The sequence below is a fragment of the Mauremys reevesii genome, linkage group 8, assembly GCF_016161935.1.
Source record: "Mauremys reevesii isolate NIE-2019 linkage group 8, ASM1616193v1, whole genome shotgun sequence".
NCBI classification, from domain to species: domain Eukaryota; kingdom Metazoa; phylum Chordata; order Testudines; family Geoemydidae; genus Mauremys; species Mauremys reevesii.
The window spans coordinates 34,995,689-35,122,432 of record NC_052630.1 but is presented as its reverse complement, the minus strand read 5'-3'; the positions used below and the strand labels follow the sequence as shown (position 1 = coordinate 35,122,432).

The following is a 126,744-nucleotide window of genomic DNA, read 5'->3' as shown; positions in this document are numbered from 1 at the left end:
ACAACTCCAAAACTGGTGGAGTGATCTGCAAACTCTACCAGAAATGATTTTATATTTTCTTCTAGGGCATTGATAAAGATATTGAATAGCATTGGGCCAGGAACCGATTCCTTTGGGACACTAAGAGATATACCTCTGTTGGATGATGACTCTCCAATTACTTTTTAAAAAAAAAAAATCACCTGGTGTGACAAAGTTCTTCCTCTACGTTGGTGGGTTTGTTCACCTCAGTGATCTTCCCCTCTGGTGCAACCCACAGTCTGGGTCAACTCCTCCTGTGTTGGATCAGGAGTTGGGAGGTTTGGGGGGAACCCAGGCCCACCCTCTACTCCGGTTTCCAGACCAGGGCCCTGTGAATTGCAGCTGTCTATAGTGCCTCCTGTAACAGCTGCATGACAGCTACAACTCCCTGGGCTACTTCCCCATGGCCTCCTCCAAACGCCTTCTTTATCCTCACCACAGGACCTTCCTCCTGGTGTCTGATAATGCTTGTACTCCTCAATCTTTCAACAGTACACCCTCACTCTCAGCTCCTTGCACCTCTTGCTCCCAGTTCCTCACACACAAATCTCACTGACTAACTGGGAGGCTTTTAACTAGTTCCAGCCAGCCCTTGATTGGCTTCAGGTGTCCCAATCAATGTAGCTATCTCCACTGCCTTCTAGAAAGATCTTAATTGGCCCCAGGTGTCTTGATTAACCTGGAGCAACTGCCATTTGGTTACCAGGGTCCTAGGGGTTTGTTTAGCCTGGGGCTAACATACCTGTTCCTCACTACTTTACTGTAGCCATCAGGCCTTGCCCCATCACACTGGCCAGTTTTTAATCCATTGACTCCGTGCTGCATCGATTTTATATAATGCCATTTTTAATCAGACTGTTGTGAAATGCAAAATCAAATAAATGCCAACGTCTGAAGTTGGTTCAGTAAAAGATATTACTTCACCCGCCTTGTCTCTCTAATATCCTGGGAACAACATAGCTACAACAACACTGCAAACAATTATGTAAGTCTAAGCAGATAACATCAACACAATTACATTTGTTGGCCCAATTTGTAATCTCATCACAAAAGGATATAAACTTTGTTTGACAAGACCTATTTTCCATAAAACCATGGTGACTGGCACTGATTATGCCGCAAACATTAGTTATTTACTAATTGCATACCATCTCACACCTTTTAGGATTTTGCTCAGGATCAAGCTAACCTGCCTATTGCTTCCCGGATCATCCCATTTACCCTTTGTAAATATTGGCTTTTCTCCAGTTCTCTGGAACTTCCCCAGAATTTGTTCATTTCTTATATATCATCATCAATCACCCAGACAGCTCCTCAGCCAATTCTTTTCAAACTTTTGGGTGCTGGTTATCTACGGCTGCAAATTTAAACATGTTTAACTTCAGCAATTGCCGTTTAACATCTCTCCTAGTTATTGTTGGATTAGAAGGTACTTCATTATCACTCTAGGATCTGAATACATACATCATCCTGTTTCTTTTCAGATACTGAACAGAAATATTTATTGAATACTTCTCCCTTTTCTGCACCATGATTAACAATTTTATCATACTTTCCCAGTAACCACCATTTGTAGCATTTTTCTTCTTCTTCATATATATAAAAATATACTTCCTATTGTCCTTAAGCCTACTGGCCAGCAATTTGTCATGGATACCATTAGCTGCCCTTGTTAAGTCTCTGCTAATTTCTAGTCATTGCTATCAACTTCCCCTCTTTCCATGTGTAATATATTTTTATTATTGTTTCTTTTACTTCCCCTAAGAATTTTTTTTTAACTGAAGATGCCTCCTTTTATGATTGAGGAATTGTGGGAGGTTTGGGGCGTCCAATAAAGCTTTCTTAAAGAAGTCTCAATTATAATTTATATTGATTTTCCTCACAGTCAATTTTGTTCATAATTGTTTCCAAATTCAGGACATTTTAAAGTGCCACGTATGTGTGTTTGGGATTGTATTCTTTTGGCACATCACTTGCATCTAGGCAACCACTAATGGTATCACTTCAGCTTTATCTGTCAGAATGAGGTCTCTATAGAATTATGCCAAATTGTTCGCAATACATTTTGTTTACTTTCATCTATGCTTTTTGGAAACTCCAAGGACATTTTGCTAGTGGGAGACTACTCAGTGCCAGCTGCGTATTGTATTTAGTGTTTCTGAGGGAATGATTGGCATTGGTTACAGACATGGCCAGTGCCATGATTATGGACAGCACTCAATATGGCCTCATTTGGTCTCATCTTTATGGCCATGGCCACAATTGCAGAGTGGGTTTCAGAGTTAGCTGGTCAGTCTAATGTGGACACTTATCAATTTCTTTACATTCAGAATCGGAAGGGGAGTATTTTCCGCAGGATAATCTAGCATTTCTCAGCTGCAGATTTGTATAGGACCCAGATACAGTTTAAGTAGCTCCCCAGTCCTTGTTGGCCTTTTTTAAACTCAATTTCCATTTTCTAGCCATTGCTGACGTCTGTCTAAATGCTGATTATCTCCATGGCCACTCAGCAGTTCAGCGTGTGCAAGGGTATCATGTGAAAGATTTTGAGCTTTTGAAATGATGCGAAGCTTAAGAAGCTGCAGTTCCAAGCAGCTACAGATGTAGCATTCCGTTGGCTCCCTTTTCTAACATATACATGCAAATGCACCCTCTTTCATGTCAGCCACCTAAACAAATCTTCTCTGTAAGATCTTCCAAACAACTGAGCATTTTTAATCGAAGAGATAATTCAATTGCTATTTCAGCCCTGCTCTGTGCAGCTGTCAGTCTCTAGCACCAAAGCTGCTGTGTCAGAAGCCATAAAGGTTTAAGGTTCATCCAGGCATCAGCATGGCACTAAACCACAAGGGACTCGGGGAGGGTGGGAACGATGGGATGGATTAAATGCATTTATTATAAATACCTCGGAAACTACCAGCCAAACCACCCTCAGCAGAGACCAATGGCATTAGTGCACCTTCAGGCATCTGCAGGATCTGTAATGTTTGCAAATCTCACATTTAAATAGCTGAGAGGGGGATCAAACAAAGCAGTGTGGCTGAGATGCTCAAAGCCACATAGGGGGTTGGGATGCCCAGTTCTCATTAAAATTAATGGAAATTGAGTGTCCGAATCCTTTAGGCAGCCTTAAAAGTTTCCATCTCCATTTATAATTGATGTGTCCAATAGTGCGACAAATATTTATCTAATAGGTCACGTTATGTGCAAAGAGGGAGGTATCTAGTGGTTAGACAGGGCCCTAGGAGTTGTAGTGTCTTCTTGGATGTAAGTCTCAGTGCATGTAGTTACTAGGCTTGATTCGCTTTTACTGGCAGAGCTCCAGCAGTTTTCTCTACATTAGCAACTCATACACTACCTCAACCTCTACCAGCATTGGGGTTCCCAGGTTACAATACAGTGACTTACTACAGGATGCCTGGGTTCTAGTCCCAGCTTTGCCCTGAGCTTCAAGAGGAGAGGACTAAAGCCTACATTTGGAGCCTTCAGCTGGACAGACTGATTTGACTTGTGTAGATTTTAAGGCCAGCAAGGAGCATTATTACCATCTAATCTGAGCTCCTGTACAACACAGGCCAGACAATGTCACCCAGTAATTCTGGCCTCATGCCCATACCTGAGCATTCAGAATCGGAAGGGGAGTATTTTCCGCAGGATAATCTAGCATTGAACTGGTAACCAGAAGGGATGCCCCATGGGTGGGGTCGGAAGGTTGCCAGAGCCCCCATTGGGGCTGGGGTTAATTCTGGTAAGCTTGTTAGCATGCTCATAGGTTCTGGTATTGTTTTTAATGTGGTTTCTCTGTAGTGCTTTTTTACCTTAGGAATAAAGTGGGCTTGTGTAGAAAGTGCTGTGGGTACCTTATAACTGTAGCTATTACCCCTTTTAATGGTCTCTGAAGAGAAAGCAAGCAGGTGTCCTTTGGCATCCTATCTGCACTGAGAAATACAGTGAAGGTAGGGGGCTCTGCAGCCTGGAAATACCCCAGCCAGAAGGGAATAAGATGTGATTCTTCACCCACGAGAGGTGATGGCTGGGGGACCAGAAGCCTGAAAGTGAGAGCCCTGGCTGGACCCCGAGGGGAAATACAGGGACAGGTGCCCTGACCTGGGACATACCCCTATTAGGAAGATAGCCAAGCTTGATTTAAAGGCTTCAGATGACAGCAAATAGATCAATTGTTCAATAATTACCCTCAGTGTTAAAACTGTGCATTTTATTTTTAGTCTGAATTTATCTGGCTTTATCTTCCAGCCATTTAACGTTGTTCTGCCTTTGTCTGCTACAGCCCTCTACTATCACAAATCTTCTCCCTATGTAGGTACTTATAGACTTAGGATCAGGTCCCCTTTTCACCTGCCATGGGAAAAACCTCAAAGTGAACTTATCCAATCCCTCATTGTAAAGCGGGTGTGCTGTGCTGGGGCAAAGTTCTTTATAAACCAGAAATGAGTGTTGATTGGCCACATGGGCTGTCAATCACCCAGAGAGGCAGGGGAGGGGCTTCCCTTTCCTACAAAGGGTTCTGGGTAGAGAAGCCCTCTGTTGAATTCCTTGGGGGGAGAAAGATCTGAGCTGCAGGAGGGAGGCTTACCTGGAGGAATGTAGTTCTGTTATGGAGTATGTTCCTTATTGCTTTAAATCTCTGAACTGGATCTTGCTACTTTATTGGACAACCTTGCTGTGTACTTGGCTACTTGCAGCTTGCAATCCTATGGGCAGGTGGAGAGAGCTGTCTATCTTTCATGCAGTGAATGTGAAGTGGTTAGACTGTTAGCATTGGTATGTAATAGCCTGACCCAAGTCTTGTCCCCAGTTAACCTGATGAACAAGATTTAAAGTCAGATATTAAAATGGTGCCCAATCACTTTAACTTGGTACCTGATAGCATGCCAAGGGCACCCAAGGAAGGGAAACAGCTTTGTATAATCCTAAATCCAGATCTGCTTATTACTAAATTACCAGCAGCTGGGTGTAAACTTGCTGTGCAACAACAGAAGGACCTAGAGGCTATGGGGATTAACCAACTCCAGCAGAGAACCAGACTGAAAACTCTCCCTGCAGCTGCCTGTAAACTGAAACAGAATAAATTCCATCCCAGGCTTCCAGATAAAGATGAGTGTAAGTATCAACTTTTTGTAGAGAATAGCTTATATGATGAATATCTGCACAGGAAGACTGAAATGTGCCCTAGTCCTGACAGAACCTTTTCCCCCACATAGGAGTCCCTTTTTTTTTCTGTCTTCAGATTTATAAGAACATTTACTCTACTTTGGCTGTGGGTTCATAATTGGTTTATTATAGGGTGCTGGCACACATTCCCTGGCTTGGGTGGTAGTTGGGACAGTGCTTCCTAAACAGTAAAGCACTATTTGTTGTTATATGCAAGAAACAAACAGTCTTGTTGCAAAGCTTTGTTTCATATCATGCTAAATTCTGAAAGGCTATTTTGCCTTGAGATAGCAGGTTGGCTTCCCGCTTGATCTAAGTGAGCTAACACCTGTGAAGCCAATGCGGTTAGGCCTGTTTATGGCAGCTGTGAATTTGACCAAAGGTGTGTACTTTTTCTCTGATGTAGAGTTGCACAGCCCAATCATTGTCATGTTAAGATAATGCCCTGGCTAAGGGAGGTCAAGGGGTAATATACCAATTAGTTTCGTCCTAGCCTGGTCATGGCACCCTGGTCATGGCACCCTGATCATAACTATAGAAAACAGCCTTGTCCCTCACAACATTTTTATGCGCTTGCACTGTTCTCTCCTCTTAAAGTAAGAGGAGGTTTTCAGCAGATTGGTTTCTATGTATTTCTTTAGAGGGGGATTGAGAACATTCTTAATGTGCTCTAAAAATCCCTGTGTGGACTAAGTGTGTGTTCACACCTAAAATAACAATGTGCCACAAATTGTTATGGGGGAGAGATCTCAGATGCCTAGTGGACAGGTATCCATGTCACACAAACATGATTGGTGGTTGCAAGGAGCCTCAGCAGAGGCATTTGTAGATGGCACTCCGATAGACCCTCCAGATTAGGGTTAAAATATTTGGTAGCACTAGATTAGCTGCTGCTGTCTGTGTGAAGTAAGCAGAGGGTTCCAGGCTCTGGGGTTGGCATCTTCCAGGGATTCACTTGACAAATAAAATGGAAATTTACCTCCTTTTGTAAATGTTAGGCCCCTGGCAAGTCAAAGACTGGGTTCTTCACACTGTAGCTGAGCAACACCTCATCAGCCTGCCTGCCCAGCCCATGACCCAAAGCCTGGAGCAGCTGCTTAGCATTCTAGCAGCCACACTTCAACGTTAGTTTCGCCATGTCCTGATTACTTTCAAATCTCAGAGGAGAGTCGGGGAATATAAGGGAGAATAATCATACTCTGCACTAAGGTGGGGCTCAGCAAAGAGCTGCTGCACAAACATTGACTGTGCCTGCCAGTACCCCAGGGAGGGAGATGGGTGTTGTACAAGACTCACCCTCATAGTGCACCCATCTGTGAGGCTCTGCCCTGCAGCACATCTGTGGCATTCTTTGGTCTCTGCCCACCGCAAAGGTCACTGAGCCCTCCTGCCAAGCCACTGTATAGCAGCTGTCCAAGCCCTTCTGGGCTAACAGTGACAGAATCTCAGAAATGTAGGGTGGAAAGGACCTCGAGACACCAAGTCCTGCCCTTGCGCTGAGGCAGGACCAAGGAAACCTAGACCACCCCTGACAGGTGTCTGTCTAACCTGTTCTTAAACCTCCAGGGACTGGGGGGAGGGGTGGGTCCAGAGCTTAAGTGCCCTTATAGTTAGAAAGTTGTTCCTAATATCTAACCTAAATCTGCCTTGCTGCAGATTAAGCCCATTACTTCTCATCCTACCTTCATGGACATGAGGAACAACTGAGCACCATTCTCCTTAGAAGAGCCTTTAACACAGTGGTTCTCAAAGCCGGTCCACCGCTTGTTCAGGGAAAGCCCCTGGTGGGCTGGGCTGGTTTGTTTACCTGTCGCATCCTCAGGGTTGGCCGATCGTGGCTCCCACTGACCATGGTTTGCCACTCCAGGCCAATGGGGGCTGCGGGAAGAGTGGCCAGCACATCCCTTGGCCCATGCCACTTACCGCAGCCCCCATTGGCCTGGAGCGGCAAACCAGGGCCAGCGGGAGCCACGATCGGCTGAACCTGTGGACACGGCAGGTAAACAAACCAGCTTGGCCCACCGGGGGCTTTCCTTGAATAAGTAGCAGACTGGCTTTGACAATCACTGCTTTAACACAGCTGAAGACTTATCAGGTCCCCCATCAGTCTAAGTTGGTCAACACCTAACATGCCTGGTTTCTTTAACCTTTCCTCATTAACCAGGTTTTCTAACCCTTTGATCACTTTTGTTGCTGTCCTCTGAACTCTCCCCAGTTTGCTCACATCTCTCCCAAAGTGTGGCACCTGGAACAGGACCCAGAACCACCGCTCAGGCTTCACTTGTACTTGCAGAGCAGGTCAGTTACCTCCCATGTCCAAAGACCACATCAAAACAAAGGTGTTCAGCCCTGCTGGGCTCAGCCTGCAGCCCCCGCCTTCCAGGCTGGCTCCCAGTGACAACAACCTGTCTCATTGCCTCACCACTGGCTTCTGGGCTCCAAGTAACCCAACTGTCCAGGTCAGGTCTATCCTCCTGCGCAGGGCACCAGACAGGTCTCAGCCAGTTCCTAGCCTGAGCCCAGCATCTTCCCTCCCATTAGAACAGCCTGAGCACTCTCCGCCCCAGCTGCTGGTCTTTCCGCCCCTTGATCCAACACACAGCACAGGCTGGCAGGGCAAGGCTGGCTGGCCACAGGCCTCCTGGCCTTTACATGGGCAGGCTGCCCTGTTACAGGGTGTCACAGGGTACACACATTGCTGGGGGTGCCTCCTCCTGGCCACTCAGGGGATTAGCTCCTTCCAGGTCTGGGGCCCCCTTCTGCTGCAACAACAGAGTATGCAACATGCTTTCTTTCTGTCTCTGCCACTCTAGTTGCTCCTTCTTTAGGACTTGGCCTTCTAGCCAGGTCACTAGTGGGTTTTTTTTTGGTTTTGTTTTTTCTCCCCCTTGCAGGGTATCAGTCTGTCCTCACCACCGCTCTCAGGCAGTCTTCCCTATGGTGCCACATACCCGGTGGGTGGTAACAGAATGCCAGCCCACCCTCTACTCCAGGTTCCAGCTCAGGGACATGTTAGTAGCCAAGGTCTGTTCCCTCCTGAGTCCTGGTGCCTTTTCCCTGAGCCTCTTCCATACCTTCTAGTGCTCCCTCCCCACCTCTTGGTTTGCCAGGCCCACAACTCCCTCTTCCCATGAAGTAACTATAGGCTACCACCTTCTATGGCCCCAAACACCCCTCCCTTCTCTCAGGGAGTGACTGCTTCCTTGCAGCTTCCTGCCTTTATAAACCCAGCTCTGCTGGTGCCTCTTCAGCTGAGCTCCGTCATTTGCTCAGGGGATTACTTAAGCCACCTGCTTCTCCTCAGCTGTGACCTGTCTGGCTAATTGGCCCCAGTCTTAGCATACATTAACCCTTTTAGGGCAAGTGTGGGTGAACACTGCATCACACAGGGATATTTTTCATTTAGTTTTGTTTAAACCATGTCAAGGTGATGGATTGACCATCCTGCACTGAAGTTCTCCCCTAATTATTCTTGTAACAGGTATGGCATGGGCAATAGCCATCCAAGCGTCTCCTCCCATGAGCAACCAATGTGGCTCAGTGGTGCTGGAGGGAGGGACTGCCTGTGGACGTGAGTGGGGAAGCTCTGTCTCTATGGCCCTTCCATTCCTTCTCTGCTGAGACAACAAGAGGGCCAATCAGTACCAAGTGTGATGTGGACATAACCACTAGAATGTGATCTGAGACCAGGCATTTTGTTTCTGGTAGGTCACCAAAGAGCCCTCAGCGGCTGAAGTCACTGCCCCCTATCACTCTTGGCCCATTTGTGTGCCCTTGCTCTATAGTGTTGTTGTGGCCAGAACTGCATTCACTCCTCGATGTGCTCTGTAGAACCCCGTTAGCATGTCTGCTGTATGTGCTGTCGCAGTGTACCTGAGCTGGAGCCAGCTACAACACTGACTGACTGTGAAAACTTACCGCAGGAGCTCTGTTAGACCTACCCTAGATTGGAGACAATTAGTCCTTCGTTTGAGGATAATTGGTTTAAAATAGAGCAAAGTGGTTCAAGGAGAAAAAAACAGACACAGGGCCTGATTCTCTGTTCCTCTGTACCGGGGCTTGGGGCAGGAGACAGAGCATGTGAGGAAAGCAGCTTCAGGGCTGCCCTAATTTACACTCTGATTCCCATGGCAGCTTATGAGCCTGGGAAGCAGAGAATGAACAGAACAGAGTGCACTCTGACCACCTTTCTATCGTGCTCCCAATTCACCACCTACATCAGAGGCTCTGCCAGCTCTACACCAGCCAAGGAGATCAGGGTGGAGGCACATTGAGCAGAGAAGATACCAGAGGAGTTTGCACTGCCGCTGTACCCATTTTATGGGTAAATGGAGAACTTAAACCCTAGCATGTTTCAGCAGCACTCCATTCACTTTAAATGCAAATATAAGAGCCTCTCTGGTCCTACTCTCCCCACCCCCAAGACCCTCAAGTCCCTGCTTTTATTTCCATACTGTAGATCTCTACAGCCGTTTGGCTCAATCCATCACCAGCACCTCTCTGCAAGGGTCATTACGAGAAACACCTTTCTGATCTCCAGCTGTGAAGTAAGTAGGCAAGAGCTCTCAGCTTGGAGACAGCTCATAAAGGCTTCTTTGAAGGAATTGGCACTGCTTTGGCTAGCGGTCTGCCAGAATAAAGTCCAGCACACTAAACCAGACAACACAGAGCAGTTAATCAGGCCAAGCTTGGCATCTTTCTCAGTTCATGTGATCTGTGATTCTGCAAAACAAGTATAGAAGAAGGTTCTTTCGTGGCTCTTTGCCTTTGCTGTTTGAAATTCAATAGGTCACTTTCTAACCAGGCAGCAAAGAAGCAGCATTGGAACAAATGAGCCCTTCCTCCCCTCCATGATGCTAGTTTGTATGGAGGGAATTGTCCAGTCTGAACTTGGCACACAAACTTCTGACCTGCAGTGGAAGGACATCAAAAGGCTTTCAGTATGTCAGCTGCTTCCTCGCCTTGCTAACTTGATGCTTTCCTTGGCGGAGATGCAACATATATTCGAACCTCTTTTTTTTTTTTTTTTTCAGCCTGAACTGAATGAATTCGAAACAAATCAGTTTTTTGGCGAATTTCACCTGTTTGTGGTCCATCTGCGAAAGGTTGCAACTTTCTCATTATTGCAAACTGTTTCACAGTCTTTCCTGAGTTTATTTTACTCTGGCTTGCTGTTGGAGCTTTGTTCTGATGGGTCACAGAAGTCACATCTGGTTTGTGTAATTCTGAGCATTTTTTTTTGTGCAAATGCTGGTGGAAAGTGAATCTGCAACTTGCTTTCCATCAGTTCTCAAGTAAGAGCATAAAATGTGCTTCACATGAGCAGTTGTACTAAAAGTCCTCGGTGTGAATGTGCACAGAATGGAAACACCTCAGGGACAACACAGCTCACATGAACTTGTTTAAACATAGGAGTAGATGTGTGGACTCTTTTTGTATAGCTCTATTTTTAACTAAGAGAGGGAGACCATCTCCCAGCGCTTTACCCAGCCACCTTAACAGCTTCAATTATTTTTTTTAGCAGACTATCAGTGAATTTAGCGAGTTTTGTTCTCGTCTTTAGTTCCGCTCCTCTCTCCTTCACCCCAAGATCAAGGGCAGAGGCAAATAGTTCACAGTACATTTATTTCCTTCACTAAACCTTTGTTAAATTGTTCTTCTGATTAGATAATTTCCCTGATTCCATTCCTTAAGAGTACACACAACTCACTGGGAGCTACGCATCCCCTGCTGTGCCTATCCACAAAGAGATGCACTTGTCTGCAGCTATAGAGCCTTGGTTGCAGCTACGCATGCTTTAGCTCTAGAGCCTCTTGTTCAATCCCCGGTGTGTCATCCAAAAGGACAGCCATCGCCGGCAAACCGAGTGGGGTTTCTTTAGGGATAAGGAAAGTGAATCAGGAAAAATATGGGCCCCTTTCCTTGTGGGCTCAGAGCTCGTGCTATGGGTGTGAGATCACACATGCTGCTGATCTCCACCTCCTTCCTCTCCTTTAGACTCATTGGGGCCATGATTGGGAAACATTTGATTTTGTTTTTCATATCTTTAAAAATTAGTTTAAACTAATCTGACTCTTATGATTATTGCATGGCATCACTATAGGGCATAGTTAAGGTTATTGAGATGCCTTATGTGCATTTCCAGCCTTAACATGTTTGGATTCTTTTTCCAGAGTAACCTGAACTCTAAAAAAAAAAAAAAAAAAAAAAAAAAAAAAAGTACTTTTGGCACCTTAGAGACTAACAAATTTATTTCAGCATGAGCTTTCGTGAGCTACAGCTCACTTCTTCAGATGCTGAAGTTCCTGGGTTGGCAATTATTGGTTTGGGATCATTACAACATCCCTCCAATGTTGTTTTACCCTGTCACAGGCTGCCTGGACCTTTAAGGCGAGCTTGGCTCAGCCTTGCTTGTAACCAGACAGCTATCCCCCTAGCTGAGTGTGAGGGTAACTGGATTATAATGAGTGAGCCCAGCTATGGGGGAAATCAGAGGTGACTGCTTAAACAGCTGTGAACTCAGTCTAAGGAAGGAAAGGGGAGTGAGGGAAGGTTCCCTGTCTGGGACGGGCCTGGGGAAGTCCAGCTGGAAGAGACCCAAAGAGAGCAGGTCAGATTCCTGTTGGAGGGCTTTGTAAGGAGCTGGCAGCTTCTCTCAGGGAACTTCCAGAGACCCCTTGGAGGGAGGCAGTGGGGAAAACCTACATAGGAGAAGCTCTGCAGGGGCTGGGAAGAGGGGTTGAGGAGCAGAGAACTTCAGTGCAATTATTAGTTTAGAGACTTATTTGGACTTAAAGTTGGACCTTTGGTCACCCCAGAAGGAGACTGAACTTTCAAGTGACCTGTCTGGAGGCCAGAAGACTCAGAACCAGGCCATTGAGAAGCCAAGGAAGTATCCACCAAGGGAAGCTAGAGGTGAAGTCCCCAGCAACATTGCACCCTTCCAGGAGGGTGTGCTATTGTGGTAAGAGTGATTGCTTACATACCCTTAAGAAGGAGCTGAGAATATGGATCAGTAACTTAAGTTCTTTGTCTGTGAATTTAATCCAACTCCCCTATAGTAGGGTGATAAGACTTCAAAGGACTTGCTCCTTGTCATCCTAAGATCTTTTCTTTCTCAGTCTCCTCCATGACTCTGCTCTGTTCAACACAAACTTCCCTGTTTGATTTGTTTTCTGCACACCTATTAGCCAACACGAAATGGCACTCTGTTTATTGACCCAGTTGACTCAAAGCCCCAAATAGCTCACAATGTGTTTGCTTTGCTCCTTGTAATTTCCTGCAGCTCCTGCCTGGCCACCAGCAAGCTTGGAGATCGTCCTTTGAGACTTGTCTAGATCAGTTTGACACGCCACAGGACAAACTAAAGGAGCCAAAACACACCAGAAAGAACGGAAGGGGATTAGAAAAGAGCAACAAGAATGACTAGGGGGTGGGAGAGGAGGGTGGCTTAAGAGCTACGGTGGGTGGTTGGGCAAGAAAGGGTGGTGACAGCCGTAGGTGGCTATTTCAAGGGTGTCAGCAGCAGCCTGGATGGAGAGGAATAGTTTAGGGTTATTCAAAGGGAGCTAACTAGGGAGGGTGGGATGAAGCAGAGCAAAGGGAAAACACTGGCTTACTAATAATCAGGGCAACTCTCCACCCAGCAAGTCTCTGGTGGTAGAACAGTCTCCCAAGGGAGGTGGCAGAACACCTTCGCCTGCAACACTGAAAACCAGGCTAGAAAAAGTGCTAGGAACTATGCCTGCAGGATCGAGCCTGTCCTGGCTGAGCCAACAGAACGCTTCCACTTCTAATAGCTCCCTCAGTGCCTTTTTTAGCTAGAGAAGTTCCACTGGATGGTCACTTTGTTCCTCTCTGGTCCCACAAGTTCTTCCTACCCCCATCACACACTGTAGGGGCTCATCACCAGGGTCTCTAATCTTGGAGACTAACCTGTTTTCTGCTAATCTAGCCATGCATAATCCACTGTATTTCCCCTGTCTGTCATGGCAAACATTACAAAAGAACCCCTAAAGTTAATTAAGCAAGCCCTTCCCCCTCATTAAATCATGCAGCCTGTCTACTTACATTAGGCTTTCTGAGGCGTACCCTCACTAGATCCAGGCTCTGTTTATGCCACTCAAGCATCCTCGTGCTAGCTGTTCTGTATGCGGGGACACTGGGGCATTTTCAGCCGGGCTGCAGACAAAAGAAGACGACTGCAGAGCCTCGGTTGCTAATGGAGGAATTCAGTGTGAATAATTAGAGAGGCTTTTGTAGCTAATTGGATCTGAACTGTACTAGATATCCAGTGCAGGAGAATGGTTTGATCCACCCTGCCCTTCTCAAGATGGCCAAACAGGCCTTAAAATAAACCATATCCTGCTATCCCCATACTTACCTCCCTTCAGTTTATAGTCTTCATTCTCCTCCTTCCTCCAATCAGCCCACTCCCTCGCCGTGGCCCAGCTCCTATAAGGACCTGCCGTGGCTGCTAAATTAACTTCATGATGCCCTCAGTCGTCTTCCACAGGTGAACTGTGGCTGCTTGACACCTGGCTTGACTTGGGGGTGGGGGTTTCCTGGCTGTCTAGAGTTTCCCCTACCTCAGAGACAGCACAGAAGGCACCGTGTGGACCACAGCTTCTCTGACCTGCAGACTTTTCTCTTGTGATAAGCTGCTGTTTATTTTCAGCTCTCTTTTCATACAAGCAGGGAAATGAACTATTAGTAGGGGCAGGTTGTGCTTTTCCATCTGTATCCCAGGGAGGGCTGAGATCAGCGGAGGCACCTGCTGGTAGGCCCTAGATATATAATCATGGCCTAGGTGGGAGGTGAGGCTGTAGATGCAGGGCATGCTCACAGGAGGGCTCTTGACTCTGGATCTCACTCCTTCCAGTGGTCTGATCAGAACTAGGGTCTCTCATCATCTCTACTACAAGGCTCGGAGCAGCCAGCCAAGGCTTTGGCTAGTCTAAGGTGCTGTCTATTCCTCCTCCTTCCCTTTTCTCTTTATAATAATCTTTCACCCAAAGGCTGGGCACTTGACACATTCTTAAAATAAAAAGTACATGATGGGCAAATTCCTTAGTCACTGGACTCTGTGTAGCTATGGGGCCCCTGAACCCCACATGCTGCTATCCAATGGCATTTCCACTCGGTGGCCAGTAATAGTTTTGTTATTGGCATGTATGACTCTCACCACTGCACAGAAGTGAATATCAGTGAATGAGACAGAATTGGTAGCCTCCAGATGCAGGAGAGCTCCCCTCCACTGGACCCCCCCCCCCCAAAAAAAAAAACAAAAAACCCAGACCAGATGTAAACAGCTGAACGTGCTCTCTGCTTTGGATGGTGCTGGGAAAAGCTGCTTGCCAGGGATGTCAGCTGCTAGGACAAGTAGGAAGACAATGTCAGGAAGAAGGACGTGCAGTCACCCGACTTTAGGAAAGGCAAAAATAGACCGTCCTGCTGGAAAGTAGGACAAGCCTACCCAGAATAGGACATCTGGTCACCACAGCGGGAACAGCAACTGAGTATCTCTGAGATGCACACAGCTATCACTTGGGGTGGGAAGCAATGATGGGAAACGGGTGGATAAAAAGCAGCATGAGGCTTTAATGGTAAAATGTTGTTGTGCTTTTCAAGTTTACTGGAGTGTTGCCATTTCTACTGATGCAAATTTTACATTGCTGCTGGCCGGCAAATTGTTTGTCGGGTAGAAGTGATTTCCTGTGCCCTGTTATGCAGAGCAGCAGCTCCATTCAGCACAATCCCCTTTGCACACCTCTTTGTGTCCTGTCCCCTCCTGGCCAATCTTCATCACATGATAAAGATCCTGGACCCTAGAATAAATGTTGTCTAATGGTTAGTTGTGGTAGAGCTCTGCCACAGAATCACTGAGAGACCTTGGGCAAGTCACTTAACCACTCTGTGCCTCAGTAAAATGCAGGTGATGGTACTTATTGCCTCGGGGGGAGGAGGGAGCATGTGAGACTGAGATGAAAGTTTGTAAAGTGTTTTAAGACCCTTTTGATACAGTGCCCCAGATCCTGAGCTGGTGTAAATCAGTCCAGCTTCACTGTAGTCCATGGAGCCACACTGAGTGAAACCAGCTGAAGAGCTGGTTTCAAAGTGCAAAAGGTTACGTGCTCAGGACGTGATTAGAACAGGAATGAGTGATTGGTGGTTAGTGCTTCATTCATGTTTAGAGGCACTGCAGTGAACCAGCCGTGGCTGTACCTTCTTTCTTCAATACACTAGTAAAGTAGCCAGGAGGTTTTATTTAAGACAAACTACCATAGCCACCAGAAGATCTCAACTAGGATTTGAATCTGGGATCTTTCATCTCCTAAGCACAAATTTTACCACAGCACTTGCAAAACACTCGCTATCCTGTGCTTTGCCTCTCTGTAACTTAGTCGGCAGGATTCTCTCCAGAACTCCCACAATCGTAGCAAGGGTTAATCTGGCTCCTCTCACACCCAAGCACCTCATGGCACTTAGTGCTCATCTTATGTGTTCTTTTTTCAAAGGCAAGTGTAAATTGGATCTCTGGTATTAACTCAATATTGCAAAAACGCCCTTATTTTCAAAACCACTGCAAGGGCTAGTCTGCTATGTGAACCCACAGCAACATACTGCTATCAGGGGAAAGGACCAATTTAATTTTTTTTCTCTCCTGTGAAATGGTGGCTATGAATTAAATATCAGGCAGCATGAGGAATACTATTATCTATTGTGGAATGTACAGTACATCCACAACCCTGCCTCTTACTCCAAGCCCTCTAAAGAAAAGACACAATCCATGTTGCACAGTACACTACATTGGGATGGTTAAATGGCTAACGCAGTGTGACTCCAGAAGTAATACCTTAGGATAGGACTTCATGCATCTTGCATTACAGTGTTACTCTAAACCTACATAATTATGTGAATCCATAATGTATTGTATTACAGTGTGGCATTAGCTGACTTTGTATGTACTCTAGAATATGGCACAATGTGACAGTAAGCAAGGCGAGACTCGAGAGCTAATATTCCATCAGGAGGAAAGCTGTATTGCTCAGAGCGGCCAGCTGTTTTCAGTGGATAGTGCTTAATCTGAATGTCCCCATATCTTTCATCACACGGTTGTATTTTTAGGGGACTAGATGTGCCAGGTGTCTCTCACTGATGGAGCATCTTGCTGAGTGCCTCCCCGAGAGTTGGATGAGGATAAGGGATAGCTAGTTGGGACTCAGCTTAGTGCAAATGGAGAAGATGCCTGTAGGGTGGGGAAGCAATGACAGATTATGGGTCAGAGCCTCAACTCGTGTAAACTGACCGTGACCGGACAGGGACCAGAATTTCCATTCCACCGGAAACTTCAAAATTTCCCAAGAAATGAAAATTCCAAAAATCTTTCAATTTGGGACCACCAAAATGTGTTGTTCCGATAACAGTGAAACTGACCTGTTTTGATTATTTTCATTTTGACTTCAATATGACATTAAAATATTAAATAGAATATTATACAACTTAATATTAACCAATGGAAATATTTTAATGTATCTCTTATAGAAGAGTCAAAACAATCTTTATCCAAAAGAAACTGCAACTTTTCCCACAGAAAAAATTGGTTGAAATTGACACATTCCTGCAAAACTTTTCAATTAAGCTGCATTTTTGGAGGGAAAGCTGTTCCTTCAAAAAGTTTTCAACCACCGCTAGTTGACAGCAGCTGATGATCTGTTCCTATACATCACATGCCTGATTTAAGTGTTTATGTCCCCATTTGTTACGCTGGTTCTCAACTAGGGAGCTTGTTGGATCCTCACATGCTGCTGGAGAACTGTTCGTCGTCTTCTCATGGCAAGAAGGTCTTGGCTATTTCCTATGGATAAAGGGGCTCAGCACACTCACCCATGCCTTTGTTTCTCAGGGGTGAACTATGCTGGGTGCACTTTAAGACCATTTGTAAAGTGCAGCTAGCACGGAATGCCTGTCTATAAAGAATGTTTCATATAGGGTAAGTAGCTGTTACGGTCTTGTTTTCTATGTACTGCATCTGTAAATTTCTTATTGTTGGTGCAGCTTGTTCCAAATGACACACACATACTGTGCTCTTTCATGAAGACTTGACCTTGATTCTGTCTTGTTTTAGATCCCATCCTCATTGCTGGAATTCCTGTTAGGATTTTCCCTGCACAAGGAGTAACTTTACTCTTTTGGTCTGGGTAGAGACACAGCCCTCAGGGGCGGCTCCAGGCCCCAGCACGCCAAGCGCATGCTTGCGGTGGCATGCCGCGGGGGGCTCTCTGCCGGTCGCCGGGAGGGCGGCAGGCAGGGTGCCTTCGGTGGCATGCCTGCGGAGGGTCCGCTGATCCCGTGGCTTCGGTAGAGCCGCAGGACCAGCGGACCCTCTGCAGGCACGCCTGCGGGAGGTCCACTGGAGCCGCGGGACCGGCGACTGGCAGAGCGCCCCCTCGCGGCATGCCGCCGTGCTTGGGCGGCTCTAGACATCTCGCCGCCCCCTGACAGCCCTGGTAATATGGAGAAGCTTGTGGCACCCAAAGCTCAGCACTGCAACCAGATTTTAAAAGGCACAGCATGTTTGGATAAAGGCTCCTGCACCCTGTTTTGTATTGCAGAAACAAGAGAATGGAGCAGTGAGCAGTTTGCCAGGCAGTGACCTGGGGCAGGAAACACGGGAAGAAATGTGCAGGTCCTACAAATTCAGGAACTTTCACCTCCACAAAGCTCTGTGGAGAACTTCCATCTTCCATCTCTCTTCACTGCAGTGACAAGTCTTCACAGGGTAAGCCATGCACTGCTGGCCTAATCTGCAGAAAGCTCTCCTCCAGCAGCAGCTTTGGTGTCAACTCCTACAGCTGTTGCCTCATTCACCTTAATGAAGTGTTAACATCTGGGACTCCTTGGTGACTATTTGGTGCAACACTGCAATGACCAGTTTTAAAATAACACCGGGCCAACTCGGGATCTCCTGACATATGTACGTAGTTCCATTGATTTCACGGTGAAGGAAAGCAGGATTTAGCCCACTGGTTTTCCAGAAGAAGAACGTCTTCAGAGGAACTTTCCCACCACATTGGCCTTGGTGGAAAGAGACACAGATTCTCAGACCACTCCTTGGAATTTCTCCTTCCTCCAGCAATTGACTCTTCTGGTGGCTGACCTGGTGCACACTGAAGTCGATGGAGTGTCTTGGAAGGTATGTCAAAACTAGAGTTTCTTTTAAACGTCAAATTAACTAGTTGCCAGTTAACTTGAGGTAGTTAACATGTTTGTAAGGCGAGTGTGCACACTCCCCAAACACTTGATCCAGGTGACAAAAGGCACCTGGAACAAATGTCACTATGGCCTTGTCATCACGAGAGAAAAAGGTATGTTAACATGTGCTAGCTAATATGGGGTAACTAACATGAGGTAAAATCCTAGTGAAGGCAAGGCAGAATGTAGTTCTAACATGAGTTAGCAGATCGAAGTAAACTCTAAGGCCTGAAGTTAGGTCAATCCAGGTACATTGCTCCCTGAGCAATGTATCCAAACCCATGTAACCTCGGTGTAGACAGCGCTAGGTCTTCTACCGCCTCTCGGGGAGGTGAATTGCCTATGCTAATGATTGAGTATGTAGCAAAGAAATCTTTCCTCCTAACTGTTTGTCAGGCCTCTGAATTCAATAGGTATTACCACAGACACCAAAGATTGTTTTTAAACAGTCTGACTAAGGCCTTGCCTACACATACATTTTTCCAGTATAAACTAAGGTATGAATGTAAACTGATAGTTATACTGCTATAACTCTCCATGTAAATGATCTGGTATAAACTGACTTTTCTTCTATTTAGCATATGTCACTTGGGAAGGGGTTTAAGGTAAATGGAAGAAAAGCCAGTCTTATATTAGAGTTAGGGTTGCCACCCATCTGGATTTTACCTAGACAGTCCAGGCCTTGGCTTCTGTGTCCAGTGCCATTTAGGGTAGCCAGGTGCCCAGTTTTTGACCAGAAAGTCCAGTCAAAAGGGGGACCTGGCAGTACACCTGACCTGACACCAACAGTCCAGTTACCGCGGGAACAGGGGAGGCACTGGGTCATTAACCCATGCCAGCCCCTGCTCAGCTGGGGCCTCCCTACCTGCAGGCAGGCTCCTTGTGAGGCTGCAGCAGCTCCTGTCCCAGCCCCAGAATGGAGGGAGTCCAGCTAGGGAGGTGGAGACGATCCAGTGAGTGACAGGGGCGGGATGGGGAAGTGAGCAACAGGGGCGGGGCCTGGGGAAGGGGTGGGACCTCAAGGGAAGAGGTGGAGCAGGGAAGGGACTGGGCAGGGTTGGGGCCTCAGGGGTCCAGTTACCAGCAATTAGAAAGGTGACAACCCTAACCAGAGGGTCTTCAAGGGGAGTTGTTTTACCAGTATAATATGCCTGTCTAACTACTTCAGTATAACTTACAAAACTCTGTGTTGATGAAGCCTAAAACCAATCCCTTCCTATTAGTTGTCCATAGAGTTTTCCCAGAGTAGCAGGGTAGATTAAATCTGCATTTCTATTTGAAGAAAGAATCAGGAAAAAAATATTTCAGGCTTTCTTTCTGCATAATAATAAAGCAAACAGAGACACACTCTTTGGATTTCTTTTGCTGGTCACTTTTTCAGAGGGCAGCAGGACTACAGGTGTAGTGAAAGTCATAGGCGCCAACTCTGTGGGTGCTCCAATTAGTGAATGCTCAGCACCTACCAGACACCTGTCCATCAGCTGTTTGGCAGGCCCTGCAGGCACGAGGCACTGAGGGGAGGGAGCAGAATGAGGCGGAAAGAGGCAGCATGAGGGTGGGGTCTTGGGGCAGACTGGGGGTGGAGCACCCACCTGGAAAAAAGAAAGTTGGCACCTGTGGTGAAGGTGACCTCTGGCAGTTTTTAATCAAAGGTGATCATGTTATTTAGTAGGGAGGGAAGGGGGGAAATACCACCACAGCCAAAGATAAGCTTCTCCTTGGATCCAGCAACATTCACCCCTGCCTAGCTGCAGGTTTTTATTTGTAGTGTAGATATATCCTCCTTCCAAATAATGGGCCTGATTATCTGTTGCTCTGCATCTTTGTGCAGGGTTACCTGTACTTGCACCGGGGTAATGGCACTACCAACAGAGCGGGGCATAATTTCTCAGCTGAAACTTCAATGAAAAATGCAGATTCAGGTCAACTGAAACATTTAACGAATTTATGTCGATTTCACCAAACTGTTTTGGTCAAAAAAAAAAAAAAACCCTAAAAAACCCCCACACTTAAAAATTCCAACAAAATTAAAACATTTTGTATTGATGTTTTTTAAACATTTCACTTTTATTCAATTCAGAAAATTGCCTTGCATTTCAAAACTTCCTTCAGTTTTATTAAAATAAAATGTTTTTAAACAGTTGGGATGAGCTAAACCTTTGTTCGACTTGAAGTGAAGCTTGGTTTTGGTTTCTTACTTTTTGGTTTGCTGATTTTTTGTTTGTTTGGATTTTCAAACCCCCAGCCATCTCCCAGAGCCGTTAGTTATTCACACAGCTCCAGCCCCCAAACCAGGATGGCAGTACTTGGACGTACTGTGCCCTTGCTTTGCACAGCTGTAAATGACCACACAAGTGGGCCTGATCTAACCCCCAAACACGGGAGAAGCTCAGAGTGCCTCCAGCGTGTGCAGATGTGCCTGGCTCTACTACCTACCTCGACTCTCACGGCGCTAACCCTGCATGGTGGCCACTGTTTGCTCCTCATCAGGGGATCAAGCACACGCTCCCAGGTTGCAGTTAGGAACAGACTCTGCTCTTTCCTCCCTGCCCTTCGAAAGGTTCTCGCAGCGGCTCCCCACATTTCTGCTCTCGTTGCTGGTGCCGTACACTTCTGGAACCCCTACCCGGTCTCCGTAACATCCTCACCTGTGTTCCAAGCTCCACCCCGTGCAGGGCATCGTGCCTCATACGGTCCAGCCAGCTGCAGTGCTCCCATCTCCCCCTTTCTCGGATGTGGGGACGGGCGATTCCTCCTCTCGCCCACTGGGATGTCGCTGACAGATCTCATTAGCCCACAACCATCTGTTGGGTCTCTGGGCCAGTGAGTCTAGCTGGCCCCCCAGCACACATTTAGCCAGGCTTAGCAGTGCCTCCTTGGGGGTTCCTACCCATCACCTGTGGGAGAGGCTGCATGTTCACAACCCTGGGCAACTGCCTGGCAACAAAGCTAACAGCGTATTTGACCCACTGTCCATCTCTTGTGGTATCTCTCACCTGGTCCTGCGTGGTACCTTCTGCCCTAGTTCCCCTTGGTGCTGGTAAGTCATGGCTGGCATGGAGCCCATGCTGCGGGAGCCCCACCTACCACTGATTAAACAGGGAGAGTGTTTTCCCCCAGACCCCTCACTGCTCCAGAGCCAGGGGAACCAATTTCTTCCCAGTGCCCTTCAGGACTCTGCTCCGGCTCCTCCAGCTGCATCTCAGGCATTTCTGGTTTCCACTGGCTGAGCCAGTGAGGTTCTCGGGCTCCCTCTGGTACCCAGACCCTGAACGTGCACTGGTACAACAGCCAGAGACAAGGCTCAGCTGGGCCGTGTGCCCTGCAGAGCAAGCCAGCCTGCTTTGGGGATATTAACCTCTCCCCCCAAGACACAGCCTGGGAGACCGAAGGCACTGCCTGTTACCATGCAGCTGTTCTCCTAGTTATCTGAACTCTCCTCAGAGCAGGGAGCCCCCTTGTGTCTGCTGCAAGGCAGAGAAACTTGGAGCGTGATTCTCCTCTTGCTTTTACCAGAGTGAAATGGGCTCCCTCCACTGCCATCAGTTGAGTTCTGTGGGGTGGGGTTGGGGGAAGGGGTGAGGCAGGCCCTGCAGTGATGGCACCAGCAAACTAAACAGATGGTAAAGCTTTGGCGGGGTGGGGGAGGGATTCAAATGAAATGGCACTGCAGAGGCTGGCGCCATCCCATGCTGCTATCTCTGGTGATATTGGGTGTTTTCTCTGAAAGCCCCAGCTCCTGGAGTCATAGAAATAAGTGAGAATCTCAACGTTCATTGGAGGACAATGGGTAACTGCTAGCCCTGGTGATTGTGGAGGAAAGCTGGATAAGATGATGCCTACAGGCTAAGACACTGAAGGGGTGTCAAACAGAACGGAAATTGATTATTTTTTTTCCAAATCTTGTGATTTTTAAGCCTCTCCTGATTTTGGGGGCCAGATTCCTGAGTCATAGGGGGCTGGGTTTTGCGGGGCAGAGGAGAAGGGGCACCTGGAACGGGATAATGATCACCATGAGAAAGCTACCGTCTTCCCTGAATGCAAGAGGGCTGGGTTTGTCTCTGTCATTTTGTTCCTCTCCTCTCTGTGGCTTGCTCTCTTTCTTCTCCATCCTGCAGTCTCAGGGCTGGAGGGTGGCTTACCAGGCCCTTGCAGGACATAAGGTGGAGTAAGATGTAGGTTTGGACACGCTGGGGAAGATTGCTCTGGGTTTCTCTGTCTGTGGGGAGCAGTAGATGGACTAAGCCCCAGTGTGCTAGCCAGCAGAGGTCAGCCTGCTTAGGGAGGGTGCAGATTTGCTGCTGGAGTCGGCTAGCATCAAATTGCTGTCCCCTCTCATCCGTGAGCAAGTCAGGGACCAGGGGAGGAACAGTGCCATCCTGAGACCCATTCCCTCCCTGTGCTGGTCCTTGCTTTGGGCTGGCGCCTGCTTCAGTCAGACAACACGGAATGCAGGCTTCCATCATGCTGGCTCGCTGGAGTACACAGCACGGTGGAGAATAGAGATAGGCAGGAAAGGAGCAAAGTTTCTGAGGAATTCAGGTGCTGAGGGAGAAAGAAGAAGAGGTTGGAGGAGGCACAAACGCTCTGCATAACAGGGCTCTTGCCCTGTCAGGGGGAGATGCCTAACACCAAACCCGTCCTGTACATCACTTCTCATTGCCAAATGGCAGCAGGAGGGCACAAGGTGGGATGAGTCTGACAAAACCCCTCCCCACTCAAAATGAGGTCTAGGGCCCTTGAACCCCAATGCTCCAGCCCCCCACCCAGCCAAGGGCTACAGCTGCTTAGCCTCTCCCCACCTAAGAGGAGCCCACGACATACCGGCTCTGCAGCGCCTGCAAAAGGAAAGCCGGTGCCTTGATACAATTTCATCTTCTCCACCCCCCTCTCACATTGGGACTATGCAAAGGATTAGTGCAAGGCCTGGGCTCCCCTGAAGTCCTACTTAGCCGTATTTGGGGGGTTTCACTACGCTCAGTTATGATTCTCTGCACAGGATGAATTTCCCCCTGTGAGACCTGGAGCGGAGCCCACTTCCTTAGCCATCTTTCCACAATGTGATCTTGTTAAGATCCCATCTCCTCAGCACCCAAGACAGAAGGGGAGACCCCAGTGAAACCACAGCTCCTCCTGTGGACGACCCCATCAGCAAATCACTGTTTTGGGGTTGAGCATTCATGCAAGTCCTCTGGCCCAGCCTCCCTCTGCCTTGACTGCTCCATTGATATGGGCACTGAAATGTATAAGCATCAGTGTCTCCCCACCCCGCATAGGGGTCCAATGGAGGCAAGGGTGGGACAAGCATCTTGTCAATTTTAACACATGGGCAGCTGGCATGGAAGAGAGCCAGCAGGCAAGCATGCAGGGATAGCAGAGTGAGCATGATCCTGGGAGCTGGTATGTATAGATATCCCAGGGAAGCCTGGATAGTGTCAGCAGGCAGGCAGGGACTATCTCATGTCATATTTCATTGGCGTGAGCCGAGGAGAATGGAACCGGACAATAGTGCAACACAATCGTCCCAGCAATGATGTACTTAGCATTCTGCACCCTGCCTGTGCCTCCTTCCTGAGAGGGGGAAGAGGGGCAGTGTTGGTCCAGCACATGTAGACGGCAGGCAGGGACGTGATTTCCTCTCACTCTCCAGGCAGCGGTTACCCTGTGTCCCCGGCGCGCAGCGTGATCGCTGATAGATGAGACATATTCTCTAGCATCTGCCTTCTGGGCAGGAGCCGTTGCTAGGAGACAGAACCCCAGGGAGTCTGTAGTGCCAGCGTGCTGATCCCACAGCGTCAGCGAGACTGGATGAAACCACTTGATGGTCCCGGGGGAAGGATGCCAACTCCTGAAAGGGCCAGCATGGAAAATGGCCCAGGAGGCTGTGAGACACTGGGTGGAAAATCACTCCTCAGTGCAGAGATCTTGTTTTCTGGGCACTGAGAGTGAGGGGGGTGGGGGAAGGGGATTCTGGGAGACGGAGAGAAATTAGGTGAATCTAGAGAGATTTCTTGAAGGGTTAGACTCAACTGGGAGGAAGAGAGGGGGGTACCCTGAAAGAGGATTGTCCCACTATTCTTCCCCTAAGGCCTGGGGAAAGGTACCTTCCCCACCTTGTCACTGAGGGAACTAAAGGAAACATTGATGTTGCTTGGCAGCTGCTTTCAGGGGAGACAGGGCTGGCTGTTTGGGGGCCATGTGGACTGGGGAGGAAAGCACAGGGACTGAGAGGCCCAGTGCCTTGCTGCCACACCCTATGCAGCAGGCCAGTCACATCACAGCTCCTTGTCTTAGTTTCCCCATCTGTAAAATGGGGCTAATGTCCCCAGCCTCCCGGGTTTAATTCATTTCTCTTTGCCAAGCACTTTGATATACTTGGGTTACAGGGGCTATAGAAAGTCAGCACAGTACCAGTTTTCTTTCATGCTGATTATTTCTACTGGGAACTCAGCAAAAATGAACTGTCCCTTGAATTTTCCAGACTGCTGGGGCCAGTTTGGGTTTTCTGGGACACAAAGGAAAATGATCCAGTAAGAAAGAGAGTAACAGAGTCCTTCTCTTCCTTGGCTTCCTGGAGCTTCAGCTTCTGGGGGACATCTGGGAAACCTAATAGGAAACACAGCAACTCCAGGGGAGAGTTCTAGTGGCTGGGAGGGTGGAAGGCAAATTTGAGATGAACCTTCACTGTGAAATGGGAATGCAAGGAATAGGGTCTGGTCCTATAGCACAGCCATGCCGGCTCATGCTTTACATGCAGAGGTTCCTATAGATAACGCATCTAGGGTGTTGTTACACATGCCAAGGCATCACGTTGGGTGAGGTGATGTAACAGACCATTGCCTGGGGCATCAACAAGGTTTTGAACCTTCAGCACCACAGCTCAAACCCCTCAAGCTAAAGAAGTAATTCCCTTATCTGGCAGCAGTGGTAGGCTGTTATCCTCTTGTAGTCACTCATTAGAGCAGGGGTCTCAAACTGCGGCCAGCGAGCCTCCCCAGTGTGGCCCACGGGGCTCCAGCAGTTTTGGGGCTGGGTCTCTCCCTTGGCCCCACCTGCCGCCCCCAGTCACTCCCCCCTCAGGGGCCCCGGCAGCGCAGCGGCCCCGGGGCGGGGCAGGGCTGTGCCTCCACGGGATGCTGTGGGGGCGGTGCCTGGGGGTAGAAGCACGTGGAGGCCCCCTAGCCCACCCCACCTTGGAGCCCCAGGTAAGCGCCACACCACCGACCCCCTCCCAGAGCCTGCACCCCCACCCCTTCCCCACAAACCCCCTCCTACCCCCAAACTGCCTCCCAGAGCCTGCGTCCCAGCCCCAGACACACCCCAGCCCCCAAACTCCATACCAGAGCCTGCATCCCAGACCCTCTCCCCCACCCAAACTCCCTCCCAGAGCCCAAAATCTCACCCCTTCTGCACCCAAACTCCCTCCCAGAGCCTGCACCCCAGTCCCCTACCCCAGACCTCCTCCCGGACCCAAACTCCATCCCAGAGCCTTAGGCAGGTGGAGGGTGCAGTTTTTGGGGGGTGGGTTCTGGGCGGTATGAGTGACATTGGCCTGCTAGGAGGATTTGAGGACTGGCACTGGCCCTAAGGTAAATTGAGTTTGAGACCCCTGTATTAGAGGGAGATGTGATGCAGATTCCACCAGTATGTTCCAGTCAGACTAGAGTTCTGGGACACCTCATTTGCAAAAAGATGTCAACAAATTAGTGGGAAGTTACAGAGCAGGAGGACCAAAGAGAACAAGTGACTGACTCATAAACAGGGCAGGGGGGAATAATGGATTTTTCCAGTCAGTGACCAAACTGAAAAATAAAAAATCATTGTCCTTTCAGCTTGGCCTGAAATGACAAGTTTTGTTTTTTCTTACCAAAATGAAAAAAATAATTTGAGGTCAATTAAACAGCTTGTTAGACCCAAAACATTTTGTTTTGGATTTGGGTGACTTTTACCCCTTTTTTCTTAGTAGTTAAATTAAATTTCATAACAAAACAACATTTTGAAAAAAAAAGTCTAAGCAAAACATTTAGATGTCTGGGGAATGTGCCCTACCCCCCGCCACCCCATTTTTATTCATCCTAAACTTTTTGTCAAATTTGCAAATGGTTCCCCTTGTCATGAAACTGTATTTTTTGGTGAATAAACTACAGTAAAACCTGGCAAGAGTGACTGTATGGGGAAGGGGTCAGCATCCCTAAAGTCACCGTCCTCCCATTGAGGTGTGTCCTATTGAGATGTCTAAATATGGGCTTCAGAGCCTAACTTTAAGTCCCCTGTGAAAGTGACTCACTGCCAGAGCACCCCCTTGTGGCCAGATGTGGTGTGGTGGCTCTCTCCCCATCAGGCGCTCGCCACCAATAGTAATTCTAGTGTTGGGGTGGGCTCTCCTCCTGTAACTCGGACCTCTGGCCTGGTCATGATTTAGTCCACCCCCTTCTGGGGTAACAGATGGTCCAACCACAAACAGTCCAGATGTCCTCACACAAGATCTTCGGCCTCCACTCTTGGCCCTCTGTTCCTCATGCTCTTCTCTGGGAACTTTCCTTCTTTATCAGCCATCTCAGGGGCCAGGACTCTCAGGATTTTCCCCAGGATCCATTAACAAAACCCCAAACGTACAGTATATGAACTCCAAACAACTTCTGCCCTCCTGGGGCTTGACTGCTTCTCCTTCTCTGCTGCTCTGTTCCTCCTCTGAGCTCCTCCCATGTCTCTCTCCCTGGTAGTCCAAAGTCTGCCCTATTAACGGGGGGACCACAGGAGCCGGTCTACTTCCAGTGGCTCCTTTATTCCTCCCCTGGCCTCTTGCCAGACTTCCCTAGTCAGGAAAGGAGCCAATTCTCTCCCTGGACTTTCTCCTCCACAATGCAAGCTGTCTCACAATAGGAGACACCACCTTAAGAAAAACAACCCAGCCCTAAGCCTGCCTCTTGTCACCTGGGAAGGACGAGAGAAAGAATTGTGGTTGTTCTGGCTTGTCATGGCATTGTACTTCCTTCCTGTGTCACCCCCCTGCTGACAGTTGCTCCAGTTGCCCGGTGGTCTAGCTCTTCTCATGATGTGACTCTCTAGCCAGGTCACACCGTTGTGCCCACCCCTTCTGGGGTAACAGAAAGTCCAATAGGAGGAAAGGCCAATCCCTCTATCTGGTGGCACCCTCAGTTCTGGGCAGAGCTCTGTACAACTTTTCTCAGCGGTTCCAATCTCCTTATTCCTGTCTCATAGGTTACATGCCAGCTGGGGTCCTGTCACACCCATTATGTCATAGGGTGGCTGTTGTCCCCAGTCAGGCCCTCCCAGTGAAAACTGTGGCCATGTTCTGCTGACTATATATAGAGTGCAGACCTCAGAGCTCATTCCTGCTCTGATGTCACTGGACTGGCAGCAGGGGTGGATTTCCCTGTATGTGTCTTTCAGATACCGGATTCCCTACTCAGCGAGGGGCAGTCCCCAAGGAAGGAGCCACAGGGGCACACCAATTTCATTCTGCCCCTACCCAGCATAGTGCCATTAAAACCAATAGGACCACTCTCATGCTTACATGCTTTGACAGATCGGGTCCTATGTCTTGATCTCAGGGGAGTCATGGGATTAATAGCTGAATGCCTGCTTGTAATATTTCAAAGGTCCTGCAGACTCTACATATTACGGGGCAGATGCTGAGAAGAGGGAGCGATTGATTCTCCCCTTCTCCCTGCCACCACTAGCTCTGGTGGTCATGTCTGTCTGTAGGGACATCTGTCCCATATAGACAGGGGGACCAGACAGCAAGTGTGAAAAATCTGGACAGGTGGTGTGTGGTAATAGGCACCTATCTACAACAAAGCCCCGAATATCGGGATGGTCTCTATAAAATCAGGATGTCTGGTCACCCTACATATAGAGCTAGTTTGTCCCTGTTATTCACTGCCAGCACTCATCTCTCTCTGTTTCCATTATGACATGGCCTTTGTTTGAACTTACACATAAATTCCCCATGTCCTATTTCCTTAACATAGATGTACATGAACATACAGGATCCTTAGAAGCACAGTCGGTCTTCCCAGAAATACACCCCAATCTACTGACTTACATTGAGAGAGAGAGAATCTAATGCCATGTAATATATTAATGTTTATTATTTAGATTGCAATAGCACCCACAGTGAGAACTTTCCAAACACAGAGGAAGACACAGTCTCTGCCCTGAAGACCATACTGTCTAAAGAACAAAGACAGGCAATTGGAGTGGGGGAGTCACAAAGCGACTGGGTATGGCTTGTTAATCCCATGGACAGTCTCCAGTCCTCATCTCCATCCTCAATCTCCAGTTCAACCCCATCCTCCTCTCCCCTTGCCAGTTTGCAGCTTAAACTCCACTGCCCTTGTACCCCTCCCGCCCTGCACCCAATGCCCTCCCTTCATATAGATGAGCAGCTCAGGCAGAAGATAAATAAATGGAATAGATAAAATGGGGACTTAGCTTGAGTCGTGCAGGCTCCATGGAGGAAGCTAATCTTCAGGAGGGATTTAAACAAGGATTTGCATTTAAATATCTCCCTCTCATTACAGTATGTCAGATCTGAACTAATTTCCTTTCCTGGTACAGCCTCTCTGGCTCTGTGTTGCCCCCTGCCCTCAACTCCGTGCACCTGATTGTTGCACGGCTGGCTGTGGCTGTGTCTTCAGGGACAGCAGTGTAGAGCAATGGAGGGAAGATGTGTCAGCACCGTTAGGACGGAGGCCCTGCTGTCACAGTGCTTCCAATGAGGTGTGTGTGAAGGAAGCTGACTCCTCTCCAGCCTTGTTAAAAAGTCGCTACTGAACAGTCTGGGGCTTTTGAGTTCTCTTTCCTGAACTCATGACAGTGGGTCTATCCCCTGGTTTCCCAACCAACATCCCAAAGTGGGCACATGTTTGGAATCAAGGCTATGCCATTCTTGGCTGGAGCTGTTAGGTGGAGACTCTTTATGTGTCTCCAGGAGCAGGCCAGTTGGCTTAGTACTCCTAAGGAGCAGTAGTTATGCTCTGTGGAGCAAAGGCCATTCCAAGGAGGAACCACACCCCATAGAGGTGCATTTGACCTCCCATTGAGTTATGGCATAGGGAGCACTGCACCACAGTAGAGCTCCCTGGATCTGTGTTATGGTACTCAACTGGGCCTATTGTCTTTGGCTGGGATTTTCAAAGACATCTGTGGGACTTGGGTACCCACCTCCATGGGATGTGAGTGCTCAGCTCCCCTGGGATCCTTTGAAAATCCAACCCTTAGGTGCAGGCATTCATTATTCATTATTATGGTCCAGATAACTTGTATCCAAGAGTTTTAAAAGAGCTGCCTGTGGTGCTCATTGGACCATTAATGTTGATTTTCAATACGTCCTGGGGCTCTGGAGAAGCTCCAGAAGACTAGAAGAAAGCTAATGTTGTGCCAATTTTTAAAAAGGGTAATTATAGACCTGTCATTCTGACATTGATCCTGGGAAAAATAATGGATCAGCTGATACGGGACTAGATTAATAAAGTATTAAAGCAGGCTAATGTAATTAATGCAAATCAACGTGGGTTTATGGAAAATAGATCTTGTCCAACTAACTTGTCTTTTTTATGAGATTACAAGTTTTGATTGGTAAAGGCAATAGTGTAGTTGTAATAGACTTCTGGAAGGCATTTGACTTGATACTGCACCACACTTTGATTAAAACACTAGACTGATATAAAATTAACAGGGCACACATTAAATGGATTAAAAGCTGGCTAACGGATAGATCTCAAAATGGAACTGTAAACAGTGAATCATCATTGAGTGGATGTGTTTCTAGTGTGGTCCCACAGGGATCAGTTCTTGGCTTTATGCTATTTAACATTTTTATTAATGACCCGGAAAAAATATAAATTAATCACTGATGAAGTTTGCAGATGATTCAAAAATTGGGGGAGTGGAAAATAATGAATAGGACAGGCCACTGGTTCAGAGCAATCTGGATCGCTTTGTAAACTGAGCACAAGCAAAGAATATGTATTTTAATATGGCTAAATGTCAATGTATAGGGACAAAGAATGTAGGTCATACTTACAGAATGGGGGACTCTATCCTGGGAAGGAGTGATTCTGAAAAAATGTAAGTGTGGGGGTGGATAATCAGCTGAATGTGTGCTCCCAGTGTGACACTGTGGCCACTGTGCAGGGGATTGGACTAGAAGACCTCTTGAGGTCCCTTCAAGTCCCACAGTTCTATGATTCTATGGAAAGGGCTAATGTGATCCTTGGATCCATAAACAGAGGAATCTTACGTCTCAATAGAGAAGTTATTGTACCTCTGTATTTGGAACTGCTGTGACCACTGCTGGAATCCTGTGTCCAGTTCTGGTGCCCACAGTTCTAGTAGGATGTTGATAAACTGGAGAGGGTTCAGAGAAGAGCCATGAGAATGATTAGTGGATTAGAAAACCTGCCTTACAATGTCAGACTCAAGGAGCTCAATCTACTTAGCTTAACAAAGAAAAGGTTAGGGGGTGACTTGTACTTACATAAGTGCTTACATGGGGAACAAATATTTAATAATGGGCTCTTCAGTCAAGCAGAGAAAGGTCTAACATGATCCAATGGCTGGAAGTTGAAGCTAGACAGATTCAGGCTGGAAGTAGGCATACATTGTTAACTGGAAGGGTAATTAACCATTGGACAATTTACCAACAGTCAAGGCGGATTCTCCATCACTGGCAATTTTTAAATCAAGATTGGATGTTTTTGTAGAAGCAATTCTCTAGAGATTGTTTGAGGGCAGTTCCCTGGCCTGTGCTATGCAGGGGGTCAGACTAGCTGGTCACAATGGTCCCTTCTGGCCTTGGAATCTATGAATCATTGCAGAAGGGAAAAGAGGAGCAGATAGCTGAGTTCTTCCCTCCCTGTGCAAGCAACAGTAAATCACAGAAGAGTGAATTAGGTTACTCAGGGGGGCCAGTTGGAGGAAGTGACGTCCATAGTCCATCCCCCTCATTGCTTAAGGGAGAGCAACAGAACACGGGTTCTGTGACAGGCCCTCAAAGGGGCCAGCATTGTGTCGTGCTTTCTCAGGCTGATTGCAATAGCAGGTTGGCAGCGGGTGAGGAGGGCTGGTGTGTGCATCCTGAGAGCAGGCTTATTAATAGTACATGGGAGAATTAACTAGCAAATCCATAGCAATCTCTCAAACACAGCTATTTACCTGTCCTGGAAGTATGTTCCCACCTGATGCTTATTATTTATGTAACCCTTCTGCCCGTCTGAGTTGGCAGCAACAAGGGCCAGGTTCAGTATCCAGGGGTTCTGTTTCAATAATGCAATGCAAAACAGGCTTGAGCCCCCACCCAGTGACCTGGGACAATTACATACCATCCCCCGGGCGCCTCTAAGAGGCAATACTTCCCCTCTCGCAAGCACAGAGACTGAGTGTAGCAAAATCCTTTTACCAAAGGAGGGAAACAATGCAGCATTATGTTGGGGAAACACCACAAACAGGCTTCATAACACAAACCATGAGCAAAAGACCCACCCCTCCAAGTAAGTTTGGCAGTATCCTTTTCCCCTCAGGGTCTTAAGTCCAGGAACCCAAAAAATCACCCAAAGTCCAACACCCCAAAAGTCTCTGTCCCTGGTCAGTGCAGCCCCAGAGTTCAAAAGTTTATCTGCAGAGTTTTACCTCCCAACCCAGGGATGGGGGGCACGCAGCAGTGTTAAGTAGCACCTTACGTGGTCTGAGGCCAACTGACCTGCCTCTCCATGGGGTTCTGCCACAGCCTTCACTGTGAGCCAGTCCACCAGCCACTCCGCTCCACCAGCTGTCCCACGAGCCGTCCTGCAAACTGCTCTGCTCTGCTCACTGCTCAGCAACATATCTTCAAGCCCCATCATAGCACTCAGTGATTTCAGCTTGTAGTAGCGAAGCCTCAGTGCTGGTGCATCATTGGCCCAAAGTGAATTCAGCTCAGTAGCCTCTAACTAGACTCTTAATAGAATTAAAATTAGCTCTGATATTGTGCTGTGCTGTGCAGTGCAGTGCAGTGCAGTGCAGTGCAGTGCAGTGCAGTGCAGTATTTCAGGCCCTCAAAAGGAAGCCCATACCATCAGGTACAACTACCTATCTCCAACCTGTCTCTCAAGTCACTAGGTTTTGGAACCCATATCCCTTGTCTAGCGAGTGCTACTTAGTTGATGGCGGGTCCTTCTGTCATAAAACAGTTTCATTGTCCTTGATTCACATAATCAGGGTAACAACACTTTATTCTTCCTGCCCCAATAACAGAGAAAGTGACCATTTGGGCTGCTGTGGGTTTGTGCTAGGTGGGGTGGGTGTGCCTATGCAAACAGGATCAGCCCCTGAAGTTCTTTTCCACAACTCACCATAATTCACCACCAGATGTCAGGGTAGAGCTCATCCTGACTCTGCTTACATTTATTTATTGTGTGTATTCACAGCAGGGAAGATGGAATTTGGACAGGCGTCCTCAAGGATTTCAAAATGTAATTGTCAACAGAGGTGGAATGGGACTCCTCAGCTGGGGTGGGGGGAGGGGTGTTTGTAGTGGGGTCCTGCTGTGATCGCCCAACACTAATCAACATTTTTTACCAGTGATCTAGAAGGAAATATAAAGTCTTTGCTGCTCAAGTTTGCAGGTGACAAAGGCTGGTGGAATGATAAATAATGCTGAGGAGAAGCCATTGACACAGAGTGACCCATCCCACTCAATAAGCTGGGTGCAATGAAACGTGTTTTATAGTGCAGTGTAGCTCCAGGCATGCCATTATATGCAAATTACAGTACTGCCAAACCCAAGTGTTCAGAAATCTGGAGCTAGCCTCCCAAATTTCATGAGAGTGATTTAAAAATCACTAAATTTTACAAAATTACACTGTGGGGGATCTTTCTGTTTGCCTTCTGGATTTTGAGCCTTTAGGGGTCACATATTCAGGCTTTTCTCCAGAAATATGAGTGCTAGAAACTTGTTTTGTTTTTTTAAATGCAAACTGAGAATGTCACATAATCTCTGGAATCCAGGAGCTGAGGCTTTAAGAAAAAAACCAACCAGCAGGAAAGTCAGCAACACTGAAATTATGTAATTTGCAGAGAGTGAGTGCAACTATTTAATATGGGGGGTGGGGGTAGGAAGTTAACCATTGAAACAAATTACCAAGGGAAGGGGTTTTCTCTCTATCACTCATCAGTATGCTCTAGTTTGGTCAGAGTGATTGCGTTAAATGCAGCAGAGATCATTGGGTAAAGCTGTATGCACCAGGTCAGTGGTTATTAACCTGCGGCCCAATCAGCACACATCTGCGGCACATGTGACATCCTCAGGACCATACAGGTAGTATATATATTGTGTGGCTGCAGTCCACATAACACATAAGGAGTTGTATATGTGGCCCACAACGGTAAATAGTTTAGTCCAGTTGTTCTCAATCTATCATCAAAGTCCCTTCTAGCCTTAAAATCCATGAATCTGGAACAGCCTCCAAAGAGAGCAGTGGCGGCAAAAAACCTAACTGGTTTCAAGACTGAGCTTGATAAGTTTATGGAGGGGGGGGGGGGGCATGATGAGACTTCCTATAATGGCATATGGCCCATCCGTGACTGCTATTAGCAAATATCTTCAATGGCTGGAGATAAGACAGGAGAAGGGGAGGGCTCTGAGCTCCTACAGAAAATTCTTTCTCAAGTGTCTGGCTGGCAGGTCTTGTCCACATCTGATCACCATATTTGGGATCAGGAAGGAATTTTTCCCCAGGTTATATTATATATGGAGATATACCCATCTCATAGAGCTGGAAGGGATCCCAGAAAGGTCATTGAGTCCAGCCCCCTGCCTTCACTAGCAGGACCAAGTACTGATTTTGGCCCAGATTCCTAAGTGGTTCCCTCATGGATTGAACTCACAAGGCTGAGTTTAGGAGGCTAATGCTCAAACCACTGACCTAACCCTGTGGGAGGGGGTTCAGCTTCCTCTGTGGTGTTGGGTACGGGTCACTTCCTAGTTTGAACTAAAGTAAATGGTGGCATCTCTGTAACTTGAAATCTATAAATCAAGATTTGAGGACTTCAGTAACTCAGCTATGGGCTCATGACAGGAGAGAGTAAGTGAGGTTCTGTGGCCTGTACTGTGCAGGAGTTCAGACCAGACCCGTGGTTCTCAACCTGCGGCCCAGTCAACACAGAGCTGCAGCCCATGTGACATCCTCAGGGCCGTACAGGTAGTATTGGGTGTGGCCCACCATGGTAAATAGGTTGTGAACCACTGGACTAGATGAGCGTGATGGTCCCGTCTGGCCTTAAAGTCTGAATCTACAATCTGATATTTCCTGGAATTTTTTATGTCATCAGCAGTTCATCTTGAAAAGCTGGAGCAAGGAATGTATGTGAGAGACTTGATTTTCCTGTCTCCACTGCACAGTTGCATGTCAAAGTCTGACACCCTGTGGAATATAGCAGTACTGTAATGACTACAAGTGGGAAATCCTGAGCTCTTCAGCACTGCCTTTGTTTCTGAACTGAGCTCTGTGTTCTAACGTAGTTGTTCGTTGTTTCCTTTGCAGAGACATTCACACTGAACAGTCATTTGCTCATCACCTGGTTTTGGGCCAATGTCCTTCTCTGGCATTTTACTGAATTTTGCAGAAATCGGTCTCTTCAGGCTTTCTTCCCCTTGCCTCCCATACAGATACATTGGAAATAATCCCCGAATCAGAACAAACTGCAGTAGGACGTGTGCTGGTTTGAACTGGGCTTTGGGAACACTGTTCTGTGTGAATAACCTGACTAGCTTAATCTGAATAGCCTATCTTTTGTGCATATAAAATTTTGGCCAGAGGACTTCACTTATTGGATCATTTGCCTCAGTATAAATCTAGAATCTCCATTGAAGTCAGTGAAGTTGCTCTGTATTTTTGTGTGTGTAAATGAAAGCACCACCTGCCTTGTGGTCTCCTGTTCTGAATATATTGCTTGTAAGAATAATATCTAGCTCCCTTTTCATCAGAACTCAAAGCACTTAACTCTATTTAGAGTGTGGATTTCACCTGCTTTCCAACCACTGAGTCACTGACAAGGCCAGCTTCTTGGATGCAGTCAGGTTCTTGGGTGCAGCACAGCACCTTTATGACAAACCATGGGCTCAGTCCTTGGTTCTGTTAAGGAAGCAATGGGGAAAGAGATTCCACTTCCCTGATCCTGGGGCCACCAAGAGCTGGAGCAGCTCCCAGCACAAGCTTAAGGACTTCTCCAAGGTACACCATCTACAGTGGTCCTATAGGCATTGACCTCAGTTCTCTCTGAGCGCCCCCTATGCACAGCTGACTGTGATGGATCTGCCACTCAAAGATTCCTCTGCACTGGGGGCGGGGAGCCCTCGGCTGCGCCTTTCCGGTAGCTTTCTTTCTGCTGAGGCAATATGAAGCAGACAGAGCAGGGATCAAGGTCTGACCCCGTAGGTGGAGCTTGGCTGTGGAGCTGGTGTATCCTGCCTGGTTGTGCAGCTGTTTTGAAAAATGCTGAATTTTGAATGAAAAAAAAAAATTTATTACACACATTTTCCCATTTCTCACCCCGCTGTAGCCAGGCTTCCCTGTGTGAAGGGCAACAGAGCTGGGGTAAGGGCATTTCTTTCATGCCCTCACTTCCTGCTGTGGCACGGCTGGCGCAAAGGAGATCTAGCTAGAGCTGCTAGATCTGTGTGGATGTCGCTCAGCCAGGGTTGTTGTGACCTGCTTAGATGAGTCTCAAACTGGCTTCCAAACTATGGATGCACTTGCAGTGTGGACAGGGCCAAACATGCAATGGTGACATTACTGGTTATAAACCACGGTAACAAGCTGTGCCCGATTCTCCCTTGCCATGCACCTCGGGGAAGCACTAGCCCATGAAGCATGAAGCACGCCACCTACAGGCTGGGAGTCTTCAAATTCTACCTGCATAGCAGGGTGGAGCCCACTGAATAAGACTGAGTTCCTGCAAAGAAAGATGCTTCATTCCAGCAGGACAAGGTGCAGTGTTGCAATGGCAGTGCATCCTTGACCCCATTTCCGGCAACCTGTGATGCTGCTTTAGAATTCTTTTCATCCAAATACTGCCCAAGCCTCCACTGCTTAGCTTGTGCTGCCTGAAAAGATCCTAGCCCCAGGTGCTTTACCTGCAGGATGTACACATTCAAATTGCAAACAGTGCTTCTGTGGGCATCATAAAAGCTATACATCTCTGATAGAGCATTTGAAGTGAGGCTTAATAAGTCTGTCTCTAAAGTTACCTTCCTTCCAGGAAGCATGCAGTCAACAGCACTTTGATGGTTTTCGGCAAGTGGCAGAGAAAAACTGAGCTATTCTTGTAATCTCTTCTCCTCCGCCTTGACATGCTTTAAATGTAAATGGGGCCATTTACCCATTTTTGTGTCCAGACAGTCTGTCTGTCAGCACTTTAGTGTAGGAATTTATCTTCCCAAATTAAATGAGTAAATTGTGCAAACGTACTGGTACGCAGCTGTATGCTCTCGGGGCTGGCTTCTCAGCTCACCGCAGGAGTCAATGGAACTACATCAGTCTCTGCAGAGAATCAAGCCTATATTAGGCAGGGCAGGTGGTCCCAATGGAAAGCCTGAGTAACCACCATCCCGTGGCTCTTTACACAGACCTGATGGAGTAAAGAAGCTGTGAGGCTGGCAGATATGGCCACCCCAGGGAATTCCCCTAACTCCAAAGTTGGATGATGTAAACCTGGCCTGATGGCTCCATGCTGTCTTCCCTTGTAGCCCCAGCATGGAGAGATTAGGGATGGGGCATGGCCATGGAGAACAGGGTGTGGCCACAGGTAGCCAAATGTAAGTTAGAGCTGCCCTGAGGTTGCCCTAACTTACGCTTGGTGAAGTGGGGGTTGTGAAGCCACCCTTGCTGCCCTGCACCTACTGTGCCAAGCATAGTTTGGTCAGCGCTGCAGCCAACCCCAGCAAGTAGCTGGAGCAGATGACATGCAAGGCTGCTCTGTGCTGTTGCATCACCCAAGTCCCAAGGGAGTAAGAACTCTCCTTGCCCTGAGCCTTGGGCTTCTCCCCCACTTCTTCCAGGTGGGCAGGTAATGGACAAGCAGTGTCTGCGCTGCCCCATTGCGCAGGGGAGTGCTAATGTCCCCATCACTGGAGTCCTTACAATTAATTGTTCGAGAGTAACTAACACAGACCCATACCTGCCACTCTCTGCCAGCTAGTCTGGTTTGAGCCGTCACCCACTGCGCCGAGGGTCCGAATGGCTGGCCTGTGGTGGCTGAGGCTATAATCAGGTGGTTCTAGGGGCAGGCAGTTTGTTTCTCTGCTTTAGGTAAGAACTGGTTCTGATTTTCCTGGAAGCACTTAGCTCTTGAAGGACAAGTGTTCTCGGAAGGCATTGCCTGGCTGCTTCACCCTCCCACACACTCCTGGAAGTCCCTGTGGCAGCCAGCCATGCAGCCAGCGCATACAGATGGACAGGCAGCCGGCCACCCACCCAGAGGAGCCTCTTCTCCCGGCCATCAGTGTTGGAGGCTGAGACTATGGGGGGTGGGAAGGTGCACACCAGAGCCACAGTTCTTGGCTGGAGAGGGTGGGGGTGAAGGAGGCCGTGGTATGAAATAGGACAGACATTTTGTAGTGGTGGGGAGGAGTGGGTGGGGTTACCATACATCTGGGTTTTCCAGGATGTGACCTCTTTTCTGATCCTCCATCCGGGTGGATTTTTCAAATAAGAGGAAATGTCCAGGATTTCTGTGGAGCAGACGTTGCAGCTCAGAAAGAGCCATGTCCGCGCCCTGATGGGTCCCTGTGCGGCAGCCACAGCTTCTGGATCCTGCCTACCGCAGCCTGGCCTGCCAGATAAGTGAAGCCGCCCAGCAACTCTTGGCCAGGCCACTTGCCCCACTGCGGGGCCTCAGAGTCCAGCCAGGATGGATGACAGGTCTACAGGGTGACAGGTCTACAGGGTCCCTGGGTGGTGGGCAGGCCTGGGTCCCTCCGACTTGCCACTGGGGGAGTGACTGGACAATTGGACTGCAGTACTAAATCCCAGAAATGGGGAGCATAGATGGTGACATGGCTGAGGGCTGTGTCATGAAGAGGGCGCCGCGGTCCCAGGAGTGATGCGGGTCAGAGAGCAGACATGATGGCAGGTGAGGCAGCATCGAGAAGGATGTACTGACCTGCGGAACAAATCTCCAAGATGGCCAGCTGGAGGTGCCAGCATGGTGAGTGGAGCCCCATCACACACTCACTCTGTGTAACCATGAATATGCACAGTCTGAGAGAGAAGGGGAAAAAAACCCTGTTAAAAGAGACAAAGGTTCGAAATGATGACTATCCAGAAAAAGGGCCAACATCAAATAAGGCGCTGTCCATGGAACACTGGATCCCCTCTAGGACAGACAGCATTCTGGGAAACTGTTCAGAGGTAATAAGTAACTTGTATTAGAAAAGGGAATTTAGCTACTACAGACGTGTAGAGCCTGAAATTGTGTCTTTACATTTAGTTCCTTGTCTGAGTTGTTTTCCTCGCTATTTCGTCTCCAAATCTGTGATTTTTCTATTACAAAAGCTTTGATTATTTTTACCCCAAGCAGGAGTTGTGTGGAGTGTGAGGCCCAAAGGGAACTGATAACTGGGGGCGGGTTTTGCTTCTCTAGGGGAGACAAGCCAGAGGGGAAAATCCAACTGTCTGGTAGTTAAGAACTTGGAGAGATGAATTTGGGAGCAGAAGGGCCATTGGGGTCACTTTGCTGGGAGTTATTCGGCTGGTGGAAGCCAGGTTGAGACCTTTACACTCATAGGCTGGAAACTGGTGTCAGAGCTCTGAGCCATGGCAGTCTAGCATTAAGGCCCCCAAAGTTACAACGCAGGTGGTGAAAGAACCCCTTATGGGTCTCGATGATCCCCAAAGCCTCATCTCATGCAATTCCCAGCCTTCTGTCTAGAGTTTGGGGGCCCCCACAAGCTTGGGTGAGCCTCAGGTAAACATCTGAACCAAACTTGTGGACCTTCACCCATCGCTAATGGCAATATCCCATTCCAGGGGTTTTCATAGTATGGACCATGCTTTGGGCAACTCCCCTCCCATTTGCCATCATGCAGCATCCCTGTGATGCCTGTGGCAGCTGTGCACCTGGAAAGTCCAACACAGGTGTTTGTAGCTGTCTTTAAAGCCTTTCAGACAAGTTAATCACACTCACTCCTTCCACTTTCCATCTTCCCCTCCATCACTTCGCTCCCCTGTACATGCTGGCCAGCCAGGTGGTTCTCTTCCTCACGACACCCCTCACCCCCAGCCATTCCTCTCCTGCTGGCAGCTGAAGTACCCTGGGTGACAGTTTCCTGAGGACTGCTCCTGTTTTCCCTCCTCTTTTGGAGCAGTTGCCCCTGGGAGAGGCAGCTGGGCTGGTTCTTCCTTGTTTCCAGCCTCCTCTGAATGCCTCCTGGCTTCCTAGCACTGAAAGAACTTTCAGGAACAGCTGGAAACCAGAGAGTCACCAGTCCCACATGAGCAGCGAGCGCTCTACAGACCAGTGGCAAGATCTCTGCACCAAGCCACTAGAGTTTGTCAGATCAGTCTGAGAACCACTGCCCCATTATAACAAACTGCCTTGAGAGGACATACAGTGTGGCTTTCTACAAGATATAATCTAAATTATTCCACTGCGTCTCATGCTTTGCTAAATCTGGTGCTCAATCTTCATGCTGGTATTGGTGCGAGAGTGTGCATTGTGTGATGGTTTCACTGCATTTTCACACAACCTTAGGTGTGCAACAGAGATACCATTTCACCCCAGAACTATTCTGTCGAGCTATCAGCTGAATATTACGACTTGTCACTCCACACATTGGAATCAGACCTCATTTTAATGGGGACTGCAAGTGTGCCCAGCCCCAATGACAAAGCGCCAGGTAAGACAGTTCTTAGGCCTGGCTGGATACTACCGGTGCTTGGTGCCCCAATTCACATCAATCGCGGCCCCCATCATGGCCCTCCTCACCAAGGACAGCCCCTGCTGGGTACACTGATCGACAGAGTGTGAAGACGCCTTCCAGACTCTTAAGGGAAGTCTGTCGGGAACTCGTCTTATTCAGCCCAGACTTCATCCGGGAGTTTTTAGTGCAAATGGACGCCTCAGAGGTGGGGCTCGGGGCTGTCCTTTCCCAGGAGGTGGATGGAGAAGAACATCCCATCCTCTACCTTAGCCACAAGCTTTTTCCCCGTGAGTATAAATACTTGGTCATCGAGAAGGAGGCCTTCGCCATCAAGTGGGCAATCGACACACTCAGATACTATCTTCTGGGGGCCCCCTTCATCCTGATCACTGACCACGCCCCCCTGAAGTGGCTGAACACCATGAGGAACTCTAATGCTGGTACCTTACCCTTCAGCAATACGCCTTTACCATCAGGCACTGGGCAGGTAAGGAGAACGCCAACGCTGATTTCTTCTCCCGCTTAGGGGGGAATCAGAAGACCAGCCCCAAAGATCAGGAGCTGGACTTGGGCCGGGGGGTGGAGGGAATAGTGGGGTGGATTGGCCACCCACAGACATGGAGAGGGAGGAGCCCCTCATTGAACCCTGGTGGGCGGAGCCACGCCACGCTCAACCCTCCCCCCGGAAGTCAGTGGGCGGGACCGGAAGTACAAAAGGCCGGCCGGAGAACTCAGTGGGAGGCAGCCACCGGAGGAGCCAGATGCCTTCTGTGAGCTCCTGAGCTGGGAGGCTGCTGCAGACCCCGAGGGAGCCGAGGACTGGCCAGGACAGCCAGGGCCATTTACAGACCCAAGCACAGAAGAGCTGCAAGTGCCTTCTTCCCCGACAACCAGGATGACCCTCTACAGAGCCAGGTATGCCCTGAGGGGGAGTTGGGAACTGGCCCAGGGGTAGCTGACCCCGTCTGGGTGCAACAGTGACAGCAAGTGAGTCAGTGTGTTGCGGTCAGGGTCCCCGCTGACCCATTGGCAGACTGCTCTAGCACTGCTAGGGCCCTGGCCGGGATGCAGGGGAGTGGGTGGGTCTGCGTCCCCCCTGCCACCGCAATCGTGGGTGGCAGTCTCCCCCTCTCTTAGGCAAGAAGCCTGCACTGGTTGGCCCTCCGCCAGAGCTAGGAGGCCTGACTGTGTGCTGCTCAGCCTGAGTGCAGGCCTGACCCCGAGACTCTTTGCTGCCCCACTCCGACTAGAGGCTGGGGCTCCATAACTGTGTTTGTTGCTCAGCCCTGATCACAGGCCCAAGCTCACGTCTCCTGTCACCCTGCTGATTCCCCGTGTCAGGCAACCCCTGGAGACGTAGTGAGGCAGATTGGCCGCCCACAGATCCGGAGGGGGAGGAACCACTCCCCCCAATGGACTACAATTACCTGTATGGCTCTGAGTCAGAAACCTTGGCCCTTCTCCAGGCAGACTTGGAGCAGCTAGAGGCATTCCACACGCACTGTCAGCATCAAATCCTGAGAGTAAAGTAGTTTGATTTTGTGCAAAACGCCACAATCTCACAGAGATCTGGCCTCCTTTCAGTTGCTTGTCATATCCGAAAGCAGCATTGCAGGCTCTTTGGCCATGTTACCAGGATGGACAAAAACACCCCAGCACACTGTGCTCGCAAAGGGGTGCACTACTTGGTGCTGCCTGTGGGGCTGCCCCAGAGATTCATGGTTTCATAGGATTGAGCCAGATTTGGGAACTTCGGTACCTGCCACCTTCATCCATGGTCACACTACTGGCACAACAGTTCTTTGTGGACTGTGCTTGTATCACAGGCCGGCGGTTCTCGAACTGTGGGTCGAGACTCCAAAGTGGGTCATGACCTCATTTTAATGGGGTCGCCAGGGCTGGCATGAGACTTACTGGGGCCCAAGGCCGAAGCCTGAGCCCTACTCCCTGGGGCTGAAGGCTTCAGCCTTGGGTGGCACAGCTCAGGTTACAGGCCCTCCACCTGGGGCTGAAGCCTTTGGGCTTTGGCTTTGGCCTCCCAGTCTGGAGCAGTGGGGCTTGGGCTTTGGCCTCCCATCCCGAGGCAACGGGGCTCAGGCTTCCGTCCCCCTTCTGGGGTTATGTAGTAATTTTTGTTTTCAGAAGGGGGTTGCGGTGCAATGAAGTTTGAGAACCCCTATATACAGGGCCGGCTCTACAGTTTTCGCTGCCCCGGACAGCTAAACATAGAAGCTGCTGCCGAATTGCCGCCGCCGCAGAAACACGCCTGCCGCCCTCCGTGGCGGCAATTTGGCGGGCTGCTTGGGAGCAAAACAACAGGGACTGCCGCCCCTTGCAGAATGCCGCCCCAAGCACCAGCTTGGAATGCTGGTGCCTGGAGCTGGCCCTGCCTATATAGGTTGTATGCTGCTTTAGCTCACATCTGGGCTCAGGGTTATGGGTTCTCTCCCTGCGGCTGTGAAGTTCTGGGTGGGCATGGTAGGCAGCAGAGTGACAGCCTTGTAGTTCTTATTGGTGGGCATGGAGTTGTTGTGGTAGCTAATGCATCTGTGCTCATTGTTCAGTGCAGGAAAGGGATAGGGGCTTGGGATTTGCTGGACATACTGTGCATAAAAAGATATTAGTGTGGAAGGGGGGTTTCAATCCTACCCATCCCAGAGCCCTTTCTGTTGGGGTTCCAGTGGGGAGGAGTGGGGGGACAGTGGAGAGAGGTTGTTTGAGGATAACTGGGTTTGGCTTTAGTGAGTGGCCTTGGCTGCTTGCCATGTGACCGCCAGGTCTGGGAAGTCAAACCCCCAGCTGTCAGCCTGCTGGCAGCAATTAAATGAAATATTGATTGAGGAATTGTTGTCTGCAGGTTTTAAAGATAAGATCGATGGGGACCAGAAGCTTTCGGCTCCGTTTACTAATTATCCCAGAACTTGGGGAGGGAATAATTCTTGAGTCATAAATAGGTGGCGAGAGTTCCGGGGTCGCTGGCTGCTTCTTGTGTCCTCCCCACTATGATTATCCTCCTGCAGCCCCGTTGGCCCATCTGCCTTGCTGTGCTGCGGGTGGGCCCTGGCATCATCCCCATGCCAGGCACGTTCCAGCCCTTTAAATCACCAGGGCTAATGATTGCTGAGCGGCGCTGGCTGAGGCGGCTGTTTGGTGCCAGGCTGTCTGGAGGCTGGGGCTCAGAAATACACTCTGCTGCTCCCGCTCCAGAAGGGGATGCAAGTGTCTCTGGGAAGTGGGGCGGGAGGGGGGGAGAGAAGATTTTTGGTTTTTAACAGCAAATCATCTCCCAATTGGGTCCCTTTTCCAGGCCCTTGCATTACTTACAGCTTCCCGTAAGCCTGGGCATGTTTCTTGTCTCCAGCTGATCTCAAATAGCCTAATGTGCCAAAGCTCCGTTATTTTATTAGCTTAAATTTCCTTTGATGTCTTTCTGTTGGGCTGAATCAGGGAAGGAAGGTGGCAAGGTTGTCAGTCCTGTGCGAGACTTTTCTGCTCGCCATCACTGAGACTGATGGTAAATGGTCCAAATGAACACACATGCCTCTGTGCATCACCAGTGGGGCAGGACAGAATTCTCCTCTCACCTTTGCAAGATCTTCCACTGGGGGACATCAGTGTCTTTCGTGGAGTGATGCCGAGGAGCTGGCTCTGTGTCTCTTATCCCACGAGATAGGTAGAGATTCTACCTTTAAGAACAAGTGCAAAGTGTGCAACGGGGATCCATGGAGCAGCTGAGAGCGGGGAGTGCAGGTGGGGGGAGAGATTCCTGCCTTTGGTCTGTAGGGTCTCTGTCCACAAGGGACCAAATCATGAGTGGAGGTTTTTCCAACAGATCCACTTGAGGAATAACATTGAGGGGTGGTTCTCTGGCCTGTGTTTATACAGAATGTCGGACCACATAACCATAATGGTTCCTTCTGGTCTTGGGATCGCTGAATCTATGACCAAACACCAAGGATGTTGCACTTTGCACACAGGCAGACTATCACTATGTGGATTAAAAGGCAAGCAGCACAATGCCAGTACTAATGACAGAGTGAAACCTGCCCTGCTCATTTCCATCACCTAATGCAATGGCCGGAAGTATCTTTACCTCGGCATGAGCTGCTCTCTCCTGTGTGTTAAACCACACGGAATTATGGGGCCATCTACGTAATGCTTTAATGGCTGCGATGTGACCCATCCAGCTATAAAACTCATTGAGATCAACCTGCTAATGCAGACAAAAATGAGACGCACTTCAGCTGGCCAGAAACACCAGCCGCCAGGAGGCAGAGCCACCCTGCTGTGGGATGGAAAAGGATGAGACAGAAGGAAAAGAGATCAAAGGCCTCTGACCGCTGGAGGGCTGTTTTCTAAGCTCCTCGCACCTTTCCACCAGTGTGACTCCACTGACATCAGTGGGGTTACTCCTGAGTCACACCAGCATCAAGGAGATCAGAATCAGTCCCAGTGCATTTGACATTTATGGCCCAGATCTCTGAGCCTTTTTTCATACTCCAGCTACATACCATTCATCGCTCTGATCACCTCGCCTGCGTGCCATACCCCTTCCCACCCAGCATCTGTTGTTGTCTGGACCATAAGTTCTCCAGGGCAGGACTATGTCTCCATAAATATCTGGACTGAGCTCAGCTGGGAGCTACTGTAATATAATTTGTTGTATTGTGTTATATAGACACTTTGGCAGTGTCCATCAGCATACCACTGGACATCCCTTATTTGGGGGAGAGGTGGGCCTATTCCAGTAAAGGTTGCAGGTTCAGGACACAAAATGGCATATCTCTTTCTGATGTAAGTTTCCGGTTGTTGGTATAATGTCCTAATCCTGGGTTTGCATATAGCAAGATTTGATACAATGAACCCGTCAGGATCAAATGCTGGTTATCCATACGAAGGGCATTGATATGTTTGTTTGCATAGAAGTACCCAGAATGCTTTTCCTGGCCATAGGTATTGCATTCCACAGAGATGCTGATCACAGAGCTAGGGAGAGAAGCTTAGAGAGGTTCATAGCTGCACCTAGTCAGTTTGGATGGAGAGAAGGTGGAATGACCATGATGAAAGGACCCCCGGTCCATACCCGCTCAGAACACGCAGACCACTTGTAATCACCCTATCCATTTGTAAGCGGGTGCAGTACTCCCATCATAACACAGGGTTGGAGCATTAACCAGCAGCAGGGTGCAGAGGGTACCTAGTTTCCAATGCAGGGGAAAGAAGAGGCACTCACTGCCAGAAGGATGGTGCAGTGGGGTTTGTAGAGCTCCCTCGGTGAGGTCAGGGAGCAGTGGATGTGGAGGACTTATGAGGATAGTATATCTTTCCAAGCCTTGTGGCTGTGGGGGAGAAATAAGCTGGCCCTGCTCCATGCTGGAGGCTGAGTTGGCTGGGGAAATCTGTAGCTCTGGTGGACCTACAGGGAGCCTGGGAGCAAATGCAGGCATTTCCATGCCTAATGTGGCAGGCTCAGGATCCTCAGGGGTGGCTGGGGGCAGACTCCTGCCCAATCTGGAGGCAACCCCTGGCACAGTGGCTGAGGGAGAACCCAAGGAGCGGTCCACCTTCCAGGCCTGATCCCTGTGGGGTATTGCCTCAGGTGGGGGTGACAGGGTCATGCACTATCCAGGGAGACCTCAATAAAAGCACTCTCCTGGTATGGGTTTAACCCATGGTCTCCTGTGCCTAGTCACTCTCCTTCCCTGTCAGCAGGCTCTGTTTTCATGGTGATGGGGGTATGTACCTGCAGAGCTCTCCACGAATGGGAGTGGCATTTGTAAAGTAAATGCCAAGCCACTAAGAGGAGTGACTGTATTGGGTATTCCTGGAGGCCTTGGTTAAAAATATAACAGGAAGATGTAGATGTTAAATTGGCCACCAGAGGGTGCTCATGTTGCCTTACAAATGAGATAAAAGCAGATTGCAAGGGGTAAGGGAAAAATCATTTGCAATGTGATATAAAGGCTAGAGATCAAAGTGGATTCCCTGGAGTCCACCAGAGTCTCTGTGCACACCGAATCACACACAGTCTGGGCTTGGGGGCTGATTTTCCTATTGATAAGTATAAAGAGCTGTTAATATAGCAGCACTGTCAGGGTTAAAGGGCCTGAAATATCACCTATTCCATTATTTTTCTTTTCACTTGACCTCAAGCTTTGCTGAAATTGGCCATTCCCCAGACTAAGGGCTGCACCATGGTTACAAACCCAGCTTCTCTGCTGCCTTACCTATAAACAACCAAGACTAACAAGGGGAACAAATATTTTAATAATGTGCTTTTCGATCTAGCAGAGAAAGGTCTAACATGATCCAATGGCTGGAAGTTGAAGCTAGACAAATTCAGAGTGGAAGTGAAGTGTACATTTTTAACAGTGAGAGTAATTAACCATTGAAAAAATTTACCAAGGGTCATGGTAGATTCTGACCATTTTTATATCAAGATTGGATGTTTTTCTAGAAGATCCACTCTGGGAATTATTGTGGGGCTGGTCTCTGGACTGTGTCATACTGTGGGTCAGACTAGCTGATCATAATGGTCCCTTCCGGCCTTGGAATCTATGAATCTCTACAAGCACTATCACCAATGTTAAGTCCCCTTATCCAGCAAATGACAGAACCTTAATGAAAAGGGAAGAATCTTGCCCAGATGCTCAATGAGCCAGCTGCAGGACCTCACTCAGCCCCAGGAATAAATCTGAGAGGGAAGCAAAGATCACTCCATCCCATTGCAGTCTATCCATTAGCAAACTTGACAGGGGAAGCCAAGGTATTTTCCAGACTATACCAAGCATGAATGTTATTGCCCAGGCCTGATCACTCTAACATCCTGTACAGCAAAGCTTTATTTTGAGTGGTTCCTTGGTTATGGAGGAATGTATATGAAACCCACTGGTCAGTGTGTGCTGTTTCCATCTGTGCCTGATCCACAGAGGACGTCACTCTGCTACAGCCCCTTTGCTTACAAAGTCTGGCTCTTTAGCTTGTGCTTTCAGTTCTGGACGTCCCTGGTTCAAGTCCCAGTGACTTATCCAATGTGGCAGCTGTGACAAACACAAAACTATCTTCTTCCTTTCCAGCTAACTTGTGTGACGGCAGCAGCCCAATGACTGAAGTGTGAGCTTCATGACAGTGCCCCAGCACAAGGAGATGAGCCTTGAACGCATGGGCCTCGCGCATAATATTTTACAGGGAATTTTTCCTCTGTAAATTTCACTTTCTGTTGTGCTCATGAAACCATGTTGGTGCCATCTGGTGGCTAGTTGAACACCTGCAAATTGCCGTAGGTCTAGAATAACTAGGCTGGAGCCATGAGTGATCTAGTGGGAAGAGCACAAGAACGGGAGTCAGGAATTGTGGGTCCTGTTGCTGGCTAACGGTGTAATTTGGAGCAATTCAGTTCACCTCTCTGTGTCCCAATTCCTGTCAGTTAATGGGGAAGTGAATATATCCACGGATTTCTCTTTGCTTTTCTCATTCTGCCCCAGCCCTGCCACAGACCCACTCCCAAATGTATGATAACATGTCCAAAGAATTCTGCTTGTGTATAAGTCACATCCTTCAGCTTGTCACCAGAAACCTTCTCCACTGACAGATATTTGCATTGGACCCCTGGTAGGTCAGCCTCTGTGCACCTGTGTATACATGCACTGTACATAACACACCCTCCTTGGCTTGCAATGAACACAGTGTCACTATTTGTATTTCAGACACTCCTACCAGCCCACTGTGCAAACTCACAGCGAGAGACCGGCCCTGCCAAGGAGCTTACACTGTACCTAGAGGAGACCGAGACTTGGCCAAGGTCACAAGTAGAGTAAGGAGTAGATCCCTGATCTCCAGCGAGTGCCCTACCCACTGGCCATACTGTCTCACTGCTGGTCTAGCTCCTCTTTGCTGGGAAAAGAGCTCAGGCCACATCTGCAGCTCTTTTTTGACATGTCATTCGCACTGCAGGTGCTATCAGCCGAACCCCAGCCCTGAGGAGGAGGGGGCTGCAGGGGATCCTGCCATGGGAGGCATGGTCCCTTCCTGTGCTCCTATGCTGCCCCTCCCCTTCGGGCGGCTCCCTGTGCTTCCCAGCTCTGTGAGCTGCTGCAGAGGGTGTGTCATGCAGATTAGTCTGCCTGCACTTTGGCCTCTTTCCGAGCCATCAGCACTCTCATGGGCAAGTGGGGAGCTCAGCTGCAATGATCTCTGGCCCCGTGCGTGTCACCTAAGAAGGTGGAAGGCTCCCCCCAGCTAGGCTCTTGTCTTGTGCAATGGCCTGCACCAATCTAGCCCATACAGCATATGCAGGGCCGGCGCTTCCATTAGGCGACCCTAGGTGGTCGCCTAGGGTGCCTGGATTCGGGGGGCAGCATTTTGTGCACTCCCCACAGGATGCGTGGGAGCTTCTGGCTCCGCTCCCATCGTGCTGCCGAAGAAGGACCTTCTGCCGACGTGTCGCGGAAAACAGCGGCAGGCAATTGAGCAGCTCAATGACTGCCGCTGTTGCCTGCGGCATTTCGGCGGAGGGTCCTTCTTCGGCGGCGCGATGGGAGCGGAACTGGAAGCTCTTGCGCGCCCCGTGGGGAGCGCACAAAATGCCACCCCCAGAATTCTGCCTAGGGCGCCAGAAATTCTTGTGCCACTCCTGAGCATATGCAGAACAGCCCTCTTCGGCCATCCAATCTAACCCCTGCATTGCTCTTTACAGGGCACCTTCTGCCCTTCAATACATCTGTGTAACCCCATTGGCTTCACTGGGCTCATGCGCACCTGGCTGTCGGTAGCTATCGGCTACGTCCTGCCCCCTGACACCATCTCGCAGGGTGCTCAGCCATGCTCCTCAGGAAGCCAGTGGACCTCACTGTTCGGAACATCCCCCATTGCCTAAACTTCCCCTTCCCTAGATTCAGCTCACTTCTCCTGCTAGGGCGACCAGACAGCAAGTGTGAAAAATTGGGACAGGGGGTTGGGGGTAATAGGCGCCTGTAGAAGAAAAAGCCCCAAATATTGGGACTGTCCCTTTAAAAGAGGAACATCTGGTCACCCTATGTCCTGCCATCTTGTGAGACCACAAATAATTCACTCCATTTATGTTATTACCTGGGAGGTATTTCTAGCTCGTGATTATGTCCCCCTGCGTATTCTCTCTTCTGGACTATATACATTGCGTTCTCAGTCCCTCTTCGTAGGCTGCATTTGCTGACTGCTATGTCATTTCTGCTGGCCTTTCGCCTTTTGTTTAGTGTGTCTGCATTCTTCTTAAATGGCAGGGACAGGAACTCTGCTCCGTATCCCACCTGTGCTTCCACCAGGACTATCGGCAGAGGTAGAATCCTGTGGGGGGAACCTTTTACATAGAGCTCTGTCCGGGAAAGCCTGAATTATGTGAAAGTGCTCACTGCTCCCATGTACATCAATGAGACTGCTTGGGTGAGTGCCCAGAGCTCCTGTGAGGAAGGGTGTGTAGGCACAGTGTCACAGTTTGCAAGGTGTTTTAGCCACATTCAGGTTCTAAGGTGCATCATGACAGAGATCTGTCTCGAGGAGAGAACATAACCCAGTTTATGTAATTTCTAATGGGGATGGGGGGCTAGAAGTTGTGCGTATCTCCCTCCACATTGAGGAAGGGGGCGAATTTCAAAAAAACGTTGGGTTTGTACCTTTAAAGGGAGCGGGCACCAGGGTGTTGGGGCAATCCCGTAAGGCTGAATCTATCCAGAGTGGATCTCTGTCTCTCTGTGCAGCTGGGTGTGGCCCTGTCTGTGCGCTTGCCTGGAAGAGGCTTGTGAGCCTAACCCAGCAAGGCCAGGTAAAGGGACCCAGGCTGGCAGAATACACTGACTCAGTGGCATCCCAGTACATCAGGTGACACCCCAAAGGGCCCAAACCCATCACATACAGGGTTTACTGTTTGGTTCAATGGCTCTCAGCCCCCATCTCCAGCAAAAGGGAAAGGGAACCAGGGATATTGTTAAAAGGAAAGCCTTTAATTAAGCCTTTATTTTGCAAATGCTTGAGCTGATCACATCCAGCAGATCGAGGGATGTGATTATTCCCCTCTATTCAGCACTGGTGAGGCCTCATTTGGAGTACTGTGTCCAGTTTTGGGCCCCACACTACAAGAAGGATGTGGATAAATTGGAGAGAGTCCAGCGGAGGGCAACAAAAATGATTAGGGGGCTGGAGCACATGACTTATGAGGAGAGGCTGAGGGAACTGGGATTGTTTAGCCTGCAGAAGAGAAGAATGAGGGGGGATTTGATAGCTGCTTTCAACTACCTGAAAGGGGGTCCAAAGAGGATGGATCTAGACTGTTCTCAGTGGTAGAAGATGACAGAACAAGGAGAAATGGTCTCAAGTTGCAGAGGGGGAGGTTTAGGTTGGACATTAGGAAAAACTTTTTCACTAGTAGGGTGGTAAAGAACTGGAATGGGTTACCTAGGGAGGTGGTGGAATCTCCTTCCTTAGAGGTTTTTAAGGTCAGGCTTGACAAAGCCCTGGCTGGGATGATTTAGTTGGGTTTGGTCCTGCTTTGAGCAGGGGGTTGGACTAGATGACCTCCTGAGGTCCCTTCCAACCCTGAGATTCTATGATTCTATGTTTTTCCTTCTTTTTATCTTTACTAACGGTTGAAAGGATTTCAGTGGTGTGTTTGCCATGGTGCTAAGCAAGCTGAGGGCTCTGCAAACCAAACTCCAAACCTTATGCTGGATGATAACTTTAGCCCATATAGTCCTCCTAAATCAGTGGTCCCCAAACTGTGGGGTGCGCCACCCCTCTAGGAACGTTCGGGAGGGTGCGGCAGGGCACAGGCCAGCCCCCACGGAAGGTGGGGAGGGAGCACCACCCAGCCCTACTCTGCCTCCAGCTCCACTATGGCCCTGCCCCAGCTCTGCCCCTGGCCACATCTGCAGCTCTGGCCCCAGCTCCACTCCGGGCCCCGACTCTTGACTGTGGCTCCGCTCCTGGCCCCAGCCACAGCTCTGCTCCCGGCTCTGCCCCAGCCCAGCTCTGCTCTCATTCGCTCTGCACCCGCAGACCTGCTCTGCCTCTAGCCCCAACTGCTCTCCCATCCCCAGTTCTGCCCCCAGCTCCACCTTCAGCCCAAGCTTGGTGGCTGAGCCAACTGTGCAGTAATGGAGAGGGGCACGGACAGATTCTATTACTGGGGGGCGGGCGTGACAGGAAAAGTTTGTGCACCACTGTCCTAAATTGATACAGCTCCCCTGACTACGAAATGTCATTCTGGTGACATCTTTCTACTCTGACGCTGTCCAACAGCTGGCTTGCCAAAGCCAATACAGCTTGTATGAACACTATGTGCTGCACTATCTGGTATCTGATAGTGGAGAGTGCAGATTATTCACAGGAAGGTATAAAATCCCCCATGATGGAGAATATACAGTTGTATGCTTATATAGGTAGTTCATTCCTAACGCCAGGCATTTAGTGGTTTACTTATGCCCCGAAGCATGTGGGTTTGTATCTTTTAAACATGTTTGGTAAGAATAATGTAATTGTGGACATTCTTGTTATCTATGTAAATGCCCTTTTTGTGGCTCATAAGTTTTTGCCATCAATGATCTCTTATGGGGGTGAGTTCCACAGGTAAATTGGGTAGTGAGTAAACAAAACAATTTCCTTTGTTCAGTTCTAAATATGTGCCCCTTAGTTCTCACACTCATCTTTTCCCTATCTTCCCCATTCTTTTCTCCTCTGATCTTTCCTCCCTGCCTTTCTCGGAGACAGCCATCAAAAATGGATCAACCCTTGTTTTTTAATAATATTTAAAATTCAAGGGAATTTTAACCAATAGGGTTGCAGGAAGCAAATGAATTTGGGAGGGGAAAATGAGGATGATAGAGAAGTGGGGAGGATACAGGAAGGGAAAGCGGGGAAAAGGACGTTGCTGCTGAAAAGATGACTCAGCACTAATGTCACAATTCCATCAGTGAGGAATGGATGGGGGAAGGAGGAGGATTGGCTGGTTTCTCTCTGATGTAACCGTCGTAATGCATCATGAGGAGTTGTTCCTTAAGCAACCGCGGAGGGAGAGGAAAGCAGAGAGGAAGGAGAGCAAAGGCAGAAGAGAAAAGGGGAGAACCAAATGGATAGGGGCAAGAGGAGACATGGAGAATAGCCTCACCAGTGGTAGGGGCAGAACCTCATTAACACAGGTAGAAGCCTGGGAAGTGCCAGGCTGCCTGGGGCCAACATTGTAAGGAGTGAGTCAGAATGGGGAGGAGAATATAAAGTTGGGATAGTGGGAGTGCTGGGACCTGAGCTACAGCCCAGGAGCAGGTCTCTGTGGGACTGCTGAGGGGGTGTTGGGCAAACCCTTCCTCTCTGAGATACCTGAGATTGTAAGTCACCAGCCAGGAGATGTCATCCATTGTCATTCCCCAGCGGTGGAAGTCCAGGCTGGTGCCTGATCTCTCCTCTCATGAGGGAGGGTGCTGCGTTGAGCTGAGAGGAGTTTTCCTGCTCCCGTTTTAAGTCGTGCGAGCCTCCTCATGAAAGGCGCCGAGCTCAGGGTGCCCTTAGACACAACTTCAATGCCAGGGCGTCCCAACCTGGAGAATAGGCTTTGAACTAGTGGAAAGGTAGGAAAGACAAAGCTTTTAGGAGATATTTGCTTTGACCCCGAATATGACAAGACCCAAATAGTTGCTGTTGTTCTCTGAAGGTTTGAGCTGGACTGAACTCAACCTCCGCATCCAAATGTCAGGACCCAAACTTTGGGCTTTGGCCCCCAACTCTAGCTGTAATAAATATTCCTTGGGTTGTAGCTTCTGCCTAGCTTGTGGGAGCTCTGGGCCTGAGGCTAGATCCCAGGGTGGGGATGTGTTACACCAGGAAGCTTCAGAAAACAGAATTTACTCACCAGCTCAGTCACGCTTTATACGTAGGGTGCACTAATAGTTTATGAAGGGCTAATAAATGCTTAATAGACAATAAATGGTGAGTCCGTTGCTACAGAGTCTGACAGCAGATCAGAGTGCTTTTAACCATCTGTAATCCCTGCTGATGTGCATGGGATGGCTACCAGCAGGATTGAACCCGGGCCCCCCAGAGCTAAAAGGACCTGCTGTGACAGTGTGAACTGAAGAGCTAGGCTGTAGACAAGAAAGCTGTAACAGTCTCATATCCGCTGTAGAGCTGACCGGCGGGTTATGCTTATAATTCTCTATCACACATACTGCTCATGTGTGAAACATGTTTATAGCCTCAATCAATCATTTATTAACCCGTTAGAAACTGTTTGATAAACATACCCTCGATATTAAAACCGCGAGCAACAGTCATGCACCCATCCCGGCACACACACCAAAGCAGAGTCCCAGGTTTGACTACTGTGCTTCATGGGCCAGATGTCGGAAATTTGCTTCAAGAAATCAAACATATTGATATGCCAATGTTTATAGGAGCCAGAACGCAACAGGTCTCTGCTGCTCACTGATATGCAGAGTTGTCACGAATGCAGATGCTTTACTCGTTGGTGTCTTACACTGAGGTAGAACCATGAATATGAAGCTGAGTGAAAGAGGACGGGATCCTGAAGAAAATTTTGACTTTTTTTGGCACAAATCTGAATATTGAAATATTCTGTCTGAAACCCAGACCAGATTTGGTTGGAAATGCAGTCGCCCACTTTCCCAAACCAGTTTGGCTTTGAAGAATTGGAATTTTCCAAAAAACGAAAAGATTTTTGTCAAAAAACTCCCACCCAGCTGTGACTGGGACGACTCCCAGAACCAGGCGCTAGTCAGCATGAGGGAGGGGATCCAGATTAGGCCCTTAGTATGTGCCACGCAATTTATGCCCTCTAAGGAAAAACTCATCTGGCACCCTGAACTCAGGGATGTTCTCATTTCAATTTCATAAGCAGCTTTCCGAAAAAGTCCCTCCTTCATCTGTGATAAACCCCTTTGATAAACCCTAAGTGCCTGTGCTTCAAGCCGGTGGGGAGGTGACCGAGGAGTCTGTTCAATAGTTCTCAGATTTCACCCAATACCCTGTCTGCTATGTGGAGGGCCCTACCAAATCACGGCTGTGAAAAATGGGTCACGGACCGTGAAATCTGGTCTCCCCTGTGAAATCTGTACTTTTGTGTACTTTTACCCTATACTCAAACTGCGGTCAAGACCCAAAAGGGGGTTGCAAGGCTATTGTAGTGGGGCTGCAGTATTGCCACCTTTATTTCTGCACGTCCTTCAGAGCCAGGCAGCTGGCGAGTGTTAAACTGTTAAACAATAGAATACCAATTGAAATCTATTACATATTTTTGGATGTTTTTCTACATTTTCAAATATATTGATTTCAATTACAACACAGTATAAAAGTAGACAATGCTCACTTTATATCGTTATTTTTATTACAAATATTTGCACTGTAAAAATACCAAAGAAATAGTATTTTTCAGTTCACCTCAATTGTAGTGCAATCTCTTTATCGTGAAAGTGCAATTTACAAATGTAGATTTTTTTCGTTACATAACTGCACTCAAAAACAATACAGTTTAAAACTTTAGAGCCTATAAGTCCACTCAGTCCTACTTCTTGTTCAGCCAATTGCTCAGACAAACAAGTTTGTTTACATTTATGGGAGACAATGCTGCCCACTTCTTGTTTACAATGTCACCTGAAAGTGAGAACAGGTGTTTGCATGGCACAGGATGGAGGCGTCGGAGCACAGACCTGGTAGAGACACTCCCTCACCTACGGGGCTTCTCTGAAAGTCCTGGTGCAAGAAAGGTGAAAGGACTCAGCAGAAAGATGCAGCGTTAGCAGCAAAGCCCTTTTCTCATGGGAGCATGCATGTAATGAAATGGGCTGAGCCCAACTCTATAACGCCTGGGTCCCAACAGTGTTCTTCCTTCTCTGCAACCCTGTGCAAGGGCTGAGGGTCACAGTGGGTGAGGTTAACGCTGTGCTCACCAGAGAGCAGGGATTATCCCATTGCCTTATCCCAATCTAGTGACATGGGGTGGTGGTGGTGGGGTGGGGGTGATGTTGGTGGCTTATGGCCAGTTCCACCGCACAATTTGTTCTTCAGATCCACTCTCTGACTGGGCTGCTTAGCAGTACCCAAGGTGGGGCTGGCTCCACCAGAGGCAGGAAAGTTATCCTTGCTCTTTATTCAAAGCTGTGGTAGAATTTCAACCACAGGAGGCTGGGAGGCTCTAAGATCCTGCCTGACATGCCACCGCCTAAGCTGCTGTCAGATGGGAAAGACTCCCCATCACGTCAGACCTGGCGGCCCGGGGGAGGGGTTCATCCCAGTGTCCTGAGGGGGAGGGCTCTGATTCTCATTCCCAGTTTCCGAGACACGGCGGCTTCTTACAGAAAGGCTATTTCACGCAGCGCCAAATCAGCCACAGTCGTTCCAACCTCCTTGCAGGCCCATGTCCCAGCTGCATTACATGATGCACTCTGTGCTGTGAAGAATGATTTAAGGGCGTCAAAAAGGGGTTTTAGTATTTCCCCACTGGCAGTACAGACTCCTCGTTTCATATTGTCCTTTGTGTTTTCCATTCAGGAAGGGCTGTGTATACAAATAATTAAATGGAAGAAGCGGCGTGATTAGGGCAGATGATTATTGTCAAATTATGATTTATCTTGTCGTGAAATTAGTATTCCCCTCCCCCCCAAGGGCTCAGCCTACCGCAGAGAATGGCCACCGCTTGTTTGATTAATAGCTGTCTTTAGAAGGTCACCTACATCTATTGCAGATTAACTCAGTGGGAAAAGTTCTTCCAGTAATTCAAGCTGTTGTTCTCACAAGCTGTCAGCTGGTAGTGAATAGGATAGTTCCATCCGTTACAGGCCTGCTATTTTTCCCCCCCTGGACACACATGGATGATATATGATGTGCAGAGACATGGATGACTGAGAAAATGCTCCATAGAAAGAAAACAAAAACAATTAAAAAAAGAAAAAAGACAGAAAGAAAGGTCTGGATTGTGGCTTTAAACCAGTGTGTGAGTTAGGGGGCAGTGCTGAGTCCTGGCTGCGCTGGGTGAGAGTTGGGTTGAGTGACTCCCACAGCTCAGGGAAGGCCCAAACTAGAGCAGCCCTGTGATCCACTTTCAATGGCATTTGCTTCCCCCCTGTAGTGAAGTCAGCAATCCATTCCATAATGACTTGGTCTGGGCCAAATTTTAGACAGACTCTTTACAGCGAGGCAGGGTAGGCTGGGAGTCTCTGGCTCAGCCCGCAAAGATCCCTTTGCATTGGTTGCCATCATGTCTTGTCTCTTCTTTGCCCCGTGGGACGCTGCCCTTGCTCTGCTGACTGCTGAGGAGCAGTGACCAAGTCAGGGTCCAACCCCTTCTCCCCAGTCCTTCAGCTCCAGGATCACAAGGACTGGGATAGTGACTAATGTTAAGAGATGTGCAAACCATGTGCAGAGCAATAACAACAACTTTATTAGTCCTGCAAATTTAGAAACAGTGTTATATGCTTATGTACCAGCAGGTGGTGCTCTTTATATTAAGTATCTACATGTGCTCACCTCTATCCAGCTCTTTATATTTCTATATAACTGCACCCTAACAAAGGTTCTAAAACACAATCAACCTCCCCACACACACTCAGTCACGCAATATGTCTCCAAATGGAGTTTCTATACAAAGAAATGTTTTTGCACCTTTGGATTCTGGCCTGGGACTGCCCAGATGAGTAAAGAGTAAAGATTTGAAAACCCCACCCTGACATTACAGTGCTGGATGAATTGTAAACCAGGTTTTTAATTCTGTTCAAGATAAAACAGGGAAAGGTACTTGGGAATCAGAGACGTCTGCATGTTAAACTTGATAACAAAAGGGTGAGGAAAATTCTGTTTCGTGATAAGATAACTGATACATGTGATGGTTTAGCTTCACCTTCCTTTTTTACAAATTAATATTATTTTAACACAGTAATTTAAGTAAATCTTTCCCTCACATCCATCATAAATCTAAACAATGTTATGGACAACAGGTTGATTTGACTGTAACTCGGGTATCTCAAAATGCTAATCAATTTTTTGTCATTTGGTAAAGTCCAGAGATATTACATGTGCTACATAGCTTATTACATATAGTCCTGTTATTCATAGAAGCTTTCTTCAGCATTGTTGATCTAGAGCGGTGGTGTCAGTCGATTGTGTAAGGACCAGCAGGCCTCAAACCTCGGTCCATGGAGGAAGGAGTCAGGGGGGGAGTCATACTCTAATCTTCCACCTGGCAGCTCACAGACTGGTAATTGGCTCCAGGACCCACAGCCTGTGCCTGATGCTAACCCCTGGGGCAAGCTGCCCATGCCCTGGCCCTGACATTAAGGTAGTCTCAGACTTCTTGTTGTCAAATCCATAACAAGGTCTTTGTTGGTACAGTCAGTGGATTTAGCATAGTTTTGATTCATAGATTATAGGGCCAGAAGGAAGCATTAGATCATATCGTCTGACCTCCTGTATAACACAGGCGAGTTACTCCCATATCGAGCCAAGTAACTTGTATTTGATTAAAGCATATCTTCCAGAGAGGCAGCCAGTCTTCTTGTGAAAACATTGGGAGTTGGAGAATGCTTCCCTTGGCAATTTGTCCTCATTGTCAAAAATGTATGCCTTTTTTGAGGGCAAGCTTCTTCTGTGAACTTCTGAGGAGAAATCCTGGCCCCATTGAAGTCCATGGGAGTTTTGCCATTGACGTCAATGGTGTTCTGTTTGATCACATCTGGTGTCTAGAAACTTTCATCAAAGATGTACATTAAGGGGTGAACCTTTAAAGGCACCCAGCATTGGCCCAACTTAGCTCCCAACAGTGCTGCCAGTTCTTGGGATTTCAGCACAATTATCACAATATGTGGTATTTTTCTTCAAGCCTCAGCGACTGGAGTCCTGTGATTATGGGAGAATCTCAGCTTTCATTTGAAAGAAAAAACAAGCTGCTTGTCCTCGTGGTTGCAGACAGAGCTTGAAAATGTGAATCCTAATGGCTCAAGGAACCCAACACTTTAAACTTTTAAAACCTCGTGATTTTTTGGATCTTGACTTACGATTTTGTTTAACTGTGGGTGAGTCAGCTGTCGGGATGTGAAGATACTAAGTGGGAGGGAAAGGAAGGGTGAGAATCCAGCAAAAATAATGTGAGTGATTTAGCAAATCAATGTTATTGCTCTATCTCGTCCCCCTACCTTGGATTTCTACATCAGGCCTCTCAGTGTTGTATCTAAATTCTCATGTGTATAAGGAGAGCCAGAGGCTGGAAGAGGGGATCGATAGTGGAAAGCGAGATGACAAACATGGCTCCTGGAAAGGGATTGACAGGAGAGCTAACAACCCTGGTGCATTGGAAGGGGCTGGCTCCCCGAGCACAGGTGAAAAAGGCACTATCAGTGGGAAGAAAAGGGAGTGTGATTTGGGATCAGGCTGAGAATCTAGCTCTGCTGTTGTCTAAGCCTCTTTGTTATTGTGTGGTTGGCGGGGTCTGGGTACTGTAGTGTTTAGCTCTCCTGCTAAAGCATCTGCTGATGTGTGTGACATCATAGTAATCACTGATGTGATTGACTGGCTGTCTAATGCATTATTACAGCAGTATGGAGTCAGTCTTGCTATATACAGGTTACCTATGATAAACTGGGGAGCTAAAACTACATTGCCTAAGCAGGCTGTGTCCTGAGAGAAGGGAAGGCTTCCTGTGCAGGGGCAGCCCTAATCAGCTCCTGCCACTCCAGCCCCAATCAAGGGAAAGGGGTTACGGCTGAGCCACTAGCTAAGACTGGCCTGGAAACTGGCCACACCTGCCAGCCTCGTTAACAGGGGCTAAATGCTTGGGAGGAAGTGAGTCGAGGGGGCGGATGGAACCCAGGAGGGGAGAGTAGGCTCAGAAGGAGCCAGGAGCCTGCTACCCTGTTGCCACTGAGGCCTGTGCTAGGTCAAACCTGTAATTAATCTGTAAATAGTTGGAGCTTGGTGGTGGGAACCAGACGCAGGAATAAAGAGCACGAGTGTGGCACCAGCCTGGAGTGATCCTGACTCATTGGGGAGCGGGGCCAAGAGGCTGAACCCAGCAGGGTGCGGTGAGACCCCATTACACTCCCCAAAGGATCCTGAAAGAGAGACCACAAACATATCCAGAAAAATCGCTCGGGCTGTCAATGATCCAGAGATCACGTTTCTTGCATTGTTTTTAACCCAAATTCCCTATTAAAGTTACACTCTCCCAAATCTTTTAATTAAAAAAATTGAAATCCAAGCACCAAACAATGGCAAGGCCTCATTCCACACCCTGCACGTGTGACAAAACCCATTGACGAGAGGGGGTTCCCTCCACATGAAAACCAAACCGGAACAATCACGTCTGGGCCACAGCTGGTGAAAATCGGCATAGCACTAGGGAAGGTAATGGAGCTAAGTGTGTGTGTGCGGGGGGTGGGAGATGTACACTACATAATTTACTCAGTAGTGCCAGTCCCAAGAGTTTAAAAACCACGAGTCTGAAGCCAAAAAAAATTGAGATTGACCTAAAATCTTGAGATTTAAAAAAGAGAATAAATCACGTTTTATGGTCTGCTGTCATCTTGCGTAGCCCCCGTATTCCCATCCACCACCCCCGCCAGTATCGTGATCAGAGATTAAAAACCCAAACTAAAATACATACAAAATCTGCACCCGTGCAAACACAGCTCCTGGATCCCACTGTCCCTACCTCCAGCTCCCCTCCCTCCTACTGCCTAGAGACTCCCCTCCCGGCAGGTCCCTGCATGCCCCCACTAGCAGCATCGACAGCCTCCTACTTCCCCTGCCCTCAGGAATAGGCTCCCACATCCCCAGCAGGTGCTGCAGCCCGCCCCCCTTCCTAGCACCCCACCTTCCCTTGCAGGTTCTAGCAACTGCGCCTTTTCTCTAGCCTGCAGGAGAGGAGGCCGCCCTGGGTTTCCACCTCCATCAACTCCTCCCTTCACTGGGGTGCCGGGGAGTCTGGGAGCAGCCTGGCTGCCTTGCACCTGAGCCCCCCCCAAAGCCAGTGGGACATCATAGTATGGCCAGCCCCCACCATTCAGAACTCAGGAGCTGGACCCCCCCAGAGCCATGGGATTGGCCCAAATCCTGGGTTGATTTTTAAAGAGTAGCTCGTGTTATCTGGTCTGACTCCTGGCGTTTGAGCCCCGCCGTGTGCGTGCGCCGGGAGGAATCGGTGTTACTAGGTTCACAGAGCACAGTGATTCTGCCCACGCTGCAGGGGCAGCCCAATGCGGCAGAAATCCAGTCACTGGGGGTCTGCCTGCAATAACATTGCTAGTGTCAGCAACACGGCACGCTGCAAACCAGGGGCAAACTAACAGCAAAATGGATTGCAAAACTATAGTCGTGGGCCAGGCAACAGCCTCCAGAATGAATCTGCAGGGGAACACATGGGTTCCTTCCACACCCACCAAGGGGAAGAGGATGGCTCAGATCCACCATCACAGCCCTGCACAGACACTGGCTGCATTTTTCACATGGGTGTGTGGGGGCGGGGGGCGGGTTAAGCATTGTAGGCCAGGGTCTCTATTACTATTATTCATTTCTTATTTCTTTAACACCAGCCATATGCAGGGCTCTTCAGTCTAACAGACATCAGTCTGGCAACATCCAATGGCTGGAAGTTGATGCTAGGCAAATTCTGACTGGAAACAAGGTGCAGTTTTTTAACTGTGAGAGTAATTAATCATTGGAGCAACTTATTATGGCTGTGGTGAATTCTTTGTCACGGCAACTTTTAAAATCAAGCTAAGATGTTTTTCTAAAAGATCTTCTCTAGTTCAAATAGGAATTAATTCGGGGAAGACCTATAGTTGGTCAGATTCTGCAGGTCAGACTAGATAGATTATCACAGCGGTCCCATCTTGTTTTATAATCTATGGATTCCTGCCTGAGAGACATGCAACATGATGAGTGATCGCGGATTCAGAGTCTGACTTGGAGAACCCCAAACCCTGCCTTCATGTCTCTCTGTAGCCTGTTTTCTGCCCTATACCTGCAGCATCCACAAGGGAGCACCATGTCCCACAGGGGAAAGGGCCATTTTGTGGAATATTCATATGCTCATGAAGCTGCCGACCCATTACAAGGCTGGGTGGCGTTTGAGTTTTATTGTTTTATATTTCTGGCAGATAATATCAATGGCTAGTTTTAAGCATTCTTATCCATTGTTATCGATTTTAAATTGCCTCGGTTGCGGGAATCATGGGGAAGGGGTCAGACAATAATTATCTAATGATAGATGTTCAGCTTCGAAAAGCAAAAGCTTTATAATCATTAACACACACCTTGTCAGCGTCACATCAAAGCATACAACATAACTATCCTTAAATCAAGCCCTGATAGGTTCTCAAGCAGCATTTTCCTTACATTAGCTGTACATTTTTATTCCTATCAATGGAACTATTTTTTCATTGCTTTGTGTGTATGGTGAAATCGATGTTGACTGACCAAAATCGAATATTTCCAAGCCGACTCATTACCCAGCACTGTATTAATGTCCAGTGCGACATCCAGCCAGCAGTGGGCTCCCTGCAGCCCAGGAAAGGGAAGTACTGCCAGAGGATCAGGCTTATGGGGGAGCCAGGAACTGTATGTGAGCAGGGGCAGCTGGCCAGCGGAAGGAGCCTGGGAATTGGCTGCAGAGGGCAGGCTGGGAGAGTTTGGGGATTAGAGAGCTGGGACGAGGCCCTGTTGCTGGTAGGGAGCCTGCGATAGCTGCAGAGGAAAGATACAGGGCTACAGGCAAGAGGCCAGTGCAGAGGCATGGGAAGACATTCTCTTTATTTGTGAAGCACTGGCAATATTTCAGTGCTGGGTGTGATGCAGTCAGACCTGAGAGTTCTAAAAGGGGGGCTGAAACCAGGTCTGTCAGTCTCAGCGTGGTGAAGCCCTTGCTCCCATGATCTGAAAGGGGTTACCTCAGCTTAATTATGGATGTTTGACTCCAAGGGCAGCCTGTGACCTTTAAAACCCTCTTCCAGAGAGAGAGGGAAAAGGAGGGCTGAGAAGCAGGTTGCAGGAGGCTGGGTGCAGCAAAGGGAAAAGGCTTTCCCTAGGTAAGGAGCTGTTGTTCTCAGAGAAATAAACACAAGATTTCCATCTGGGGAGAGGAGCCTTGGTTCCCAGCATAGCTGGGCCAGAGAGGGTGGCTGATGTACCCAGCATAAGACGAGGCAGTACTCCAGTGCAAGATAGCGATGGTATTTTTGTTTTGTTTAACTAAGCCTCTCAGGCCAACCCTGGACCAACATTCGAATTAAACCTCCTGCGCTGGACTGATTAACCCCAGACCCGCCCAGCACCAGAGGGTGAAGCGCTGAGTTTTGATACAACGAAAGAGGCGTTTTGCCGGGCAGGCAAGAGCCGTGCTTTGGGCTAGTACTTCTGTCCTCGAAAAGAGAAGCGAGACCAAGAGGAAGGAGGCACTTCGCATATATTTTAACTTCCTTTTCTTAACGTCATAATTTTTCATGAAGGAGATAACTTGTTCTGGTTGGTGTAAGAGGGTGAGACCCTGACATGGAGAAAGGGAAAATTGAGTAGAAAAAACATCCTGCCATGGATTGCCACTTGGCTGTGGAGGAATCACCCGAGAGAGGGAGTGGAAGCCCTGTTGCTTGGGACATTGCAGCAAAATTGGACGGGGTCACTTGAATTAAACTGGACAAAGAGATCCGTCAGTGTGCCATAGGGAATAATCCTACATTGGCAGCCGATGGGATAAGTAATCTAAGAAGGCTTTCCCATTGCTGGGCTATTATATGGGCCAAACTCTCTGTTGGTGTAACCCCCCATTCCTCCAGCAATGAGACTGTGGATCAGCGTAAGAGTCATTTTTAGACCTTTGCCCACAGAGTGGCTGTGTTTGGTTTGCGACGTGTTTGCAAAAGTTTGCAAACTGAAAATGTCATGCAGCAAACCGGGGAGAGAGCGAGTGACTGGAGAAAGGAGGACAATTAATATGCAGCTGGTGCATGGGCTTGAGTGGAAGACGGCCACCCGGAGCTGGCGCTTAGAAACGCACGATAAAAGCTGAATGCAAAGCTGGCAAATCAAAACAGATGCAATAAGCTGAGGACAGCAAAACAGGCAGCCAGCTCACAAACAAAGACAAGGGAGCCTACAATTGAGGGGGGGCAGGGAGCGGGTATGGGATTGGCACAGAGAAAGGAGGAAGCCAAAGCTAAGTGCTGATGAGCGCTGTCAAGGGAAACAAAGGCATGGTCTTTTGGAAATGTGGGATCAGGAATAACAGCAAGTGTGTTACTGCCACACGTGGGCACCAGCAGAAAGTGCTGCTGGCTCCTCTCACACCCCTTGGAGTAACTGCTGCTCCTCCGGGAGCCCACCTGGACTCAGGCTCTGATACATGCAGACTAAATTCTTTCAGGTTCAGTGCACGATTCCTTCCCCCTCTCCCACCTTCATGTTCTTCCATGCGGCCCCTATGCCAGGCACGTTTCCCCGATCCCAGAGCACCACACCCTCCTCCTCGTCTTGTTCCAGTTCCCCTGTCAAGCCTGACCCATGGCAGGCTGGGGCTGGCAGTGCTGCGGTGTGCCAGTGCCAATGGGGCTGGTAGGATGCTGAGTACTCTATGCACTTGTTAGCAAGCTCTGCGGGCGTGCCAGGCACTCTGTGCATTCCTGAGAACACCAAATGCACTTTGGTTAGAGGGAGGATTTCTTTACATTCTTAATTCTGTTAATCTTTCTTTCCTCCACCCCTCTGCTCATTTCTGTTGCTGTTCTCTGAATTCCTTCTCTTTAGTCCTCATTTAAAAGAAAATAAATTGCTCTGTACTGATTGGAGTAGTGGTCTGGGGGTCCCAGCTTATAGGTTTGATCCCCTGTCTGCCACTGACCTGCTGTGTGGCAATAGGTGAATTGTATCAACTAATAGCGCCTCAGTTTATCCATCTGTAATATTCTGGCCATCCTCACAAGGTTGCTCGCAAAATGGCCTAGGACCCTTGGAGGAAAGGTGCCATAGAAGTCAATCTCATTATAATTAAGAACAAAGGCTGGCTGTGAATGCATTCCCAGTTCAGTGGCATAAGTTGTGTGCCCCCACACACTAGTTAGCATTTGCATGGCCAAATAGTATTTGAGCATGCGAGGCAGAGCATCATAACCTGGATCCACTGGGTATCATCGTGCTGCAACCTTCCACCCAATAGCTTACTGCTATGTGCTAGAATTGGGATTCCTCGAAACCCAGCTCAAAGAGAAAGCTCCATCGTTGGGCCCCGATTGGTGGGTCCTGCTCCCACTACGTAAGTCAGAAGGCAGAACAGGAAGTTGTTTGTAAAACCGGGCTCTTCCTTGCTTTGGACTGCTTATCCAGTTTTACCTGGTCTCCCGATTCCTGGTACCTGACTCTGTGTTCCTGACCTCGGCTCCTGACTTCCTGGTTTTGAACTCCAGCTGGTGTGAAGACCTGCTCCCCATCCCCGCCATATGCTAATCAGTAGGCCCGGCCGCCTACATCCCAGCCCTGACAGGTAGTTGGATGTTTAATTACTAGATTTGTATACCCAGATGCCATACGCATGTGCAAACACAGGTTGATATAGGTACAGAATTAGAGGACATCTGTGAAAAATTGCCCCTGGCTGTCCATGTTAGTGGCATGAGGAGAGGACTCCCTTGTGGGATATTGTAAACTCTCTTCCCATGTGGATACTGATTTATGCGTCTGAGTATTCAGCAGTTCTGAAACCAATAAACAAGGCTGCAACATGCACAGACACTCTGCAAGGGAAGCAATTTGGATTTAAATCTCCGTGCGCCTTCGTGCATCTGTGACATGGAGATAATGATGCTCCCATAGATTGCAGTGGGGTTAACTCATTCAGGTTTGTGCAGCTTTTGGAGATTGTGAGACAGAAATCTCTGCAGAAGTGCCACATTCCTGTAAGGTGACAACTCGCTTATAGTGCAGGTTACCTGCAGATCGCAATGGCTGGCTCCGAACTGATTGACTGCACTGCATCACCTTTCCTGAAGATATCAGCTGTATAAAACTAGAGATGGAGCATATTCGGAGGGCAGAGAGCGGCTCGGCCCCCAAACGTGAATGCCCTATTGAAGCAACATGCCTTGTGACTGTAGAAAACACCTGTGGAAAAGTCAGATGGATGACAGGCAAAGATCAGGTGCAACACACGGGGGATTTCATTTGTCAGTCTTCTTCCAATTCAGGGGAGATGTGTGAGGAGACTGGACTTATAGGCCACTAATGGCTCCTAAGTGATTCTAAGGTCACATCTTCACTAGGAACGCTGCACTGCTGTAGCACTTCAGCGTAGGCTCTCAATACAGTGATGGGAGGGGTTCTCATATTGCTGTGGTGAATGCACCTCCCCGAGAGGTGGTAGCTGAGTCAATGGAAGAATTCTTCCATCAACCTACTACTGTCTGCACCTGGAGGTAGGTCAGTTTAACTGTGTCACTCAGGGGTGTGGATCTTTCACATCCCTGAGCGACCTAGCTGGGCCGACCTGACTTTTTAGTGTCAACCTGGTCTGAATTTGTGTGCATACGGTGCAGTGAAATGCCATTGCAGTGAAATGGAAGTCATTAAGAGTTTTGCCATTGCCTTCAATGGGGCCAGGATTTCACCCTGAGAGATCAGAAGAAGGTGTAAGTGATGACAACATGGACTACTCTGGACTCGGCTCCTCCTGACTTGTGGCCTGTATGTTTGGGATTTACACTTCCCTGATGGTTAGAGTCTTGTGTGCTTGTCATCCAGGCCCAGAATATTAAACATAGAGCCTATGGACCCAATCCTAACTTCAGTGGGAGCTGTCCTGTTTGCCACAATGTGATGAGTGTTGCTTTTGCTTGTGTGGGTATATCCTTTAAGAAAGGAAATAAATCAGAGTGTGGAAATTATCGAGGCAATGCCTTGCTATCTACTGCAGGAAAAATTCTTGCCCATATCCTCTTAAACTGATTACTTCCCCTTGCTGAGGAAATATTGCCGGAATCTCAGTGTGGTTGTAGACCATCCAGCGGGACAATCAACATGATCTTTGTTGCCTGTCAAATCCAGGAAAAGTCACAGGAGCAAAATCAGGACCTGTACATGGCCTTCATCTATTTGACAAAAGCCTTTGACTCTGTCAATTGTGAAGCCCTGTGGAAAGTGCTGGCTAGATTTGGCTGCCCTCCAAAATTTATTAAGGTCCTAAGGCATCTCCATGATCAGATGACTGCTACCATTCTCGATAATGGCCTGGAGACAGACCCTTTCGTCATCAAAACTGGGGTTAAGCAAAGATGTGTTATTGCCCCAACCCTGTGCTCCATCTATTTAACAGTCAGTTTGGTCCTCATTAAAGAGCACTTCCACGATGGAGTTGACATTCAACACAGAATGGATGGGTGGCTTTTTAATCTTTGACGCCTCCACTCGAAGTCTAAAGTCCTCAGGGCGTCCATTACTGATCTTCAGTATGCTGATGATTATGTCATCCGTGCGCACACTGAGAATGACCTTCAGTACACACTGGATTTTTTTTTTTGCACAAGCTTACTGAAACCTAGAACTCTCACTCAATATCGAGAAGACTAAAGTGCTCCATCAACCTGCTTCAGACCTTGCACATGACCCATCACAAATCACCATCGAGGGACAGACTTTGGAGACAGTCGAGCACTTCTGCTACCTCAGTAGCCAACTTTCTCAAAACGCAAAAATCGATAGAGAGATCCAGCACAGGATTGAGTGAGCAAGTGCTTCCTCTGGGAAATTGCTCCGACCCATATTCACAGACCATGACCTACAGCAGGACACCAAGATTCAGGTCTATAAGACAATTGTTATTCCTACATTCCTCTATGGATGTGAATCCTGGGTGACCTATCGACAGCACTTCAAGAGTCTGAAGAGGTACCACCAATTATGCCTTCAGAAGATCCTTTGCATCAAGTGGGAAAATCACTGCAATAACGCCAGCATCCTCACCGAAACCAATGTCACCAGCATTGAAGCAGTGATCCTCATGCACCAACTCCACTGGGCTGGACATTGTGTTCAGATGCCAGACTCTCACCTCCCAAAACAAGTCTGCTACTTTTCGGTCACCCACAGTCAGAGATCCCATGGCAGTCAGAGGAAATGCTACAAAGACACACTGAAACCATATCTCAAAAAAACCCAAAAAACCTAATGTGGACATCACAAGTCACCAACTTACCCCAGTGGCACCTTATCCTCCATCAGGCAGTGGCCCACTTTGAGGAGAAGTGCTTTGCCCTCGAAGCTGAAAAGAGAGAGAGAGAGAGAAGGAAGGAAAAAGAGAGAACTTTCTCCCAGCAGGCAGCTGACCTGCCAGGAAATGCCTGTGGCTACTGCGGGCATATCTGTGGTTCCAGGATCGGACTCCTGAGTCATCTCAGGAACCCTATGTAAATCTGTGGTAGAGATCATCCTTGAATCAAGGGATCGCCAATGATGATATCCTTCAGGCTACAGCTCTGCACGTAAGAAATGGACCCAGTTACAAAGACTCAAGCAGTTAAACTAACTTTACTTGTGTATGTTCAGCTTCCAAAAGGAACTACACCATTAGTAAACAACACAGTATTTCTCGAGGATCTAACTGCCTGTATATTTATTTAGCAAAGCACGTAAGATCCTGTTTAAAGTTAAGCATACGTTTACGTTCTTTTTTCAGCTGGGGCCTTAAATAGAACTTGTTCTAGTGCCATCTGGTGACAATATTACTCCTCTTCTTAGAGAAGAACAAGGAAACTCACCAAGTTTACTATAAACAGGCTTGAAGATTACAAAATACCCAATATATAGTTTAACTCCCCCCCACTAATATAAATCACTATTTAGTGCCAATCAAATATTCCAGAACATTGCTATTGAACTTCAAACTATAGAACATAGTCATTTTGCAGCAAATCACTCCATCTCTCAGGTGAGATTAGCTCTCAGCATGGGTAATTTAATGATTGCCCATTTCTTTCAGTTTCTCTTTGTGTTCTGTCAACAAGGCTTTAGGTGTAATGACAGGTGCCCTTTGGGTGAATCAAACTGTCTTGTGGTCTGAGAAAAGACCTCTTTGAGTCATAAACAAAACCATCTAGATTGATTTCTTGGCATTTAAGGAAGTACCTTCAATTGCACTTTCCCGATTCTCTATTGTGCATTTGCTTTGTGTGTATGTATGTGAGGGGAGGGGAGGTGTTAAGTGTGACAGTACCAGGCTGCTACTGATATGAACATTCTGGAGAAGTAGTAAAGCTTAACGTTTCGGTTGTAAGCTCTGGACTGATGGATCTGTTTATCCTTAAGCTTTTCCTGATCTGTAGCAAGACTGATGACTTTTGGCCATTGCTGGAGAGTTGTGGCATCCAAAATCAAATGGAAACAAAAGCTGATTAGTAGTTGGGCATAGGATGACCAGAAGTCCCGATTTTATAGGGACGGTCCTGATTTTGGGGTCTTTTTCTTATATAGGCTCCTATAACCCCCCACTCCCTGTCCCAGTTTTTCACACTTGCTGTCTGGTCACCCTAGTTGAGCAGGGGATCCCATCTCAACAGTGGGGAATTTCTGTAATCCTGCATAGCCAGGTATGGCTCTCCTTTACTCGGCTTGGTTTTTACTAGCAGGTGATTTCCACTCTATGCTATGTTCTCTGTTTGCTCACTTGACTGGATAGCAGGGCACTAGCACTGGTAGATGTACCATGAGGAAAACTATAGCTAGTAAAGCCACTCTCACTATTTTGCCTGAAAGTATTTTCATCCAAAAATACTGTTGCTTTTCAAAAATGAAAATTTTAATGAAAAATTGCTGCCCTTATCTACACTTTCCACTTTTTCTGAAGAATTTTCAGAAAATTCAGGTAGTTTTTTGGGGTTTTTTTTGACAAAAATAATATCAAAATCCTGGTGAAAACAGGGGGTTGGTAACTGAAATTTTTCAGAAATGATTTTGGCAAAGAATATTGTGGAAACTTTGGGAAAACATGGAAAATCTTTTTCTGAACTTGGTGAATAGAAACAACTTTGACATTTTGATTTTTTTTCTTCGTGGAATTGTTTTCCCATTTCTGTCCAGCTAGAACAAGCTACAGACAACTGCTGGAATTCTTGTCAATCCTGCTAGACCCTTGTCTGAGACCAGCACCTCAGGTATTGCATAGTGGGCCAAAATAACCTGTGTTCCACCATCACTTTGGAAATGTGTGTGTTCTTTCAGGCCCTCCAGCTCCAAATAATGACTATAAGCACCCAGCTTTCATTACCCAGTGTGAAGAGACTTGTTGCCACCTTTTGCCATGGGTGAGATGGCATGTCAGCAGAGATCATGGGCTCCTTAGACTTTGATGTGTGATGCCATAAGCAAATTGGACATTTTTCTAATCTTTCCCTCAATTTGCACATTCAGATTCAGGACCCAAACAGCGAATTCCTGCCCTGGCACTCACACCTCTCTCCCATGTGTCCCAAATGAGTGACCTTTGACATTTCCAGTCCCAATGGTTGTGGTACCACAAGTCTTTCATTGTTCAAAATTAGATTGTCCGTAACTGTTGTTTCCTCCTGGAGTGGCCAGAACTCTGTCATTTGTGGCACACTCAATCATTCATCCTTTTCCCAACCAACAATAAAAGTTTCCTGCAATGTAGATAACTGGGGGGTCTTGCTTAATTGCAATCCTTAGGTCTGTTAATTTCTTGTATGACACAGGCAAACTGGACATGGTTCAAATGACCTCTCCATATCATCATGCCTGGCCAGAAACAATCTGTTGACTTTTAGTGACTGGTAGATCCTCTCCTGCTCTGGGTTTAAACAGAAAGTCTTATTTCTGCAAACGCAGCATTATCCTTTGTAGCTGGAAAGGTTCTTTCCATGATTCCCTCCCAAAGCTTGTGATAAGACTCTACTGTAGTGTCTCTCCTGTACACATCCAAAGGAAGCCCGCACAGATGCCTCTCTTTCAATATGTACGTGGTATTTCTATGGATGGGAGAGAGATGGATGCACAAGCCACTGGCTTCCCTTCATTCAGTAATACAGCTCAGATGCACCCTACTTGTTTACTCCTATCCTCAGCCTTGTCTACCATGGGACTTAATCTACCAAGGAAGCTGCGCTGGTGAAGACCCCTACTGAAGACGATTTGCTTGGAAACCCATCCAAGACAGCTTGAAAATCCCAGTTTACCAAACCCTCAAAATTGGCTGCTCAGAAGAACCTCTGGCCACAAAGTGGAGGCCTGTTGAAAATAGACATGTAAACTCCTACCATACAGCACAGTCACCCATTCAGGCACAAACTCAATAAAGAGAGACCTTCCTTTGTGCCTTGAGAGACGAGATCAAAGCCTTGTCAGACCAGTGGGGGAATGAATTCCAGAGGCTAAGGAGCTCCACTGGAAACAGCCTGCCTCCAGCCCTCAGCCGTCCACATGTAGGGACCATGCCAGCAAGTTTGCCCAAGCTGTTGTGGAAGATTTCAGGAGAGGAGAGGGGCCTGATTCTGACTTGAGACTGGATTTACCCACTGGAGGATGCATGTAATTTGAGCATTAGCTCTCGGTTGCAGTGGAAGCGTTTATTTCTCCTAACTGGAGCAGTGCTTTCCCAATTGTCTTTATATTTCACAGCAGCTTCTTCGGGGATCTCCTGTCATCTTCCTGTGACTGACAGTTCAAGGACTCACCCATCTACCTGCTGACTGTGCACATCTTGTTAGAGGCATTTGCTGAAGCACATCATGTCAGTGAGGAGGTCAAGGTTTCCATAGGGGATAATGGAAGCACCTTGCACTAAGAGAGAGGAGGAAATAAATTGCAGATGCTGTATTCTATCTACTGCATATCCTCCATGTCAACAGTCATTGTGCAGCGTGGCACATACCTCTGGGTCTATAGCTTTTTAATAGAAGTAAGCAGTGTATTCTTTGCACTACAGTCTGATGCCACTCGAAAACATGTGTGTAAAACCAGCACCTTCTCACTCCCTCACATCCGCTCCCTTGTGCATCAGAGTCAGAGCTGATCATGACAGTGAGCAAAGTAAGATTTTTTTTTTTCCCCCTGTGTTTCCCAGTTGGGAGCCCTGCAGACCCAGCCTAGCTCCAGGTGAGGGAGTTGGTGTCTGTTCTTTCCACGAAACTGGTTCATCCACACTAACTGCGCCTATACCACTTTCAGCTGCACCCCTGAGTATAAAGAGCTGTTTTCTTTCTCTCTAGGCTCTGTGATAAGTCTGGTATCCAGCTCCATATTCTGTTCCATTGGCGTGGACACAAGTTCCTCTCAGTTTCTCATGTGCAAACGCTATGAAAGGCCAGGGAACTCCACAGGTGTCACTGAAGGCATCATTTATCCTGCAGAACCTTCATTGCTGGTGCTGCGTGAGAAAGAAAGACCCCAGTGTGTGACTCAGATCCCAGGCTGAGTTTTCAGGGCTGGCAGGTAGAGAAAACACCATTGCTTGTAGGCTAAGCACATTTGCTCTGGGATCAGGGGGAGATGGTAAATAGGGGACTACTGCACAGAGTGAGTTTATAACAGTGTATTATCATAAATATATCTCTTAAAAAACTGTAATATTTTGTAACTTTGTAATCTCGAACTGTTTTAACATTTTTACATTTACTTATTGTTCATCATCGTCATGCCTGGTGAGGCTGACCACATATTTACTTATTGTTTCATTAATTTTAATAAAAGGTCTTTATGACTATTTCTGTCTTAGTGTAAGTTCCTGTCATATACCCCAAAGCTCCTTTTATAAACTCTGTGAAGCCTGATTCAGGACGAACTTTATCTTCTGATCATACACATTGGCAAGCCATACCCATATTATTATTATCTATTAATTATTATTAATATTACTAAGTAATTAAAAATTAATTATCAAATAAAATTAAATTAAGTGGATAAATTCCACCAACCCTACTAACCCACCCCAAATCAGGCTACAGTGTTGGTCCTGCTTTGAGCAGAGGGTAGAATAGATGACCTCCTGAGGTCTCTTCCAATCCTAATCTTCTATGATTCGATAATGCTATGATTCTCAAACTTCTGAAGATCATTGTATGTGGCTGTGTGCTAGGTGCTAGGGTGTCTTTCCTGGCTTCTAGAAATACCCCCAAAGTTAATTGACTTTATTCACAGATAGGACATAACAAGCCATGAGGGGTTATCCTATGTGCTCCTTTCCATTGATTACACATCTCTTCAGTCACATTTGACTCTCTATGTAAATAGCCATCCATTGTCTTAGCTTATGATGCTTAATTTACATCCCAACCGAGAGAGAGAGATTTCCTACCTCCTGTCAGGAGGAACTGGTCTAAGGCATGTCACATTTTGCTGACCTGCTTTTACCTTATGCTTAATGTAATTTTCTGGTATGGCTTCATACCCGCTTCCATAGAACCTGTACATACCTTTCATAATGCTGTTGCTGACCAGTGTGACACCAGCTTTGTGAGAGCTCATGCCATTCTTTGAACCAGAATGTACATACCAGAATCAGGAGACGTCTTTACCCCTCTGCGCTCCCTTGTTGGTTGGCTTAAGAGGTTCTTGGGTAACAATGACCCTGTGGGGATGTCTAACTCTGCTGGAGGTAGTAGATAGCAGATTTTCTGTGCTGGAACCACAAGGATTAAGACTGTAGTTTCTCCTTGTACAAGCATGCAGCTGGGAAAGACCTTCTTACACCTTTTACCTTTCTTATATTGCCACATAGGGGTAGGATGTGGTTGGCCCTAGCTATCTATCTGGATCACTTTGTCCACCACAGAACTGCAGCCACGTCTGGGATACAAATATGGCAATTGTTTAATTGCACAGCAATTTTATCCGAGAATTTAAGACAGAAAGTAAAGAAGACTGCCACTTCCTCGGTAAGCTGCAGGGAAAATGTAGGAAGGCAGGATCTAAATGGAAATTGCCCAGAACAGGCTGGGGGAAAAGAGTCCTGTAATGTGCACAAGTGACCAGGACCTTGGTTTTTATGTCACATCCAAATACCATGAGAGTACCGGCAGCAAAAGAGCAGCTATCAGAACCTTCAAGAACTGCAAAAATCAGCAGACAATGGCGCGGGATAGCAAATGAGAAAATCAATGTAGTCGGTTGAGACACATTTAACTTTATTATCTGCATGCAAAAGTTTCAGCTGCATCCATACAGAAAGGGTGGTGTGAAAGACATGAGTGTCAGTTTGGAGACATAGCCAAGTGGCTCTGAAACGCTCCATGGAATTACCTTTGCCCTTGATCCAAGTTGAAGGTTTGAAAAGAAAACCAGCTCTGTATGCTTTTGCACAAACTAAAAAACAAGCAAACTTAAAATTAGTTACAATTCTCACTAAATACCTGATTACTGACACTGCCTTATTAAATTATATGATATAGACTGGGGTGGGCAAACTTTTTGGCCTGAGGGCCACATCTGGGTGGGGAAATTGCATGCAGGGCCATAAATGTAGGGCTGGGGTAGGGGGTTAGGGTGCGGGAGGGAGTGCGGGGTGTTGGAGGAGGTGCGGTGTGCAGGAAGGGGCTCAGGGCAAGCAGTTGGGACAGAGGAGGGGTGCAGGGTGTACAAAGGGCTCAGGGCAGAGGGTTCGGGTGCAGGAGGGGGTGTGGAGTGTGGGAGGGAGCTCAGGGCAGGGATGCAGGGAGGAGTGTGGGAGGGGACTCAGGGCAGGGGGTTGGGAGCTCAGGACAGGGAGTTGGGGTGCAGGCAGGACTGGCTCCAGCTTTTTTGCTGCCCCAAGTGGCGGCAAAGAAAAAAAAAGAAAAAGTAAAAACCGATTGAGCGGCCGCTGAAGAGGAAGCGAAGGACTGAAGGACCCACCGCTGAATTGCTGCCGCAGACCCGGACGTGCTGCCCCAACAATGGACGGACTGCTGCCCCTTTCTATTGGCCTCCCCAAGAACCTGCTTCCTTCGCTGGTGCCTGGAGCCGGCCCTGGGTGCAGGAGGGGTGTGGGGTGTGGCAGGGGTCTCAGGGCAGGGGGTTGAAGTGCAGGAGCAGTGCGGCAGGGAGCTCAGGGCAGGGGTGTAGGAGGGGTGCAGCCTCCGGCCAAGCACCACTTACCTTGAGCAGCTCTGGGGTGGCAGCGGTGTGCAGCGGGGCTAAAGCAGGCTCCCTGCCAGCCCTTGCCCTGCGCTTCTTCCGGAAGGGGCCAGCACCACGTCCCTGCAGCCCCGAGTGGGGGCAGAGGGCTCCGCGCACTGCCCTCCCCTGCAGGTACCTCCCCCAAAGCTCCCATTGGCTGCGGTTCCCCATTCCTGGACAATGGGAGCTGCAGGGGAGCAGTGCCTGCAGGTGAGGTCATCGCGTGGAGCCCTCTGCCCTCCCTCCCCCAGGGGCCACAGGGACACGGTGCTGGCCACTTCCATGAGTGGTGCGGGGCCCGCAGTGCCACAGGGGTGGCAGTCCCGCAGGCTGGATCCAAAGCCCTGATGGGCTGGATCTGGCCTGTGGACTGTAGTTTGCCCACCCCTGATATAGACAATACAATTATCAGATCAAGGCTACAGGTGGAATTCTCTCAGTAAATCAATGAATTAACAATGATAGGGAAAGGAACCACCAGTTGATCAAATCATCAAATGAACAGAGCCAATAATCAAAACGTAACATACGGGCAGTTCTTGCACATACTAATCCCAGCATTTTAACCAGGCATTTCCATCTTCTCAGTCCTTTGAAACAGTATCTGGACTCCTTCAAAATGACTGTTTAGTAAGTGGCTTATACCGCAGGCTCCCCCTATCCCTTCCCTTTGATACAGCAGTAACTGGTCAGCAACTTTAATTCATCTTTTATGGCAGAATGGTTTATGTTCGCACACTTTTACAACCCAGTTTGACAAAGTGATTTAAGGTAGGATTAGGTTAGAATTTGAGTTGGGAAATTATGAATGGCACCTACTTAATATAAATCTATACACACATGCTATTACCTACATACTCCCACACTCATTCACCTCTTACAACGGGTTAGAGAAAAATGCTCAGCTGGGGGCAGGCATCCCTCCCCAACCAATCACAAGCCAGGAAAAGCAGGAACAGGTTACTTACTAAAGAGAGATTTGCTCTTCAACTTGTGTGGTCTTTGGAACATCAGACTCAGGGCTGCAGTGCCAGGGACCTGGTGATGTGGTCTGTAGCAGGGTGGACCCTGCTCCTGCTGTGAGGGGTTTAAAAGCGGCCTGGCAGGGCTTGAGAGCTGCGGCTCTAAAAGCTGGGCTGATTGGGGAAATGGCTGCAGCTGGGCCACACCCCAATCAAGCCACAGCTGGCCCCTATAAAAGGCTGGAGGCCAGAAACCCAGACAGTCTCTCTCTGCCTTCAGAGAGAGAAGGGCCTGGCTGTAGGGAGCTTGAGACTGGATACCTGAGTGAAGCAGGGCTGGGGAAAGGCAGAGGAGCTGGGGAGCTCCAGCCTAGAAAGCCCCAGGCTGCGGCCTAGCAGTGGGCCAACAGGTACTAGGGGTTGCAGAGGGCAGCCCAGGGGTAGGCCAAGGCAGCAGGTCCAAACCCCTTTGCCTGTGATGAGTAGGCTGATACTGCAGTCTGCCCCAGAGTGTGGGGCTAGACAATGACTGGCAGTAGCCAATACTGAGGCAAGGTGCAGCTAGAGGGTGGGGGTTCCCCAAGGAGGGGAGACCCAGAGAGAAAGGGATTACTGCCAGGGGCAGCACCCCATGTGAAAGGGCACCAGGTCCAGGGAGGGACATGGGGGGCCTGAAGACAGGCGGATCACCAGCCTGCAGAGGGCGCTCCAGCGCTGGACAGAGCTAACTCCCGGAGTCACCAGCAGGAGGTGCCGCGGGGGTGAGGCCGACCCGTCTACACGTGGTGGAGAATTCGGGCATAGCGGTCCGCCCCTGATACAAGGGGCCAGGGCAAGGACTGTGGGACTATTGCCTGGACTTTAAGACGGTGGAGAAAATGAACATGGACTATTATTGGAGAGCCTGTGTGGCCCGGCTCGCCAAGCAGCAAGCAGGGCTGCTTCAGCTGCTGCAGGGGCGGGCACATGGACTTCAACAGGGGCCAGGCACCTTGGGCTGGAGGCCAGTGCCAGGGCCTAAAGACTGTTTTGCCTGTGGGCGAGTGGGACACTTCAGAAGGGAGTGCCCCTACCGGACTCGAGTGCCCCCTGTGAAGTTAACAGGGGGCCTCCAAACTTGTTGGGTCTGTGGGGAGTCGGAACACCTGAAAAGAGTGTGCCCTCATAGAGCTCCCAAGGCCCGGGCCAGCCCAGAAGAAAGGGCTAGGGCCCAAACAACCAAGACTGGGGCCGTGGCAGGGGGAAGGCGCCAAGGGTGCTTCCACTGCCACACCAAGGGCCACATAAAGAGACATTGCCCCCTGAGACAAAAAGGGGGAGTGCCTGAGACGAAGGCTCAGTCTGAGACCAGCCCCAGAGAAGGGGTGGTGAAGGCTGAGGCCCCCAGAGAGAAGGGGGTAGGGCAGAGAGGCCCCACCTAAAAAAGGGAACCCACATAGTGGCCAGGAGGGCTGATGCGGGAACCCAAACTGAAGTGGGAACCCACATAGGACCAGAGAGGTCTATGGTGGGGACCCAGAATGAGGAGGAAGTCAGCAGGCTGCTCCAAGCAATGGAGAGCCTGCGAGCAGAAAGGGATTCTCTGCGGGCCCAGCTGAGGAGAAAGCTGGGCCGGTAGAGCACCCCGCCTGCCCCCCGGTGGAGGGGTTCTTGAGGTGGGGTGTGTGTAGCAGGGTGGACCCTGCTCCTGCTATGAGGGGTTTAAAAGCGGCCTGGCAGGCCTTGAGAGCTGCGGCTCTAAAAGCTGGGCTGATTGGGGAAATGGCTACAGCTGGGCCACACCCCAATCAGGCCACAGCTGGCCCCTATAAAAGGCTGGAGGCCAGAAGCCCAGACAGTCTCTCTCTGCCTTCAGAGAGAGAAGGGCCTGGCTGTAGGGAGCTTGAGACTGGATACCTGAGTGAAGCAGGGCTGGGGAAAGGCTGAGGAGCTGGGGAGCTCCAGCCTAGAAAGCCCCAGGCTGCGGCCTAGCAGTGGGCCAACAGGTATTAGGGGTTGCAGAGGGCAGCCCAGGGGTAGGCCAAGGCAGCAGGTCCAAACCCCTTTGCCTGTGATGAGTAGGCTGATACTGCAGTCTGCCCCAGAGTGTGGGGCTAGACAATGACTGGCAGTAGCCAATACTGAGGCAAGGTGGGGATAGAGGGTGGGGGTTCCCCAAGGAGGGGAGACCCAGAGAGAAAGGGGTTACTGCCAGGGGCAGCACCCCATGTGAAAGGGCACCAGGTCCAGGGAGGGACACGGGGGGCCTGAAGACAGGCGGATCACCAGCCTGCAGAGGGCGCTCCAGCGCTGGACAGAGCTAATTCACGGAGTCACCAGCAGGAGGCGCCGCGGGGGTGAGTCCAACCCATCTACATGGTCTCTAGTCAGCACCGCATGCTGGCTGTTGGGCTTCCTCCCGGCACTCGGCTGGTCAGGCTGGGACTGCCTGGGGGGCAATTGGTCTCCTCTAGGAGCATCCAGGAGCATCAGCCTTTCTTAGTCATGTGGTGGCCTGGCAGGAACATAATGTCTTCTATGGTTACCTTGACCTTTTAGCTTGCTCTACCCTATGGCACATCCCCAGAGGTCCCCCAAGCAAATCAGAGGATCACAGGTCTCAGACCCTGACAACATGGTCCAACCTTGGTCATGGGAGGGCAAGCTTGGTCTTTTGTCAGTTTGGAAAGTCATTCCCTCTGCCCCCTGATAACTGGCAATTATTCTGTTCTATACTGTGTTACACCTGTCCCAGAACCAGTGGGGCTCCCCCGCTGGCCACCCCCCAGCTTGCTGTAAAGCGAAAGTAAGCTTCTGGATCCCCAGGTGTGTTCAACCTTTGGAGCCTGAAAAGAGTCCAGCCACTGAGCCATCTTTGGAGTCCCTTGGCACACTTTGAGGGCGCAAACCCTCTGTGAAGCACCCCCTTTTGAGAGCTGATACCTGCTGTCCAGCTGCCCAGCTCTTGGGCTCGGTACTGACCCTTCAGACCCCCTGCCACTTATGCTCACCCTCTCCCAGAGTTCCCCTCCAAGGTGTGAGCCTTCGGGGTTGGTTTAACTCTCTCAGGAAACACATAGTAGTTGTGAAGCATAGAACACATACAGACACTTGGGCAGAGTCTAACACATCATTTTCTCTTTGCATTAATGGATAAAGCAGAAGAGAGCACAGGTCACGTAGAACACAACACACATGCTAACCATGACGCCCCTCACTAGCTCACCCTTCCCTTGGGGCCCGCCTGCTCATAGTAGGTAGCGCCCCCTGCATAACGCAGGCCCCTATGTGTTGGGGTGCATCTCTCTCCTCTTGAGGTTGGAGAAAAATGCCCCCCAGTAGAGTATCTCCTGCCTTCTTGAACATGATTTTTGTCCTCCTTGGTCAGGTAACATCCTGCTCCCTGCCAGCTGACTTCATTGCCAAGGTGACCTTCCCCTTGTTGAGCCAGTTCTCCTGGTTGGGAGCCAGGTTATTGTGTAGAGCTCTTCCACTTGGATGGGGGAGCACTTAACATCAACAACCCTGTTTTGTTAGTCCTTTGCCACCAGCCATTGGAATTTCAGCACAATGTGGAGGTAGACAGACAACAGAGAAAGCAAGAGGTTGCACCTTCAGAATGGAGTTTGCAGCTTGGTAAAGGTACATACAGAAAGTTCGTAATCTCACACAAAATTCCTATATTGGACAGATACATTCCCCCAAATTCATCAGAAGGCTGCAAGCCACATGTTGCAAAAATATACCACTCATGGGATACACAGGAGATGACATCAGGAAGCATCTCAACTTCCAATGCAGATGGCTCTAAATTCCTTGGGACCCTGACACATTCATGAGTGTGACTTGTGACCCCAAGAGAATGGGCCTTGTTTTCTCACTCACACTCTCCACACCTCCTCTTAAAATGCATTTGAAGACCCCCTTATCAGCAAAGATTTGGGGAACCAGCCATTTGCTCTCTGCAGTGAGGGTGAGCAGCAGAGCTGGTTTAGATCCTATTAACCCCATGCCATTTAAATTAAAGAAAACTAAGTTTTATACACTCCAGGGCATGCTTTCATGGACCAGTATCCCACACATGAATATCCAGCTTCCTATTCCATGTAATTGGCTTGGACACAAGCTTCTGCAAGGGGGCAAACAATGCAAAAGGGGTTATAGCCACAAGGAAAGAAATATCGGCCCTGTAATGCACTTTCTAGCACGCGTCTCTAACCCCTTCATCCAGGGAGCAGGTGGCCTTTTACGAGCAGTCATGAGTTATCGTTATTAAGTATTTGTTGCATGGTAGTGCCCAACTGAGATCAGGGCCCCACTGTGCTCGGCATTCTACAAATATATCGTAAGTCACGGTCTCTGCCGCAAAGAGCTTATAATAGAAATAGACACGGGAGGGTGTGGAACCAGAGGCATGGAGAGAGGCAGGTCACAGCAAGTCAGTGGCAGAGATGGGAGCAGAACCTAGCTCTCTTGACACTGTCTTGTGTCATACCCACTAGGCCACGGTACAACGCAAAGGGTGTGTCTACACATCAGCTGGGAGGTGTGATTCCCAGCTAGAGCAGACATAGATGTGCTAGCTCAGGGGTGGGCAAACTTTTTGGCCTAAGGGCCACGTTGGGTTTCCAAAATTGTATGGAAGGCCAGTTAGTAGAGGCTGTGCCTCCCCAAACAACCAGATGTGGCCCGGCCCCACCCCCCTATCCAACCCCTCCTACTTCTCACTCCCTGATACCCCCACCCCAGGACCCCTGCCCCATCCAACCACCCCTTCTCCTTGTCCCCTGACCGCCCTCAGAATCCCCGCCCTTGACTGCCCGCCGCCCCATACAACCCCCCCTCATTCCTGACTGCCCCCAGGGGCCCCATTCAACCCCCCTGTTCCCCACCCCAACCCCTATGCACACTCTCGTCCCCTGACCACCACCCCAAACTCCCCTGCCCTCTATCCAACTCCCTCTGCCCCCAGCCCCCTACCACGCTGCCTGGAGCACTGGTGGCTGTCGGCACTGCAGCTGCGCCCAGAGCACCAGGACAGGCAGCCGCACCACCCGGCTGGAGCCAGCCATGCCACCGCGCAGCACAGAGCACCGGGTCAGGCCCCGGCTCTGCAGCTGTGCTGCCCCAGGAGCTCGCAGCCCCACTGCCCAGAGCATTGCACCAGCGGCGGAGCGAGCTGAGGCTGCGGGGGAGAGGGAACAGTGGGGGAGAGGCCTGGGGGGAGCCTTCCGGGGCAGGAGCTCAGTGGCCGGGCAGGAGGGTCCTGTGGGCCAGATGTGTCCCGTGGGCTGTAGTTTGCCCACCCCTGCTAGCTCCTCTTGAGTCAGTGCCTAAAATAGAAGTGGCAGCTCAGGCTAACCTCCTGGTTGCTTGGCTAGGGTCTCAGATGGGTTTGTCCTCGGGACGGCTAGCCACTCCCACTGCTCACACGGCGAGGGCAACACTTCTATTTCTAGGCACAAGCTCAAGTAGAACTAGCTTGTGTACATCTAGCCAGGCGGGGAGTCACACCTCCCAGCTGCTGTGTAGATGTACTCAAAGTGGCGGTGTTATAATAAAACCTCTCACTTCTAGCCACAATGAAGATTTGAAACTACAGTGAGCTCTGAACACAAACAGGGTCATGGCCATATCAGAATAGCTAGTAAGACAAAAAACGAACAGCCCTTTCCTTCGTATAAGCAACACACTCTAGTTTAAGGATGCACTAACTTCTTTACATTCACACAGTGACCCCGTCATCTCCGTCTTTACAAACAATCATTCATAATAAGGAGCAGAATCGAAACCATTGTTACATTTCTTGGGGGGAGATGCATTCCTGAGGCTGCAAGAAACATATAGGGTCAAAGGCTGTGGTGGTTTACACCCTATCCAACCATGCTGCGTGTGCTGCAGTTGTACCAGGTGCATCAGAGCTAAATGTGGCCCTATGGTGTAACAAGACTCCCCTTTGTGCTAGCGGCTGACTTATGCTGATTTTTCATTTTGAAACACTAGCTCTTCGTTAATGCTGAAGGTTGTGTGGAAAGCGCAGGTTTTCCAAGTGAAGGAATCCAGTGGAGGTGAAGATGATTCATTTGGGGAGGAGCTACTCTCTAGCCTCCGAGCAGGAAAAGATAAAAGAAGGACAAAGGGAGTAGAGGACGGTACAGAGTATGTGAAAGTGAGAGAGAGAAGGGAAGGCTGACGTATTGGGAGAATGACAGGGAATAGAGTAGGGTTATTTTAGCGTGGAGACAAGTTGGCCATGTCTACATGCAAACCTGTACCAGTTTAACTAAAAAAGGTGGGGGATGAGACTGATTTAGTTAAACCAGTACTACTTTGTGTGGAGGCACTTGTATTTCAATTTAAGAATGGCTTATTGTGGTTTAGATTAGCCCTATAAAATCCGAATCAAGCTAAACTGAAATAAGGCACTCTTAGGCCTTGTCAACATGCACCAATTTAGTTAAACTAGTGCAAATCCCTGCGTGGATTTAACTGAACCAGTGCAAACCTGTGTGCAAACTTGAGTGTGAGCAAGACCTTCTGATCATAGAATCAGAATATCAGGGTTGGAAGGGACCTCAGGAGGTCATCTAGTCCAACCCCCTGCTCAAAGCAGGACCAATCCCCAACTAAATCATCCCAGACAGGGCTTTGTCAAGCCTGACCTTAAAAACCTCTAAGGAAGGAGATTCCACCACCTCCCTAGGTAACCCATTCCAGTGCTTCACCACTCTCCTAGTGAAAAAGGTTTTCCTAATATCCAACCTAAACCTCCCCCACTGCAACTTGAGACCATTACTCCTTGTTCTGTCATTTGCCACCACTGAGAACAGTCTAGATCCATCCTTTTTGGAACCCCCTTTCAGGTAGTTGAAAGCAGCTATCAAATCCCCCCTCATTCTTCTCTTCTGCAGACTAAACAATCCCAGTTCCCTCAGCCTCTCCTCATAAGTCATGTGCTCCAGCCCCCTAATCATTTTTGTTGCCCTCCGCTGGACTCTTTCCAATTTTTCCACATCCTTCTGAAATAAAAGGTTGTCTACACAGAAATTTCTGCCTGTTCAGTTAAAGCATTTTAGTTAAAGCAAAGTAAAACCCTGTGTAGACGCTCTTCTTTTGGCTTATTTTGATTTAGCATAAACCTGTTCCTAGTTGACTTAAGCTAACCTGCAATAAGAATGCCCATTTGGCCCGTGGCCCCAATTTAATACCACACCTTTGCTGTAACTCTCCGTGGAAATGTCTACAGGCCCAAAGTCAAACCAGTGCCAGTTTATGTAGAGATGAGGCGTTAGCAGAAACTTCACTTGAAAGACAAGGCAGAGTATGGGAGTGACAAGGTAATACTAATATACTGAAATTATCTATCTGAGGTACTTATGTGGCTGCCTCCATTACCACGCTATCTTAGCCCTTCGTCATCAGATGGATTTAGCCTCACAGCACCTCTGAGAGGCAGAGCAGGGCTATTATCTCTCTGTGCTTCAGTTTCCTAAGGGTGGGATTCACAGAGGTACTTAGGTGCAATAGAGGCCATAAGAGAGACCCAACTTAAATGTATACCCCAAATTAAGAAACAAAGTAAAAGAACTAAAAAAGAGCCACTGTGGCTTAACAACCATGTAAAAGAAGCAGTGAGAGATAAAAAGGCATCTTTTAAAAAGTGGAAGTCAAATCCTAGTGAGGTAAATAGAAAGGCGCATAAACACTGCCAAATTAAGAGTAAAAATGTAATAAGAAAAGCCAAAGAGGAGTTTGTAGAACAGCTAGCCAAAAACTCCAAAGGTAATAACAAAATGTTTTTTAAGTACATCAGAAGCAGGAAGTCTGCTAAACAACCAGTGGGGCCCCTTGATGATCGAGATACAAAAGGAGCGCTTAAAGATGATAAAGTCATTGCGGAGAAACTAAATGGATTCTTTGCTTCAGTCTTCATGGCTGAGGAGATTAGGGAGATTCCCAAACCTGAGCCAGCTTTTATAGGTGAGAAATCTGAGGAATTGTCACAGATTGAGGTGCCACTAGAGGAGGATTTGGAATTAATTGATAAACTTAACATTAACAAGTCACCGGGACCAGATGGCATTCACCCAAGAGTTCTGAAAGAACTCAAATGTGAAGTTGCAGAACTATTAACTATAGTTTGTAACCTGTCCTTTAAATCAGCTTCTTTACCCAGTGACTGGAAGATATCTAATGTAGTGCCAATATTTAAAAAGAGCTCTAGAGGTGATCCCAGCAATTACAGACCAGTAAGTCTAATGTCAGTACCGGGCAAATTAGTTGAAACAATAGTAAAGAATAAAATTGTCAGACACATAGAACATAAATTGTTGGGCAAAAGTCAACATGATTTCTGTAAAGGGAAATTGTGTCTTACTAATATATTAGAGTTCTTTGAAGAACTCTGGGGGATCCAGTGGACATAGTATACTTAGATTTCCAGAAAGTCTTTGACAAGGTCCCTCACCAAAGGGTCTTATGGAAATTAAGTTGTCATGGGATAAAAGGGAAGGTCATTTCATGGGCTGAGAACTGGTTAAAAGACAGGGAACAAGGGGTAGGAATAAATGGCAAATTCTCAGAATGGAGGGGGGTAACTAGTGGTGTTCCCCAAGGGTCAGTCCTCGGACCAATTCTATTCAACTTATTCATAAATGATCTGGAGAAAGGGGTAAACAGTGAGGTGGCAAAGTTTGCAGATGATACTAAACTGCTCAAGATAGTTAAGACCAAAGCAGACTGTGAAGAACTTCAAAAAGATCTCACAAAACTAAGTGATTGGGCAATAAAATGGCAAATGAAATTTAATGTAGCTAAATGTAAAGTAATGCACATTGGAAGAAATAACCCCAACTATACATACAATATAATGGGGGCTAATTTAGCTACAACGAAACAGGAAAAGGATCTTGGCGTTATCGTGAATAGTTCTGTGAAGACGTCCATGCAGTGTGCAGAGGCAGTGAAAAAAGCAAACAGGATGTTAGGAATCATTAAAAAGGGGATAGAGAATAAGACGGAGAATATATTATTGCCCTTATATAAATCGATGATATGCCCACATCTTGAATATTGCGTACAGATGTGGTCTCCTCATCTCAAAAAAGGTATACTGGCACTAGAAAAGGTTCAGAGAAGGACAACTAAAATGATTAGGGGTTTGGAATGAGTCCCATATGAGGAGAGATTAAAGAGGCTAGGACTTTTCAGCTTGGAAAAGAGGAGACTAATGGGGGATACGATAGAGGTATATAGAATCATGAGTGATTTGGAGAAAGTGGATAAGGAAAAGTTATTTACTTATTCCCATAATACAAGAACTAGGGGTCACCAAATGAAATTAATGGGCAGCAGGTTTAAAACAAATAAAAGGAAGTTCTTCTTCACACAGCGCACAGTCAACTTGTGGAACTCCTTGCCTGGGAAGGTTTTGAATGCTAGGACTATAACAGCATTTAAAAGAGAACTGGATAAATTCATGGAGGTTAAGTCCATTCATGGCTATTAGCCAAGATGGGTAAGGAATGGTGTCCCTAGCCTCTGTTTGTCAGAGGGTGGAGATGGATGGCAGGAGAGAGATCATTTGATCATTACTTGTTAGGTTCACTCCCTCTGGGGCACCTGGCATTGGCCACTGTCGGTAGACAAGATACTGGGCTAGATGGACCTTTGGTCTGACCCAGTACGGCTGTTCTTATGTTCTTATGTAATACTATAGCCCCTCATCCTAAGCCTCATGAGCTCGAGCCAGCTGCCCTGGGACAGCCGCAGGTGTTTCACTGCAGTGTAGACATACCCCGAACCTCCTTACCCTTCCTCCACCATGGTAATTGAAGCTCATGAGAGAGAAAAAAAAAGATATTTTATGTAAAAGCATGAATCACCCCAACTGATTGGCTGAGTAGAATTTTGCACTATTGATTTTTCATGCCCAGCATCCTGTTGATTTCCCATGGATCAATGGCAGCATATGGTAAGAGGTGAGACAAAGAGAAAAACTCCAGAGAGTGATTTATCAGCCTTTGTCATTCAAATAATATTGGCTGATACCAATGCTGTAATACTGGTCTAATTCATTAGCAGCTGTAGGGCATCTGTTCCAATGGTAGAAGTAGGAATTCGAAACCTTCTTTGCAGGACATTAGGAAATAAGGAGGATCACTTCAGCAGAGATGATATTCCAGTTCCAAAAGGAATAAAAGGATGGAATGGCATAGCACATGTCTTCCTGGAACATAAAGGGTTACATACCACATTCTCCCTTAGCACAAGGGACTAAAAGCAATGGTGCCTGAATAGTAAAGAGACACAACAATGAGCCCTTTAACAATATTGCCACATTATTATTTTGGTGGCGCGTTACCTAGATGCTGTCATTTATCATGCGATAATGCCAGGCTGAGCGCTAGCCCAGAAGTGAAAATTAAGATATCCTCTCTTCTTTCCCACTTTTCGTCCCATCTACACTAGAGAACCTACCATTTAGGAGGACGAGGTTTGAACAAAGGCGTGCTACACTCCCACTTAACACATGGTTTGGTTTTCAGTGTAGATGGGTCTGATGCCTGTTTTAACCATTTTCCTGGAGCATGCTGTGATGCTGGCAAACCAGGCGCCTAGGCCTCACTGAATACTGACAACTACATAGCTGGAATCCAGTCTGGTTCGCCTGGGTATTCGTTTTGGTAAGTAGATATTAGAATTGCAAGAACATGTTTGGTGCTTAGACCTTATGAATAGCTTATGGGATGCTGCAGGTATTAGTCTCACTTCTCTGTATTCCATGTTACACAAAGCAAACTTTTGCTATTGCTTTATAACTCGTCAGACAGGAAAGAAGACTTCTCCAATGCAAATGCTGGTTCCTCCAGAAGATATTAGGTCCTGCCCAATCAGGCAGCCTTGGAAACCAAATGAGCCATTGTGAGACATCAAAAGAACAAAGACTTGAATTGCACTCACCACCTCCAAGAAGAGGCGACCTGCTCATGAATTCATCCCATCTGCTTGGGCTCCGGGGAGAAGGGGATAAAAATCCCAGACAAGATGAAACTGGGTTCTTTCTGCTGCTTGGACTCGAAAGGGGCAAGAATCACTAAGCATAAGCAAAAGTCCCCAGCTGTTTCACCTGGGTTAGCCCTGAAGGACATATGGAATTTGCTTATCATAGAAGTTTCTGTTATCTTTGGAATCTAAAACTGTAATTTATTTGTGTGTGTACATTACCTGCTTTAACCTTGTGGATAACTCTCATGTCCTTTTCCTAGTTGTTAACTCTTTAGTTAGTTTATTACAGGACTGGCTACAAGTGTTGTCTTTGGTGAAAGACCTAGGGTACAACTGACCTGGGCTGAGTGACTGGTTCTTGGAACTGGGAATATCCTGACTAATGTTGTGATTGTTGGTGTAAGGGACCATCTATTCCAGAGGCAGGCTTGCCTGAGGTGGTAAGATAGACTGGAATGCCCCAGGGGACTGTTTGTGACTCCATGGTAAGGCTGTTATAGTGCTTGTGGAGTTCACACATGTTATCTAGTTATAGAACATATAACCAATGTGGGCTTTGTGCCCCGTTTCCTCACAGTCTGCCCTGAGGTTGGCACCCATAGTGTGATACATGCTACAGTCTGCATAAAAGCCCAAGGCACAATAAAGTATAGGAACATGCTTTGGTCCCATCAGGCTTGAGCTGAAGAATTTTCCCTGCCCCCCAGGTTTGTCTTTCTGTAATCACAAATCCCTCTGCTGTGAACCCATTTCTTACCCTGGTGGATTTGAGCAATTTGTGGCGGTCGCTTTGAAGCTTATTAGTTATTCTGACATTCTCAGTCAACTGGTTCCTCCTGACCAGAAATCAGTAGATTCAGGGCAGCTTGTCTTCTGCTTGACATCTGACCTTTGCAGATCATAAAGTCACTCGCTGAGCCAGACTGCGATACCCTTACTCTCACTGATGAGCAGCTACTTGAATTGAAATTAATGGCTCTGCTTGTCGGAGTAACTACTGACAGCCCATGGCATTCAGACACCTAAGTGCCTAAATCCCTTTTGAAAATGAAATGGAGGCTCCTCAGTCAGTTAGGCGTTGCAGTACTGAGCTCAGCAGCACCTAAATACCTTTAAACATCTGGGCCTTAATCTCTTTGTGCCTCATTTCCCAGCTGCAAAGTGAGGGATAATAGCACTGCCCTACCTCACAGGGGTGTCGTGAGGACAATACATCAAAGATTGTGAGGTGTTCAACTGCTATGGGAATAGGGGGACACGTAAGTCCCTAAAGCAGACAGAGAGATCTTGTGATAATAAGTAACAGAGCTTGGAGAATAATCTTTTCTGCAAATAGCTATTCAGACTTGTTAATGGCCATGTGCATATTCATAGTGGTGTTCCCTTTTCCTGGCATGAATCGTTAAGAAAAATGAATCCTCTAAATACCGGAAGTGCTTCTGCGCCGTTAGCAATCAGGGAATAGAAGCAATACCATGTTACTTATCTGACCAATGGTGGCTGTGGAACTCAGGTGGGTGTTACAATGCTCCCCAGGTGATATTTACCAAATACATTCCAATAACCCATGCATTTGAGAACATGACAATCGGCTCAGATATTGTGTGACTAGAAAATTGCAGCTGCAGTCAGCAGATGAATTCTTCTCTGTGAAATGTTTATTCAGCTCTAGTAATAATAAATCATGCTGCGTGTTTGCTGTGCTATCATGTAAGAGATACATCTCTCCCACATATACAGTATCCTGGGGTTTCAAGTACCTGGAGAGTTGGTCTAGGAATCTGGGGGCTCTGTTCTCTGGCTCTTGTGAGCTATAGCAGCTGTCCATTCACATTTCATCTTTGTTTCCATTTCCAAATTATTTCACCACCACAGTCTTCATTACTGAATTGTGTAGTTCTTTTGTACTGTACATATTGGTCACATAAGAAAGTCCAGAATCAGAACTTTGTTGTACAGAGTTTAAGGCAGGAGTGGGAAAAGTTTTTGGCCCGAGGGCCACATCTGGGTGGGGAAATTGCATGCAGGGCCATGAATGTAGGGCTGGGGCAGGGGGTTGGGTTGCAGGAGGTGTGTGGTGTGCAGGAAGGGCTCAGGGCAAGGGGTTGGGGCAGAGGAGGGGTGTGGGGTGTATGAGGGGGCTCAGGGAAGGGGATTTGGGTGCAGGAAGGGGTGCGCAATGCAGGAGGGGGCTCAGGGCAGTGGTGCAGGGGGGGATCGGGGCAGGGGATGGGGGTGCAGGAGAGGCACAAGGTGCAGCAAGGGGCTCATGGCAGGGGGTTAGGGTGCAGGAGAGATGCGGGGTGCAGCAGGGCGCTCAGGGCAGGGGGTTGGGGTGCAGGAGGGTGTGGGATGTGGCAGGGGGCCCAGGGCAGTGGGTTGGGGTGGGGAGTGTAGGAGGATTTCAGGGTGCAGGCTCTGGCCCGGCACCACTTACCTGGAGTGGCTCTAGGGTGGCAGCAGTGCGCACCAGAGCCAGAGCAGGCTCCCTGCCTGCCTGCCCTGGCCCCGTGCCACTCTGGGCGCAGTTCCCGGTTCCCGGCCAATGGGAGCTTCGGGGGAGGTACCCAAAGGAAGGGCAGCACACGGAGTCCTCTGCCCCTCCTCCCCCAGCGGCCGCAGGGATGTGGTGCTGGCCGCTTCTGGGAGCGATGTGGGGCCCGTGGCACCCCCTGGGTGGCAATGCCATGTGCCGGATCCAAAGCCCTTAGGGGCCGGATCCGGCCCATGGGCCATAGTTTGCCCACCCCTGGTTTGAGAGCAGAATGGACCATTAGATCATCTCGCCTGACTTTCTGCATTGTATAGGCCATTACATGTCACCCCATCTCCCCTATATTGAACTCAATGACTTCAGGTAAAAGAAAGCATGCCAGTCCCCAGAAAACTAAGCTATTGTGTGCCATAGGCAGAGAACAGGAGAGACTTTGTGTCCAAACTTCATCAGATTACTACTGAATGGGGTTTCAATCTGAATCCTTCCCGGTGAACCTGCTTCCATGGGGCTGGTTCACGGCAGAATCCAAAACCAGAAGGAGGTATTTTTTCAGTTTAATTTTCAAATAGAGGAGAAACCATGTGGAAATCTCTCAAGAACAGCCCGCCTTGAGGGATATTTGCCAACATCCTGAATGGGCAATCTCATGAGATCAGAAGACTTGGTAAGACTTCATCCATTTGGGACTAGAATTGTATGTTGACAATGAACAAGATTTTGGTGCTGCCCAGTTTGAAGCCTAGACCTGATGCAGCATTAGATCCTAAAGCAGAACCCTAAACCTTATCGAGATCCTGCTCAGGAGCTGAGTGCTGCCTCCCTCTCTCTAACTGGGATTTATAATGCCAGACTTGGAATAGAATGTGATCTGTTCATTTTGTGACATCAAATTCAATCTCCCTGTTAACATACCTGGTGCCAGCCGATGCTCTTGGCAAAAGCCTCTCACTGAAGATTTATCACGTTTAATTGGGGTCAGATGCTTAACCTTGGTGATTCTTGCCCACATGCATTAGGCTGAAATAACCGCCAATTCTGGGCCCCAGGGAGAACTATTGGCAGCGCCAGCCTGGAAGATGTCTCACTTTGTCCTGGAGTAGTGAGCAGAGACCATGTATTGGGGTCAGGTGGGCATGTCTCACGTGATTGATTTCCACTCCTTGTGGGGACACTGGGGGCACTGCTTGTCTTCAGTGCTTCTTGCCTATTACTTCTGTGTTTTTAGCAGCATGAAATATTCATTTGGGAGAGACGGCTCCTGCGCCTATGATTTTCACCTAGAACAAACAGGACACTGGGTAGTATTTCAGAAGTGCATCAACTATTTTCATTGATGATCTGCTTGTATTTGATCACGTTCCTTTTAATCTCTGCTGCAGCCTCAAATGTGTCTTACAGAAGCACAACAGAGGAACATTAAGTTCAGGCAAGATCAAGGTTGAGGAAACGAAATATCAAGGACATAGACTGAATCACTGAGTCCCAAACTGACAGATAAGCCATTGCTCAGTAGGCCCTTCTGAAGGCCAGAATAGAGATTTATGGGTATGATCACATGAGGGGTGGGGGGGAAGCAATGCTGCATGGTTGTGCCAGGCATGGTGCATCTGGTACGTTCACCTGGGGTAGGCTGGTTTTCCCTGGATCTTGCTGCCATCTTACCCAGGATCATCAGAAGGGAGTCTCCTCTCTGCAAGCTGGGTGTTGTTAGCAGTTTTATACTACGTGATCCCAGACACATCACTATGGGCACGCTGCGCTGTAGCCATTTGACTGTTGTTAGGAAGGGGTTGTCTGGTCTGTGAATTGTGTGCATGAGAGACAGGAAGTGGGGGAGGTGGGCAAGGATCCTCTAAGGGAAACATTTAAAGATCCTAACAGATTCCTTCCCATTGTTCCACCTCTAAATACTGGTAATTCACGGTCTGCCGGGGACTAGGGATGGGGTTAGCTGCTGTGGGTTTAGGTGAGCTTTGGGTAATAGGCTTTGTAATTTAGTGTAGGGTCAGATAAAGTCAGAGGCAGCATGGTTCAGTGGATAGAACCCCAGATTAGGAATCAGGAAACCTATTCCCAGCTCTGCCACTGAACTTTGCTATGAATTTGGGCATATTCATCTGTCTGTGCCTCTTTCTCCTCCCGTCCTTTGTCTGTCGAGCCTGAGTAAGCAGTAAGCTCTTCAGGACGCAGCCTGTCTGATCAGACAGCAGCTAGTACAATGGGGCTCTGTAGCAGGATGGTCCCCTGCTCCTGCCCTGAAAGGGTTAAAAACAGCCCTGGGAGGGGGCTGTGGCTGGAGAAAACAGCTTTTAGGCTAAACTGATTGGGGAAGTGGCTGCAGCTGGGGCCATGCCCCAAACTGAGCAACAGGGCCTTATAAGAAGGCCAGGGCAGCCAGAAGCCAAGAAAGAGTCTCTCTCTGTAGAGGGAGATGGGCCTGGCTGCAGGGAGATAGAGACAGGGTACCTGAGTAGAGCAGGGCTGGGGAAAGGCAGAGGAGCTGGGGAGCTCTAGCCTGGAAATCCCCAGGCTGTGGCCTAGCAGAGGGCTAATAGGTACTGGGGGTTGCAGAGGGCAGCCCAGGGGTAGGCCAAGGCAGCAGGTCCAAACCCTCCTTCCCAGTGATGAGTGGCTGCTACTGCAGTCTGCCCCAGGGCCAGCAGCTCGTCAGTGTGAATAGGGATTGCACAATCAGGACCCTGGTTTAGGATTAGGTGCAAAACAACATACAAGGGGCTGGGTTAGTGGCAGCCCATTGTAATGCCACATGAGGGAAGCTCAGCTTGTGTCCTGGACTCCCTAAAGCAGCGGTTCTCAACCAGGGGGCCACAAGCAGGTTTCAGGGGGTGGTTGGCATTAGATGCACTGGGGACAAGGGCAGAAAGCTGAAGCCTGAGTCCCACTGTGCAGGGCTGAAGCCCGAGGAGCTTAGCTTTGTAGGCCCCCCTGTGGCACAGGGCCCCAGGTAATTGCCCTGCTTGCTACCCCCTAAGGCCAACCCTGGCTTTTATATGCAGAAAACCAGTTGTGGCACAGCTGGGCCATGGAGTTTTTATAGCATGTTTGGAGGCGGCTTCAAAAGAAACGTTGAGAAGCCCTGCCCTAGAGCGCTCAGGACTTGGGAAAGTAGCAAAGGCAGGGAGTCACGTCTCCTGCGAGTAGTACCTGGCCAGTAGCACCTGGCTGCTACCTGCAATGGTATTGCTAAGCTACGGCATTGAGGGTGCAGTGCCCCTCTCCAGCCATCCGGTCTCTGACACGATGCAATGGGTTTGGGGGCCCTGGGTGTGTAAGCAAGGGCTGAATGAGCTCTCCACCTGACAGCTAGTGATGGGGAGGGATGTGGGGAAGACTTCCGGGCCAGACTGTATTTCCATGAACACACCTACTCTGCCCAGGTATCCAGCAGACAGAGCTGTGCTGCCCAAGTGATCTGTTCTGGCTGGTGCTGGCTCACAATCGCTTTAGTGCTGAATGCAGGGGTAATGACATCTTTATTGTATGAGTAGAGGGCATCAGAACTGTATTCAGCCTGTCCTGAGACCATTCAGCCTGTCAACTGAACTGCACTCGCTGAGCAGGGAGTTCGGGTGTCAGATCCCAGTGGACTGGAGAGAGGCTGGGGACAGGGGTTCTGCCCCGTACTGTGGGGTCTGCCTGAGTCAAATGCACCATGTGACTTGCCCCCTCCACTGTTTAAAGATAAAGCTGATTATTCCATTGAGAGTCTTTTGTTAAGTGATGACTAGAGCTGAAATCCCTGATAATCAGGTCTAAGTGCTGAAGCCTTGGGCCTGCTGCGGGACAGTGTTTCCATGGAAGAGACAGCCCAGCCTGCACTAGCAGTGAGGCTCCCCCACTGAGAGCTGAAATCACGGAGCACTGGGTGGAACCTCGGGAGACCAACCCGCAGAGGTCACAGCAGAGAGGCCAGTGGCAGCAGAAGGTGACGGTGCAGGGCCATCGGCGAAGGAGCAGATAACGTCCTGGTGGAGTGAGCGGTGGCACGACAAACAAAAGCAGCGGAGTGAACAACGGTGCAGCGGCAGCAGCAGGCTGTGACGCAGAGTGAGTGGCGGCAACTCTGGGCCAGTTGCGGTAGCAGCAGCACAGGCATTGCTTGACATTTTTCCACCCACCCGGGTGGGAGGCAAACGCCCGTGAATGCACCTCTGAACTCTGGGTCTCTGCTGACCAAGGACCTGGGCCGGCTTTAAGCCGATTCACCCAATTCCCAGGAATCAGGCTCCACGCCTGCGCCTAAGGAGGCCCCACTCTGGGGGTCTTCGGCGGCATTTTGGCAGTGGGGGGTCCTTCGGTGCCGCAGGTCATACAGCTGGCCCTGCCAAGGACAGCAGCTGCGAGTGGGCGGTGTGGGAGGGAGAGGGAAGCAGCTTGTTAAAGGGAAATTTGTTTGTTGCTGTGAGTTTGTTGGACTTTCATACCACAACGTGAGAAACGGAGGCAAAGGACACTGCCCCATGTACTCTGAACACATGGTCAGATGTGTGAATCATAGTGGTGGGGTTTTCCCAAATTAATGCCAGGTTCCTTCCCCTTTTTATTACAAGTTTTCTCTGCTATACACAGACTCAGTGCTTGCGAGAGGTACCTAAGATGGCATTTAATTTGAGCAGATTACTGGGTGGGGGCTCAAGCCGGTTCTGTGTTGTACTGTTAAGAGGGACCCCTGGATATTTAATCCGGCCCTTGTTGTTGCCGACTCCACCTGGCAGATGGCTACATGTGGTGCCAACTTGATGGGGGAGGGGGGAAACCCAGAAAATTACATAGAATATGGCCCGAAGGGAAAGCAGCTCAGTGCAGCAGTTCCCAATATGCTGAAAACTTTAGCAAGCAAGTAAAAGAAGGGCCTGCCCAGTATTAAACATTGTGATGTTTCTACTTCCGCCTGTAACTAGAATGTCTCTCTCTAGCCACCCACCTAGCTGTCTGAGTTGTGTCCAAGCAACACCCTTTTTTTCACAATACCACCATGTGCTAACATTCTAGAAACATCTGGCATGTTATCCCGTAGTGCCCCATGTAGGGATAGTTCTGGGGGGGACCTGTACACAGAGTGACACCAGCAACACCTAGTGCAATGCATTCTGGGAAGTCCCACTGTGCAAAATCCTGGGAGAAAGGAGGCCCAGTTATACTGGCATAGTTGTAGTATTCCATATACAATGCAGAATAACACTGCTACACCGATTCCAGGGAGACAATCATGGGCCAGTCTAGGCTGCTGGCGAAAGTAAAGCTCTGAGCTGTTGTAGGTACCGACCAAGTATTAACCTTGTTGGGTGAGGACACAAACCATGTTTGCAGCCATGTCACTATAGCATAGAGGGATCCGAAGATAGAGAAGAAGCAGAAGAATCATCTTGACTGCCAGAAGATACCATTGTGGTGGGAGCAGTATAAAATCCTAGATGGATGGAGGGCTAGACAGAGGTTCTACCAGGATTTTATGATGGAAATAGAAACATGGCAATGTTCAAGAGGGGACGTCTTTCTAAAAAAATCTGTCAAGTATCTGTTTTAGCTCAACCACAAGCTACTGAATCACTGGGCGAGTTCTCTGGCCTATGTCATACCGGAGGTCAGACAAGATCGGGGTCCCCAATGCGGTGCCCATGGGTAGGGTTGGCTTTAGGCCGATTCCCCTGATTTCCCCCGAATCAGGCCCTGTGCCTAAGAGGGCCCTGCGCCCAGCCAGAACGTGGCAATCCCTGTGGCCCTGCTACCCGGCCGGAGCCCCACAGCCCCGCTCCCCCAGCCGGAGCACCGTCCTGAGCGTTGCAAGTCCCGTGGCCCCGCTGCCCCGGTCAGAGCTCCAGCTGGAGCGCGGCAAGCCCCGCCACCCCCGTTCCCCCCGACCGCAGAGCGAGCAGACAGCTCTAAGCATGCGGCCCCACTCCCCGGACTGGAGCGTGGCAATCCCCGTGGCCCCCTCTCCTGACTGGAGCGTGGCTTTCCGAAGTGCCGCCAAAGACGCGGAATGCCACCCGGTGAGTACAAGCCCCACGAATCGGGCCCTGTACTTGCTAAAGCTGGCCCTGCCTGTGGGCACCTTGGCACCTGCCGGGGCATCTATGTGCACCCGCGTACTGGCCAGTGGACAAGCATCTGCCGAAATGCCGCCAAAAAGTGGCGTCATCAAGAGGCGTCACCGCTGAAATGCCACTGAAAATCAGCATCACTAAGAGGCATCGCCACCGAAATGCCGCTGATTTTTGGTGGCATTTTGGTAGCAACGCCTCTTGACGTTGCTGCTTCTTGGGGCATTTTGGCGGATGCTTTTTCTGCTGGCCATGGTGCTCGGTGGCTTGTCGTCCGGCGCCCGCCACCCGGAAAAGGTTGGGGACCACTGGACTAGATGATCACAATTGTCCCTTCTGATTTTAAAATCTCTGAAACAGTTTGTGCTGTATCTTTCATCTGTGCTGTATTTGAGAAGGCTTCACAGTCACAAAAGTGATAAAAAAGCAGAGAGAAAAATATTAAGCAGAAGAGGCAAGGGAGGGACTGTACCTAACCCACTGGTGTGTTAAGTTCTGCCAGATTCATATTTTTGTTTGTAAAGCAACAGCACAGATACAGAGCTGGCTCCTGCAGTTACACCCATACTGTATAAAGCAGGAGTTCTCAAACTGGGGATCGTGACCCCTCAGGGGGTTGTGAGTTATTACGTGGGAGGTTGCAAGCTGTCAGTCTCCACCCCAAAACCCACTTTGCCCCCAGCATTTATAATGGTGTTAAATATATTAGAAAGTGTTTTTAATTTATAAGGGAGGTCACACTCAGAGACTTGCTGTGTGAAAGGGGTCACCAGAACAAACGTTTGAGAACCACTGGTATAAAGGGTGAGAGAAATGCAAGAGGCAGCCACACTTCCCCAACGCACCACTGTCTGAAAGGATAAGGCTGTCGCTGCACAGATACACAGGCTAGTCACCAATCTGTCAGACAGCGAGCAGCAACCGGCTGAAATCATGTCAGAGACAGACAGCAATGAAGCATGGATAGTGTCGCAGACAGTGACGGGAGATGGGCAGTCTGGAAATACCAGCCTAGCTGAGCTTGTGGGCATGGTGGTGCTCCACAGAGGACCCAAAGGGGATCAAAGTAGGGGTGTCAACTGAACTTTTTCACACCTCTGTAAAGGATCGAGAAGGTCTGGATTAGTCCTGGTTGCTGGGAGTGGTGTGGGTCAGTTTTAATGGGTTCCTGCATAACGTCTGCAATGGGCTACTGGCAAAAACTGGCTATGGGGAGTGGAAGGAGACCCTTCATCATGAGAGTTTGAACTGGCACAGACCCCAAGAGCTAGAAAGTGATCAGTTCTGCAAAGTCTATCCTGCTAAGGTCACAGGTGGGGCGATATAGGGAGGCAATGTCTTGTATAGTCCGGAAACCCACAAGAGAAACAGTGCTGTCTGGTGAATAGGGCACTATTCTAGTATGCAGGAGACCTGGTATTTATTCCTGGCTCTGCTACTGACCGGCTCCATGACTTTGGTCAGGTTGCTTCCCCTTTCAGTGCCTCTCACCTGTTGTCCGTCTTATCTATTGAGATGGGAAGATTTTGGAGGCCAAGACAATGTCTCGCTAAGTGTTTATGCAGTGCCTAGCACGATGAAGCCTGTAAGTGATACTCTAATACAAATGAACAATAGTAATAGGTCAGTGGTTGGGTCAGAAAACAGTGCAGAGTGCTAGAGAACTGTGCAGGAAGTGAGATTGGGGAGGAAGGATCCCAGCGGCTGTCCCTGGCACAGAAAATGCTCTTGTATGAAAATGTCATTCAGCGTGTCCAGTGCTGATGGGCAGATTCTGGTGTAAGCTGTTCAGGGCAGGAAGCGTGTCTGTACAGCCTGTGGTTGGCATTATGTAAATATATCCTTGTTAGCAGTGGCAGGTGGCTCAGAGTCTAAAGAGCCTTCTCCAGTGCAACTGTATGTGCGGGAAATACCTGAGCCCAACTACCAGGGGTCACCCAGCCCAAAAGGGAAGGCAGCATTTTGACAGATCTGCAGGAATAAGTCCGCACTGAAATACAGGTGACTGTTCATATCCTGAGTCACTCTGATGGCAAATGGAAACTGGCAAACGACCCTCATTCATTCCTCTCCAGCTGAAAAGCTGGGGAGAAAACACTAGGCTTGCCAGGTGTCTGGTTTTCAACCATAACACCTGGTTGAAAAGGGACCCTGGTGGCTCCGGTCAGCACCGCCGACTGTTCCATTAAAAGTCCAGTCAGCGATACTGCGGGTCTAAGGCAGGCTAGTACCTACCTGGCCTGGCACCACGCTGCGCCCTGGAAGTGGCCAGTAGGTCCGGCTCCTATGCGGGAGGGTCAGGGAGGCTCCGCGTGCCACCTCTGCCCCAAGCACCATTGGCTGGGAACTGCGGCCAACGGGAGCTGGGGGAGGGGCAGTGCCCGTGGGCGAGAACAGCGCACGGAGCCTCCTGCCCCCCCAGCCTAGGAGCCGGACCCGACAGGCAGGGAGCCTGCCTTAGCCCCGCTGCGCTGCTGACTAGGAGCTGCCCAAGGTAAGCCTGTGTCCCAACCCCGAGCCCCAGCCCCAGCACTGAGCCCCCCAATCCTGGAGCCCCTTCCTGCACCCCAAGCCCCTCATCCCCAGTCCCACCCCAGAGCCCTAACCCCCAAACTCCAAATCTCTGCCCCAGCCCTTAGCCCCCTCCCACACCCTGAGCCCCTCATCTCCAGCCCCACCCCAGAGCCTGCACCCCCAGCCCAGAGCCCATACCGCCTCCTGCACCCCCACCCCCGGCCTCACCCCACATCCCCTCCCTCCTGCACCCCAACCCCTCAGCCCTAGCCCAGAGCCCTTCCCCCCTCCCACACCCCAACCCCAGCCCCCTGCCTCAACCTGCAGCCCTTTCCACATTCCGAATCATTCAGCCCCACCCCCCAGCCTGGAGCCCTCACCTCCTCCTGCACCCCAACTCCCTGCCCCAGCCCAGAGCCTGCACCCTGAACCCCTCATTTCTGGACCCACCCCAGAGCCTGCACCCACAGTTAGAGCCCTCACCCCAACCCCTTGCCCCAGCCCAGTGAAAGTGAGTGAGGGTGGGGGAGAGCAAGCCACCAAGGGAGAGGGGATGTAGTGAGCGGGGGGGGCAGGGCCTTAGGGAAGGGGCGGGGCAGGGTGTTCGGTTTTGTGTGATTAGAAAGTTGGCCACCCTAGAAAACACTCAGGTGCTCCAGACAACAGTTGCTGGCAACACGGGAAGATGTGAAAGCACAAAAGCAAGGCTATTGCATTTCAGAGCACTGAGAAATGCAGTAGGGCTGATGAAGAGTCTACAGCCATGGCCGTCGTGGCATCTGTACGTGTTCTGAGCAGGGTCACACGGCATGGAGGTAAGTCTGGCAGTGGCCGTCGATGCCTTAGCTACACTACGGCTGCCATTGGGGGAGCTGCCCAAAGCTAGTGAACATGGGAAATTGTAGGGAAAAGAGGTTGTTGTAGTCACACAACCTAAATGGAATGACTGTGGGCACACGACACCGGGGCAATTAATAGCATCTATGGGAACTAGGAAGCTGTTGCAGTCAGCATGGGACAGCATTGTCTTGTCACAGTGCCCATGAGAGAGCAGTGCCCGGTGGAGAGCCAGACCTCCCTGCCAGTGCCCATGAGAGAGCAGTGCCCGGTGGAGAGCCAGACCTCCCTGCCAGTGCCCATGAGAGAGCAGTGCCCGGTGGAGAGCCAGACCTCCCTGCCAGTGCCCATGAGAGCAGTGCCCGGTGGAGAGCCAGACCTCCCTGCCAGTGCCCATGAGAGAGCAGTGTCCATCAGAGAGTCATGCCTCCCTGCAGTGCCCGTCAGAGAGCAGTGCCTGTTGGAGAGAGATGCCCACCAGCGAGCAGTGTCTCTCTGCAGTGCCCATAAGAAAGCAATGCCCATTGGAGAGCAGCAGCCAGAGAGCAGCACCCATCGGAGAGCAGCACCTCGCTAGTCATTTGCGATCCTGGCTGCAGGCTCACCTATTAGAGGACAGCAGCATTGTCACTTTACATTAATTAATTGATAATTTATCATGCTTTTCTAGACAGAAAATGGTTCCTGCTCACATGGCTGTTTGTTTCCTGTCACATAGTCAATTCCCCAATCCAATACGCCGGTTGTACACTTATTTTATGAACCATACCTTAGGGTCTAATTAATGCAATTAATCAAACTTTTACTTAGGCAGGCATATCTTCATTTCTCCACTGACTGTCTGCTTGGACAGCTGGGTGTGTTATCTGCATAGTATTCATCATCTTAAGCCATGACAATGCTATGGAGTTCACTGAGGATTGTGGGGGGTAGGGGGGCGACGGAGGCATTTGGTGTCTGAGCAACTGTGCTCAGATTTCACAACCAGATGCAGAGGGGCTGATTCTGTCCTCCCCCCTCCCCAGCCCCCACCCCGCTCTGCATCAGGAGTAACTCCACTGTGGTCAGTGGAGTGATGCTGGGGTGGGTGAGGACAGGAACAGGGCCCCCGAGCTGCCTTCGCTCAGCAATGCGGCATGGTCTTGCAAGGCCATGCAGAACACACACTCAGCAGCAGTCAGCGCAGTCCTCCATCAGCAGGAGGGAACCGCTAGCCAGCAGCCGGCTTGCACGCACTGCCGCAGCAGGAATGGAACCTGTCCCTGCTGGCCACAGAGATGCGGCTTTGACACCTTCTGCTGCTCAGGGGCTGGGAGAGGGGTCGAGCCGCATTCTCAGCCCCCTGGCAGCCAGAGCAGCAAGCCCAGCTCTGCTCTAAGAGACTTGGGCCAGCTACTGTTCATTGCTCCATTGCTCTAAGGGCTAACAGGGGCTGCTTGATAACACAGAGACCACCAGGCAAGAGGCTGGTGGGGACTGTGTGAGCAGCGGCTGAGGCTGCGTGGCTGCAGCAGTGGAGTGCTGCTGGTGGAGCCGAGCTCAAGGGAAGGGGGCAGGCCCAAGGCCCAGCCTGAGCATGTGGCCCTGGGTGCGGCTGCACTGGGAGGACTGGCTGGAGCCCAAAGTGCAGGAGGCCTCTGGCCAGGGCCTGAGGAGCTGATGCTGGGGGACTGGGGCAATGTGATGCTGATGGAGGTGACTGTGCCTGGCCACAGTGATGGAGCAATTCCTAGTGAATTCCTGCCTCCCCGGAGCCAGCAGGAGGGGCCTGCACCCGTGGGCATGGGGTGGGGGTGTGGAACTCACAGCTAGCAATAGGGGTTCCCTCCACACTGTGCTGCCCCCTGGAGCCCCCGCCGGGGATGCCCTGCCTCCCCCTGGAGCCCCCGCCAGGATGCTCCGCTGCCCTCAGAGTGCCCTTCACAAGCCCAGTTTGAAATTGGCACAGCGAATGGCACTGCCCTGGGGGCTGCTCAGTGAAGCAGAGCTTGCTGCAGCCTGCTGTGCCTATCTCCTTCGGCTTTCCTCCTGTGGCACCCCATGCCTCCAGGTATTGGGTCCCTCACTCTTGTCACTATCTCTTACCTTCCAGCATTATATGGAAAAGTTCTAGAGATGAAACCGCCCTCTGAGAGTCACCGGTGGGACACCCAGGCGGCACTGAACTCACATATCCCATTCCTGGAGCTGGACCCTCTGGGGAGATGGAGTGGCCGCTCCCAGAAAGGTGAGATCAACAGTACCCCCAAAACCATGATGCAAGCTGACACAGAAATGCTCATTTCAAGGATGGGTTCCCCAGCACCCCCACGTCAGCAGCCATGTCCCCTCAGTAGGCCAGGCCTCGAGGCTGAGCAGTGTTGAGTGGGAGGCTGCTCTACCTTGCTATCTCAGTGGTAAAGGATGCAGAGTCCACACCACGTAGCGGGAGAGAGGAGCTACGGGAGAGGTGGAACATTGTCATCAGCAGTGGCCGGTGAAGGGGGTGAGCATCGTCTTCTTGCCCCTTTCCTCGCCCTTCAGGGAGGCATGTTTATCCTGCACCCACTGCAGTGAGGCCATGTGCTGTCTCTGCCTTTGCCATACTAGGCCATACATTATCAGGACAGGTGGAGAAACTGGGCCGTGACTAGGGTTGCCAACTGTCTAATCACACAAACCCAAACACCCTTATCCCTCCCCCTGCCCCACTCTTTCTCCAAGGCCCCACCCTGATCCCTCCATCCCCCCTCCCTCCGTCGCTTGCTCTCCTCCACCCTCACTCCCTTTCACCAGGGTGGGAAGGGGTGCAAGCTCTGGGCTGAGGCCAATGGGTTTGGAGTGTGGGAGGGGGGTCTGGGCTGAGCCTGGGGCAGGGGGTTAGGGTACAGGAGGGGGTGCGGGTTCTGGGAGGGAGTTTGGGTGCAGCAGTGGGTTCAGGGCTGGGGCAGGGAGTTGGGGTGTGGGCTCCGGGAGGGGGCTCAGGGCTGGGGGTACACTGGTCGGTGGTACAGTGGGGCTATGGCAGGCTCCCTGCCTGCCATGGACCAGTGCCACTCCGGGAAGCGGCCAACCCTCCCTGTGGCCCCTAGGCAGGTGGGCCAGATGGCTCCCTGCACAGCCCCTGCCTGCAGGCACCGCCCACACAGCTCCCATTGACCGGAAACTATGGAGTTGTCATTCAGGGCTGGGACAATGCGTGGAGACCCCCTGCCCTCCTCGCCTAGGGGTCGCAGGGAGGGACGTGCTGGCCGCTTCCACAAGCAGTGCGGGGCCAGGGAAGGCAGGGAGCCTGCCTTAGCCCCGCTGCACCACCAGACTGTTAACAGCCGATCTCCTAGTTTTGGCTTCAGGAAGATCAAGCCTGATTCTGAGAGATTCCAGGTGAAACTGGGAGGGTTGGCAGCCCTAGCCATGACCCAGCCTGCTCTGACCCTGCTCTGACCCGTTTAGAAACATCGATGTAGGCAACACCGTTCCCATTGGAAGTTCAGCTGCTGTTGAGGATGCAGAGGAGTTATGGACTCAGGGTACTGCACCATTTTCTAAGAACTGATATAGCCTCTGAAAGGCAAACACCCAAATCCACCCTCCCATGAACGAGCAGCTTGGCAGGTCACTTCAGACCAAAGCAGGAAGTCAGATGTTTCACCCCGGCCCAGGGGCAGCCATCCAAGACCCTGTCTGGAAGCAGCAGAAGATTTTACACTGAGATACTCTCCCATCATACACTGGGACGAGGGCCACATCTACACTACAAAAATTTGTTGGCGTAGCTGTGTTGGCCAGGAGTGTGAAAAAGCCACACACCCTACCCTGCGGTGCTATGCCAGCCAAGACCCCAGGTGCAGACGCAACTATGCGGACAGTGGAGTGCTTCTCTTGGTCTAGCTAAAGTCATTTGGGCAGGTGGTGGTGTTTCGCCAACTGAATTCCTTCTGTGGGCATAAGCCATGGCAACTCCAAGAGACTGCTGATATCACTATATGATAAAGCAGGGGTAGGCAACCTTTCAGAACTGCTGTGCTGAGTCTTATTTTGTTCACTCTAAGGTTTCATGTGCCAGTAATATATTTTAACGTTTTTAGAAGGTCTCTTTCTATAAGTCTATAATATATAACTAAACTATTGTTGTATGTAAAGTAAATAAGGTTTTAAAAATGTTTAAGAAGCTTCATTTAAAATTAAATTAAAATGTAGAGCCCCCCAGACCGGTGGCCAGGACTTGGGCAGTGTTAGTGCCACTGAAAATCAGCCTGCATGCCGCCTTCGGCACATGTGCCATAGGTTGCCTACCCCTGCGATAAAGCATTTGTAGCAAATACAAGCCCAACACTCTCTCTGCCTTTCTGTCCCTGCATTTGCTGCACTTCATCCTGCCACTCCCAGAGTGGGATGGTTCCACCAGCACTTCCTCAGAGCTGGAAGTTGATGACTCGGGACAAGGTCAAATTCCAGATCTCCTCTCCTCCTTGGAAGGACTGTAGTATAAGGGGGAAAGTGAGGAGCTCAGAATTCCCCTCTGGCCTGTCTCTTCACCCATGAGTAGAACCCCGAGCCAGGGCATCCTGGGAAGGAATGGAAAGGAAAGCAAAGAGTAGGAGAAAGCAGGAGAGAAGGAGGTATGGAAAACATGACCTAAGGAACTAAGTAGGAAAAGAAAGTGCTGGGCTGGTGGATCCACTCCCAGCTTACCTTGCCAGAGTCACAAGCCATCTATAAATATTTCCTCACTCTGGTGCAGTGAGACCACATGGCCCTAGCGTATTGCTCCTCAGAGGACTGGGGTAGGGCAAAGGGTCTGTCCTCTCCTTAGGCCAGGTTATCCCTGGAGAGCCCTCGGCTACCATGAACCCTTTGGCTTCCAGCAAAAAGACTCTGGTCCTCCTTGAGATGCACCACTGCCATCACCCTGATGGGGAAAAGCTCTCCGCAGGGCAGGATCATATCCCCTCTAGAGGGCAGATGTCCAGGAAAAAGTCAAGCTGCTTCACTAAGTGAGTCAGCACTAAAAGCCCAGCCTGGTGATGGGGGACAGCATACTGTGGGAGGTGTCATCTTCTGGCTGAGATGTAAACCCATAGATCTCAGATTCCAAACAATCTGACTGGCAGGAGGGTTAGTCCTGGCCAAATACCAATTTGGATAACTCCATTCTGCCTTCACTCCCTTCAGTACCCACGTTGCTTGGAAACTGCTGTAAAATGTTACTCTGTGCTATGAAACAGCTGCTGTCTTCCAACCCAGAGGTGTCTGCATTTCACTGGTATGCAAAGTGATTCTTGTGTACAGGTCCCAACCCTGGGAAGGAGCTCCAGGCAGGCAGGCCCCACGTCCATGCACATCCCCACTGACGCAGTAGGCTTCAGGAAGAGCCTGGCAGACCAGGGCTATGGCCTGCAAGGAGCTTTGGGATCCTTTAGGCTGTCAGATGCCATCTGCTGCAGGTGAGAGTGAGGTATCCCCTCTTCCAGCCTCCGGAATATAAGCTTTACAGAAAATTCATTTTGCTTTTATTTCTTATTTTGTTGCTGCTAATTGAGCTGTCACTTCAGATGCTTCTTGCAACCATCTGCCCACCCAAATGAGTACAAGATAGCAACCCCCGCCTTCCCCTGGGCATGCCTAGCCGTGGCTGCTGGCTCCAAGGGAAGGTGGTGGAGTCCTTGGTTGGACTTTCTGATACTCTGGCAGAAATGAGTTCTTCTTACTGCAAGCTGCCCTCAGCATCAACATGCTGTGTCACCCCTGCTGCTTGCAGACGCCCAGCCGGCCCTGGCTGCTCCGAGGGTTCCCCTCCAGAGACGCTGATGAGTCACTGTCTGCGCAGCCAAAGGAGCCTGCAACAACTGGGCATGTTGGAGCAAAGCTGGATCCCTCTGAGGGTCTCAGCCCCAGCCCCAGCTAGGGCCCCTGGTGCAGGCACCGCTCCTCTAATGATGACAGCTGCTGCCTTGTCAGAGCAGGCATTGGGGTGGGGAAGGGGAGGGAGGTGCTGCTACTAAGTCTGCTGCCATCACAGTTCCCCAGCCCTGCCTCTGCCTTATGGGCCCCTGCCTCTTCTTCGTCTTTCCTGGTGACCAGCTGAGGTCTTTCCTGGTGACCACTCACACACACACCCCTCCCCAGGGGCTGCAGGGATGCTACTGTACCAAAGACTTCAGCAGAGTTACAGGCATCGAAGGGCCTGGCCCAGAGTCCTTGGTGGTCCTTCCATTGACTTCAGCGGACTTTGGATCTGGCCCTAAACTGGCAACTTATCAGTGACTGACAAAGCTAGTCAGGGAGGTGATGTACCTGTTCCAGAAGGGGGTGGGTGAGGTTCTGTGGCCTATGATGTACGGGTCAGATGATCATGATGGTCACTTCTGGCTGGAGAGTCTACAAGGGCTTTAGGGGTAGGGAGGTCATCCCTTCCACCCTTTTCCAAGGAGGGGTGTGCCTGCGCCGAAAGCCACGCTGTGATTGCCATGCATGTGGATACTCCTGAGCTAGCCGTGAGCTAGCTAGCTCCGACGATAGCAGTGAAGCCGCAGCAGCATGGGCTGGCCACTCAGGTACGTACCCAGGGTCCCAGGTGGGCTTGTACAGCCCATGCTGCCAGGTTTCACAGCTATTGTTACTGATGTTAGCTAGGGTATGTCCCGTGGTATAGTGGGCATTGGGGCACTGCCGAACACAAGCCCAAATATAGACGTGTGTGCATCCCTATATACGAATGGCAAACACACCAAATCTAGAGCAGCCTGCTACAACTTTGCTGGGTTGGTGATTCATATTTAGCAGCAAGGCATTGTCCTCCACTGCCCTTCTGTGATGTCCCATGATTAAAATATGTTATATGATTGCAACAAATCTTATGCAAAGAATATCATGTAAAAGCAACAAAGAATCCTGTGGCACTATTATATAACAATTCTTTCTCCTTGAAAGAAGTTCACATTCACCACACACTGCAAAATGCTTGTTAGTCTATAAGGTGCTATGTGCCATGCTGTTCTTCTGTTTTACAATCAGACTACACCCCCTCTGATAAAGAATATCATGTAAGTTATCAATGGAAAACTTACAATATATCAAATATGATTATCCTATTTGTATGTATGTATCATCTTTGTATCTAGAGTTATGAATATTGTCTATGTATCAGTATTTCAAATGTGTTTGCACCTGGGGTAACACCCACAAGGTAATTTACATCCAGTCAGGCCAGTGCATTGTGAATGGACCATTCAAGTTGGCCCATTAAAGGAAACTTAGCTTGCACAATAGACCATAGAATAAGACTGACCCCACCCAGTGGGTCTTCCTGTGGACAATTGTAGCCAATATATGGGTAATGGCTGCTCCTATAACTAATCAAAGCATGCAAGGCATGTGACTTGCTCGTGTGACCCTGGACTCCATCTTGTGCCTGTAATTTTCCACAAACTAAGACTAAGCATTCCGTCCACATAGGTGAACCTATAAAAGGCCCTGGAAGCATCTCCATTTTGCTTCTTTCCTGCTCTGATCTCTGGGCCATGGACTCCATAGGTGCTCCAGGGCTGGAGCACCCACAGAAAAAAAATAGTGTGTGCTCAGCACCCACCAGCCACCCACCGATCAGCTGTTTGGTGGCAGGTGGGAGGTGCTGGACGGGAGGGGGCAGAGCAGAGGCAGGAAGAGGTGGCGCAAGGGCGGGACATTGGGGAAGGGGCAGCGTGGGGGTGGGGCTGAGGTGGGGTGGAGCACCCACCCAGAAAGAAGAAAGTCGGTGCCTCTGTATGGACTTACACTAAAAGGAGCATTCCAACCAATGGAGTGAGGACCTTCCAATCTTTTGGAAGTTCCCAGAGACTTTACAAGCCAGCAGTTTATTCCATCACTGCTTCAAACCTGATACAAGAACTCTGCAATGAGTATATATATTTGATACCTTTGACCATTTTAACTCTCTCATCGTTCTTTTCTCTTATATATAAACCTTTAGATATTAGATACGAAAAGATTGGTGACAGTGTGATTATTGGGTAAAATCTGAGTTATATATTGGCCTGGCTGTGTGCCTGATCTCTTGGGATTACAAGAACCCTTTGTTTGATCAAATAACCACTCATCATCAAGTCTAGTGTCTGGCTGGTGAAACAAGGGCTGGGATACCTAAGGAGACTGCATTTCTGACTTCTTGTTAACCAGTGTGGCGAGACAGACATTTATTTTTGTTCCTGGCTTGGTATATCTTATGGAAGAATAACCACCAGTTTGGGGTGGGTCTGCCCCATTTCTCAGCAGTTTGTCCTGAATCTGATATTCTCAGCTGTGACCCACTGAGGCACAGTGACACCTTGTGGCACATGTGCAGATTGTGCAGTCAAGGTGTGAGTGGAGGCGAAGCCACAGCAATTGTCAGGGCGGTTTTGGGCACTGGATTCACAGCCCAAGCCACCGGCTGCGGTGACTGTAGAGCAGTCCAGTATTATGCTCTAATTGCCCCATGTAGATGCTGCTGGCACGCTCTAAAAGGTCCTTCCTTTGTGCTGGTGTAGTCCCATGTCAAACAGGACTATGTTAATTCCCTCTGTGCACCTTTTAGAGAGTGCCAGCAGGGTCTACATGGGGCAGTTAGTGCTCTGCAGTTGACACCCTTTCAGTCCAGCACAGACTGTAGGGACCAGTCGGTTATCCAGGGGACCACTGCAACTAGTGCAGACTGCAGGGCCCAGGTCGGTTATCCAGGGGACCAGGCTTTTTGTTTTCTGGCTACGTGTCCCTTGCCCCAAAGTTCACCAGCTGCCCCAGGTATGTCTACTCATGCTGCTGTCACACCTCTGCTTGCAGTGTAGACAGACCCTAGAGCTGAGTGAATGCTGCAAAGGCACGTCTGTGAATCTTGGTTTGAATTTTTAAAGAACTGTGTTCATGCATCTTTTGGCTTCGCTTTCCCAAATCATGCCATGAACGAGTTCCCTGGAAATGGCCCACTTAGGTGTTGTCGGAACATGCTGACAGAAATCCAGCATTGTGCCCAGCAACGAGCCTGAGAAACCTGATTCCAAAGAGTTACAGTTGTGCGGCCAAAACTCTGATATAAAATGATTCTTGTGTAATTAATATTGTCATCCTCCTGCCGAATGGAAGCAAAGGTCAGGACCTTGCAGGTCAGCTTCCCATTGGAAGGTCATGAGCACAGGCAAACCCCTCTTTCTGAGCTCACCAGGCATCCCATTGATGCTGATTCCATGGTAGCTGGGACACTCGTTTTTCAACTGGGAAAGGAAGGTCTTTTGTATTGTCACAGTTTCAAGGTAACTGCACTAGTATCCCCTCTCCATGGCCCACTCCAGGAGCCATCATCTATCTCTGGGCAGGGACCCTCGTCTAACTCCCTTCTGCTCAGGCAGTTTGAAAGGCTGCACAGCTCCCTGCCTTACACTGTGCTATCCCCAGCAAGCCAGTCTGCCTGCATGCCAACGCCTGTGTGTTGCTTTCCCTCCGAGGGCTATGACCAGTGTGTTGTCAGCAGTTGCAAGTTACCATCCCACTTTTCCCGAGCAAGCACATCTATTCATATGGTAAAAGCATTACAGAGAAAACATACTAAGAACAATAAACAGATTTAAACCCCACTAGCCCTCCCAGAAGTCAGCCAGCAGGCTTATGGTGCCATTGTATGCCAAAGTCTTTCCACCTCTTGGCCTGAAGGTCCTGTCTCCTTGCTGGATCAGAAAGAAGGCCCCAAGTCAGTTTAAACCCTGCCTTTTTATGCCAAAGCCCTTTCTTTATCTGTGGGTCTCTGGAAAATTCAATTTGAGCCAGTTTATGTGAGCCTCCTGAAGGATGTCTCATTGTAATCACCTCCCCCACACACATTGTTTTTGGTTGCTGGAGGAGCTGTGATAACCCTGAGCTGGGTACAATCTGTGCCCCACAGTGATACATATGCAATATGGTCCCCAAAGCTAGTGCATGCAGATGCAGGATGTATCCCATGCATTTCTCCAGCACCCTTCATCTGAGGCTCTGGCAGTGCTTTGCAGCACCCTGAGGGGCATCATTGTACTCACTGGCCAGAAGGGGAAATTGAGGCACACAGGATCCGCTCCTGCCTCCAGTCACCTAAGCAAGAATGCTCCTGTTGATCTCAGTGGGAGTTGTGCATACTTAACCCCACGAAGGACCCAGTCCTGCCAGATGCTGAGAGCTTCAGTCCCCCAAGGCTGGGGGTGCTCAGCACTTTGCAGACCTGAACCTGTTTGAGGAGCCTGACCCTAAGGAACCATGGTATAAATACTCTGAGTGACTGACTACAGGGCACTGCGCTCAACAAATCAGGGGCCAAGCCAGGGAAAGCAGCTGGGAGTCCTGACTCCCAGTAATGAACCCCCTTAGAAGGTTCATTACTGGGAGTCAAGAAGGATGTGGATAAACTGGAGAGAGTCCAGCGGAGGGCAACAAAAATGATTAGGGGGCTGGAGCACATGACTTATGAGGAGAGGCTGAGGGAACTGGGATTGTTTAGTCTGCAGAAGAGAAGAATGAGGGGGGATTTGATAGCTGCTTTCAACTACCTGAAAGGAGGTTCCAAAGAGGATGGATCTAGACTGTTCTCAGTGGTAGAAGATGACAGAACAAGGAGTAATGGTCTCAAGTTGCAGAGGGGGAGGTTTAGGTTGGACATTAGGAAAAACTTTTTCACTAGGAGGGTGGTGAAACACTGGAATGGGTTACCTAGGGAAGTGGTGGAATCTCCTTCCTTAGAGGTTTTTAAGGCCCAGCTTGACAAAGCCCTGGCTGGGATGATTTAGTTGGGTTTGGTCCTGCTTTGAGCAGAGGGTTGGACTAGATGACCTCCTGAGGTCCCTTCCAACCCTGAGATTCTATGATTCTATGATTCTTATGTATGGTAAATAAATCTGAGGAGATCTTTCAGTTTCCAGGCTAATGCCACCATGGCTGGGCTGCTCTCAAGCCATTCCCTTCCATCATTTTTCAAAGATCGCACACTGGCCTTGTCGGCTGTATTCCTTTTTGTGGGTCTTTAAATAAAAAGCACTTTCTCTGGGACATCACTGCCGTTCAGTCACTGTCTGAATTGTCCTGCTCTGTGCCCCCATTTGTCTCCTTATAGCTGTAAAACCACAAGCACTGGCCTTTACCCCTCTAGTATTGCAAATGAAGAAGATATTTCTTTAGGAACCCAAGGCTTAAATGGGTTAACCCAAAGCTTGAAGGGGGACAGATCCTACCAGTCCATCCAGCCCAGTCTCCTGCTCCCAGTGCTAGAAGGTGAATATCCAACCCAGCAGGGCCTGACTCAAAGCCCATTGACTTCATTAGGCTTTGGATGATTCCTATTATTTATATTAGAGTAGCACCGAAATCAGGGCCTGCTTCTACTAGCAGCATAAGAGGCAGGCCCTGCCCTAAAGTGCTTATGGGCTACATAGACAAGAGAGACAAAGGGAGGGAGGGGAACCAGAAGCCAAGTGACTGGCTCAGGGCTGCATAACAAGTCAGTAGCAGAGCTGGGAATAAAAACCAAACGTCTGACTCCCAACTCAGTGGGCTGCCCACTAGATCATACCGCCTGCCTTAATGCCGGATGGGCAAACCCCAGTCCTGTTCTTTGCACTGTGGTAGGGCCTATGCGGGCCAGCCATGGACCACAAGCCAATTGTGCAAGATGCTGTACAAATGGTTGGTCCTTGCCTCAAAGAGCTCCCCATTTAATACTAATCAGACCCCTGTGGCTGTGGGAGCCCAAACGGGCAGTGGAACCCAGAATGGTTTGGCAATACAAAGAGGTGTTGGGGGGGTGGGGGTTGTGGCTAGCACATGGTGAAAGCCTACCAGAGCCATGCTCAGTGTGGGCTCTTCATGCCCCAGCTTTGGGCAGGAAAGGGAAGATGCATGGTCAATAGAGCCTCGGTTCAGCAGAGGAACGTAGCTGCTGTGCAGTGGCTCTGTTGCCTGCTGCAGGGGTACCACCTCCACCCTCCTGATCTCAGAGGCACAGCCCCATGGGCAGCCAGTGAACTCCGGCTGGGCTCACCTTCCAGGATTTGGGCCTTGCTGTGTTTAGCAGGCCAACTTGGGAAACTCCCGAGGACGTGCAGAGAGTATCAATTGAAAACCAGAGTGGCGGGGGGGAGCAGGAAGGATGTGACCTATTGACAAAGAAAGTCAGGAGACAGCAGCTGCATGAGGCAAATGCAGAAGCACAAGAAGGAGCCGAGATGTCCCTGGCATGCATGCACATGTGGCTGAGCAATAAACCAAACCTGGTAGGAGACAGAGCTTTCCCCTCAGATTCCCAGGGTTGTAACAGGACTGGTTCATTGTGTGAGTGTAGCACCGAGCTGTGCCAGACCCCAGAATGGAGAGGATGAGCGAGAATTGTCACTTTTCCTTCTCTGTGTCAGTTAGAAACGGTGATTGAAAATGGACTCCAGGAGCGAAAATCACAGCTCTCTGCAGCCTCCGCAGCTTACAGACACCCGTGTATGGCAGGGAGTCGAGATCAGCGGCAGCCGAGTCCTCAGCATTAGATTAAAGTAGCGTATGTTGGTATGTTCAAAACAATAACTTACATTTCTGTTGTAACAAACTGATAGCCACCTAGAAACACACAACGGTTGCAGCAACCACACAGAACTTCACTGCAGCAAGAGGGACAGAGTCCACCTGGTCCTGCACCCAAAGAACAGGGCCCTATCTGACCTAAAGGAGACCCTTCCTTAGCTGCATCCAGCATGTGCCCTATTGCACCCAGTGGAGCAGTTCTGAGTCCATCCAGCAGACACTAGCCAGCATGTTAGGACACTGTACTGTATCTCAAAGTGCTTAAAAACCATAAAGGAGCCGGCTTCTTCCTGCTGATACATACAACCAAGCTTGGCCGAACTTGATTTTTATTGGTTTATAATTTTGATGTTTAATATATATGTTTATTTTTAGCACTTTTTTATTTTTAATCAATTTCAAATTTCACAGTTGTGGGGGGTCAGAGAAGTATTTAATGATGGTAGACCCTGATATTCAAAAAGTCAAAGTTTTACATATGTACAAACTCCAATTTGTTCTTCCTTTGCCCTGCTGTGAAGGTCTGTGACGATCAATGGAAGCATTTTTTCATCACTTTGTGTATGTGTACAGTGAAATCGACGTTTACTGGCATTAACTGACAGAAATCTAATCCTTCCAAGCCTCCATCCAGCCAATCTGACACATCATTGGGAGCTGGGTTTGGCTCTAGGTATGAAGACACTATTTTGTCAGTGAAATGCAGCCAGCTCTGCAGTGGAATGCAGCAGCTATTTAAGAGTGCACAGCAATGTTTTACAACCGATCAGGAGAGAAAAGGGAGGATCTATTTGCTAAGGCAGGCAGGTGTTAGACAGACAGAAACTAATGCTCTGCAACGGAGTTTGGCCAGGATATTGGGGTTCACTCCCTTTTGCTTAGAAGATGAGCTGCAGGTTTGTCCAGGGATGTAAGCTGTTAAGACCTCGGTTTTCCGTTGCACGTGAAAGTGGTGCAGCAAAAGGGAGTGCCATTTCCAAAGTGACTAGTGATTTGGGAGGGCTCAGGTTTGGGTGGCCAGCTTCAGAGACCTGATTTCCAGAGGCTGGGTGGCCAGCAGTTCCTGAAACAGCAGGCGTTTGAAGGTGTCTCAAGCCGGGCCCCCTAAATCCCTTTTGAAAAGGTAGGTCGTCGGCATATAGAGGGTCAAATCATACTCCCATTCGATGAGTGGTAACATTTACACTGACTTCAGTGGAACAAAAGCTGTGTCCATATAGAGTCAGAAAAGGCTGGGGATGGGAGAAGGAGTTGTGAATGAGGTAGTTAGGTGTCATAGGAATGATGCGATCCATACCCAGATTCTGGGGAGTATATTTATACAGCTGATAGTCTCAACATGTTAGAACTGAGTTAAAATGAATGACACTGTGCTCAGGACCATGCCAGCTTTCTGCAGTTGATTTGCAGTGGTCAACAGAGGCAATAAACACAGCTGTGCAGTCTGTGTAGCGCTTCTGCGGCCAAACACGGCTGCACTGCCATAGCACAAGAAGCAAGCTGTTGAGCCTGGAATTGGCTGATCTCACCTCTGCGGCATGAGCATCACAGCTGAGTGGCAGCCACTATCCAGGACAAGGGAATGGTAATAACACATCCAAGATGCGGCACTGCAGCAGCTTAAAAAGTAAAGGGACAGTGAAGTGCAAAGACTGCTGTGCTTCTTAAAGGTGAACAGTCACACTCGCAGCTCCTCCTTTGTTGCTGATGGTTTTTACAGCCATTGCATGATCAGTATCAGATCCCACCTTCCAGCTGGAGGCTAGTGTGTAGCACTTTGGCCAAAGACCTGAGTTCTATTCCTGACTTTGGTACTAGTCTGCCGGGTGACTAGTCACTGCCTCTTTCTGGCCTCAGTTTCCCCATGGGGATAATGATACTTACCTGCTTTCTAAAGCACTTTGAAAGCCACTGATGAGAAGTGCTGTATAAAAGCTAGGTAGTGTTATCCCTAAGGTCTGTCCATTCAGGAGGGGGAGGCAGGGCCTACTATCCCTGAAATGTCTAATGTGAGAAATAACTACCCACTCCCGCCCCAAAAAGCAACAACTGTGATGCCATTGAAAATGTGTAGGGCTGCTTTTAAACCTCCTCTGAGAGCAGTGAAGGGTGCCTCCCGTCCCCCGCCCCTTTACATGTGCTCTTCAGGTTTAGCACATTTGCCGCTTGTGAAAAATACTGCACCAGCCTGACAGACCCGGGGAGCAATGTCTTCTGGTTGTTCCTAGCAACCAGGTACTGCATGGCAACGGTCCACCCAGCCTTCTACTCGCTGCTTCCCGCTTCTGTGCCTCACCCCAGCGCTGGGGGGAGCAATGCAGAGGGGTAGACTGGAGTTTGGTCTCCATGACCTTCTTCAATTCTGGGCCTCTCTGCTGAAGCTGTCAGCCAGGGGTGGGGAGTGGTGGCCATGTCCATTCTAGGAAAAAAAGTGTATTTTGGGTTCCTTCTTAAACAGGCTCCAAAGTCTCCTGTTCTTCTTGGACTCCCTCTTTCTCGCCGCCTCCCAGCTCAGGACAAGCGTATGTGTGTTCGGGGGTGAAATGCTCCCGCCAGCAGACAGGGCAGGGCTGCTCACATGCTGCCATCTGCCAGGACTTCTGACTTCCAGCTGGGCAACCGACGATATTTCACAAAGAGGGACCACCCGAACCACTGTGATTTCTAATAGTGTCCCACCTCCATGATGAAGCTGAGCCACTGGCAAGCAGTTCTGTGTAGCTGGCTTGAGTAGCAGTTAAATAGGCAAGAAATAAACTCTCTAGTGCAGGCACGTGTCTCTGTGGGTTTGTAATGCCAACACAATGGGTCCCCAATCCTGACAGGGCATTTAGGGCACCACTGTGATAGACATGATTAATAATCCTGCAGGTAGCTCTAAGGTCATGTTTATAGTAGACTGTCGATTAATCACAGTTAACTCATGCAATTAATTTTTTTTAAAATCACAATTAATTGCAGTTTTAATTGCACTGTTAAAGAGTAGATTGCCAATTGAAATTTATTAAATATTTTGGATATGTTTCTACATTTTCATATACATTGTATTCTTTGTTGTAACTGAAATCAAAGTGTATATTATTTGCACTGTAAAAATGATAAATAAAAGAAATAGTATTTTTCAATTCACCTCATACAAGTACTGTAGTGAAATCTTTGTCGTGAAAGTGCAACTTACAAACTTTGATTTTTTTTTGTTACATAACTGTACTCAAAAACAAAACAATATAAAACTTCAGAGCCTACAAGTCTACTCAGTCCTATTTCTTGTTCAGTCAATCGCTAAGACAAACAAGTTTGTTTACATTTACAGGAGATAATGCTCCCATCTTCTTATTTACAATGTCACCAGAAAGTGAGAACAGGCATTTGCATGGCAGTTTTGTAGCTGGCATTTCAAGGTATTTACATGCCAGATATGCTAAACATTCATATGCCCCTTCATGCTTTGGCCATCATTCCAGAGGACATGCTTCCCTGCTGATGATGCCCAGTAAAAAAATAATGAATTAATTAAATTTGTGACTGAACTCCTTGGGGGAGGATTGTATGTTCCCTGCTCTGTTTTACCTGCATTCTGCCGTATATTTCATGTTATAGCAGTCTTGGATGATGACCCAGCACATGTTGTTCAGTTTAAGAACACTTTCACTGCAGATTTGACAAAATGCAAAGAAGATACCAATGTGAGATTTCTGAAGATAGCTACAGCACTCAACCCAAGGTTTAAGAATCTGAAGTGCCTTCCAAAATCTGAGAGGGATGGGGTGCAGAGCATGCTTTCAGAAGTCTTAAAAGAGCAACACTCTGATGCGGAAATGATAGAACCCAAACCACCAAAAAAAAAAAATCTGCTGGTGGCATCTGACTCAGATAATGAAAAGGTACATGCATCGGTCCACGCTGCTTTGGATTGTTATCTAGTAGAACCCATTATCAGCATGGATGCTTGTCCTCTGGAATGGTGGTCAAAGGTGGAGACATATGAATCTTTAGTGCATCTGGCACGTAAATATCTTGCAATGCCAGCTACAACAGTGGTATGTGAACGCCTGTTCTCACTTTCAGGTGACACTGTAAAAAAGAAGCAGGCAGCATTATTTCCTGAAAATGTAAACAAACTTGTTTGTCTGAGCGATTGGCTGAACAAGAAGTAGGACTGAGTGGACTTGCAGGCTCTAAAATTTTACATTGTTTTATTTTTGAATGCAGTTTTGAATGTAGTTTAATTCTACATTTGTAAGTTCAACTTTCATGATAAAGAGATTTTATTACAGTAGTTGTATTAGGTGAATTGAAAAATACTATTTCTTTTGTTTTTTTTACAGTGCAAGTACTTGTAATAAAAAATAAATATAAAGTGAGCACTGTACACTTTGTATTCTGAGTTGTAATTAAAATCAATATATTTGAAAATGTAGAAAAAATCCAAAAATATTTAAATAAATGCTATTCTATTATTGTTTAACAGTGCGATTAATCACACAATTAAACACAATTATTTTTTTTATCGTGCGATTAATTGTGATTAATTTTTTTAATCGCTTGACAGCCCTAGTTTTTAGCAGTTCTGCACCAACCAAGCGGCCTGGTCTGTCTTTTTAAAGTTCATTCATAAGAGGACAAAGTGGGTACTACGATCAAATTTTTTTTTAATGAGGCCCTAAAGTTAAGCCCCTGCCTGAGTCCATCTTTAAGTGCCTTGGTATGTGCCCTGCTTTTGAAATGCACCCGGCACTAAAGCTGGGGGATATTTCTCAGAACAACTAGTTTGTTCACTGAAAAATACAGTTTAAAGTCTGCAACAGGGTGACTCGGCCATGAGCTGGAGAGCCTGAGTCTATGCCAGCCCTGGTTACGAGAGGAGACCACCTGGCAGGAATTGGGGGCTTCCAACATAAAAGGCAGCAGGAAGCCACAGGGAGGGTGTAGTTGAGAGAAGTAGCTGAGGCTGCTAGTGGGGCCCAGGAGCTGGGCCAGAGGAAAGATTTTGTGTTGGTTTGGGGATTTTTGAGTTTGTTTGGGTTTTTTTTAAACAAATCCTGCTGCCAGCCTGGTGAAGGGTGAATTAAAGGTGGGGCTGAGAAGACAACTGGAAAAGGAGTGAGTTTTTAAAGGGGCCCTGATGAAGGGGAAGTGGCGGTGGCTGGTGGTCAGCATGCTATAGGGTCAATCCTTAAACTAGTTGTGAATTTGCCCAAGAATTTCAGACAAAAACAAAACTGCATGTGGAGGAGGACAGGGCTGGGTTCACCAGGGGACTTCAGCAACATTCCCAAGGCACCTTCACCTCCTCCTGGGGGCTCTGAGCACACCTACTGGGTTGGCCCCTGCAGGTGAGATAGGGAGTGCCTGGCTTATGAATCTGCATGCTCACCAGCAGAAACTTGGATCTAATGTGAATATAAGAGTCTTAAGGGATAGCTAGGCACCTAAATTTCCCTGGTGGATCTAGCACTAAGTGCAGAATTTCCCCATTGTACTCTAGGAGTTTTACCAGTGACTTCACTGGGAGCAGAGCAAAGCCAGTGCTGAGTGCTTTTGAGAAGTCCATCCTAGGCAATAGGCCAGAGGCCATGCAGTGCTCTGAAATAGACAGCCCTCCTGAACACCAGTCCCATGCCTTGACCATGCAACCACCCTTCTGCCTGCCCAGTTAGGGCTGGGACAGGTACATGTCCCTCAAAGGCCATGAAACTCAGAATCAGCTCCAATACTTGGTGCCCCCAGTGCCATGAGCTAACAGGATTTCCATGTGGTTAATATCTTTATGCTGGGAGGGGTTAATGGCTACCATGGAGCATGTCTTTGATCTGTGGATCACTCACAGATCTGGCTAAGTCAATGGGTGTGCTAAGCACCCTTCCTTCAGGCTAGATGGAGGGAGCAATTAAATGCCCCTCTCTATAGTGGCAGCTGGAAACAGTGGGAGGCTACTGCCAAAGGCTCTGGGCAGCATGGCAAAGCCTGAGCAGAGCTAGGATATGTGGTTGCAGGCAAGGCCGGTGTAACAACTAGGCAGCCGCCTAGGGCGCCAAGATTTGGGGGTGCCAAAAAGTGGTGCCCAAAAATTATTTTTACAGTATTGCTCCCGGCAGGGGGACGGGCCGCTCACAGCCGCATTATTACCTACCTCTGTGGGCATCCTCTGCAACTGTGGGTCCTGCCACCTCCCTCCGCTGCGCCCCACATCACTGCCCACCCACGTCTCCCGTGCCAGCCCAGAACCGCCTCCTCCCCAAGACCCCGGGCTGCTGCATCACTCCCTAGCCCACTCCCTCCGGCTCTGGCAGTCCCGTACCCCCTACCACAGCAGCGGCTGCTGCCCAAGGGCTGTCGGCCGCAGATCAGAGTGGGTGACATCAGCCCGCCTGCAGCTGGCCCTGTTGACAGCAATACAATGGTGGGGGTGCGGGGTGGGGGAGGGGAAAGGAAGACGAGACTGTGGCCACTGCTAAAGACCTGCAAAAGTGTAACCTTCCTCAGCACGTACCGCCTTCCAAGGCTTCACCCCCATCCATCCCTGCAGCCCTGTGGAGCAGGTAAACAGAGCCCCATTTTGGGGGAAAATGAGGCAGAGAACAGGAACGTGACTTGCCCAAGGTCACCCGGAGAGTCATTGTCGGAGTCCGGCTTTGAACACAGGAGATTGAGGCTCCTAGTTCTGCACTGGCTCAGACCATTAGACCAGAGGCCTTCAAACCCTGAGCTCTGCACTTGGTATTAATCTGGGATTCAGGGGCAGCACACTGCAAGTTTTCAGTGAAAAAACAGGGCTGTCTCAAGTCCTTATGGCTACAAGGAAAATCTTCCAAAGGTGATGGGCGTCTAGCCAACACAGTTCTGTCTGCCTGAGTCTGCAGCCAGCCTGGGACAACAGCTCTAGGAAATGTGGCAGTGACTGTTAAATCTAATTATGACACTGTCAGAGCCAGATTTTCATGTAACATGGTGACCAGTTGCGTGATGCGTAACCACTGCAAGTGTGTGAGCAACTCAGGTTAAGTGCAGCTGCCCACTCAGTATTGTCTCATGGTTTCCTTATGCTCCCTGTCAGTCTGCCTGTAGCCACCTGTTGGCTTGTGGCTTATTCTGAGATCGAACATTTTGGGGGGGAAGGGCCTGTCCTTTTGTTCTGTGTTTGTAAATTGCCTAGCACAGCTGGGTCCTGGCCCTTCTGGGCACTATGGTAATATAGTAGTATCTGGGCAGCATGGCTCGCAGACATCAGGCCCCACCCCCATCCCGTTTTTTCACAGTTGCTATCTGGTCACCCTAACTCTAGTAAATTACAAATGTAAACTCCCTCAATAGAACTTGTTGCTCTTTCAAATTGAATTTCTTTTCACTATGTCCCCAGATGTTCCTCACCCACGGTACAGTCTGTACTAGGGAAGTCATGCTAGCTCTGAGGGGACTGTCACCTGTTATCAATTTAATGTTAACTGCAGCCCTAAATACACAGGGCTGGGCTGTGATTTCAGGTCAGTATGAATCTGGGTGAGCTCCACTGGCCTTCAGATGAGTCACTCTGAGTTTTACTTTGGTGTAACTGAGATCAAGATCTGGCCCACAGAATATTATGTTTGATGGGTCCAGTCCCAGGATATATAATGTACTGGAAGATATGAAAGGGGGGGCATCGTAACCCTCCCAGAGAAATTACATCAAAAATCAACATTAAAGTCACTTTGTGGCTCTGATTTCAGTTCCCAAAAGCAAGGGAATTGGAAGAGGAGTTTGAGCTTATTGCCAGCTGAAACCAAGGGCCAGTTTTGTGCCTAGGTTGAATTAAGAGTCTCTGACCAGAGTGTGATGTTATAAATCATACGTGACTCAATGAGAACAGTGCGAGCGGTTCTGCTCACCAAGCAGAAACAGCCGTGCCTGGCTTCCAGCCAGCTTTGCAAAGGATCTGCCCATTGCACTGGTGCAAGTTCGCAGTCTTCTCGCTTGTTCTGCTGTGAACAGGGAGAAGAGGGGGAGGCTCTGTTCTCACTGAGTTCTAATTCTTTGTACTGCCCACATACAAAAGGAGTTTAAAGCTCTTTCTTTTGGATGGGAAGAGGGGACGGGGGGTTGTTTTTTAATTATTTTGGGGAGTGGGGGGGAAATACCCCACATAGAAATGAGCATCAGAAGGGTTCATTATGGGGATAACCTATTTACATAGGGCTCAGGGATTGAGAGATCATTATAGGGGAGGGGAGTATGCAGCAGGAAGTGGCTGGTGGCCAGCGATGAAGTTAGGCACATGTGACATGATTGGCCTAGTCAAAAGCTTGTATGTGACAGTCAAATTAAAACTCTGGCAGCAAACCTGGGCCAGATGTGGATGGGCTAATAGTGTTGTATGAAGATATGCTCACTGGAAGGGGTGTCCCCTGGTGACATGGACAATATGGTTACAGGAGGACAGAGAACCTCTTGTACATACCACCCGGCATGTTACACAAGCAAAAAAAGAGACTAGCGGCAGAGCTGCAGAACATGACAGCAGATGGACTCACAGCACAGAGAAGTCAACAGGCTGGGACGCTCCATAGTAATTGCAGGGAGAAAAGGGGGTGGATTCAGACAGGGCAGTGACTCCAAGGAGCAGAACTATAACCTTAAGAGGGAACGCTTCCACTTGCCCACAAGGAACGAAATGTTTGCTGAGATGGCTGGAGCCAAATTCTTCAGCAAATTAGATGCATCAGCAGGGTTTTGGCAGATTCCCCTGGACACAGCCAGCTCCAAGATCTGCCCTTTCAATCTCCCGTTTGGCAGATTGCCTTTCAGATGTGAGCAGCACTGGCTGCGTCCCACTGCACCATGTCCCAGATGCTAGAAGGGCTCACAGGGAGTGAGAGGGTCCAAAGATGGTCTCAGACTAAGACAACTGACCATCATGCTGCCCACTCAGTATTGTCTCATAGTTTCCTTGTGCTCCCTGTCAGTCTGCCTGTAGCCACCTGTTGGCTTGTGTCTTATTCTGAGATTGAACATTTTTGGGGGGGAAGGGCCTGTCCTTTTGTTCTGTGTTTGTAAATTGTCTAACACAGTTGGGTCCTGCCCTTCTGGGCACTATGGTAATATAATAGTATCTGGGCAGCATGGCTTGCAAACATCAGGCCTGATCATAGAGTGACTGGAAATTTGTGCAAAACCTGAAATCAAATAAGGCTGATCGTCAATCTGGGGCTGAAATGGCCAATTCAAGAGATACTCAACATGCGGAGACTCCAAAGTGTAATGGAATTCAGACACCACAAGGCATGTTGGGTTATGTCAATGAGTTCTCTCCCAGAGATGGAGCTCAAACAAGTCACCTAAGAAAACTCCTTCACCATGGTATACGGCAGGGGCACGGATGCCACAGCATTCAAGAGTGCAAGGCTCTAAAGTACCATCAGTGACCCACAGGAAGACACCGCTCACCATAGATGCTTCAAAAGGAGGCCAGGGAGCTGTGCTGCTACAGAGACAAGAGCCTGAGTGGCTTCCCGTAGCACAGGCTGTGTGAGTGAGGACAGCGGCAGTGACAGTGGACTCACAAGCCAGAGATGCGCGAGGCTTTACAAACAGCTGTACAGAATGTCGTGATTTTTCTCTCTGGTCATAGCTTTGAAGCTGAATCTGCCCATACTCCGTAGAAAGGACTTGGAGAAGCATCACCAAGGATGCAGCAATTACTCTCTAAAGAGGAAGGACAATCCAGTGATCAAATCACCAGCCTTTTTAGCCACCCAAGCCCTCTCTTCTGGACCAAGCCTGCCCTGACTTTGCCTTGCAGCTTAATAGTAGCTGTACCCCAGTCCCTCTGAAGTGTTCCCCTGTCATATCCAGGCCATGACACTGGCTACGCACAGAAATACCAGGTCTGCTGCCCCCAAAGGAACAGTACACCCCAGTTTGTAAGATTCAGCTCCGGGCCAGCACTTTAAATATATCTCAGTGCTGTGGTGGTAAGTACAGTGAGACTAGATTTATTCTTGTTTTCAAAGAATCAAGCGATAGTGAGTAAGAACAATGGAAACAAATGGTTGCATGTAAACCCAAGTCATAACATGCTTTCTAGAGACTAAAGTTAATGATCAGGTTAACCACTGAAGCTTCTCACCCAAGTCTCTTGCAGCATCTTCAGCCAAGGTTGGCCAAGATCCTGTTTTCATGAATGTAAATGCACGGCCTGTTTACGTAGTATCTGTCCATCTACGTCACAACAATATTAATGATCAGTCTGACTCAAGCTTTCACTTAAAGACCTCACAGGTCAGTCTTTGGCTTGTATTGCTCAGCCATCCTTAGTGACCTGTATTCTCTGCCTGTTGCTTCTGTTTCGATGCTGCCCCCTAATTACTCTCACCACTGAGAAGATGAGAAGAATTGAAAACCCAATGCCAGTGCAATTTACTCACAGCAAACAAAAACATTACAGCCCAAGTGCCAGGCTATTCTAGCAGGTAGGCCCTTAGCAACCAGCCCTTCTCACACCCACTGCAGGAGATGGTCCTCCTCCAAGGGGAGCTAGAAGGTACCTTGTTGCCGGGTGGATTATGGCTGAGGAGTTAGGGTTACAGGATTGGTTAAAGGGCCATCGCGGGGTTTGGAAAACCTTCTGAGATCAAAGCCAGCTTCACCTCTGAGCTCAGGGGTGGAACTTTCTCACTGACCTTATTTTGGATTTGGGGAGGACACTACTTTGCGAGCTTGCTTGTACTGCCAGTGTGGGGCTGTGGGAAGAACATCCCTTTCAAGGAACTGGGATGTTCTCTCTTGGAGACAGCTATAAAAACATCTCCCAGTGGGGGAGCCTTTGCTGATTTGAACTGGGGCACCTTGTTATTTTTTGGGGGGGAGAGTGAAATTGCACTGGGGAATTGTGAATTCTCACCCCACCCAAACTGGCTCTGCCTCTGGAGCCCTGATGGGGGTAGGGAGGAGATAAGTAAACAGGAACTGAGCAGAGAGCGGGTAGGAAATTCTGTGGTAAGGTCTCAGGGGCTGGGGGTGCTGAGTGGCTACCACTGCTGTTGGGATACAGCAGGATGAGCCAGCTCTGGTCTGGGGAATAGGTCCAGAGAGCAGCCTGACCATGTGGTTCTGCTGAGCACATGGGGCCAGGCCCCTGATTGGTGACTAAGAGGAGTATCTGTGTGGTTCTGTCTGTGTCCTGTGGGAGTGGGCAGCACAGGTGTGGCTGCTACAGTCAGCGAGCAGGGGTCAGGACTGGCAGAACCCATGGCTGAGGGTGTGATCTGGGGATCAGATGCAGGGGCAGCTGAGACCAAGCAGAAGTGCCTGGGCTGGCACCAGCAGCACAGAGACAGACACCAAGCTCGGCAGAGAACCAAACTAGGCATGCCACAGTGCAGAGCCTGAGGCTGGGGGGTTTGGGGTCACAGTGTGTTACTGACCAAGGTGGCTGGTACAGATCCCAGGAGCATGACCTGATGATGGCATTGGTGATGCCTGGTGAATTCCACACTCCCTAAAGGCAGGGAGAGGGGTCTGCACCCCACAGTGAGGGGGAGCCTGGAACCCAGGACTAGCCCACGGAGCCCCCACCTGGCTGCAGTGTCGCCTGCTCTTGCGACATTGTCGTGAATGACGATGATGCAAGAAGTTCCAGCCCTCCAGTGAATGAGGCCTCTGCTTGGCCATCTGCCCCGCTTGCCAGCCTCCTGGGGCAGAATAACCTCCGCTCCACAGAGTGCTCTCCCCTGGCCCTTCCCTAGCAACCGGAAGCTGTTCTCCGGGGTGGGGGTGGGGATTAAAGAGCCCAGCAGCTCCAGGTGGCTCTGCCCCCTGCTCCCGCCTCCAGTGACCAATGGGGACAAGATGGTGTTTCTGAAACCTCCTTGCCCAGGAAGCTGCAGGGAGGGGGTGGGGAGGTAAAGAACTTCTGGAGATTCCTCCCTGCCTGGAAGGGGGAGGGGAGGCTGCTGCAGCCTCCCAGGCCTGGGAGAGTGGTGTGAAGAACCCCGGGAAAAGCAGAGGGGAGGCTGGAGGGCTGACCTGAGTGGTGGTGGGTGCTGAAGGAGGCTGAATTGGAGGCATGAGCTATGGGAGACTGAGCTGATGGGGTGGAGGTGCTGAACTCACTCACCCTGGGGCCCCCTGTGGATTCTGCAGCTGGGGATTGAGCATGCCACCAGCTGCAATCAGCTGGGATTGCACTTATGAACCCTCCAGTCTATTGTAAAGCAGAAGCCAACCCTTTTAGCTGTATGTCTGCACAGCACCTAGCACAATGAGATCCATGACTAGGGTCCATTGCTACTGTAATACAAATAATCTATATTGTCACCTGTCTTTGTGTTGCTCTGAAGTCTACACTGAGTCGGGGTGAAATGATGGCCACAGCTACAAGCATGGCTGAAAGCAATTTGTTCAGAAAATCCTCAGGTTCAATCGCCCCTGCGAATCATGATCTGGTACCAATCCAAATGTGCGGTGTACACTTACAGCAAGGCATGTACCTATGCCATGTCAAGACTCCTAGACCCTTGTGATGTCATAGGTAATTCAACCAATCACCACCTTACTTTACAGCTAATTTGCATGTGACTATTTCATTGGTTGTATGAGGCAGACTACACAGATGGTGGATGACTTGGCCCAGCTGCCACACCCGTGTGACATCACGGGTTTACAGCGACTAGTAAATAATACACTGAGGGGGGTTTCTCAACCACCCCTCCCCCACCCCCATTTTGTTGTCTCTGAGGTTTAGAGGAGTCTGGGGTCTAATCTGACCACCATGCTGATATCACTCCAGCAAATCTGTCTGTTTTAGGATTTTATACCTCACGGTATCTGAGCACCCTGCATGTAAAATCCGTAGCAGCAGCCAAGTCCCTAGGGGACTTCAGAGAGCCTGACTTTTCTTGCTGTTTGGGGTAAAAAGGCACCACATGGCTTCATGTTTCCTACTAGCTAGCCTGGCCTGCTGTTGTTGGGCTAGGATCCAGATTGGCGCCACCCCCACTTGTAAACACATTGTTCCATCCTTTGTATTTGCAAATACCCTTTCATCGGTGGCCCTGTGAATGTTTTTAAAATGCTCACTAAGCTCTGGTCTACATGACAAACCTATAGCAGTATAGCAGTATAGTCAGTTGGGTGTGTGAAAAATCCAAGCCTCTGAATGACTTGGTGCTCTACTGCTCTAACCCTCCTGTGTAGCCCATGCTATGTTGGTGGAAGAGCTGCTCCTGCCCCCATAGCTACCGCCTCTCAGGGAGGTGGATTAAGTACACCGAGGGGACAGTGCTCTCCTGTAGGCACAGAAAGTCTGCATTAAAACACTACAGCAGCACAGCTGCATCTCTGCAGCTCCACCAATGCAGTGTTTGAGTGTAGAGCTGCCCTAAGCCTGTGAGCCATGTCAGTAAAATTCTCCTCCTTCCAAAGGTGGAGAAACCGAGGCCCAGAAAAGTTGAGACTACCTGGAAGTCCCAGAGGGAGCACGTAGCAGCCCCCAAGTAAGGGGTGACTAGAATGCTGAGCATTGTTGTAATTGGAATAGACCCACTTTCTGCTCAGTATAAACAACCTCCTGAGGATACACAACCTCTGCAAGCCGTTGCCTGATTCACAGAATCCCTTTCTATCCCCAGTCAGGGGCCATCATGGACACAAGCCCCTTCCTGAAACGCTTTCAGTTGGCTCTCTGGAAAATCAGATGCTTCCCCCGCATACACACTTTAAGGAGATAATAATTGTTGAGATCATTGTCTGGTGAAGCAGCCGCACAATTAGCAAGGCTCAGCCACTGAACTGCTGGCGGGGCACAGAATGTGAATCTGGATCAGCTACGCTGCCAGCCCACAGCCCCTGTCTCTCCCTGAGCAGATTCAGCAGTGGGTGGCTGTATTGTTGTTGTTGATCACTGACAAAAGAACCGGCAAGGACGCTGTTCTAAGCTGAGTATCCATGGCACCCTCGCTAACATCTCTGCATAGGAGCCCTTTAAAAAACACTGGCCCCATTTCACAGCTTTCAGTGGCAGAAAATCATTCTGTGCTTTCTTGACCAATTGCTTAAAATCCAAGGCTGGGGGTGCAGAGCAGGAGAGGGCTCCCCACCAGTCATCTGTTTGGGGGTTTTTTGGGGCGGGGGAGGGGAGAACAGTGATGCTGTCGTACTGGAAAAAATCCACACATTCCCTCCGAGGACCACAATTGGGAATAAATGCTGGAAGCGGTTCCACTTGAGCAGATGGCTGAAAAACTTTGGCTGAGAAATAAATTGACTATGACGGTCTGAGGGCCAATCACAGATGGATGAAATTCTAGTGATGTCCCCAATGTCCTGAACAGAGAAGATTCTCTTCATTTCCCCTTTGTGCTAAAAAGCCACGGCAGGATTTTTAATATGAGCTGAGGAGATGTTTTATGGAGCGAGGTGCAGAGGCAGTTCTCCCCACCTCCCATGCGGCGGCTTAGCAGTTCCTGGATGATCACATGACCATGGGTACCGCCCCAAGGGAGCTGCGATTCCCAGCTTGCATGGCCATCCCCCTGCTAGCTCTCCTTGAGCTAGCAACTAAAAATCACAGTTACCGAGTACATTTCCAAAGGGGCAGGTGCAATTGTTCTCAGGGCAGCTAGCTCAAGGGACCGTCCGTGCTGCCCTGGACACACAGCTCTCTTTAGCCGCTAGCTCAAGGAGAGCTAGTGCAGATACCTCTAATTGAGCTGGGACTCCCAGCTCAAATGTAGCCATCCTCTTAGAGGAGCTGTGTGACTTAGCTGCCTCCAGCACAAATGTGGGTGAAAGGCATGATTTGAAATGGGGTGAAGGGAATGTCCCGCCGCAAAAGTGAAAGATAGAAATGGCAGCCCTGTTCCCCAGGCTGCTTACCCCTCCTTACTCCTGGCGTATCTACAATTGCTGTGTATACAGCTACTCCTGCTATGGAGAAGTCATATCGACTCTAATAGAAAATGAGATTGTTTCTATTGGATTTTTCTAAGCCCTCCCCTGCTTTCAGCCTTCTCCAGCCCTCAGCTTCGGCTCTCCAGCTTATAGCCGGCAGGTAATTCCCTCTGCCGCTTTCTCCTGCCTTCCGCCTTCTCTGGCCCTGGCTTTCTGGCTTGGGGAAGTCAGCCAGCAAACCCTTCTTGCTGCTCTTTGCATTCAGCCTCCCTCCCCCAGGAAATGTTTTCTGGCTATGGCAGCCCTCCTCTCCTGTCAGTCTCCTGGTCCCAGGCAGCCCTGGCTCCAGGCAGCCCTGGCTCACCGGGTCTGTCTCTCACCAGGTCTCCCCCTCTCAGATTCTCCATGATCTTCTAAAGCCCTAGATGCTGCCCAGCCCTCTTAATTGGCCAAACGGGGAGCACTTGTTCTGGCCCAGGGGCCTGGTCCTGCTTCACTTTCCGGGGCCAGCTGCCCTGTGACAGCCTTTGCAAGGATTGAGATGCTTTTTGCAAAAGATTCGTTAGGACTCATAAAACCCCTACGGGGTACAGCAGCAGTTAAAAGAACAGCTGGAAACATTGGGTGAGAGAGCAAGCGAAGGGATTTAAGTGTAACCCTGCCACCAGGTGGATTCAGCAGCAACAAGGGCTGGGTTCAGTGTCTAGGGGTTCCTTTTCACCAGTACAACACAAAATTGACTCGATCCCCCACCCAGTGACCTGGGACAATTACACTCTGCACCCTGGGCGCCGCTAAGAGGCAATACTTCCCCTCTCGCAAGCACAGAGTCTGAGTGTAACAAAAATGTTTAATAAAAGGAGGGAAGTAACTCAACATTAATTTTGGAAAACACCACAACTAGGGTTCATAAACATAACCCATGAACAAAAGACCCACCCCCAAGTAAGTTGGGTCCTTTTCCCCTCAGGTTCTTAAGTCGAGCAACTCAAA

The 126,744-nt window shown here is 49.1% G+C and overlaps 1 long non-coding RNA gene across 1 annotated transcript; it reads left to right on the top strand.

The window, feature by feature from the left end:
- Positions 1–41,117: 41,117 nt before the first annotated feature.
- On the top strand, positions 41,118–113,557 carry LOC120370457. The gene is made up of 4 exons (XR_005583744.1): positions 41,118–41,287; positions 100,433–100,567; positions 110,724–110,868; positions 113,342–113,557. It is a non-coding gene; the product is annotated as an uncharacterized LOC120370457 (long non-coding RNA).
- Positions 113,558–126,744: the final 13,187 nt, after the last annotated feature.